Source organism: Schistocerca gregaria, chromosome 2 (genome assembly GCF_023897955.1).
Source record: "Schistocerca gregaria isolate iqSchGreg1 chromosome 2, iqSchGreg1.2, whole genome shotgun sequence".
Lineage (NCBI taxonomy): Eukaryota > Metazoa > Arthropoda > Insecta > Orthoptera > Acrididae > Schistocerca > Schistocerca gregaria.
The window spans coordinates 338,550,204-338,694,382 of NC_064921.1; the positions used below are offsets into that span (position 1 = coordinate 338,550,204).

Below are 144,179 nucleotides of genomic sequence, written 5' to 3' on the forward strand. Positions count from 1 at the left end.
ACTATTTTTAGTCCCTGCAGTAAATTTTTACCATATTCTCTAAGTTCTTGTGGATTTATTTTGAAGTACAAATAAGTGATTAGCCAGACTAGACTTCTCTGAAAAAAAGCTGCCTTTGCTCAATATGCTACATGTCAGTGCAAATTAGGAATGTAACACTGCATCAGTACTACAGAAATTTTTAAACATTTTAAGAACACAACAATAAAGACTTAATTTTTTATTTAACACTTGTGTACGCTTATCCCACCTTAAATGTTCTTCTAGCCTTACTCCTAAAAATTTAGCAATAGGAGTTTGCTCTGTCTTACAAGTTCCAAATTCTACTGTTAAACTGATTCCTAGTTTGTTTGTTGTATGGCTAAAATTTATCCAAACAGCTTTATGTCATTCACAACTAATCTGTTGCCTCTAAACCATGTGTTTGCTTTTTCTGTAGCTACTGTGTTTCTAATCTGTATGGCAGCCTTGTACATAGCTTTAATAAATAGACTAGTGTCACTGGCAAACAAAACTGTATCTGCTACTGATATGTACATATAAACATACATTAATTCTTGTTACATAGGTCATGAATACGACATTTCTTAATGATGTGGAACATGTCACTTTAATATAAGTTTCTTTACAGAAAATAATTTATTTTATTTTATTTTTGTGGCTTGGTATATCATTTACAAATATTAAGAGCAGTAATTGTTCTATTATTCAACCCTAGGACACTCTGTATGTGACTCTCTGGTGTGCTGATGAGTAAACTCCACCAATATTTTGTATCTCTATTCACTGAGCTCTGTTGGAAAGATATGAATGGAATGAATCATATGCCATTCCACAAATCCTGTAACAGTGTAGCGGTCTGGGCAATAAATCATATGTTGATTACATACAGTATCTTGGATAGATCCATAAACATGCCACAATTTAGTTCATTACTATCTATGGAATTTACGATCAATTTTAAAAAGGTATAGAGTGCTGCATCAGTTGACACATTTTTCCTAGAACCAATTTGTTTGCTAGCCAATATTTGATTTTTATTAAGAAAATGGGAGTGTCTTTCATACATTGTGCTCTGAATTATTTTTGAAAAACCAGGTAACAGTAATGTGAATTGATAATTAATAATATCACAGTGGTCACCCTTCTTGTACAATACCTTGATAGTCAAATTCTTTAGCTCCTCTGGAAAGACTCCTGTTTATACATTAATGATATCAGCAAGCTGGGAGTCTATATATCTTGCATTATGTTTTATTACTTTGTCTGGAATCCAGTCACTGCCACGTGAAATTTTCATCTTTTAGTTTATTTATACCATTTTACACCGCTGATGCAGTTACACGATATAGAAACACAGTCTTACCATTCAGAGGAAGTAGCACAATTAGGTTCTGCTCTGAATTGAGTATATTGCTGTATTTGTGTAATGTTTTTGTGTATGTATCTGCAGTGGCTCCTCAAAAGTTCTACCATCAATTTCAATCACAAAGTTATTATTTTTTTCTTTTCATCTACCTACATTCCTATTCATTACCTCTCACACTGATTTTATTTTGTTACTACTTGTCATACTTCTTGTCATACTACTTGTCGTACTTCTTAACTGCTTTATAATTTTATTACAGTTTTGTGTAAATTTTCTCTAGGGTGACATGCCAGTGTTACTTGAAGATTTGTTTAACTTTCTGAGGATATTTTTTGGCATTTTTTATTACTGGAATTACCACTGTCTTTAATTTAACGTTAAATTCCTCTTGATTTATTGGAAATGAAACATTAAAACAATGTCTATAACTTGTGAGAAATGACTCAAACTTTTTATCTAAATTGTAGATTGATTCTATTACTGAGTTATATGTTTCAACATGTGATTAAAAATCTGTATGCCATCTTTGTTAATAATTCTGCTCTCTCTGTATTTATCACTGACCACCGGATCCACATTAGAGAGAATATTAAGGGTAATATGACTGTGTTATTATCAGACAACCCAGAATTTGTTATTGAATGATATGTTCACATTGGTTCTTCTTGATAATTAATACTTGGTCAATCATTGTTTCATATTCTTCAAATATCATAGCGGTCACTTTATAAAATAAGAACAGATTAATCAGTTGTTGTCATTTATCGCCCTTATTTTTAAGATTATGATTAAAATCTGTGAGAACAATTACATTGTTTAGTTGATATTTGAATTCATTTACCATTGTTTCAAGCCTTTGAAAGAAAACAGTAATATTGCATTATGGTGATGTATATACACCCACAAAAATCATCTTGAGTTTGATGAATTCACTTACACAATATTCAAAATTTCTTTCATGCATAAATGTTATTAATTTAATTTCCTTTGAATCAAACCCTGTCCCAACATACATATATAAGCATGTACCCTCTCCTTTTTTTGTTAACTCTACAATACTTACCTATCACTTCAAACTTTTTAATAACAGTAGTGCATGCTTGCACACTTTTTAATCAATGCTCTTTTTTACATAAAATCTATTTTTAACCACTATTTCAGATTGAATTTTATTGGACCTAACTCCCCGTAACCCCTGAGCAATCCAATAGAAAACTATTAACAGATTTTCGGTTTCTGACTTTAATGCACTGTTTAAACTATTGTTTATACAATATTGCCTGCTGACAAAAAATCCTTGAGAGGCATCAATGGAGCTGTTTTCTTTCTGGATCGAAGTCTAACACTCACTTCTGAAGTTGCTTCTGCTGATGGTAATGGTACTGTTGCTACTTCATCTTCAGCAAATGATGAATCTTCCTGTAATGGTTGATTTCCAGTTCTAATAGAATCTGCTGCTATTGTGAGAGAAATAGCCCCTTCTGTGGAATTTTCTGGCATTAATGAAAGAGCTGGAACAACATCAACTAAATCTTCTTGCCTATTAATTGCGACCAGTATCCAACTAATTTTTCTGCACAAGAGATTCTTCCCGCTTTTGTTAAAATGAATTCCATGTCTTCTGTAGCACTCTCTTTGTGTGGGAGTCTACACTTACAAAACATGAATTTTGGTAGGCCTTGCATATCTTTGAGTATTCTTTGTTGGCTTTTCTGATATTTATTCACACATGATGAATACAGAAGATCATGTCTGTGTGGAATTCCAACACCAAAAACAGTTTTTTCTCAATAGCATTTATGATTGCTTTCATATTACATTTAGACAATGTACTTTAGTTATAGGAACATAACTGGCCATGACAATGATCAGAATACAACGATCTTATTAAGTTTTTATCTATTTTGTAAGATCATTCATAGGTGCTCCTTGTTTGAAAAAGCTAGTAGCTTGCAGACAGTAATCATAAAGTAATATATCCGCAATCCCCCGACTATTGTAGTCAGAATATATGCGGTACTAACAGTCATAAGGGCCTAACATACAGGCACGAAGTTTTGAGGAAAATAGATTTTTGTAAAATTCAGATTCGTAGATGAGCCATCAGTCTCATATGTTTGATTTGTTTTTTTCACCAATTCTCAGCATCCTAAGTTTCCTATGAAAAAAACGATGTACCCACTTTACGTTATGAAATCTTAATTAATATTCAAAATTATTATTCATGTTAATTTACAAAATTTTGATGTAGAGGCTGATGACAAGAGTGTCTTTTTTGACAGTTGTTACGTCTGTAATAAATGTTAAATTAGAATCAGAGCATAAAGAACAAGTAGTAAATGCACCACACGTTCAACTGTGGTATATTCAGACACTTCTGAGTCCTCGCTGACATCACTTTCATTAAACACATTCTGTGGCATGTGATTCAGATGAAACTGCCTGTCCACCTCAGACATGAACTCTATCCTTTAGAGTCTAGTAATTTTGGTAAGTCTTTGTTGATATTTGTCTTCTGCCTACGGATTTGGGCACTACATTTTGCAAGGCATCAACAAATTGCGTCGCAGTGACATATTGTGACCTCGCTCTATGTTATTTGAAGAAAATGGCGGTTTCCCAAGATTCCAGTGAAGAACATGTTACTTCAAACAACAGTTCCTGGCCACCTGCTGAAAACTCCATCATTGTAAGAATACTGAAATATTCATTCTTACAATGTACATCAACTTTTGGTTTAGAGAGGTTGGTAACACTCTTAGTGGTTCTGAAATCCTCAGCATTCGTATTACACACCATTCAAGATTTAGCTAGCCTTGCCTTCAATATTATGTGATACCAACGATAAGGTGAGAAAACAGGAATTTAATGTTTGTGACCTTAGATATCAACTGATCAGAGCACAGAAACAAAATTATGATTTGTGCATTGGGCTCACATGGAGGTGAATTTGGTAGCAGAAAAATAAATGAGAGAGTTTCTGTGAATGTTCATATGTACAATGTGGGCCGACTGCATTGATAAAACAGATTCACCATATGGCAAACAGATGCCACAAGCATTTGCACATACTCTCAACTCAAAATCGACGAAGGTGTGCTTTGCGCCCGGGCGCTGGTGACCTCGACATTGAGCGCCCATAAGCCTCAACACACACACACACACACACACACACGCTTTGTGCCCTCATGGTTCTCAGCACCTTTATAGATTTACTTTACACTTATTCTAATATCTCTCGATATTATTGGAGTGTCTACTAGTGTGCCTTTTGTAATTACCGTTAAGGCTCTTATTGTGAGTGTTTTTCATGGAGATCGCTCTTATGTCTGAATGTAACACTTGAAAATACTACCAAATAGTTCAGACAGTCACTGAATTTTAGCCTATTAAATGGTGTTGCTTGTGTCTAGTGAACTAACTGATTCATTATATTCTACTTCCTTCGGTAGTTTGGCGTCGAATCGAGTAAATTGTTCATTACTTTAAAATTATTTTCACGTACATTTCATGGTGTACCATTAAGCTTAACATAATAGTTTGGAACATTTCACTTCATATCATTACCCTTAACATGAGCTTTGGGATGAATCAAAACTTAGTTTGTTGGCAGTTCTTGTTTGTATAGTTCATTAATCAGTTCACATATTAATGATTTTGCATTTCCAAGTTCATTTTTGTCATTCTGAGTTTTTCAGTTACTTTTTTACACTTGCACTGGTTTGAAAGATCGCCCCTAAGTTCGTCTGGCTTGTGTAACACAAAGCAATCATTGCATTTCCAGATTTTCGTTCTGGCTGTTGTTTTAGCACATGGGTAACGAAATTTCAATTTGAGTTTTGCGCAACTTATTATTTTTACTGTCTTCTTTTTCCTGTAATTCTAATTCACAAAAAGGTGGCAATAATCTAGCTAGCAAGCATGGGCAAGCCTCTCTTGTATCAATTTTATCTCAGATTGTAGAAACACTAATGTGTATTCAAATAATTAGTTTCCTAGAATGTAATCAGTTGCTTTCAAATAGCCAGTTTGGGTATAGAAAAGAATTACTAACATGTGTTGCCGTCATGAGCTACATGAGCAACCGTCTTGAAACAAAGCAAGGAAAACCGCTTGTAAGTAAAAAGTGTGCCCCAAAACGCTACTGCTAAACTAAAAGTTGTAGGTTTTTTGTGCTAGTTGTAGAAATTAATTAATGATATAAAAGAAACTAGACTAACTATGCTTTCACATATGTGATAATAATACGACGAAATATTCACTTGATATAATCAAAGCTTGATTTCATCTATAAATGACAAAAATGGTAAACTTTGGCTCCACTTCACATAGTGCAAAATGACACAAATTCGCACCTATGCCTTCCGTCACACGACTTATGTCCAGGTTTCAAATCTTAAAATGTCAGAGATAGGGGTGAGTATGTTCTATATGTATCTATAGCCGATGGTCATGGAAATATCGCAGAAAGTGAAATAAAAGGTAGGAAGGCACAAAAGCACAAAATCCATAACATTAGTGAGCACTGAGAAAAAAGATTAATTCCATATACTTTTTGTTTTGTTGATTTCCTATCTGAATGCCATTATCTGAAAAGAACTGTGGGATATTTTGACCTGCCTTTCCCTCAAGTGTGAACTAACTTTAAGTAATACATATTCTCCTTAATTGTTTTATGCATGCTTCCACAGCCACTTCGAATTTCTTGCGGAAAGTCAATCTTTTACCTAGGCTGTTTTTATTTTTGAAATAATTACTTTATTTCGTGATTTATGTATTAGTCAATTTCGCCCCCTTGGGGATTTTCAGCCCACTTCTGTTAATTGCATCAATACTTAGCACAAAAAAACAAACAAATAACTGTTGCTGATGATTTTAATGTAGATTGTCATACAAACTATTCCATTGAGAGTTTATTACACTCAGGAACAGTATCATTCAACTTATGTCCTACCATAAACTTCCCAACTAGTACAGCCAATTGCTCACAAAGAGCCACTAGTAGTACCTTTATCTACAGGGCTAATTACATATGAGAAAGCACCAAAATATCAAAACCAGGAGAAGTTGTAGATTATGTAGCAGAATAGCTACCAAAATAAATGTTACATAGTATCATGTAAGTTAGAAAATAAAAAATTACTCACTGAAGATAGTATACAACGTGCTGAAACATGTGTGAGTGAAGCAAAACAGAAAAAAGGTGTCTTGCACTAGGCGGAATTCCTTTTCATAGTTTGTAGCAAGCACGGACATAACAAAAGAAGTGCAATACCACAACATGATTAAGAAGTTCGAAATGTTAACCAAAATGAAACTCGCAAAACTGTGAAAGAAAAACTGTTTGAAAGATGGTCTCTGACCATGATATTCCATTTCTTTTGATAAAAGGTAATACTGAACAGGATATAAAATCTACTACATCTCAATTCAAAAGGATAGTCAGTTGACGCTCCTAAATTCATGAACTGGAGTGAAGTATACAGTGCTAACAGTATGAATGAAAAGTACCACGCTTTTAGTAATAAAGCCCTTACCTTGTCTGAATTATATTTTAGTGTTTTCTCGCAAAAATAACCCAGATAGGCAAAAGTCTACAAAGAAGCCATAGATTTTGCATGGAATAAAGATATGTTATAAAACAAATAGGAAACTCCATCAGTCAGAAGTGGTTCTGATGCTGATGCTACAGCTCTTTACAAGATGTACTGCAAAATGTTAGAGGTAGAAATACAGACATCAAAGCGAAACTGTTACGAGAAAAATATGTGAGATATAGTGAAGGACAAGAGTGATAGAACCAGATGTAAAGATGGGCAGGTAGCATTAAGAGTAATTTGGTAACAGATATGTGCACTGTTGCAAAACTTTTTAACAAGCATTTCGTAACAGTTACTGAAAACATGGGGTTGTCAGGCTCAGTAGATGGTGCCTTGGAATATCGGAGACCAGTCATTAGAAATCACATCAGTAATATGATCCTCACTGCACCAACAGAAGTAATGGCCAACAAAAAATATTGAAAATCAATGTATTCTAGTGGTTATGATAAAATATCAACAACATTAATTAAAGGGTGTCCTCCTTATTCAGCAACATATTAAGTTACCTGTGTACCCAGTCCTTTATCAACACAACATTTCCTGAATTGTTGAAATATATTCAAGTTAAAGCCTTTTTTGAGAAAGAAGATAAAGTAATACCATCAAATTTCTACCTGGTTTCAATTATCCCAGCATTCTCGAAAATTTTAGTAAAGGTAATATAAAATCAGTTTCTTCACCATCTGACAGTAATTAATATCTCACCAAAGTCACAATTCAAATTTCTAAAGGGTCATTTTATAGAGAATGCTATCTAGATATATAATTAGAATGTATTTAATTTATTAAACAATAAACAACATACTACTGGTATATTCAGTAATCAGACAAAGGCATTTAACTGTGTAAATCACTACACCCTTTAAAGTATATTACAAATTTTGGTGAAACAGGAAATGCTGCTAAGTGGTTCAAATTGTATCTATAGTGACAGGAAACAAAAAAGTGCCAATATTAAAGGGCCTTGTTTTAATTTATGAGACATCATCCAACTAGGAACTAATTACATGTCGTGACCCACAACATTCCATCTCATTGTCCTTACTTTTTATTGTGTATATCAGTGAGTTTTCAATTGTAGCATAACCAGATACCTAGTTTGTTTTGTCTGCAGTTGATAACAAACATGGCAATAAATATCGAATAGTATGTAATTTTAAAAAGACTGGTTTATGAAACGTTCATGGGCATTGATAAATGGTTCCTAATAGCTTCCATGTTACTAAACTTAGAGAAAACGAACTATATACAGTACAGTCTTGTAAGACATCTCCAGCCCGTCCCATTATGTGCCTAAAATATGATGACAAACAGATAGAAGGGGAACACATCACCCAGGAACACAATGGCGATATAACCAATGTCAACAATTGGAAGAACTGAAGTACAAACCGATAGAAAGCAGACTGTCTCATAGTGTATGAGAGAGCAAGTCAGGAATCCCTGATTCAGCACTTTCAAGAGAATAGTTTAACCTGAGATGTTTAAACCTACAATGAACTTTTTATCGCAAGAAAAACACACTGAAAGAAACACATTGCCAAAATTTCAGCTTTGAAGATGCACTGCAAGTATTTTTTTAAAAATATATTGAAGTTACTTGCTTTTGCTGTACAAAGATCTGCTTATAACAACGGTTTGTACAGCCCTTCCTGAGCAATTGGCGAATCGGTGAATTAACAGACGGCCATGACAAGAGAACATAGCGGTGTGTAGCGCGAAGTCCACACTGCACATACACTAATATTAACCACTAAAACCATGACAAAAAATCTCAAATATTAAATTTTTAATAACTTGCGGTTCATATCGACAGCTAAGCTGTTGCAGATGTAATTGTCCCATTGGTGACTAACAGAAGAAAGAGAATCAAGGTAGCATATGGTGTTACATTAGAGTCGACTTTCCTCAATTGAGATTATAATTTGTTGACATGTTAACACAGATATTATGATAATTTTTGAATAATGTATATTTTAATAACAATAAAACAGTTCCTTGCTTGTTCCCTGCAGTCATCACAAAAACGCAAAGCGTCTACTGGATGATGAAAACAAATATTTTCCTAATAAAAGAAAAATTCAGTTGCAGTCGCTCTCTGCTATAGCGAAGTTGTAGTTTGTTGCTCGTACAGTTCAGTTCATAGCCATGTATTGTAATGTAAATTTTATAATTTTTATTGGCATGCCTGTGGTTAAGTCACTTGTATGAGATGTTAACATGAATTTGTTTCAATATTTTTGTTATTTGTCAGCACCAGTTGACCCAGATTTGTAATGTTCAATTTTTCATATAACGATCTTTATCAATAATATAAAAAAATTCAGAATATAATTTTTACCAGTTAACAAAAAAAGGAACGAATAATTTTGCCTAAGTCATTGCCAGTCCTAATCCAGTCATTTATTTAAATGTAAATATTTCAGAAATTTTCTCAGATCATAGTCATGAGTTCTTTAGTAATCAGACGACCAGCTGTGAAGCTATGTCAATAAGCAAAGTCAGTTTTTATAATTATTCAGATCTCAGAAAAATGTTTTCCAGTATTAATAGATACGCCAGCATTGCACTAAGCTGTGCCATTTACGAGCAGTTATATAGACAACGTTATCTGGCGACACCATCTTGAGGTAAGAACTTTTCAGTTTATTCAGATTGAGTTCATAGAGCCATGGCATAGCGCTGCTTACATAAAAATTTATCAGTTTTCATGGGTTAAGTTATTAACCAAAAAAAAATTATTTTTATATGGGAAGGTTACATGTAAACCAAGTATACATGATCAAATTCGTAAAATGTGGTGATCAAATAGACAATTCACAAATTACTGATGTTAAGAAATGCAACCACAAATTATTTTGTTGGACAATTTTCTAAAAAATTCGATGTCGAACCATTTCTTTATCAAAAAGCTGAATCACAATGTTAGTTCCGCGTGGAATCCAGTCTATTTTAACAGTCTTTTCGTTGTCTTCCGGAAGACAGAGGTGTCATTAGATCCAGGCCAAGAGTAGACAAAATGAATGAATTAATTTCTAGAACTGACAAGAAGACATTTCAGGTGCAATATTTAAATTATTCTCTCGCATTTCTCAAGATTTTGCTTTGTCTGTTACAATATTTTTGCAACTAAAGTTTTTTTAAAATTTTTGGTCCTAATTTGCCTTACAGTTCGTGAAGACTGATATAAAGCTGAGGCAACATTAATCCACTGATACTCATCACTGGCATTATTGTGTATGAATTTTTGATAGCATTCATTGATTCTATCTTTTTTCGCTCAAAATGATGAAGTACGGTTTGCACACAGGTCTTGCACGAAACCTGGCTGATTGGCTTAATACATAGCATTTTAAGGAGCAACAAGAAGCTTCATCTATATATCAGCTACGAATTTCTCTGTAGTGTTACCTATTAGTGACATCTCTACATGTTTACTTTAAATAAACATCCTAACTATGCAACGTCTTTTTCTGTATAATATCCTGAATATGTATAACCAGAGGACCCAGTCACATAGATCTTCCTTGGTAATGGTGCACTGCCTATCATTAGTGGCTATAAATCTTTCAACCAGTTTTTCTTCTACACTTTTGCGAGTTTCATTTTGGCTTATATTTTGGACTTCTTAATCATCTTGTGGTGTTGAAGCTCTTCTTATTATACCCATGCTTGCTACGAAATGGGAAGAGGAATTCCGATTTATGGAAGACACCTTTTCTCTATTTTGTTTCATCCAGACATGTTTCAGCACATTTGTACTTTTTTTAATTTTATAACTTACGTGGTACTATTGAACATTTATTTTGGTAACTATTCTGCTACACAATCTACAACTTCTCGTGGTTTTGACATTGTGGTGCTTTCTCATATGTTGCTGGCGAAGTGAATAGGCAGATTTTGTGACCTATGGTCGCTTGACACTGCACTTGCTCCGATTTTTCATAACTCTGTATATGTGCAGTGTCGAAGAAGATCTAAGATGAACCCAACATGCAAAATACGTTACAAATGAACTGAATACCATTTGTTATTCAATCAGAATTATTTCTGGCTGCACATAGAAAGAGGTACTAAAAATGTATACTTCACCCATACAGAATTGTTATTTCCATATGGCATACTCAACACTGAAACAGAATTGACCTCTGCAAACAGGAAAAAGACTATACAATAACCTGCATAATAACATTAAAACAATAAAATACAGTTCCAAATTTAAAACTGATGTCCACAAATATATTTTGAAAAAGTGTTGTTATAGAATATACGAATATCTTGAAATATAAAAATTTTTTCTGTCCATGTTCTGTACTTTGTATGTGAACCTGAACATCTTAATCTAGAAGTGTGTCACGTTTACTGTTTTACTTAAGTAACTGATTTTTCAATGGATATGGTACTTTTGAATTTCCATGTTATTTGTTTGTTTCTTTCCCTTAATAATGTGAACTTATTTAAAAATAGTGTGCAATTTTGAACCTTTTACAAAATATCCGCCCATACACTTTTCTGTGGCATAACACATGTATTACATGAGCAGTTGTATCGTTATAAGAAGACTGCCATATTCATTTTAACCATGTATCATCTCACCTATACAGTTAGTATGGAGATCACTGTCTCACCTCCATTTTTGACTTGTCCTATATCATCATGTGCTTCTCTGCACACAATGTATGATCTACAGGATTAACAAAATTACAGTTACAATATTTGAGGTGAAAGCAAGATCTGATAGTAGTTTTACTTGTAACGTAACACTAACGTATTTCAATGTGTAATATACTGGAACAGTGACAAAACCCGTATACGAATCTACATCTACATCCATACTCCGCAAGCCACCTGATGCTGTGTGTCGGAGGGTACCTTGAGTACCTCTATCGGTTCTCCCTTCTATTCCAGTCTCGTATTGTTCATGGAAAGAAGGATTGTAGGTATGCTTCTGTGTGGGCTCTAATCTCTCTCGTTTTATCCTCATGGTCTCTTCGCGAGATGTACATAGGAGGGAGCAATATACTGCTTGACTCTTTGGTGAAGGTATGTTCTCGAAACTTCAACAAAAGCCCGTACCGAGCTACTGAGCGTCTCTCTTGTAGAGTCTTCCACTGGAGTTTATCTCCGTAACGCTTTCGCGATTACTAAATGATCGTGTAACGAAGTGTGCTACTCTCTGTTGGATCTTCTTTATCAATTGTATCAAACCTATCTGGAACGGATCCCACACTGCTGAGCAGTATTCAAGCAGTGGGCGAACAAGTGCACTGTAACCTACTTCCTTTGTTTTCGGATTGCATTTCCTTAGGATTCTTCCAATGAATCTCAGTCTGGTATCTGCTTTACCAACGATCAACTTTAAATAATCATTCTATTTTAAACCACTCCTAATGCGTACTCCCAGATAATTTATGTAATTAACTGCTTCCAGTTGCTGACCTGCCATATTGTAGCTAAATGATCAGGGATCTATCTTTCTATATATTCGCAGCACATTACACTTGCCTACATTGAGATTGAATTGCCATTCCTTGCAACATGCGTCAATTCACTGCAGATCCTCCTGCATTTTAGTACAATTTTCCATCGTTACAACCTCTCAATATACCACAGCATCATCTGCAAAAAGTCTCAGTGAACTTCCGATGTCATTCACAAGGTCATTTATGTATATTGTGAATAGCAACGGTCCTATGACACTCCTCTGCGACACACCTGAAATCACTCTTACTTCGGAAGACTTCTTCTCTCCATTGCTGCGTTCTGTTATCTACGAACTCTTCAATCCAATCACACAGTTGGTCTGATAGTCCATATGCTCTTACTTTGTTCATTAAACTACTGTGGGGAACAGTATCGAACGCCTTGCGGAAGGCAAGAAACACAGCATCTACCTGGGAACCCGTGTCTAAGGCCCTCTGAGTCTCGTGGACGGATAGCGCGAGCTGGGTTTCACACTAACGTCTTCTTCGAAATCCATGCTGATTCCTACAGAGTAGATTTCTAGTCTCCAGAAAAGTCATTATACTCGAACATAATACGTGTTCCAAAATTCTACAACTGATCGACGTTAGAGATATAGGTCTATAGTTCTGCACATCTGTTCGACATCCCTGTTTGATAACAGGGATGACCTGTGCCCTTTTCCAATCCTTTGGAACGCTACGCTCTTCTAGAGACCTACGGTACACCGCTGCAAGAAGGGGGACAAGTTCCTTCGCGTACCCTGTGTAAAATCGAACTGGTATCCCATCAAGTCCAGCGGCCTTTCCTCTTTTCAGCGATTTTAATTGTTTCTCTACCCCTCTGTCGTCTATTTCGATATCTACCATTTTGTCATCTGTGCGCCAATCTAAAGAAGGAACTACAGTGCCATCTTCCTCTGTGAAACAGCTTTGGAAAAACACATTTAGCATTTCGGTCTTTAGTGTGTCATCCTCTGTTTCAGTACCATTTTGGTCACAGAGTGTCTGGACATTTAGTTTTGATCCACCTACCGCTTTGATATAAGACCAAAATTTCTTTGGATTTTCTGCGAAGTCAGTACATAGAACTTTACTTTCGAATCCATTGAACGCCTCTCGCATAGCCCTCCTCACCTCTATATTTTTGTTTGTCTGCAAGGCTTTGGCTCTTTTTATGTTTGCTACGAAGTTCCCTTTGCTTCCGCCTTTTTTCAGACGGAATTCACATCTGAGACAGTTGTGCCCTTAACAGTCACATTCAGAACAAACTTTCATTAGGGATGCCATTGGATGATGCTTCCTCCACAAAGCTGTGTAGACTATAAGACTGTATATGATGACAGTTTCTTTTTTTCTGTGATGTAAGTAACAGAGGTAGCTTGAAAATGCACAAGGGGGCGAAATTAGCCAATAGTTTAATCATGAAATAAAATGATTATCTTAAAAATAAAAACAACCTATGCATGAAAACGACTTTCCTCAAAAAGTTTCTTCTTAAATTGGTTTTTCTGACTTTTTCGTGTTCCTTTTATTTCTTGTGGTTCACGTATTTCTGTTTTCGATTTAGACTACTTTCTCACTTTTTATACATACCATTTTCATGATTTCGGCTGACTGCCAAATACAGAAGCCCGTAAAAATTTCGCCCAAGTTTTCTCAACATCACACGACGAAAAGCGTGGTGTCAATTTCCTACCCTCATTATTGTTTAAAAAAAAGGGTGCACAGAAATCAAGTTTTACTTCTATGGAACACATGAAGTTACTCTGTCCGTGGTAAAGTTATGTGAGCCATCAAGAATCGCTGGATTGTTTATATCTTTCGTACTTCCCTGGTTCGATGTCGTTTGGTAGGCGTCACCTATTTTGAGTGGTGATGCGCAGTGGGCGTTGTGTGTGCTGTCTTCGTGGGAGGGAAACAATCGATCTGCAGGCTGAAACCTTCCGTTACTAACAGGACTGTTCTCTGTGTTTATACGCTCTGTTCAAATAGTAAGTTATGCCGTAATTTACGTACACTTTAACACAGAGTGACCTAGATAATGTTTGCTGCACATAACTTTCAGACGCCCTAGTTTTATCCTCATCAACCATGTAGCTGTTGTTTAACTCCCCATACCATTGAATCTTTTGATAGATCGGGTTCAATATTGGTCAGTAAGTTAACTTAGATTACTTAATTGTACATTTTCTAGAAGCCTTTCTGTTAAGTAGGTGTATGCAGGCTTTGGACTTGAGTGTTAGATCTAGGTTAAATCTTTATTGTGGTGACAGACTGATCGTTACTGTAGCCCATGGTCTAGGTTAGGGCGAAAGATAACTTGGTTGTGAGTTGGCGAAGTAAAGTAAAGGTTATCGCAACAGGTTGACCAATAGCGTAGCCCTTTGCTTAAGATCATGGAATATTTAAACACACTTTGACATATTTATCACACTTTTCGCACAAACTAGAATTGCAAAATAAATTCAGAAAACTTATATTACGTCTGACGAGTATTTGGTGCGCGTTGTGTACATATACCGCACAAAAACTGCGAGAAAAGCACAGAGGTCCGATACGTAACATTTACCAGGTTTTGTACCCATATTAGTTCGATGCACGGTCCAGCCTGGGGTATATAACATGTTACTACCAAATTCTGAAATCCTGAATTAGCCTTTCGTGTGTTTGGTTATGATAGATTAATAGAAACGCTACCCTGTCCAAATGAAAGCATCATGGCACATAAGAAATTGGAGAAGTAACAAGTGAACAGCTTTTAAATCTCGATGAAGCCATTGAAATAGAACTAGCCATTACATAAGTCAGTCGTGAATTGCGTGAAAAGTTAACTATAACCCGAAACAGCAACACAGCATTACCATATGTAGTTGATTTAACGATGTCAGAAATTTGTACAGTGCTGTGTAAGAGAATAAATTCTGAACTGATGCTTATTGGCTTGTTGTATATTACTAGGTATTTCATCAATTTTATTTGGTTACCTTTTGGCAGGTTTGGTTTCATGTTTGATTCATGAGCAATATTTATGTACAGTGTTACAGTACCAAACTCTGCAAAACAATAGCTACCATCAACTCTTCACTTGTTTAGCTTTTAGACAGTGAAAGTAGACATATGCATAACTTCTTTCAATTTTTAACCTTAAGGCAGATTGTAAATGATTCAGTCTATCATGGCTGTGTTAGTTTATGCTCTTTCTCTTGGCTGAAAGATATTAATGACCAAATAGCAGATAACTGCATTTGCCAGTCAAAACTTTAATTAAATGAAGAATGTAGAATTACAGTATTACACCCATCTCCTGGTTGTATGTAAAGCTTGTAGCCCATTACATGTGTCCCGTGAAGTTGACTGGCAAGTTGTTCATTGCAGTAATGTACAGAGAAAATGGTATAACCAAGTTGCAGAAGGCAGTCAGTAGCTTGTGAGCTAAAGAGAGTGGGGGTTCCTAAAAGTAGGAAATTGAGCAGCCGAGTTCCTCAACTCACCAGTATTTGAGAGAGATGCTGACTATGTTGGAGTGTGAACGCCAGCAAACATGATACAGTGGAACAGTTTGCTGTCCAGATACTGCACAGTGAAGAATGCAGACTCCAGTTTGGCTGTTTGGTGTAAAGATCTTTTAAAAAATCATTAAATGACAGCAAATTGCAGAGTTTCCTAGTGTGTGTTGAAGTGGATTGTTGTTGAAGACTTGTCTCCTACTTCTAAGGAAAGTGTCTTAGTTCAAATATGATACACACACACTTCAGCCTTTACTAAAGGAATGTGAGGCAATGAAGGAGTAGCATTCTTGTGTGTGGACTCTCCAGGTAGGAATATCAAAAATGTAGGAAAATACAGATTTCTACTTACCATTAAGAAGACACGTCGCAGACACACAATTAACATGTTGAACACCTGTCTGTAGACAACATGGAACACAATTCCAGATGCTTATGTGATCGGTCTCTTTCCCTGATAGTAATAAAGTTCTTAAATAGTGTCTGCTGCTTGACAGGTCTTTTTTGTGGATAATATTAATCTTTTCCTACATGTTGGTATTCATGTGTATGGAATATTTGTGGCACTGGCTAGAGTAACTTCTTGATGAGGATAGATCTTTTGATGAATTTTAAATTCATCCTTATAGTGATCTATATATGAGTCTTCACTGGGTAGATAATGTGTGCTGCTGTTTGGCTACAGGTGCCTAAATATGTCTGGGAAATCATGGCATAGATTTCAGAGTACATCCCTGGCTTCAAATTTCCCAATATCTAAATTAATTGGATGTCGGACCTCTTCATTTGTAATGTTCACATCCAACAGCCTTGGATAAAGCTGTAGACAACAAGTAACATGATTTCAGGTACTTAAGGTGATCAGTCTCTCTCTCCCTGGTAGTAATAAAGTGTGCATGCTTATAAGGTATGGGAAAGAGGAGTGTGGTCACTTGTTAATAAGATATCTGAGTATTTCAAATACTATTGTTTTGATTGTTCTCATAAACAGGAAATGCCAAGATCAAATTTGTAAGCAATCATTTTACAGTTTTTCAGACAATGTGGCACATCATATCTTTCTTAGGTGCTGAATTCCACTTGTTACTGCTCTTTAGTACTCCCAAAGTTACACATGTGGTAGCTTGCTTGATATAGGGCTAATTTTGAATATCTTGAGGTGGTAAAATTGAAGTTTGCAATACCAGCTGTTGGTTGTGACCCATGTCAAGACAGTGGACACCTCTATTGCAAGCTTATACAGCTTGGCGACCACGACAACACTCATTACACAGACACCAATAATACAGGAAATAATGAATCACAGAAATAAGTTGAAACCCAGGATTTTGGGTGGGAACAAACTAAATATTTGACACTCCTAATAACGAAGACTTTCCAAAACATACTAATGTAAAAATGAAGCAAACAGAATCCTCGATAATCAAAAAACCACAATTAAAACAGAGTATCATGCATAATTAATACAAAGTCTACAGTATCACAAACCCAAAATGTGTCCATGTAGTTTTGTCAAGAATCTCACCTCATCAATGTGGGTAAGCCAAACTCAAAGATGCGTATCAGCCATAATCAAACATATATAAGCAACAACCACCCCAAGATATCATACATTGGATCTACACAAATTTTGATACACAAGAAATATGCAATTGTGCACATAAATACTTGTACCATACATACAAAGATTGAAATGAGTGTAAAAAGGTACTTATCAACCAAAGTCAGATGACAAATCTAGTGAGACCAAAATAATGTCAACAGAATATTTCAAATGCCCACTCTAGACTTTGCACACAAGGAACCCCTGTGGACAGAATTCCATATATTGGTCCACAGGCATTCCCACATGGTCTGGGATGCAGCTACTTTGGCCAGTCTCATACATTATCAAAAACACAATACTCCACACACTTGGCATTTAAACTGAATAACTATAAGAATTTAATCATGGCCATTGTGTTCTCTCTCATTGTAGCATTCAGGAACCTACTTGTGAACTTCATTGTCATATGCATAACTGACATACATACCAACCATTAATCTCCTAACATAAGCAGCCTACTGTACTGATGATTAAAAAAAAACTATTGCCCATAATTCCAAACATTAAAATAACTAACAAACTGGCACAAACTCTCCCATTATTATTCTCACAAACAGCACACAATAAGTCCAATGAATCACTCACAAACAATTTAGAAAACAAACATCTCGTGCTAAAGTGCCACCACATTGGTCTACTTCAACATGCCCTCTGCAAACACTATCCATTTCAAATACACTGTGCTACCGTGATGTTGTACACAACAGTTAAATTGCAGGTCAAAGTGTATGCTTTGTTACTGTGAACTTTAGTTCATTCCCTAGAGTCCATACAAGACTGAATGCAAATGTGATGTCATTTGGGAATGTTATGAATGAATGTACTCAGTTACTTTGTTGAGAGTGAGTGTGACATTGTCACAAACTGCTCAGTAAGCTTTGAAGGCAAGTGATTGGGGCTGTATGTTTCCTTTGAGGCACAAAAGCAATTACATGTTTTGATACATATGTACAATATGTGTGTTTAGTTACGTATACATGTGGGTGATTCATGTTGATGGTAAAGTAATATTTTTAACCTGATTGTCTCAGATTTCTTGTAAGTTTGTTGCATTTCATGATCCAGTTAAGAGATGAAAGGCTAAAAATTTGCAAAGCTGTATGCCAATTGTGAGGACAGTTACAGGCCACCGAAGTATGGAAAATCTGTTAAATTTACACACTTGCTTCTCACTGTAAAAGTTTATAATTCAAATGTATTGTATTGCTCCAGAATATTATCATGAATATGAAGACAACACTAATTTTTTTGAAAAATTGGAGTAGTATTTTTTGTGATGTGAAAGGTGAAGGTCAGTAATTTGCATTTAACAATTCTTAGAAACCAATTATGTTGCACATAAGTGTAAAGCTGTACTCGTTAGATTTTCAGTGATATAGGTTTCATTGCTGTATTGGAATGAGTATGTGAATTACTCATTTATGTTGAGGCAGGTACATGTAAATATTTCACTATTTCCAAACGTAGGTAACCTGTACCTTACCTCTCAACTGTTGTATACCTCTACAGATTGGCAGTTTTCCATCTCTTACCTGGGCCATTGAATGCACCAAATCTGAGTAGGGCTCATTGAGCAGTGCATTGAGTTGACATGGAATTACCCATTTGTTATTCCTGTAAACATGTGACATGTTCACATTGCCTTTATTTCTGAGTACTGTTTTTTGTTTATTGAATTTCTGTAAATATTCTTATTCTTTTTAATGTATGCTGTAAATAATTTTGGCACTTGGAAATATATTTTGTTGCAGTTGTGTATTTTGGAATTACTTCTGAAGAATTTTAAAAAAATATGGCTGATCCAGGATTTCCAAGTCAGCACGTGACAACAACAGGCACAACAACAGTTACAAATACAACTGTTTCACCAGTTATTCGTTTTGATAAAACTTATATCAAGACAACTCCGGGCATCTTGAAAGTGGCTCAGATAGTAAGTGCTTTCATAATTTAAAAGCTCTTACACAATTTATATTGTTCGTCAAACCCAATATTGTTAATTGTCATGTGTAGTCTTGTACTGGATTCAAACCGGATGCTTCCTTTAGTATTACAAAATTGCACTGCAGATAATTGTGGATAGTTCAGTGTTCCAAATTTGAACTCCCATCACATTAAGAAGAGATCTAAAATAAATGGTGAATTAAAAACATGTAGTTCCTGCATGTTTCATTATATTTTAGCCTTCTAGTGCTGATTCGACAAAGTAAGGTTAGTAAGTAATCCTAAAATGGTCGTTACTTTGCATTACTATAGTGCTATAGCAGCCGTATCGCTGTTGTGTGTCATGTTACATTTTAAGTGACTGTGCATTTCCTGATGCAATGGCTAAGAATCTTGCATTAATGTGTATTGAAGGCAGTTACTTCCCTTTTACATGGTCAGACTACACAATTATTAGGAAATTATTGCCGTTGCAAACAATAGTTTGTGTGAAGACAGTGTTGGCACATTTGCACGTTTAGTTCAGTTGCTGACACATCTACATCTGTACTCTGAAAACCACTGTGAGGTACATAGCAGACAGTATGTTCCATTGTACCAGTGGTTTCGGTTCCTTCTTGTTATATTCACACATGGCATGTGGGAAGAATGATTGTTTGAATGCCACCAAGTGTTCATTAACCATTTTAATCTTATCCTCACAATCAGTATATGAGCAATACATAGGGGTTTGTATTGGGTCCTGAGTGTAATAATTTAAAACGGGTTTTTGAAACTTTGTTAGTAGACTGTCAGGATAGTTTGTCTATCTACAAGAGTCTGTCTGTTCAGTTCCTACAGTCTCTCTCTGACACTCCCAGAGATTAAACAAACCTGTGACTGTTCGTGCTGTCCTTCTCCATGTACTTTCAATATTCCACATTTGTCCTATCTGGTACGGATCCCAACACTAAATCTACCACCTGCTTTACCCATGAGTGCACCTATGTGATCATTCCATTTCATATCCCTACAGTGTGTTACACTCAGGTGTTTGTATGAGTTGGCTGATTCCAGCAGTGACCCATTGACATTTTACTTTTAAGATACTGTTTTTTTTCTGCTGTTTTACATTTCTGAGCATTTAAACAAGTTTCTAATCTTTACACAACTTCGAAATCTTATCAAGATCTGACTGAATATTTATGTAGTTTTATGGATCACTTCTGCTACCTGTCATTTAGGTGGATGTGACATGTTCCTTTTTCCAAGAGCTGGGCACTCTTCTTGCTAGAGAGATATATGATGGATTACTGTTAGAAGAGAGGCAGATTAGGTATAGAATTGGACAGGGATTCCATAGGGCCCTATAGCTTTGTTCAATTTTAATGATTTCAGCTATTCCTTAACACCACTAATACTAATACATATTTCATGCATCTTTTCAGTGGTATGACGATTAAACTGGAGAAATTCTCCTGGGTTTTTCTTTAAAAGTAACATTTAAAAACATGGTTAAACATTTCAGCTTCTGTTTTTCTACCCCCAATTTCAGTTCCTATCTCTTGCGCTAGGAATGGGACACTATCTTTCGTGCCACTAACAGCCTTTACATGTGACCAGAATTACTTTGGGTTTGCATTGCCCCCTTGACAGCCAAACACGTTTCATTCAGCGTCTCTGTATTGATAATCCTATGCTTCGCTTTACACTTATTATGCATCCCCCTGTGGGTTCGGGGGTAAGAATAGGCCCACGGTATTCCTGCCTGTCGTAAGAGGCGACTAAAAGGAGTCTCAAACGTTTTGGCCTTGTGAGATGGTCCCCTAACGGGTTTGACCTCCATCCTTCTAAATTTTCCGAAGAGCGAGCTGATTGGGGAAGGGCGCCTTACAAGGAGCGATGTGTCCATCATGCATTACCATCTCTAGCCAGGTTTGTCGTCATCGCTTAGCAGTCCCGCTCACCTACCATCTCTTGGGCGTGGATTGTTCTTGGGTGCAGTTTATTGCAGTCTGCTATGCTGTGTCGCTTTATGCGCCAATGACGATATTGGACTACATCACCTGAAATCCAGCACGGTAGCCAGTCCGTTGTGGTGGGGCCGCCATGTACCCTGTTGGTTGTAGCCCCCTGACTACACAGGGATCGCTCTGCTGATGCCAGTGCCGTTAACTCCCCACGTATGCCAAGGAGTAGATGCCTATCTCCTTGGGGCATTGGGACTCCCGGCAATGGCCATCCTGCCAGGTGGTCGTTGCTGAGGCTGGGTGGCGCCCGTGGGGAGGGCCCTTGGTCGGAGTAGGTGGCATCAGGGCGGATGACCCGCAATGAAGCGTGGTACATCATCTCTTGCTGGCAGCCAGCAGTCTCTAAGCGTTCCAGGGCTCAATACAACACAACTACATATGACCCCAAATCGTTCCCCTCCCTGGCTACACCATGGGAGGAACGAAAGACTAAGGATGCCAGCGAAACATACTCGCCCCGCTACCTGGTGTGTACGAGAGCTGATGGTGAATCCTTTACATCCATGAAGCCTCAGTTCTTCGTCGAGCACTTAGAGGACAAGTTCGGGGAGGTGGAGGGCTTGTCCAAAATGCGCTCGGGCTCGGTTTTGATCAAATCGGCGTCCTCCGCCCAGTCCCGCCGGTTACTCGATTGTAACAAGCTGGGGGATGTTCCGATTACAATCACGCCCCATAAGAGTCTTAATATGGTCCAGGGCATAATATTCCATCGGGACCTTCTATTGCAGTCCTATGTCGAGCTTCGCGCCAATTTAGAGCGGCGAGGTGTTCACTTCGTCCGGCGCGTACATCGTGGTCCAAGGGATAAGCAGGTTGCCACCGGTGCCTTCATCTTGGCCTTCGAGGGTGATACTTTACCTGAGAAGGTCAAGGTGATGGTCTATCGTTGTGACGTCAAGCCATATATCCCTCCCCCGATGCGGTGCTTTAAGTGCTGGAAGTTCGGGCATATGTCTTCCCGCTGTACCTCCAGCCTCACATGTCGAGATTGTGGACGCCCATCACATCCCAATACTCCATGTGCTCCGTCTCCCATCTGTGTAAACTGCGGAGAGCACCACTCGCCTTGCTCGCCGGACTGCAGGATCTTCCAAAAAGAGCGCAAAATCATGGAGTATAAGACCCTGGACCGCCTGACATACACTGAGGCCAGGCAGAAGTTCGAACGCCTCCATCCTGTTCGAATGACTGCCTCTTACGCCGCGGCTACTACTGTTATGGCCCCATTAGCTCTCCCTCAGACTGCCACCTCTCAGAGCCGGAATGCTACACCTGCCCCCTTGATGGTGGGGGGCACTTCACTCCCTGCTGCTCCTGCACTACCTGCCTCAGGAGCAGCAAACCCCCAACCATCGGGGACATCAGTCCCCACTTCTAAGCTGGGGAAGCCTCAAACTTCCCCGGCTCGAATAGCATGGAAAGGGTCTCTTGGGTCCCTTCCTTCCCAGGTTTCCGCCTCTGGGAAGGGTGACGTCAGCCAATGGAAGAAAAGCAGACCAGCGGTTGGTCGCAGGGCTTCCCGCTCCTCCTCCGTCCCGGAGACTGACTCGCTGGAGCCCTCCCAGCCAATGAAACCCAAGGACCAGAGAGAAAAGACGAAGAAGAAGAAGACCTCTAAGGCCAAGGAACACCCGGTGGCATCCACCCCACTGCTCCCTACAGGCCCTGCATCCGAGGATAAGGTGGAGATGCGGGCGTCCGCTGAGGACCTGGATCTCGCCGGACCCTCAGACACCATGAAAGCAGATTGTACTGGTCCTCCATCGGTGGCAGCAGGTGACCCAGTGGCGTGATCTGCCTCCTCGGTCCCTTCACGCCTTTTTCGGACACGGACAAAGCGATACTCCAGTGGAACTGCAGCGCTTTTTCCCCCCGCCTTGCTGAGCTTCGCCAACTCATCAGCAGTTACCCTTTCCTCTGCATTGCCCTACAGGAAACTTGGTTTCCGGCAATGCGGACCCCTGCCCTATGTGGGTATCGGGGTTATTACAAGAACCGGGCAGCTTATGAGAGGGTATCTGGTGGAGTCTGCGTCTACATCCTTAACTCTGTCTACAGCGAATGAGTACCTCTTCACACACCTTTAGAGGCTGTCGCTGTAAGGATGTGGACGCCTCAGCCTATTACTGTCTGCAGTTTGTATCTTCCGCCAGATGATGTCTCGCGTCATGTGTTGGCTGCATTGATAGCACAACTGCCTCCTCCTTTGTGTTACTGGGTGACCTTAACGCCCATAACCCCCTGTGGGATAGTGCCGCGATTACTGACCGGGCTAGAGATGTCGAGACTCTTCTCTCGCAGCTTGACCTCTGCCTCTTAAACACGGGAGAGCCGACACATTTCAGCGTAGTCCATGGCACATTTTCGGCAATCGACCTTTCTATCTGCAGCCCCGGACTTTCACCATCCATCCACTGGAGTGTCCATGACGACTTATGTGGTAGTGACCATTTCCCCATCTTTCTGTCACTACCACAGCGTCACTCTTCTGAACGCCCCTCCAGATGGGCTCTGAATAAGGCTGATTGGGGCTTGTTCTTCTCTCTCACCACTATCGCACCTCCTTCCCATGACACCATTGATGCGGTGGTTCAGTCGGTCACCACCGGCATCGTTTCTGCGGCGGCATCTGCGATTCCCTGTTCATCCGGGTCCCCTCGGCGGAGGACTGTGCCTTGGTGGGCGCCCGAGATCGCAGAGGCGATTAGAGATCGCCGGCGGGCTCTTCAACGCCATAAGCGGCACCCGTCCTTGAAGAACCTCATCGTTTTTAAACAGCTCCGTGCCCATGCCCGACGCCTTCTTCGCCAACGGAAGCAGGAGTGCTGGGAACGGTATGTTTCCACCATTGGCGTCCGTACCTCTGCATCGCAGGTTTGGGCTAAGATTAGGCGACTCCATGGCTATCGGCTACCTGTCTCTGTCCCTGGGCTTTCGCTGAATGGAGTGGTGAGTCCTGACTCCGACACGATTGCGGACCGGTTAGCAGCGCATTTTGCTCAGTGTTCCGCATCTACGAATTACCCACTGGCCTTCCGCTCCCGGAAAGAGCGGTTGGAAAGTTGGAGGCTTTCCTTTCACACGCGCCACGCGGAGTCGTACAATGCTCCTTTCAGCGACTGGGAATTCCAGAGTGCCCTATCTGCTTGCCCTGATACGGCTCCTGGGCCAGACCGCATCCACAGCCAGATGCTGAAACACCTCTCTGTGAATTGCCAGCGACGCCTCCTAGATGTTTTCAACCGCATCTGGGTTGAGGGTGTGTTCCCGTCTCAATGGCGAGAAAGCATCGTCCTCCCCGTGTTGAAACCTGGCAAGAACCCGCTGGAGGTGGACAGCTACCGCCCCATAAGCCTCACCAACGTTCTTTGCAAGTTGCTAGAATGTATGGTGAGCCGGAGGTTGAGTTGGCTCCTCGAGTCTCGAGGCCTTCTGGCTCTGTCTCAGGGTGGGTTCCGTAAAGGCCGCTCTGCCGTCGATAATCTGGTCTCCCTAGAGTCTGCCGTCCGTACAGCCTTTGCACGCCGCCAACATCTGGTTGCCGTCTTCTTCGACATGCGGAAGGCGTACGATACGACTTGGCGATATCACATCCTGGCCACACTTCATGGGTGGGGTCTTAGGGGCCCACTCCCGATTTTTTATTCAGAATTTTCTGTCGTATCGTTCCTTCCGCGTGCAAGTTGCTGCGTCCCATAGTTCCTCCCGGGTCCAGGAGAACGGGGTCCCACAGGGGTCTGTCCTCAGTGTCTCCCTGTTTTTAATTGCGATCAATGGGCTCGCTGAGGCGGTGGGATCGTCCGTCGCAGCTTCGTTGTATGCAGACGACTTCTGCCTCTACTACAGCTCCGCTGGCATTGCAGTTGCTGAGCGCCAGCTGCAGGGCGCTATCCACAAGGCGCAGTCGTGGGCTGTAGCGCACGGCTTCCAGTTTTCGGCCGCTAAGACCTGCGTTATGCATTTCTGCCGGCGTCGCACGGTTCACCCTGAGCCACGCCTTTACCTTGACGGTGAACCTCTTGCTGTGGTAGAGACGCATCGGTTCTTGGGACTGGTATTTGATGCCCGGTTGACTTGGCTGCCTCATATTAGGCAGCTTAAACAAACATGCTGGCGGCATTTAAACGCTCTCCGTTGCCTTAGCCACACCGGATGGGGTGCCGATCTTTCCACCCTTCTCCGGCTGTATCAAGCGCTGATCCAGTCCCGCCTTGATTATGGGTGTGTGGCTTATGGTTCGGCATCGCCATCAGCGTTGCAATTGCTGGATCCCATCCATCACTGTGGGGTCCGACTCGCCACAGGAGCATTTCGGACAAGCCCTGTTGACAGCTTACATGTGGAGGCTGGTGTTCCTCCATTGCGGATCCGGCGCGACCGACTTCTGGCCGCTTATGCTGCCCACGTTTGTAGTTTGCCAGGGCATTCCAACTACCGTCTCCTGTTCCCGCACTCGATCGTCCATCTTCCAGACAGGCGGCCCCGGTCAGGGTGTACGATCGCGGTTCGCATCCGGGCTCTACTGTGTGGGATTGAGTTTTTTCCTCTCCCACATGTTTTCCGGGCCAATCTCCGTCTGCCCCCTTGGTGTGTGCGCCGACCATGCATTCGGCTGGATTTGGCACAGGGTCCGAAAGACTCGGTCCCTCCTCCGGCCCTCCGCCGCCGCTTTGTTTCTCTCCTTGCCGAGTTTCCCGGATCTGCCGTGGCCTATGCCGACGGTTCGATGGTCTGTGGTCGCACTGGTTACGCTCTTACTCTAGAGGATCATTGTGAGCAACGGTCGCTGGCACCCGGGAACAGTGTATACACTGCCGAGTTGGTTGCCATCTATCGCGCCCTAGAGTATATCCGCTCCCGCTCAGGTGAGTCCTTTGTCATCTGTGGTGACTCCCTGAGTGGTTTACGAGCTCTTGACCAGTGCTTTCCTCGTTCCCGTCTGGTGATGGCCATCCACGAGTCGCTCCATGCTCTTGCCCGTTGCGGCCGCTCCGTGGTCTTTGTTTGGACCCCAGGTCATGTCGGCATCCCGGGCAATGAGCGGGCTGACACGCTGGCTAAACAGCCAGTGAGTTCACCGGCCCTGGAACTCGGCCTTATGGAGTGTGATCTCCTGTCACTTTTGCGCCAGAAAGTGCTTGGTGCCTGGGGTGACGAGTGGCGCACCCTGCCCACGCCCAACAAACTTCGGGCGGTGAAGGAGACGACCAGTGTGTGGCGCTCCTCCATGCGGGCCTCTCGCAAGGACTCTGTCGTCCTCTGCCGGCTGCGCGTTGGCCACACGTGGCTGACGCACGGCCATTTGTTGCGCCGGGAGGACCCACCGCTATGTCGCTGCGGGGCAGCTCTGATGGTGGTCCACATTTTGGTGGACTGCCCGCTTTTAACAGGACTCAGGCAGACGTTTGTGCTGCCTGATACCCTCCCTGCCCTTTTATGTGATGACGTTGCTATGGTGGACCTCGTGTTGAGTTTTATTCGGGCAGGGGGTTTTTATCGTATGATTTGAGTGTTTGTCCTTTTATTTCCTGTATTGACTTGGGCCTTTGGCCTGTGGTTTTAAACTGTGGGTTTTAATGTCATTTGGTGGTTGGCTTTTCCTTATTTTCATGGTCGGCCAACCACCTTAACACTCGGTGTGATTTTAGTTCCGTTTGTCTGGTCTTTGTCTGTCTTTCTTGTATTGTGTCATCCCTTGTCCCAGTTCTCTGTTTTTAACGACTGACAGTTTTTTATTTCGTGTGATTTTATCGTGGAACAAGAGACCGATGACCTTAGCAGTCTGGTCCCTTCAATCCCACACCCAACCAACCAACACTTGTTATGCACTAATCTCTCTTTCTTTACGAGTTTCTTCACACTGACTGTTAACGTGGAGGTTCCCTCCCATTCCCCCCCTGCGGGTTCGGGGGTAAGAATAGGCCCGCGGTATTCCTGCCTGTCGTAAGAGGCGACTAAAAGGAGTCTCAAACGTTTCAGCCTTATGTGATGGTCCCCTCTTGGGTTTTATCTCCAATTTTCAAAATTTCCGTTGTTGGTGCTTGCCATTTGGGGAAGGACGCCTTACCTGGTGTTTTTCTATTGGTCCATCGTGCACCACCATCTTGCATGCTATCTATTGTCGTGTGGGCGGATTTACACCCCATGTCTTCTGGGTTGCCTCCTTCTCGTCTTGTGCGCAATCCCCTTCTTAGCGCCCACGACAACTGTGGACCCTTTCAACACCTAAAATCCAGCACGGTAGCCAGTCCGTTGTAGTGGGGTCGTCATGTGCCCTCTTGGTGGTAGCCCCCTGACCACGCAGGGATCGCACTACAGATGCCAGAGACTGATGGTGACTCCTTTCTTACGACAAAGCCTCTGTTTTTTGTGGAACACCTGGTGGATAAGTTTGGGGAAGTGGCGGGGTTGTCTAAAATGAGGAATGGGTCCATCCTCCTCAAGACGTCCTCCCCAGCCCAGTCACGGGCGTTGCTCTTGTGTGATAAGCTGGAAGACGTCCCTGTTACCGTCACTCCCCACAGTAGCTTAAATATGGTCCAGGGGATTATTTACCATCGCGACCTCTTGTTACAATCTGACGACGAGCTGAGAGGCGACTTGGAACGACGTGGTGTGCATTTTGTGCGTCGTGTACATAGAGGACCCAAGACTAACAGGGTGGCCACCAGTGCCTTTATCTTGGCCTTCGAGGGTGCTGTATTGCCTGAGAAGGTCAAGGTAATGGTTTACCGTTGTGATGTCAAGCCATACGTCCCTCCCCCAATGCGGTGCTTCCAGTGCTGGAAGTTTGGGCATATGTCCTCCCGTTGCCCATCCAGCGCCACATTTCGAGATTGTGGACGCCCCTCTCATCCCGATTCTTCATGTGCTCCTCCGCCTGTCTGTGTCAACTGTGGGGAGTGCCACTCTCCATGCTTGCTGGACTGCCCCGTTCTTCATAAGGAGCAGAAGATAATGGTATTTAAGACCCTGGACCAGCTTACTTATCGCGAGGCAAAACTGAAATTCAAAAGGTTGTATCATGTCCCACTTCGAATATCCTATGCTGCAGCCACGTTATCGTCGCCCTCGCAGGTGGCAGTTGTCGCCTCATCTGTGCCGCCTTCAGTGGGTCCTCGGGGCCGTACATCTGTCTGCCCCCCTCGTGTCCGGGGGCAAGCCTTCCTCTGTTGCACCCTTAGCAGTTGGGGGCAAACCCTCTTTTGTCACTCCCCCCACACATGCTTCGGGAGTGACATCTGCTCAAAAACCAGGGGGCTCGATCCCTCCCCCTCCTCCGCCGGCGTTGCCTCTGCCGGTTCCTCTCTCGCGGAGGGGGTCCCTTGGGGCCCTCCCTTCTTCCGTTTCTTCTCCTACCCAGCCGGATGTCAGCCAGTGGCTGTAGGTTCCGCCACCTGCTGGTTGTAGGGCTTCTGCGTCGTCGTCAGCCTCAGACGCTCCTTCAGAGAAACTCTCCCAGCCCTCTAACCCAAAGGACAGACGCGAGAAGAAGGAACGTGCCCAAGAAGGACATTCCGGTGGTTTCAGTACCGCCTGCTGTACATAGTTCTGGCTCTGGGGATGAGGTGGAGATCCTCGCCTCTGCTGCGGATCTCGCCCTCACGGAACCCTCGGGGGCCTCTCCTATGGACGCAGCTGACTCTCGCCCAGTGGCGGCCGTTGGCTCTGAGGCGCCGCCTGCCTCTTAGTCGCCTTCACACCCTCCCAGTCCTCTCCTGCTTCCATTCTCCAGTGGAATTGCGGCAGTTATTTCCACCACCTGCCTGAGCTCCAGATGTTTCTGAGTGTTTCCCCTGTTCTCTGCATTGCTCTTCAGGAAGATGGTTTCCAGCAATGGGGACCCCTGCCCTTCGCAGTTATCGGGGATACTATAAGAACCGCGCTGCCTGTCAACGAGCTTCAGGTGGAGTTTGCCCCTTTGTTCACCACTCTGTCTGTAGCTCGCCAGTACCCCTTCTGACGCCTTTAGAGGCAGTCGCTGTCAGGATTGAGCTCTCGCCGGCTATTACTGTTTGCTCTGTTTACGTTCCTCCGGATGGGGAGCTCCCCCGACATGTCTTGGCTGCGCTGCTAGCTCAACTCCCGCCACCATTGCTGCTTCTGGGCGATTTCAATGCCCACAACCCTCTATGGGGTGGGACTGTCTCTGATGACCGCAGTCATGCCATGGAGCATGTGTTGGCTCAGCTCGACCTTAGCTTCTTGAACATCGGTGCTCCCACGCATTTCAGTGTGGCCCCTGGCTCGTTCTCGGCCATCGATCTCTCTCTTTGCAGCCCAGGACTTGTCCCATCCCTCCACTGGAGAGTGCATCCTGACCTGTGTGGTAGTGACCATTTTCCCATCTATTTGTCACTGCCCCAGTGTCATTCTTCTGGGCGCCTGCCCCGCTGGGATCTCCACAGGGCTGACTGGCCGGATTTTACTTCCGCTGCCACCATTGCTTCTCCCCCACAGGGTGACATTGACGAGGTGGTCCGTGTCTTGACCACGTCAATTATTTCTGCGGCCGAGGCTGCCATCCCCCGCTCTTCTGGACTCCCTCGGAGGAAGGCTGTCCCCTGGTGGTTGCCGGAGATTGCTGAGGTTATTCGCGACCGTAGGCGGGGTCTCCAGCGTCATAGGCAGCACCCGTCTCTGGAGACCCTCATCACCTTTAAGAAGCTCCGTGCCTTGGCCCGTCGTCTTATTGCACGGCGTAAGCAGGAGTGCTGGGAGAGGTATGTTTCATCCTTGGCCTCCCGTGTCTCCCTGTCGCTCATGTGGTCCCGCATCCGGCGGATTTATGGATACCAGACTCCTATGGGTGTCCCTGGAATCCCCCTGGACGGCGCTGTCTGCAGTGACGCTGCCGCCATTGCTGACCACCTTGCCGCGCACTTTGCTACGAGCTCTGCGACTGTAACTTACCCTCGCGCCTTTTGCTCTCTAAAGGAGCGCACCGAGCGGTAGCTGTTATCATTCCACACACATCGTTCTGAAAAATACAATGCTCCTTTCAGCGAGAGGGAATTCCTCGCTGCCCTCGCCGATTGCCCTGATACAGCACCAGGACCGGACTGCATCCACGCGCAGATGCTGAAGCATCTCTCCAGGGACTGCCAGACACACATCCTCACCATCTTTAACCGCATTTGGAGCGAGGGCATGTTCCTGTCGCAATGGCGAGAGGGTGTTATTGTCTCCATCTTGAAGCCCGGTGTGGACCCTCTGGTGGTGGACAGCTATTGTCCCATTACCCTCACCAACGTTTTGTGCAAATTGCTCAAACATATGGTGGGGCTGCGTTTGTGTTGGGTCCTTGAGTCGCGCGGTCTCCTCGCTCCATCCCAGGGTGGCTTCCGTCAGAGCCAGTCTGCTGCGGACAATTTGGTGCGACTGGAATCTGCTATCCGTTTGGCATCACATCCTTGCTATGTTGCGTGAGTGGGGTCTTCGTGGTCAGCTCCCAGCTTTTCTTCAAAACTTTATTGTGCCGCTTTTTCCGGGTGCAAGTCGGTGCCGCCTCTAGTTCATCTTATATACAGGAAAATGGGGTCCCGCAGGGCTCGGTGTTGAGCGTTTCCTTATTTCTAGTGGCCATTAATGGTCTGGCTGCAGCCGTGGGGTCGTTGGTGTCTCCTTCTTTGTATGCCGACGACTTCTGCATCTCATTTAGCTCAACGACTATGGGAGTCGCCGAACACAGGCTGCAAGCAGCCGTTCGCAAGGCAGCATCATGGGCTCTGACTCATGGATTTCAGTTCTCTGCAGACAAGACTCGAGTTATGCACTTCTGCAGGCATCGGATAGTCCACCCCCATCCGGAACTTTACCTCGACGGCCACCTACTTGAAGTGGTGGACACTAGCCGCTTCTTAGGGCTCATCTTTGATGCCTGGCTCACATGGGTTCCTCATATTACTCAGCTGAAGCAAAAGTGCTGGCGGCACCTCAACGCCCTCCGCTGCCTGAGCCACACGTCTTGGGGTGCAGATCGCTGCACGCTGTTGCGATTTTACAGAGCCCTTGTGCAGTCCAGGCTTGATTATGGGAGCCTGGCCTATGGGTCTGCATCACCCTCAGTGTTGACGTTTTTGGACCCCATACACCACTGTGGGGTTCGGCTTGCAACTGGTGCTTTCCGTACGAGCCCCGTGGATAGTCTACTGGTGGAGGCCGGGGTTCCCCCGCTGCGGATTCGCCGCCACCGACTGCTCGTCGACTATGCTGTCCACGTGCATTGCTCACTGGGCCATCCCAATCATCGCCTGCTTTTCCCTGCCAGGGTCCTCCCTCTGCCCAACCGGCGACCTAGGTCTGGGCTTTCCATTGCTGTCTGCGTCCAGTCCCTGCTGTCGGAACTGGGGTCATCCCCTCTTCTGCCACCCTTCCGGGTCCGTGCACCCATGCCTCCCTGGTGTATGCCCCGGCCGTCCATCCGCCTGGACTTGGCACGGAAAGCCAAGGACTCGGTTCCGTCTGTGGCCCTCTGTCACCGTTTTCTTGCGCTCCTCGCCTCATTTTCAGGCTGTGAGCCTGTCTACACTGATGGTTCCCTGGTAGATGGTCGTACTGCCTACGCTTTTGCCCACGCTGCCCATGTTGAACAGCACTCCTTGCCGGCTGGCTGCAGTATTTTTACTGCAGAGCTGGTGGCCATATTGTGCGCTCTTAAGCATATGCATTCCTGCTCAGGTACGTCCATCGTCATCTGCAGTGACTCCCTGAGCATCCTCCAGGCTATCGACCACTGCTATACCTCTTTTCCTCTGGTATCCTTTATTCAGGAGTCTGTTTTTGCCATTATCCGCTCTGGTCGTTCGGTGGTCTTTGTTTGGACGCCAGGTCACGTTGGCATCCCGGGGAACGACAGGCTGGCCAAAGGGGCGATCGACGCCTCCACTTTGGAGATCGGCCTCCCGGCTCGTGATCTGCAGCTGGCGTTGCGCCGCAAGGTGCTTGGGATGTGGCATGACGAGTGGCGTAGCCTGACTTCGCTGAATAAACTGCGGGCTGTTAAGGAGACGACCGATGTGTGGCGGTCCTCCCTGCGGGCTTCTCGCAGGGACTCTGTCATCCTGTGTCGGCTCCGCATCGGCCATACCTACCTGATGCACGCACGGACATCTTTTGCGTCAGGAGGATCCCCCCTCCTGTATCAGTGTGGGTCCCGGTTGACGGTCGCCCACATTTTGTTGGAGTGTCCCCGACTGCACACCCTCCGGCAGTCTTTTAATCTCCCGGGCACGTTGCCTTTGGTTTTATGCGACAATGCCTCCATGGCTGATAACGTTTTAAATTTTATCCGTGGTAGTCCTTTTTATGGTTCCATTTAGGGGATCCTGCCCCTGCCCCTTTCCCTTTCTGTCTCTCTTGTCCTCGAGTCTCTCATTGGTTGCAGATTTTAGTGTGTATTCAGATGGTTGACTCTTTCCCTTTTTTGTTCTCGTGGTCAGTCAACCAGTCTCCGGCCGTCTTCTCTTCTTCCGTTTATTTCTGTCCGGTGTTCATCTGTATTATTCTTGTCTCTAGTGTTCGCTGCCACATTGGTGTTCTTTCAGTGACTGGGGGGAGGGGCGTCTCCTCCCCCCTTGGGGTTTTACCTGCTCCGTAAATTTTCGTCTCGCCTGTTTTTGGAATGGGGGACTGATGACCTTAGCTGTTTAGTCCCCCTTAAACATCCCAACAACCACCACCTTCCCTCCCATTATAAACTGCTCTACTGGGCACATACCTATCCAGTGTTAGGTCAACTATTCTTTTAAGCTTGAGCCAGAGTTCCTGTACATGCTCCTGCCCTGTGCTGAAAGTTTCTGTCCTTTGTACTTTTGTAATATTGTTGCCACATCTGCGTCATGGTCACTGATATCAGTTCAGAGGGGTCAGGTCTATTTGTTGCCATCAAATCCAATATATTTCGATCATGAGTGAGGTTCCTAACTATCTGTTGTAGGTAGTTTTCTGAGAAGGCATTTATTACTGTTTCATAGGGTGTCTTATCATGCCCACCACTAACAAAACTGTAATTTTCCCAATTAATTGTTGGTTGATTAAAGTATCCACCAGTGATTACAGTATGATTGGAGACCTTATGTGCAAGGGAACAGAGATTTTCTCTATAAAGTTTTCAGTTGCCAGTAGTAGTATCTGGTGGATGATACAAGGATCCAATAATCATTTTATGCTCATCCCTCATGCTGAGTCTTGCTCAGATGGTCTCACAGGCAGCTTTAATTTCTAGTTGAGTTTCTTCTCTACTGTGAAGCAATACGAGTAGGGCATGTAACCAAAATTGGCAGCAAGGCATTTTGTTATGCTACAATGCAAACTTTTACTTGTGTTTTATTGGCATTAACACTGTGTAGATATACCAATATTGTTTTGTTGGCTTATGATTGAGTTCCAGTTTGATACTCATTAGACACACTGATTAATGCTGATATGAATGACCGTTTAAAGTGAAAAGCACCACCAAGCCAAGGAATTCAGTGCAGTTATGATGCAAGCTTCACATGTAAGTGTGCATTATGCCCAGGGTTCTTGTAAGTTAACCTGATAAAAACGGGAAGAGCTTTTAATTTTTTAACCACCCACCATAAAACCCAACTATACTTAATTATGTAGATTTGTCATAAAAAATACCACTGAGCAAAGTGGCGCAGTGGCTAGCACACTGGACTCTCATTCGGGAGGACGAGGGTTCTATCCCGCGTCCAGCCGTCCTGATTTAGTTTTCCGTGATTTCCCTAAATTGCTTCAGGCAAATGCCGGGATGGTTCCTTTGAACAGTGCACGGCCTACTTCCTTCCCTGTCCTTCCCTAATCCGACGGGACCGATGACCTCGCTGTCTGGTCTCCTCCCCCAAACAACCCAACCCAAAATATCACATGGTTGGTCTTACACAAATTAAAGAGATCCTTCATTTATTGAAGGAAACTATTTACTATCCCAAGAATTTATTTCATTGTGTTTTAACATACTTTGCAATATAAGAAACATAGCTAAATAAAATTTACACTTCAAGAACAACACTTATTTACTGTAGAATCGCAATGACTGTAAAGTACAGTTTACTACTGTCTGGAAGCATGTAGGAATATATCTTCACTAATGTCTCAGGTCTTTTTCTTCTAAATTGTTTCTTGTTTTTGACCAAAAAAGCTGGAAGGTGGGAATGATTCTCTCCGTTTATGCAGTGCTGGCAGGGCAAAAAAAAGGCACTAATAAAGTAGCAGTAAAAATGAGTTAGTGTTTCAAATGTATTAATATTAGGAATTTAAATTGAGCTATTTAATCGTCAGTATGAAAAAGAATTAAAAAATCCAATTTTATCCATTTGGTTGGATTTTTAAAAACCACCATGTATTTCTCAACCCTGGTTACTCCACTCCACTCCTGAAGAAAGTATAGAAAGGTCGAATCTGATGTACAACAAGCGAAGGAAAAGCTTTCGTTTGTGCAAGATAAAAGATGATTGGCCTATCTCACAAGAAATAATCCAATTGAAGCCCTTTCGATACCATAAGGGTCTAAATATGCCACAAGGAGAATTCCATGTGAAAATTGGGTTCTGTCTGTCTGTGCAGTTAAGTATTATGCTACAGAGAATGCCAAAAGATTTAGACATGAAACTAGTTAGCTTCCAGTGGTACGTCATCTATTTGCAAAAGTAACTCGTTGTCTGTTCTTCATATTGGCGTCCTGATGAAATGCCAGTATTTTTTGGTGTGCCAAGCAATATGATAGTTACATGAAGGGGGCAAAAGGTATCCCATTAAGAGGAACCAGGTATGAAAAAATAGAATAAGTATGTTAGCTGTCACAGCCAATGTTACTGCTTTGTGTCATTCTGAAGAGAAAGACTATGCCACCAAGAAAATTAGTGATTCATTGCCAGGAAAAGGGCTGGATGAGGTGCGACTGGTTCTTGACTGTTCGTCTAGTGTTTGGAATCGCAGACCTCGGGCATTGCTTGCTAAGAGAGCTATACTAATTTTGGATGCTTTTAAGAGACGTCTAACTGATGAAGTAGAAGATAAACTTGCTGCATTAAAGGCAGACCTTCTGTGAGTGATATCCTTCTTTGTGGTCCTCCGTATTATAAGAATCTATTAAGAGGTTCAGTAAAAGCTGCATACCAAATACTCTGTATGGCAGTGAGGATGCTGTACGGTCGGATGAGAGTGAAGAAAATGGTGGGAGTGAGTGATGAGTTGAACACTGGTACCGATAGCGATGAGAGCAAATAAGACAAAATATGGTACCACCAAGTAAGGGGCCAGTATGCTGCATCATAAGTTTGTTGCATCATATGTTAGAGCAATGTGTACAGACATGCAAGTACAAGTAAATGTCATACTTTTTCTCCTCATAAATACATTCATGGCATTGGGCCAACATGGTAAAATTTTACGCATATAGGAAATGCTTATATAATGCTTGTAAGCTTCCCTTAATGTGTAGGTTAAACTAAAGGGAGGCCGGCCGGTGTGGCTGAACAGTTCTAGGTGCTTTAGTCTGGAACTACGTGACCGCTACGGTCGCAGGTTCGAATCCTGCCTCGGGCACAGATATGTGTGATGTCCTTAGGTTAGTTAGGTTTAAGTAGTTCGAAGTTCTAGGGGACTGATGACCTCAGATATTGAGTCCCATAGTGCTCAGAGCCATTTGAACTAAAGGGAATTTGTTGAGAAATAATTATTCTGCCAGCCGCCACAAGGAATCCAGTGTGTGTGACCTTGTTTGAATCAAGCTGGTTCATAGTGTGCATGAAGGGGCAGACAGTGCAAGCTTACACTAAGCCTTGGTGTTTTTGTTCAGTACCAGACAACTGCATGGAGACAGTTTGTGAAAATTAATAATTGCTTTTAATAAGTGAGGAGGATTCATTGACTGAAAAGTTCTTTGGATCTGAAAACTGTGCTGTTTATTCAGCAAGAAAAAGAAATTAAATTAAGTGTCCTTTACAAATTTGTAAGCATTTAATATAATAGTGTTAATAGTTCACAGAATTGAATTGGTGTGCAATAAAATTCAGCATTTCGGAACACATGCAAAATTTCTCTCCATAATTCACGTAACACAAAATACTGATCTGTCATAACAAAAATTAAAATAACGAAATACTGCTAAATAAGTGCTATAGCCATACAATGAACTGAAATATAAGTTGAAGTTCCAAAGTATCAAGACTAAAAAGTCCAGGCAACTGTAAAACTGGCTTATAGTGCTCCAAAGTGAGTCAGAAACTCGCACAGAGTTTTCTAAAACTGAAACCAGTAGTGAATTTGTGAAGTTCGGAACACAAAATATTTATATCATGTGAAACTGTGCAAACTCATGTTCTTCACAACGTAAGTTATTCAGACTGATTGACCAATTGGAACTGAGTGATCCAACATGTTCTTGGGAAAACAGTGTTTTGGGTGGTTCACAAAATTCAAAAGTGGTAATTTTGACGTGGATAAACGATGAGTGCAGAAAAAAAAAAAAAAAAAAAAAAGTTCGAACACAAAGAATTGCAGGTCTTACTGGATGAAGATAATACTCATTCAACAGGAACTCTCAGAACAATTGAATGTGACGCAGAAATCCATTTCTCTTCGGTTGAAAGGTTTAGAAAGTGGGAAAATGGATTCTGTATGAACTGATGAAAAATGGCTATATTTTAGAATCCTAAGTGTCATAAATTGTGGGTGAATCCAGGCAAACGATCGTCATCTACTGCAAGACCAAATTGCTGTGGAAAGAAAACAATGCTCTGTGTTTCATGGCATCTGAAAGATGTCATCCATTATGAGCTCCAAAAACCTGATCAAACCGTTAACACTGATTGCTGCCAACAGTAAATGATCGAGCATTAAGTGAAAAACAACTGGATTATGGAAAAAGGCAACAGTCATATTGCTCCATGATAAAGCCCTGTCACACACAGCAAAATGGGTCAGGGAAATGATAGAGGTGCTCAGTTGGGAAATACTAGGACATGCGGCTTATTCTCCAGGCTTGGTTCCATCTTATTATCACCTGTTTGCATCACTGGGACACTCTCTCGTTGAACAACACTTCAGATTGTATGGAAATGAACAAAAATGGCTTGCTGACTGGTTTGCTTCAAAGGAAGAACTGATTTTTTGGTGTGGCATTCATAGCCTGTTGGAGAGGTGGGAGAAATCGATAAGTAGTAATAGAGATTATTTTGAATAAAATATTGTTTATCTGTTTTAAGCAACAGACATGTAGTTATTACAACCAAATTCCAGTTTCATACTTCTACACCTGGTACATATCATAGCCAGCAGATTGTCTTAAGTGTTTCATAGACAAATAATTTTGGTGCACCATTTAAATTTCACACACAAAACACATCAGTAATGGACCTCCGTATGAGCCTTTTAATGTTGGTCACACTCAGACCTTTCAAATAAACATAAAATATAAGATATGTAAATAAGATAAAGTTCTCTGACAGGTATGGCCACCTCAACTTGTGCTTCTTTCAGCTGCAACCACTCTTCCAATCTAGGTGGCACAAAATTTAGATAACAGGCAAGTTTATTATTGGTCAGTTAGTTTTGTTAGTAATGACTTAGAGCTACTATTTGATTATGTGATGACGATGGTTAGGTATAGGTTGTTACAGATCTGCTTTCATAATGTCTTCTGCATTGATTAATATTCTGTGTCAATTAAAGTGGACTTTGGTCAATGGGTGAATTCGAAGGTGCAATGAATTCATCTCATTGATACAGAGCATTTATGGTTTGTAGTTTTAACATGGGTTGTCAGGAACATGTTGATTGGTTTTATAGCAAATATACAGCAGTTTGCGTATGGCAGTTAGAAGGGCTTGCACAGCTGCCAGACAGTATCTTCATCCATCTATCAACATATGAGAATTCATCTTCATTTACGTTCCACCTCTTGGAAGTTCCCACTACTGTTAGCATATACCTGTCCTTGTTTAAAACTTAATGGGTGCTTTTGTTTTAAAACACTTATCAACCAGTGACTGACAAGTGAAAAGTGCCCTGAATGTATAGCCAATGAAACACAGCTGTTACTCATTCATATTTTGATACAGTCTTTCACCTTGTCACTTAATTTTCTGTAAACTTAAAAGTGCGTATAGTCTTTGGGCAAGATACAACATAGTGAACTGATTCTTAGAATTACATGGACGTTCCATGGTTCCTACTGGACGAGTCAGATTGTGTAAAACTTTACACTCATTCCCTCTGTATTTTTTTCTGTTTTGCCAGATGCCTTGAATGAAGGGAAGCTTTCCGTGAGCTGAAGAAATTTTGAAAATACCCAATTACAAAATTTAAATATACTCGGTCTAGTCACACTAATGCAACCACTGTCGGGAGCCTGAATATAACCACCTTTCACAGCACAGACACGCAGGAAGATGGTTAATGTAGTTCTGGAAGGTACTGACAGGCATGTGGAGCCAGGCCAACTCGAGTGCTATGGCCAGCTGTGCTATTCTTGGTTGAGGATTCATGGCACAAACATCCCAATTGAGGTGATCCCACAGATTCTTGATTGGGTGTAAATCTGGAGTTTGGTGGCCTGGGAAGTGTGTTAAACTCATTCTGTTGCTCTTTGAACTACACTGCAACTTGTATGACACGATGCATTACCCTACTGGCAGATGCCATTGTCTAGGAAAAAAACAAACAGCATCTAGGGGTGGACATGGTCCCCAAGGATACCTGCATACTTGGGTTGATCCATTGTGCCTTCCAGAATGAAGAGATCACACAGGTAATGCCATAAAAACATTCCCCACATCTTAATGTTCCCTCTTCTAGTCTAGAACCCTCTGAAGATTGTCGCAATCATACACGCCGATGTCCATCTGTCCAGTAGTGCATAAACTGCGATTCATCTGAAAAGGCCACCTACCCCCACTCAGTGGATGTCTAGTGGCAGTATTAGCGTACAAATTGCAGATCACTGACGAACAGCAGTCAGCATGTGTGCACGATTCAGGTGCACACTGCAGAAGCTCATATGCAGCAATTTTCACTGAATAATCATTGAATAGAGACTGTTGGTAGCCCCTTTGTTCATCTGGGCAGTCAGTTGCTCAACAGTTGCACATGTTTGCCTGTACACACCTCCATAGCCGGTGTTCACATGTCATCTGTAGCCCATGGTGCACTATAGTTTTGGATAGCAACATTTTGCCACATCCGGTATACATTAAAAATGACAGCATGCAAACAGTTTACAAACTTCACTGTTTCAGAAAGGCTTCCACCCTTGACCTGAAAGCCAGTGATCATGCTGTTTTGGATGTCAGATAAATTCCTCCTTTTCTGCATTATGACAATGACAGTGTTTTCTGCATTCTTGACACACTTCATGTACCCTCCACTTAGTGCTGCCACCTGTTGTCGGAGAGCGGTTATTGCACATTGATGTTGGACATTAATGTAACCAGACCATGCACATGAACATCTTATGGTTAATCCAAAAGCCAATCGTGTAAGTGGTCACCATGTTACCCTGCTTACTGTGGACACTTCGATTCTGAACGGTTTCTTGCTGACATTTAGCTTCTTCTAGTTGTTAGACAAGAAAGTGTGCTTCTATAAGTACTATTCACTTCATATACTTAAGTAGTGTTAAGATCCTGTTACAGTTTTAAAATTTGCTCTAACAAGTTATCTTCTTTTGCAGATTTTCAATCTGATTGGTTTTATATGCATCTCGGTATCTTACCAGTGGTGGCAGTCACGTGGTGGCTGGTTCAATACAGTCTCAATGACAGGATTCTGGTTCACGGGGATTATGCTGCTGTTTTACTTGTTTCACGTCATTGAGAAGTTCTACAAGGTTCCATGGCTAAAAATTGTAAGAACATGTATTAATCTTTGTGGTTGTTCAGTGTGTATATTACTAAATTTGAAAAATGGTTTTAGCAAAATGTTCCAGATCACAAACTGCACTTCTCTTTACATTAATGTGTGAAGTTCTTATAATACAAGCGTTCATACCCACATTGTACCATGACAATTATTGTAACTAAAATAACTGATAGGTGTTAGTTTGAGGTCCTCTTAGATAATTGTGTAACATAGAATGCTCTGTAAGAAATTAAGTCTCCATTGCCAATCGATTATTTGTGATCAGGTGTTGAAATGTTTCCCAGGTTAGGACAGCCTTTTATCATACTGCAATTTGAATGATACTGATGAAATTTTTCAAGGAATCAATATTACGAAGCATTTTTTAACTGTAGATGGGGTTGTATAAGAACTGACCATGTAATCATCTGTTATGTCATTGACTACAAGTGAAAGTAGCTCCTTAAACCATTCATTAGAGGGCCTGGACAACAGTGTAAGTCTATAATTTCATTGTTAAGTGCTGTACATGACAAAGATTTCTCAACTACACGTTCATTTTTGCCACATTTTGCAACGCCTCTAGCATTCTAAAGTGATTCACTGCTCACGAGAAGCAGCTCAGTAACAGTTTCAACACAAGCTAGAGTTACAATCTCTAGATCTTTCGTTGTAGTAGAAAAGTCTTGGAGGGCCATTTACCTGAAGATCTGAGTGTGCTTTCATGTGATTGCTTGAAATGATTCTCACTTACTTATTTTTCTCTAAGACGCTTGTCCCAGATATTGTCCTCTGTCATACCTATTGCCCTTGAAAACAGACTAGAGTGTTCCAGAATGAGATTTTCACTCTGCAGCGGAGTGTGCGCTGATATGAAACTTCCTGGCAGATTAAAACTGTGTGCCCGACCGAGACTCGAACTCGGGACCTTTGCCTTTCGCGGGCAAGTGCTCTACCAACAGAGCTACCGAAGCACGACTCACGCCCGGTACTCACAGCTTTACTTCTGCCAGTATCCGTCTCCTACCTTCCAAACTTTACAGAAGCTCTTCTGCGAACCATGCAGAACTAGCACTCCTGAAAGAAAGGATACTGCGGAGACATGGCTTAGCCACAGCCTGGGGGATGTTTCCAGAATGAGATTTTCACTCTGCAGCGGAGTGTGCGCTGATATGAAACTTCCTGGCAGATTAAAACTGTGTGCCCGACCGAGACTCGAACTCGGGACCTTTGCCTTTCGCGGGCAAGTGCTCTACCAATCTCATTCTGGAAACATCCCCCAGGGTGTGGCTAAGCCATGTCTCCGCAGTATCCTTTCTTTCAGGAGTGCTAGTTCTGCATGGTTCGCAGAAGAGCTTCTGTAAAGTTTGGAAGGTAGGAGACGGATACTGGCAGAAGTAAAGCTCTGAGTACCGGGCGTGAGTCGTGCTCCGGTAGCTCTGTTGGTAGAGTACTTGCCTGCGAAAGGCAAAGGTCCCGAGTTCGAGTCTCGGTCTGGCACACAGTTTTAATCTGCCAGGAAGTTTCAGACTAGAGTGTTGTTTAATGCACTACATGCAATTTACCATAGCGTGTTGTTCCATAAAATTTTGGGGGAATTGATGGATGTCTGCATCTTCTTGGCATGATATTTCAGTGTAGTCTTTTCTGGCCACCTTGAGGTGAATACTGATGAAAATGCACTGATCTCGTGCATTTAAGAGTCTGCTCGTGCACATGTGGTGTATGCAGCTGCTGTTGTGCATGAGCGAATGCTTTTCTGCTGTAACTCTTTGTGCCCACCATGGTGAAAGCTCATCTCACCAGTATCAAATAGATTGTCTTCCCACAGTAAAACTTTGAACAATGCCAGCTATGCAGAGCATGAAGTTTAAGCAACTCTGACAATTGTCTATTTGAACTGATTCACTGATGATGAAGCTTGAAAAGTTTGTCTTATGGGTCAAAATTTTTGTTTTTGTGTTTCATCAGATGCCCAGTAGCTATAAAATGTTTGGCCATTGCAGACTTACTGACTTGGAGGAGGCGAATATGTCACTGATGTCCTACAGTGCACTTCTGCAATGTGTGTCATTTGCCCCAAAATAAGAATTGCCACTTTTGCATGGAATCCTGTGAGCACCTGCCGTGTGCAACTCTGTCATCTTTGACATATCTCAAAAGTGCTGATATTTTGGAAGGATGATGAAAGATTATTCTTCTTAATATTTTGCCTATTCTTGCTGAAGCATTTCCTACATATGGTAGATAAGCAGTTGCTTTGAAGAGCTCATCCTCATTCTTGCTCTGTTCTTTGTATGCCTGTAGTGCTCAGTACGTGTCGAGATGAATATCTATTCTTCAGAAATACACTTTGTGGATGTTAGAGATAGATTTGGAGATTATTAGTATCTGAGATAGTATGGGCTCAGTGAATTAAGGTTTTAAGAATGCCTTTCATTTGCCAGATGGTGGAGATTAGTAGCTTGTAAGTAAAGGTCTGTATGAATTGGTTTTCGAAATACCGAATGCCCAAAGTGTGCTTTTGCCATTGTCACAATTAAGATGCCTAAAAGCAGTAAGCAACCATCTTTCTCCATCTCCATAGTAAATATTACGTTTTCATGTATGGAGTTGAGATTTTGAAGGAACTCTAGGAGACTGTCCAAACCATGAGGACAAACTATAAAAGTGTCAGTATATTGCCAAAATACTGTTGGTTTTAAAAAACGTAGTTGAGGTAAGTGCTTGCTCCTCAAAATCTTCCATAAAAAGATTGGCCACAAGGGGAGTCAAAGGGCTCCCCATGCTGACACCATCAGATCGTTAAAAAAACTTGTTCATTAAATAAAGTGTCTTGAGGAGAGTGTGCTCGACCACTGCTGTAATGAGTTACAAACCTGTTAACAGCGAGATGTAGTGAGTCCACATTTTTAAAAAGAAGAGACATTGAAACTGATAAAGTTGTTGCTTTCCAGCTTAAGCAATTGAAATGTGCTGATAAAATGAATGTGGACACTTACCTACAATAGGTTTAAGTAAAGGTGCCAAATACTCGGCCAAATCATAGCTGGACGCTCCTGTGTCGTTCAGTGTGACACGTAAAGGCACATCTTTGTAGATCTTAGGCAGTCCATGCAGTCTAGGTGGAACTGAATTATTTGGTTTCAGGCTCTTACTGACCTCCTTTGGCAGGAAACTGTTAGATGAAAGTTCTGCTTTTCGCATCACACGGTAGGATCATTATCGATCTTGTGATAGGCTGATTCTCACAATAAAACATTGATCTTGATATGCCTCCTGTGACGTCAGCTCAATACAGTTACCTTGCTCCAGCTCGGCTACTGCCGTATCTACATCTGCTCTTGAGTTTTGGAGGGTTGTCTTTTCCATAGGTGAAATGTTGCTCTTCAGTGGTGTGGCTCTCGTCAAAATACAGCAAGACTCCCGACAAATTTCCTCTGTTGTGTCTGTTGCAAGATGGTGCACAATCTCTTCGATGGTACTGATAAATTTCTTTAGTGATGGTGACATAAGTTGAGGAGCAGTGTTAAAACTGCTTGCGAACATAGACATGGTAGCTTCATTTAAAGATTTCCCCATCAAGTTAATTGATTGTTGAATAGAAACATCTTTTTGCACTCATGTTGAAAATGTCAGTCTGTCTTTGTAGTCTGCCTCTTGGCCTTTGTGTGAATCCAGACCACTTTGGCCCATGACAAAAAAAATCTTTAGATGACTTTAATACTTAAAATTGTTCTAAATGACTAATGATTCTTTCATCAGAAAGCTGATGCTGCTATGTGGAGTGACAAATCACTACTGTACACAAATTAGCAAGTCATTCATATACTAATGTTACCATGTTTATATGTTTAAATTGAATTTTGGCTAATTAGACTACGTTTTTTAATGAAAACTAATATTAAGATACTAACTGTGGCTGATGCTCTTTCAGAACTATTGATTAATGACTTTACAAGAGAGTTGATGTGGTAAGATGCTGAAATTATCGAAGGTTTACGGTTTAATCCCAGACCAGCCTTCCTGATTAATATCCATCGTTTCCCTAATCACATCAGATGAAAGCTGGGAAGTGTTCATGGGCAAAGTAATGGGGATTCCTTCCTTGATCCTTATTGGCTCCAAGTAAGTACTCCATTTCTAATAACCTTGGTACTTTCAAAACTTGGTACTGATCCTCTCCTTTGTAGCCCATTCACCAGTTTAATAGATAATGTCTTCAGTAATAAATCATGTGTATGGGAAGGGAAGCAATTGACATGTGTGAGACCATTTGGTTATCAAATGCAGATAAGTGGAAGCTAAAACTAAAATAAGTAATTTTACTGTTGAAGAAATTGTGAAGTAATGGCTATCTTGTTGAAATAGTAAATAATTTAGTTTGTAGAAGATTACTTGCAAACAGTTTAGCTTTTTGTTATCATAAGCATTTAAATATGTAAATGAAAACTTCCATCTCTCATTTCACCTAGTGAAATTTTCCTGCAAACTGCATGCTTTTGCAGTGTGGTATTTGGGGCAGATATCATTTTTTTTTGTTTTTTTTTTTTTTTTTGGGGGGGGGGGGTGTTGAATCTCAGGCTAGCCTTGACTGAAAGGAAATACAAAAATGAATTTCTCAGCTTTATTGGTCATTTAAAAAAAAGATTCAAACTGATTTAATCTCACTTTATAACTGTGAGGTATATGTTCAAAACATTAGTCAGTAAAAGCTACATAATTCTTCTGGAACAACTGTATGAAGAAATACATGTACTTAAAAAAATGAGTACAGAATAGTTTTCAGTGCTGTATGGAGACCATTTTCAGAAACAGTGAACATGTTTTTGAAATGCTGCCAAAACTAGACCAGTACATCGCATAGTCAAATACATGAAACAGTTCTAATGTTTGGGTTGTACATTGAAATGTTTTCAAATGCCAAAGAAGAAACAGCTCTTTTTTCTTACCTATCTTAGATAACAAAATTAAAATTCTGGTTAGCCACTTTCTTCTGCCCTTTGCATGAGGACTAGACTAGACAAATGTGTTTCTTCTTTTATTAGTTAAATCAAAAAGTTCAAATTTTATAGATTGACTAACAAACGAGTTAACAGCACTCCTTGGGGCAGCCAGTGTTAATCCTATTGCTGTTTCCACAATGGTCAGGACATTAAGGAGCCTAACGTGTTTAAAATTGGGCTCGTCAGTTCCCCAGTGTGGTTAAGTCTGGAGACACCAACTGATCCTGATAATTTTTTTTTATGCCGTAGAATTATCATCATTATCATCATCATCTTTATCTTACAGTATAATTTCATTCTTTTGGTGCTTAGCACACATGTTTATAACCACCACAGCTATGGTCTTCAAAGTCCAAAAAACCTGAATGCACAATATGACAGTACAAGCAGAGAATGTGCTAATGAAGGAACATATGAAGCATTTTGGTGTGCGATGTAGACTAATAATAGTGCAGTTAGATGTTCATTCAGTGTCTGATATGTTATAGGGAAAACATAATGGAAATGTTGGTTCTTTTGGAACTTCAAGATAGTGGTAATGTATCACAATATTGTTAGATGAGATTTCGGGATTGCAGCCAGATCATGTTGACTTCTTGCCATGACGATATTTCGGCTGGCAATCGTCCAGCAATCTTCAGGTGAGTGTCCGCCACTGGAGACTGCAGGTTCCCGAAGTCAACTTACGGCAAAAAATTGGTGCGAAAATGCGTGCACATTGGCCTCCATCACAGGAATGTCCTCTGTGGAAATCCGCGCCCTCTGGAGCTACTGTTCTATCTGTGGCACACAGGCGCGTGTGCTTGGTGAAAACTACATGTCCGCCCTGTCGGAATGTGCGCACGCATCGCTAAAAACTGACATCAGATGTCACCAAACGTGTCATTATAAATAAATTGTCTTCTCTCAGAGGAAATGAGAGAGATCACCGGGTCTCAAGCCTTGTCCAGTTGAAAACCACCATCACGATTTATAAGCTTTTGCGTTATGTGTATCTCCACAAATTCAATTACTGAATTCCGGAAAGTTTTCACTGGGGCCAAGATTTTCGTGGCAGAAAAATGCATAGCGTGTCCTGTAGTAATACAGTGCTCAGCTACTGCCGACTTACTGGGCTGTGAAAGGCGAGTGTGGCATTCGTGTTAAACACACTTTTCATGTACTGTGCATGTTGTCTGACTGATGTAAGCTTTGCCACACTGGCAGGGAATTTATAGATCCCGGCGGCCTTCCGCAGACCCAGATCGTCCTTTACTGAACCGATAAGGGCACTAATCTTCGCTGGAAGATTATTTTAACTTTGTTTCCTTAGAATCCTGCCTATTTTAGGTGAAAGGTTGCCGACGTCTGGAAGGAACGCCCTGGACTTGAATAGTTCCTTATCTTCTTGATTTTGTAGGTAGTCACGTTTCTTCCTTCTTTACACTGTTCTAATCTGATGTGAAGAGTAACCCATTACCTCAACACCAGACTATAAAAATTCCAGCTCCTTTGTAAGGCTGTCTCCATCAGAAGCATGAGCCTGGTGCACCAAAGTTCTAAGGATGTCGGTAGTTTGTGCAGGATGATAACTCCACGCTAGCAAGTAAAGGTCCGTATGTGTTGGCTTACGGTAGACAGAATGCCCGAATGACCCATCCACTCTCTTAGTAACAAAGACGTCCAAAAATGGCAAGCAACCATCCTTCTCTATTTCCATCGTCAACTGGATGTTCTTGTGGATTGCATTCAGATGTTGCAAGAACCTTGACAGTTCTTCTCCACAATGGGGCCACACTACAAAAGTGTCATCTACATATCGCCAGAAAACTTTCGGTTTCAGTTCTGCCGAATCTAGTGCCCCTTCCTCAAAGTCTTCCATAAAAAAGTTTGCTACCAAAGGCGAGACAGGGCTGCCCATGGCAACACAGTCAGTCTGCTCAAAATATTCGTTGTTAAATAAAAAGTAGGTTGAGTCCTTTCCTCAACGTATTTTTTTATTTAACAACAAATATTTTGATCTCTCTAATTTCCTCTGAGAGAAGACAATTTATTCATAATGACATGTTTAGTGACGCGGGCGCGCATTCAGACATAGGGCAGCCATGTAGTTTTCACCAAGTACATGCACCTGTGTGCCAAAGATAGAACAGTAGCTCCAGAGGGCATGGATTTTGATAGAGGACGCTCCTGTGGCGGAGGCCGATGCGCAAGTGTTTTCGTGCCAATTTTTTGCTATAAGTTGACTCTGATAACTTGAAGTCTCCAGTGACGGACGCTCACCTCAAGATGGCTGGAAGAGTGCCAGCCGAAATATCATGGCAAGAAGTCAACACAATCCGGCTGCAATTCCGAAATCTCATCGAACATTCAATACGCCGGGAAAACTTAAAGAATCATATCACAATATTCTCAGCAAATAAGGAAATTGGCATTGATCCTACAATTTTATTCTGTTAAGACATATGGCTTATTATGAAAGTTTCTGAAATTCACCCAAGAACAGTTAACTGCAATTACTGAGGAGGTCCTTATGTGTAAGCTGTGCCCATCTTTTTACAGCAACTGAATTTGGGGAAGAAGCACATTACGTGAAACAAAAATCTGCATTCAAGCATCATAATGTTATCCCCAGATTAAATCATTTATGTAAATGTATATCTTCTGAGTACTCAGGCGAAGTTGCAAAACAAACAAACAGAGCTTTTTTCCCTAAAGGTCACTGAAAAAATTACAAGAACAGAATGTCAATGGAAACACTGCAAAAATGAGATGCCAGTGAATACATTGTAGAAATGAAATTCACTAAAACGTTGCACCATTTGTTTAGGAATTTATTATATAATAATCTAGTGAACCTTGCTAAAATCGCCTTAAAACAACAGTTTGTGAGCAACAAAAAGTTGTCATTAGACAAACGTGTTTTGGGTTGTCTTGCAGTTTTATCAGCATCAAAAAGTTTGTCTATATTTCAAGTAAGACTTTACTTGTTGTTGCCATTGTGCACAGAAATGACTGATGTTTACTGTTCCTTTTGAAACGCATAGAAAAATAATTATCAACAGTTTACCAATCATTATAATTATGCATTTAATGAGAATTAAACTGAAAAGAGAACTGTGATTTATATCTGTTGTAGAAACTCGTTTTTTTATAAAGAAACTAAATCAATGTGTTGTTTTCTTACGTTATGGCAGTGGATTATCCAGTAGAGGATTAAACTAAGATTGTGATAAGAATTAAGTTTTCCCATGTGAAAGCTTTTACATGTGGTGTTTTCTGCACAGGAATTTGTCTTCTGTGCTGTGTGGACCTTCTTTTACTTAATTGCTGCTTCTCTGGCTGCTGACTATGGGAGGCATGATGAAGCGTATGGTGCAGCAGCGGTAAGTATAATATTCAGTCTTGAATTATTTAGATGTAAATGAATATAGATAAATTTTTTCTCCAACTGTTTCACCAATTGTTTCCCAAAAAGTAACTTTCATGTGTTAAGACTGAGAGATTGGCATCATAACAGACTGCTAAGTTGCTTGTCAGGAATATACAAAACTCAAAATAAATAGAACTGTTGGCTGCAAACAGCTATGTCAAGTTTAGTCACAACCTTCAACCAGATTGACAGCCACATTAGCAAAAAGGTATGTTGTTTTTATCCAGCAACCCATTCCTCCTCCCTCCTTGGTGAATTACAGACTATATATTGAACTCTGGCAGTAGCCAATCCATTGTGCATTGCCATATTCCTCTTTGATGTGTTTGTTGAGAGCTCTATGTTTACGTCATAGAGTATGTATCTCTTTTTGGGGTGCTGGGACTCTCCATTCTACAAGGTGGCCCGTGTTGTGGCTGGGTGGTGTCCATGAAGAGCCTCTGGTAACAGTGCATGACATGTGGGTAGATAATATGCAAGGAAACTGGTTCAAGTGTTCCAAGCAGGTGGTTCTGAGATGTCAAGAGTCTCATCAGAGGCAGAGTAATCATGATGTTAACTTAAGTATCTCTGCCATTGGGCATTGCAACAGATGCAGGTGGGCTGGCGTGGTATTGCTTTTGAAGAGTACGTACAACTGCCATGGAGGGTGCATGCAGTGTGTGGTATGGGCAGACCCAGTGACAGAAATGTTTACCTACCCATGGCAGTGAGCCAGGTGGGCCAGTTCTAATGCTGAGTTCAACCACGGTGAACATCACCTCTTACAGTGTGCTGTTTTTGTGTGCTCAGTCGTCAGCTTACTGTGCCTGCTATGTGTTGTTGACTCCTGTGCACTTGCGTGCATTGTTTTGGAATTTCTGCTTCCCTGTAGATTTGACTCGAACAGCGAGTTTTCATTTCCTCTTGCAGGGTTCTGTTTCCCAGCTTGTTGTTGAGCCCCTGTTGACCTGTTCTGTACCTTGTGCTGACAGTGTTGTTTAGCAGTGTTATACCTGTGCAGGTACTAAATTCACTATTACAACTATTGGCTACACTACGGGTGGAGAGACAGTGGATCAGGAGTAGGTCAGTATTGCCCACAATATAAACTTCGTTGGCTCCGTGGTCTAGTGAAGCATCATAGACTATATTATGATAGGGAAAGTAGGGCAGAGAGTGGCTTATTGTGAACAATTACACTATAGGATCGCTCTCGTCAAAATCGTCTACAATGACAACAGTAAACATGTCACGACCACAAGATGAAGAGATTGTGAATGCGAGATTACTGAATGTGTAATTCAGTATTTAAAGGGAGCTAAAAATATAATAATCATGTCTAATTTGAGCATTATATTAGGTAAAGGAATAGATGACAGTAGTGGGAGATTATGGGCTCTATAGCAGGACTGAGTGAGAAGAAAGTATAATAGAATTTTGCAATAAATTTCAACTACCAATAGTGAATGCAGCATTCAAAAATTGCATGAGGAAGACATGTACCTGGAACGGGTTCAGAGACAAGGGAAGATTCAGCTGTATTAAACTGACGTCAGAAGATTTTAAAATCAGATATTGGATTGTGACGTGTGCCGAGTATCAGATACAGACACAGATGACAATTTAGAAATGATGAAGAGTAGACTAAAGTTAAATAGAATTGCCCAAAGAATCAGTGTGAAGAACTGGGATACTGAAGTACTGAGGAATAATAAGATGAGATTGAAGTTTTCTAAGGCTATTAATACTGTGATAACGAATACCATAGCAGGCAATTCAGTTTAAGGGAATGGACAGCTCAAGAAAAATGCCAAAACTGGAGTGGCAACCATTGGTACAAGGAGTATAACTGTGAAGAAATCTTGGGTAATAGGAGAAATATTCAGTTGATAGAGGAAAGAAGTACAAAACTGTAGAGGATCAGATAGGCATGATGCAGTTAGGAATGAAATGGAGTGGTAGTGCAGGGAAGCCAGAGTAAAGTGATAGCAGAGAAAATGTAAAGAAATATAAAGGAAATGGTTGTCGGAAGGACTTATTTGGCATACAGAAAACTCAAAACAATCTCTGGTGAAATTAAAAGCAAAAGAGAGTGTAAAGAAAACTCCACTTTCCAACACAGAGGATAGTCAGTAGGCAGAAAGAGTACCCTGAAGACCATTAGGAGGAGGAGGAGGAAGAATTGCTGAGGTATGCTGTCAGTTTTTTGGAAAAATATTGTCCACACAATCCCAAGGTAGCAAAGGCAGATAAGGGCAAACACTATCACATATCCAGTGTAACTGCTTACACGTTCAAGTTGCTGTTGAATATACAGACAAATTAAAAAGAAAACTGAGAATCTATTAGTTGTTGACCAGTTTGGCTTTGGGAAAAGTAATGTCACCAGAGAGGCAGTTCTGATGTTGCATTCCATAATGGAAACTAGACTTACAAAAAAGTCAAGGCACATTCATAGGATTTATCAACATAAAAAAGGATTCAACAATGTAAAGAACAAAAGTTTAGAAACTCTCAGAAAAGCAGGTGTAAGCTGTAGGGAAAGATGGGTGATATTGAAATGAGGGAACAGTAAGAATGGAAGACCAAGAATGAAGTGCTAGGATTAGAAAATGTGAGACACAGTAGTCTTTCGCTCCCTTCATTCACACTCTACATTGAAGTAGCAGTGGCAGAAATAAAAGAACTGTACAGGAGTGCATTTAAAATTCAGGGTGAAAGAATAGCAATGATAAGATTTGCTGATGCCATTGTTATCCTCAGTGAAAGTGAGGTAAAATTGCAGAACCTGTTGAAAGGAAACAACAGTCTAATGAGCATGCACTATTGATTGAGAAGAAGTCACAGAAAGAAAAGTAATGTGGAACAGCAGAAATGAGTTGTGGTTGCTGGGTATTCAGGCCGAAGACTGGTTTTGTGCCACTCTACATGTTACTCTATATTGGGAAGCCTACACACACACACACACACACACACACACACACACACACACACACACACACACACACACACACTCCAGTATTAAGATGATGATCCTTTGATACCTCAGAATTCATCCTGTCAACTACCTAAAACCTCTTTCCTCATTACCTTAGCCAGCTTTATCCTGACCCACAACTTCTTCACTTTTCAAGGCCATACATACCAACAATTAAAGGGAACAGCCATGGGTACCAGGATGGCCCCCTCGTATGCCAACCTATTCATGGGTTGCTTAGAGGAAGCCTTCTTGGTTACCCAGGCCTGCCAACCCAAAGTTTGGTACAGATTTATTGATGACATCTTCATGATCTGGACTCACTGTGAAGAACAACTCCAGAATTTCCTCTCCAACCTCAACTCCTTTGGTTCCATCAGATTCACCTGGTCCTACTCCAAATCCAATGCCACTTTCCTTGACGTTGACCTTCTGTCCAATGGCCAGCATCATACGCCCGTCCACATCAAACCCACCAACAAGCAACAGTACCTCCATTATGACAGCTGCCACCCATTCCATATCAAATGGTCCCTTCCCTACAGCCTAGGCCTTCGTGGCAAACGAATCTGCTCCAGTCCCGAATCCCTGACTCATTACACCAACAACCTGAAAACAGCTTTCACATCCCATAACTACCCTCCCAACCTGGTACAAAAGCAATAACCAGAGCCACTTCCTCATCCCCTCAAACCCAGAACCTCTCACAGAAAAATCCCAAAAGTGCCCCGCTTGTGACAGGATACTTCCCAGGACTGGATCAGACTCTGAATGTGGCTCTCCAGCAGGGATATGACTTCCTCAAATCCTGCCCTGAAATGAGAGCCATCCTTCATGAAATCCTACCCACTTCACCAAGAGTGTCTTTCCGCCGTCCATCTAACCTTCGTAACCTCTTGGTTCATCCCTAAGAAATCCTCAAACCACCTTCCCTACTCTCTGGCTCCTACCCTTGTAATCGCCCTGGTGTAAAACCTATCCCGTGCACCCTCCCACCACCACCACCACCACCACCACCACCACTTACTCCAGTCCTGTAACCCTGAAGGTGTACATGATCAAAGGCAGAGCTACGTGTGAAAGCACCCATGTGATTTACCAACTGACCTGCCTACACTGTGAAGCCTTTTATGTGGAAATGACCAGCAACAAACTGTCCATTCACATGAATGGACACAGACAGTGTTTGTTGGTAATGAGGATCACCCTGTGCAGTGTGTACCTGTCCTTTTTTCCCCCCTAAGGTAAGTCTTGCCGCTCCCGAGATTGGAATGACTCCTTACCCTCTCCCTTAAAACCCACATCCTTTCTTCTTTCCCTCTTTCCTGACGAAGCAACCATTGGTTGCGAAAGCTTGAATTTTGTGTGTATGTTTGTGTGTCTATCGACCTGCCAGCATTTTCATTTGGTAAGTCACATCGTCTTTGTTTTTAGATATATTTTTCCCATGTGGAATGTTTTCCCCTCTATATTGTTAGTCCACTTTTGACCTAATAAATGATAGGGCCAGCATTAGTGTTGTCAACACTTTTTTACCATAATTCCACTACATAGCTGTCTAGTTTCATCAAGAAATAAATGACAGTATTTTTCTGGCAACCTACAGATCATTCCATTGACATGGCATGTGCTAGAGATTTCTATTGCATGCTGAGCCCTTCAGTCAGCTTTAGGATGTATTCAGATCTTTTGTGTCAAACATGATACTCATTTTTTGCAATCTTTGAGATTAATTGTATTAAACTTAGTAATTGTGAACTATTTTGTGGTGTTTGTTAAAAAATTAACTCTAATGGCATCCCAGAATATTATTTAAGGTAGATATGCTAACAGCACATGAGGTTGTAGCAAAGGTTAACTGTAATTTTGCAGTCTTGAGTAGGCAGGAATGACCAGTTTTACTATACATTGCCTGTACCACTTTCTGCAGACTTCTGGCTAGACTAAGAAATGCTTATGGGGATTTAGTCCACGAGGGGATCTTGCAGCCTTGCTATCCCCATTTTGAGAAATAGGTGCAGAACCAGACAGGATAAACAATCTGGTGCTAAAACATACAAACAAAAAGAGGAAAACAGCCTTAAAATTTTCAGTTGTATATGGTAGAAAGAACATCTCCCAGATGTTGGGAAAATGTCATTGTTTGAACACTGGAATTGAGTGAAAGTGAAAAAGGCATCACTCTCTGAATAATTATGGATCAATCTGTCAGAGAAACTAAATTCCATTTCCTGGGAACAAAGCAGTAAAGGGAACTATTTGTCAGTGAAACTGCTCCTATGTTCATGATTTAACTCATTACAAGGTATATGTTAAAAAAAAGGAAGTAATCCAAACTTGGAAAAAAATATTATAAGGGAAAGAGACATATTTCAAGCAATAGAACAGACAATTGAAATATAGTGGAGGACGAACCATAGATTAGGAGCTGGTAACTGTAAGAGTAAATGATACATAGGTAACTGATGTGTGCAATATTGCAGAATTTAACTGGACTCTCATATCTTTATGGCCAGTACGTGCTGCAAAGGGTTACCCAAAAGCAGCCATTCCATTATTGTTCAGTAACATGCAAATGACCCTCGCTACACCATAAGTACTAATGTTCACTATATAATCTGTTTAGTGAAAAAGTGCCCTTCGCTGCAAAAAATGTCCAACAGGAGCCACCAGCACAGTGTTCCCACACATTAACCTCACCACTGAAAACTGATGTATCAACATTGTAATTAAAAGATAGATTGCTACTTAGTGTAACTTGATGTCATCTTTGTGGTAAGTAGCACTCTAGCTTTTCCTTAAATTGTTGGTATTCCAACTTGGATGTTCCATTGTTTGAAACCTAACATATCATTTTCACCAGAATAACACCTTAAATATTTGCATTCTGTGTCTACCAGCTATTTTATTGACCTATTGCATTAATTTATCTCTGTATAAAGATCTTAAGCTTAGTGGAAAATCATATCTTTCCTTTACTTCACCATTATTGCCAATAATGGACCCTGTGATCAGAGGGGCTGGTGATAGAGCTCTGTAGTTCCTCAAAGCTGTCAATATTTGTCATTACAGTTTGAGCTTGTAATTTGAAAAATAGAGATAAATAATATGGCTGTAAACATAAAATAAATACATTAATAAATATGTTTTGCACCAGCCTTTAAATTTGCAGCATATTTTAATTCTTAGAGGGTATTAAAATGTCTCAATATAATTTTCAGTAATATATCCTCTTGAAATTTACAGTTTTTTGGGTTTGCTGCGATGGTTGCATATGGAGTTGATGCATATCTGAAGTTTGTGGCAGTACGATCTGGTAGCATAGCTCAAGGTCAACGAACTGTTCAGAAGACCACAAGCACAGTAACGTCCCCTGCATATTAAAATTACTGAAAGTTTAAAAGACTTCACAACCTCTGAAGTGTACTGTTATATCAAATGCCTTATTTAACCAGTTTCTATTAATGTTTAACGCATTTCACTCATGTTTTGTACTGAATTATACATATAATTGTTGCAATGTATTTAGATACCAGATTTTTTGTGTACCTGGTGTCATAGCGATTGCTAAGATAGTACTGGTTACACTAGAATAATTGTATATTTTTGTATGCTAGTTCAGCTGTTGTATTTATGTTGGATATAATGTGACTAATTGTTGAACTTTGTAAACTGATATTTTATTGCTAGTTGTTTCTGGACCAATCAGCCCACCAAAAATGTTCATAAAGTTTTCTCTGGCAACTTTTTGAAGATTTTCCATGTTAGTAGACAAGCATTGGTAAAAACTGTAGCAGCAGGCTTGATACATTGTTTGCTGACTGCCCTTAACATCAAAAATGGTTTTAAACAACACGTCCACTAGTCAGTGTAAAGATAATATTCACAAGCCTTTTAGTTATCACAAGCGTTTTATACTTAACTGGAAAATACCATGTCTTATTAGAACTGAACTTCTTGAAAATATTTCCACTTAACTGTGAAATATTCAGTAATACTTTGGTAGTGTTCAGCATAAATTGAATGTTTATTAGCAGTAGTTGTTGTGGGAAACTGTTGTAGTGAATGCTGGACATTCCACACAGAAAGGAACAAATACTTTACATTAATGGTAAAACCTTGTTTAAATTAAATATTCATAAACTAATCAGGTTTTATAACCTATTTTAGAAATATTTGTGTACTATTCAGGAGTAGTTTTTGCTCCTTCATATATTTGTAACATGTAACATTTGTTGTTCTATTCTCCTAATGAGAACTTCTACCTTTTTTCTGTTAATAATTGCTCATGCAGAAGTTCATATATCATTTAATAACTGAATCTCAAATCACTTCTTTGGTCACTGTATTGTGTAAAAGTGTACAGTTATCAGAAATATATTTTCAGTTACCATTTTTGGCAGGCAGATCAATTTGATTATGCTGTCCTTGAATGGCACTTTTAGTTAATCATTGATTGTAAAAAATAATGGAAATTTCCTATAGTGTATTAATTCATGGAGCACAGTAACACACAATGGAAAATGTCATTTACACTAGCTTTCAAGTACTAGCTCTTTTTGCAGCAATACTGCACACATACACAACAAAATCCACACAAACCCAAATGCACACTTTCATGGCTGAGCCTTGCTGTGGCTACAAGAGTGCATTTTGGGTGCCTATGTTTTTGTGTTTGGGCATGTGTATACTACAGCTGGAAAAAGAGCTAGTGCCTGAAAGCTAGTGTGAATGTTGTTTTGTGTTGTGTGTTACTTCATGCATCGATCCACTATAGGTGAGTGGTTGCCCTACACTTATTTTATGTGTTCTTCCGTGTACAGTTAGATATCCAGTGTTCTGGTTTTTTTATGAAATTTTGCTGGTTTTAGATGAAAGTTGACTATGCAAGTAATATTAGTCAGAAGAGCAGGTATCAATATTTGGCAATTCATGTACTCCTTATTTTCTTGTGTATGTGTTCGTATTATACCTTAATATACCCTTTATCAGCTTTCTGCAGTATGTTCAGAACATGAAACTGTTCCCACTAAAGCAACGAGATTAAAGCACCAGAACATAGCTGTGTAGTAAAAATTAAAATCTACTTGTCTGAACATGATTTGACGTAATGAACAGAGCAGTTTCCTGTTCAAATAACTGTTCTTTGCCACTTGAGATGCAGAAGGAAGTTTGAGCTGTGGCCAAGAAAGATGAACTGATATTTTATGCTTGCTTCAGAGTAAAAAGCTACCACTTTTTGTTAAAATTTTAACACTTAATTCAAATATACAGCAACTGTTCCTTCTTTTGAGTTCTCTGAAGGATTAAAATGATAAAGAAGAGTTGTTAACCATGTGCTTCATTGCTCTGTTGTCTCGAAAGCAAAAGATTTTTCTTAAGATATGACATTTGCTTTACCATGTTTGTTCAAATCCATTAAAAGTGGACCCAAATTGAACAGTAATTCTGATCAATATGTATGGAAAATGTTTTCTAAACATTTACCAGTCATAATTTCAATATGTACCTTAGTAAACATAGTTGATGATAAATTGTTTTTCAGAACACAGATTATTATTATTATTATTATTATTACTACTACTACTACTACTACTACTACTACTACTACTACTACTACTTGGGAGGGGAGAGAGAGAGAGAGAGAGAGAGAGAGAGAGAGAGAGAGAGAGAGAGAGAGAGAGAGAGAGAGAGAGAGAGAGAGAGAGATTATCTGGGAGACATAAGAAAGAACTGGAAAAGGAAGGCTTGTTGAAAATATACATCTTCTCTCTCTCTCTCTCTCTCTCTCTCTCTCTCTCTCTCTCTCTCTCTCTCTCTCTCGTGTTGTGTCATTGATTCTGACAATTTCAAAGCTCTGAATTTTTCTCACTCAGCCACTGCTTGACACTTTTACATTAAATAATGCTCTCTCAGCAATTAGTGGTTAAATAGCTTTTATCCACAAGCATATAAGATTATTCGTGGTATATCATAACCCCCAGGTATAATATGTTTACAGTTTGTATTATTGTCTTTGTGGACTGGCTGTTTGTTAGATACTAAGTTTGAAAGAACATATCTGGACAACAGCATATCACATAATTAATCATAATAAGTGTTAACTACACGTGTAAAGAGTAGTTGGCACATTAGAAATGCCTTTAGTCTCCTTGAGGAGGACTGAGTCTGACACATTGTATTTCATGTAGTAGTTTATGTGTATGTATGTCTGTGTCAAAGTACAACTACAATAGATGTCTGTGTAAGTTAACTAATATGCTAGCTGTTGTAAAATGTGTTATATGTATGTCCGCATGAAGACAATACAGGCAGCTACATTTACATATTAGAAATTTGGGACCATTGTTGATCGGAGTTTATAAGGTTGTTCGTAGAGCAGTAAAAGTTGTATTCTCTTTACATAAAGACCATCTTCTGTTGTGTTAATAACTTATTGCTTGCCATTTTAAAGTTTATATAGAAGTTGTGATTTTTGAGGATTTGTTGTTGAACTTTATTAATAGTTTTGTGAATAGTAACATTGATAAATACAGTAAATTATAACAATGGGATATTTTCATTTTTACATTATGTATAATATTCTAGAATAGCAATCAGCTAGCAAACCTTCTTTGCCTAATGATATCCATTAGCACGAAGCATTACTACAGTGTATTGGTACCAGGTTGTGGGGAGGGGGTGGGGGCGAGAGCACAGTAGAACAAGTTGACTGCCATGAGGTTGTTGGTAGGGACAGCAGAGCCATTACACGAGATGCCATGGTGTTGCGGTGAAACATCTATAGATTTGGATTCAACATGTTAAAGGGTGTTACTTTTGACATAACACCTGAACTACTGCTTCGTTTGTTTGCCTGGCAAAAATTGATTACTGGTCAAAAGTCTGAACTTCTGCCTGTAAACTGAAGAAAGTGGAGTGTTTGAGTTAGTTACTTTAATAACTTTCTCTGTAAAAAAAAAAAAAAAAAAAAAAAAAAAAAAAAAAAAAAAAAAAAAAAACTACCAGGAATAGCAAATACTCCTAGAGTATGTGACATGTGGACATGACAGCACATTTGAACAACATGACATGAATCTGATTGTTTCTTTTAAACAGATGACTTTCAGTTGCCAGTTACCAAAATTGGGTAATTTTAACTTCTTATGAGCCTGCAATATAAGAGTCTAATGTGGAAATCGCTTCTCAGTATTTTATGGTTTACATGAAACATCCAGTCCATGGAGATATGTTTTTCTGTGATTAATTGTACTGAATGTGACCTTGCTGATGGACCATGAACAAAATTATGCTGTAGGAGAGAAATGCTGTTTCCAACATGAGCACAAGTGGTGTGGTGTAAAGGGCTTTAAATATTGCACATAAGTTTTGAAAAAGATATTGAATGCTGAAGTTAGAAGGCATGCTAGAGAAATTTCTATTGTATCAAAAGTACCTTTAGAATTTGTGCTCTGTTAAGTACTTTGTCTTGTTAATTTAGTTTGTTTGGATGAGGTAGTACTGCTATGAGTGCAGTACATGCAGAAATTAAGTTAATAGTAAAGACAAAATGTAAATGATACCACCTCATATGAGTATTGTGGAACTGAAATTAAAAGTGCTGATGAAAGAGAGAAGTGCTAAAGATATGAGCTCTTAGACCACTGGTCAGAATAGTTACTTGGAATTTCATTGTCATTTGGAGACCTGACAAACATTTTGACTACATTTGCAAAGATTGTGAAACTGGACAAAACATTTTCTATAAAATCAGAGGGCCTGCTGAAAATAGGCAGTCAAATATGTGAGAATATAGTTGGTTCCGGTGTCATTCGTGGATAAGTGTTGCCACATGTATGTCTGTTTACTCACACTTTTGGTAACTTCCTCAGGTGCCACAATCGTGAGTTAACTGTCTATTAATAGGCCAAGTTGTACTTTGATATGATGTTTACTGAATTATGCGGAGACGACATGGAGTTATGCTAACAGAGATTATGTTCCTGCGATGGAACGACGAGATTATTAGTGATATTGAGAAGCATCCTTGGTGTGTCCATTGGCCTGTGAACAAGCTATGGCCTATTTCAACCCATTAAGAAATCTCCAATTGCCTCATTAAGAAATTCATCTGGTGGCAGAAGCAAACAAATGTGATATTCAAGTGAATTTAATTCATGAGTGCTACCCATTCATGACATAAGTCATAAAACCTCAGCGACACTAAGCGGTTCTGCAACAACTTAATATTATGCAATATACATGCATCATCTGTAAGGAAGACAGCTACCATTCACATATTAATCACTAAGAGCTGCAGGTATGTTCAGAAATTGTGCAAATAATTCCAGATATTTCTGCAGCTGTTACATTCCGTACATTCAGTGTTCCACTGTACAGGCAGTCTTGGTGGTAATCGATGGCTGACCAAGAGCCTCCACAGTTTCTCTGTCTTCTCTTCAGAGATGGCACAGTTAACATTATTGAAAGCTCAAGCAGTAGATCTTTAGACATGGAGGAGTAAACAAGATGTGGCCAAAAGTGTTCCCAAAAATGAAGTGAACTAAGGGACAACACATCACTGTGACTTGAATGTCAGGTTACAAATTCAGCATTTTAATGGTTTACTACCTATTCTGGTTGTAGAGGCGCGTGTTGCAAATATGCATTGATTTAAGGAGGGTATGGAGTTGAAATGACCAGTGACTGGTATTACAAGCACTCTTCATGCATATCTTCAAATAGCTTTGAAATTCATTTTCATGTGGACAAATACTGAAATTCAGGGAAGGCTATAAGGTTATCAGGTTGGACATCAATTTTATTTTTTAAACTTTTAGTAACAGAAATATCATATCTTGGCAAATGTTCTTAAAATGCAAAATTTTTGAAATTCTTTCATGTATACCTTTATTAAGAGTGGTTCAGTGAAGGGCCAGCTGCCTCCTTTTTCTGTAATACTCTTCCTAAGGCATCTCTTTCTCTGTATTGAGTGTACAATAGACCCATAATGGGTGGTTTACTGTGTGATCAGTCTCCGCATGTATAAGAAGTGCTTGGGGCTACCCTGAACTGAAGGTAGTAAGACATTAATTTTCTGTGCCCAGTTAACAGTGTTGTGAGATTATATGACTGCTGCATTTTCTTCAGAATGAGGCAATATTGTCAACAAGAGGTAATGATTAATTGTACAGAGATATTGCAGGCAGGACACAATAACAATAATATACTAGTGTATTGCTAATAAATGTGAAAAACGGATATTTACAGATTTAAGAAGCATACAGGTGTTTTTTTTTTATTTGTTATGATTGCACTGAAAAAAGCTTACAAAAAATTTAATTAAAATATTCAAGAGCATTTTCACAATCATTAAGTTTTCCTCTATTGGCATATCAGTGTACTAATCTCATCATAAAAGAGAGTATTCAGGGATGTGGAATGAATCAAGTTACACATTTAGCAGGCACTGCAGCTTCTGCCCCCCACAGTATAGCACCACTACTATTTTCAGTGATAGTGAAACAACAGTGCTGCCACAGCTGTTGCAAGTAGGTTGTGCATGCGAGATGATGCAGAGCTGACCAAAACACATTTAAACATCGGATGCAGCTATACCACTAGCTTGTTTTCACATTGTGGGCCAGGGACCAGCGATTGTGAGACACACAGCAAAAAGGCTGGCTGACCACAGCGACGGGAGGCCAGTTGCCATGCCTTCTGGCTGCCACCTTGTTTTGGTGTGAGGGTGGAAGTAATTCCGTGGCACAAGTGGCTACCGAACTGTATAAATACCTAAGATTTTTAACCAAATGCAGATATCAACCACAAGGAGGGTCCACACAGTTACAAGGTGAAATGCTTTTGAGAGCTGCCACCACAAGACTTGGGCTCCACCACCAAGCAGCCAACTTCTGGCTGCAAGTACAGAAGAGTGGACTTTTTGACTGGGGCAGTGCAGCCGCCCATCCACCTATACTTGTGCAGCCAAATTGATGGTATACAGCTCCATTTGTAAGAGCAGACACCACTACTGGGGCAGTCTTCCTTTTCAAGAATCAGAAGTCAAGAAATACTGCATCTATCTGACTGCCTTGAGTCAAAGCCAGCAGTACTTCCTGTAAGAAAAGTGTAGTAGGCATGTATTGCCCTGAGCTGTGGAGTCGCAATACTGTGGTACACATACCGCTGCGGATGTCCTGTGTCCCCATTCCAGCTCAGTCAGCTGCTGGCTGCCTGTTGTCTCAGTACTATTGGCCTAAAATGCATGGCTCGGCTGTTAGTAATGATTTCTTGACCCACTAGTGGACAACATTCTGATGTCAACCGACCACCTCAACTGAAACCTAACACTTTGAGGCCACCTACCTTGTGCATCTACAGTAGAAAAGCAGTACGAGAGTACCCACTTTGCAGTGTTTACAATGCAATAGCTGATTCTGGCTACCTTACCCTACAGCTTTAGCACATTTCTCAGATACTTACCTGAAAATATTTTTCACTGTGTGTGTTTTGGTACTATGTGACATTAAGTTGATCTCATATAATCCAGTCCTCTTGAAAAGCGAACCTCTCTTCCTCCTCATCTTCCTCGTCCATAAGTTGTGTTATTGTTAGAAATTTTCGAGATGAATAACACTGTGGTAAGTTCTTTAGAAGAAGAAGAAGAAGAAAAACAAGCTGAATATACACCGTTAAGAAACAACAGAAAAATGTTTACTTTTGGGCTTTAGTATTCTGTCTTCAGTGGCAGCGCTCATATCCCTATATCTGGGGTTTCCGCATACAGTAAATTCTACAATATCTGCAAACAGATTATCTGCTTTGTGTATTATCTGCAGCCTATTTCCCTCACTTCTTTTTGCTGCTGAAGTAACTAAAAGCTTTAGAGAAAACCTTAGTTCACATGTATGTGAGTTCGTCAGTCATACTGCAGTTAGAGCCAAAACTGTAATGATCCAACAATCACGTGAGAAATCAGTTTTGTTAGTGATAGATATGACAAAATATCCTGTGAAAGATTACTAAATGTCTTTTGTGAAAACTACTTAAAACAGAAAATTCAGAACCACACTCATGATGTAGATATATTAGATCTAATGCCAACAGATAAACCTGACCTTTTTGAGGATGTCAGCACGAAACTGGTATCAATCATGAGGCAGTTGTGACAACAATGATTATCAAAGTACAGAGGGCAACTGCAATAAGTATAAAGATATATATGCTAAACAAATTAGATAAACAAAACCAGTAGTGTCATATCTCAATGAGGAACTTGAAACTTTAAGCACAGGACAGGACCATATAGAGGAACAATGGATCAAGTTTAAAAGAATAGTTGAGCAGCCCAGATACAAAAGCCGCTAAACGCATTTTTAGTCGATTGTGAGTTGCCTGTATAGTTTCTTCAGCGCCTACACGATGTAACGGGTTTCAGGGTGCACAACCCGCTATAAACCGTTGAGAACGGCTGTAGAGAACCATGTTCGGTTGCAAATGCCGCTAACTGCACGTTGTCTTTGGGTGCAAAGCATGCTGGATGTCTAACATTTGCAAAACCTGCAAAGTTCAACGGGTATAGCGGTCGCCATGCCATCTCCTGATGCAAAGCACGCCAACTGGACATTCACAGCTTCCTTTGTTTGTCACGATTAGAACGGAAATTTTTCTTATTCACAGTTAGGTTGGCTGCGCTGTAGCGAACGCGTACGCAAGAATGAAGCCCTCACTGCCGAATGCAGATGCATTGTAGAAATGTACGCCGGTATGCAGAATTCAGCTGATCGGCCTCTATTTGTTGGCGTATTTGCATGAATATTTTGAAGAAAATGGGTGATTTTGTAGATGGTTTAAATGCAGAAGATGGAACTAACGAAGCGGGAGTAATTGAGATACTAGGAACAGTGCGAGAAGTCAAATCTGTCGTAATACTTGCAACTGACCAGAATGAGACCTAGGACGACGGTCCCTCCCGGAGAAGGAAGAGATGTCCTGATCAATGGAAGAGAGATGTTTCCAAAACGGAAAGGTAGAACATGAAAAGCATTATTAAAGCAATGTTATGCAATGAAAACTGTTGACATAAATTACATAACACCAGTAATTTCGTGGTCAATCTGTGTTCTCCCCTACCAGTGGCCTAGTCCGGCCGATTCAAAAGACAATTCCTGCAAAACTGAAACTGGTAGACATCTGGCAACAAAGCAAGAGCGTAGTACGTAACGAAACTAAAGAAAATTTATGTTAAATGCAACAGATTTCGTAGGGAGCAGCGCGGAGTGCACTCAAACGCGCGTAATTCTGCCATGCAAAAAACTTTCAGAAAAGAAAACGGCCCAACATCAGTCACAGCGGGTGTAGAACTTTCAGAAGCCAAACTTGGCGATGTTAAAAAGCCTTTGGAGCTCCACTTCGGCTAAGACTGGACGAGCAACCAGAAACTGAAATTCTCTAATAGTTGCTCCTGCCGCTGGCAGTCCTTATAATGAGCAAGAAGCTGGAAGCGATTCTGAGTTTATGGACAGTGCTGAGGTCGATGTCACTTAAAAGCCACTTTCAGCCAGTTTCATTTTCTAGAATTTGTAATCACTGATTTAACTAAGATGCAACTTTCCGTTAGTTTTTTCATCTTCTGAAATTTTTTCGATACTTTACCAAGATTCAAAAGCTTATTTTGTTTTCTACAATATCTTGTAATGTCGAAAGTACGGTGCTGCTTTTTTTTTAAACTAATGCTCATCATTTTTATTTTCTTTTTGACGTGAAATAATTCAATTGTCCCCGGTAAAATGTCACTTTTGTATTTTTATATACCAATTTTGCAGAATTATCAGACTTCTCTTTGGAATAAAACGTAATTCTGTTTATATTTGCAATAATTAAATTCCGTCATTCCTAACATGTCACCGAATGGCAAGTTTTGTAACTGAATGTTTGCTTCATAATTGGATCGATACCTTTGAAAAACCAGCTAACTGAAGAAATCGGGTGCAAAAGCCGCTAAGGCAATATTTCCCTTAAGATTTCAATGTGTGAAACATAATCACAGATTTCAGCCATTAACACTGAGTAATTAATTACTTCTTTATTTTTAAAACAGAAATCAAGTCTCTACCTTTATAAGTTTGGGTGGGATGAGTTTTTCGCGATTATCTCGGTTTCGCTTATGTTGTCGTTAGCCGATTTTGCATCTGGGCTACTTAGCTGACCGACCATGTAGCAGAGTGGTGGAAGCAGAGCTATCGTTTTGCAGCCTCGTTCCCAGAAACAGTCGCGGTTCTCTGGTTTGCAGCAGAGTGGAAGGCCTGAACAAGAGACTCAGATGATTCTGCGTCGGTATCGGATGGAAATTTCCCGACCTCCGATATGAGGTGGCGGATTGTAGAGTTCTTAATAAGTCAGACATGCACTACACGCTGGAAGCAGCTATTACAGCAGCGGAGTACGTGTGGGTTTCTTAGGACGGAGAAAACCCCTCACAGGCCCGCTAAGATGCATTCAGAGTCCAGACAGAGTAGCATTTATCACGAAAGAGCGAAGAAATAAAATGTTAACGTAGTATTAGAGCGCACGCCACTTAAATTATCATGTGGCCGGAGACTTCCACAGCCAACAGTTAGAAGTGATGCAGGAGCCATCTGCTACAATGTTGCTAGCCTGTGCGTTAGCTGCGCTCCATCGGCAGTCAGCTACTGATTGCTGACTATTAACATTACGTAAGCATACAAAAAGGTGATAAGCACAATGATCTACGCCTTTCTGAGGAAGGGCACGTCAGCAAAATGTGTGCCTTTAAAATATGGGGCTGTATAAAATGTGTAGCATAGAAAAATAACAACGAATGGCATTAGGATGAACAGTGACAACAATGATAGACGGATTTGCATTGTCACCCGTTTCCGTCGATCAATGCAAGAAAATTCTGTGATGAGTAGTTGTGATAAAGAGCGGCACTTTTATTTATATTTCCCGTCCGAAATCGCAAAATTCGTTATCTTGTGATGTTTTGCACAGTAAAATTCACAAGAAAGAAATGTAGCGGAAAGCGTATATATATATTTAGTGACGCATCCTGGACCAGTGGTGGCTTTAGACCATCCTCAAACAATATTTATAATACTCAAAAATGTTTTGCAATACGCGTGATTAATGGGGAAAACTGCAGCTCCTTCACGAGCATTTATCTCATCCTTTCGAACCCGAAGGTTACGTTCACCTTGTGCTGGCTTGCAAACTGTAGTTACAATTATTTATTAGTGGTTGCAGAGTAAATATTTGCACATATGAAATTTATCCCTGTCATTCTTTTAAGTAACTTAAGCAAACGTCTGAGCAATGTACACGTTCAGTATCTTTTCGGCACCTATCTAAAACAATCTTATTTCAGAAAATATAAAAAAGGTCTTTCATACGTTCAAAAACATTATTAAAAAAATCTCGCTTATATCAAATAATTTATGATTGTCGTCGTTATTGTTTCTGTTTTATATACCTTAGTTATTACCATACATAATATGAAACGAGTTTACACTCGTTTGTTGAGGCTGATTGTGGGGAAAGTGAGGACATATTTTGATAATTTTCCCAAGATAAATTTTCGAAGAAGATATTACACTGGTATCCAGAATTAAAGCAACAAACAGAAATTGTGCAAAGCTGCGTTTATTTTGCCACAAAACAGTGTGAACAGGTGATAGTAAAGTAGAAACAATGTTAAAGATACAAAACGTAAACAACTGCAACATGCGTAATGGTCGACAAATATGTTCTTCGTTTTTTCCTACTTGACGGATTTAGACACACATTCTGGCAGCTGGTTAATGTTCTAGTATGGGATGTGACCACCTCTGGCACCAGTATAGGCCAACACTATGGGGTGTGACCACCTCTGGCATCAGTATAGGCCAAACAAAGATTGGGCATGCTGCAAATGCTGTCATCAATGTCATGTTGAGGCAGTAACGCCCATTCTTCCTGCAGAGCTGGAGAGTGGTTGGTGAATGCTAACGTGAAGCAACCTGAGTCCCTAGTGTATCTCAGACTTGCTCTACAGGATTCAAACCGGGGGAGTGAGCAGGCCATGCCATGCGTGTAAATTCTTCTGTTTCCAAGAAAATGTCAACCACCTGTGCTCTATGAGGTTGAACATTATCGACCATCAGTATGAAGTCTGGGCCCACAGCACCTCGCAACAACCCCACATGAAGTCCCAATTTGTCCACAGCTCGTGCTCTAGTGGCTAGCGTTGCTGCCTCTGGATCACGGGGTCCCGAGTTCGATTCCTGGATGAGTTGGGGATTTTCTCTGTCTGGGGAATGGGTGTTTGCGTTGTCCTCATCATATCATCATCATCATCATCATCATCATCATCATCATCATTCGTGACTGTGACTAGATTGGACTGTGAAAAAAACTGGACTGTGTAAAAAATTTGAACTTTTGTACGGGCACTGATGACCACGCAGTTGAGCACACCACAAATCAAACATCATCATGAGGTCCCAAGATCTCATTATGATACCTGATAGCAGTTAAACCTTGCTGATTCAACCATTAAGTACATGAAGAGGTGTTTGAGTGGTCAACATAATCGTTTGGGTCCTGAAATCGTGTTCCACATTCCCTCCAGATAAGTATCCGCCGAGAATCACTCTCTAGACCAAATTGGGACTCACCTGTGGAAAGAACATTGGCCCACTGTTTGACCATCCACATGACATATTGACGACTCCAATACAGATGTTCCTTTCTGTGAAGCCGCGTCAGAGGGACGCATACAACAGGTATCCGACAATAAAGCCACTCTACAGCAGCCTTCTGTACACTGTTTACCGAGACAACACGTCCAGTGGGTGCTGCGAGGTCATATGCCATCTGCCATGTAGAACTAAGGGGGTACTGTTGTTCCCTTACAGCCAAATAACAGTCCTCTCTATCTGATATCACACATGGTTGGCCGTGCTCTGGTCTTCCGGATACAGTTCCGGTCTCAGTGAAGTTTTGCCACATCTATAAAACAACAGAATGATTCACATTAAGCCACTGGGCCACATCAGTTTGCGACTGTCCTGCTTTTATTCTTCCAATGTCCCTCCTCTGCAGAGAATCTGGTAGGGTCTTCACTGTGCCATACGGCACCGTCTATGACTGTGTAGACAGCGATTGTGGATTTGGACCACCCGGCAAACACTACCCCGTTTGACAGGTGCCCTGACATCATCATTGGCGTTGTTGTTCGTTGACCAGTACGCTATATGCCGTGCAGGACACAATCGTACAGGCATCTGTTGACAGTTTGTATGATTATATCGTGAATTAGACACAGGATGTGGAAATAGTGGCTTGTTGCTTTAATTATGGACACCAGTGTAGAACATTGAATAATTGACATACCATGTGAAATGAATGAATAATTACTTTCTCAAAAGAGAAGACAGAAGTCCGGCCAGCATAAATACAAAATAAATTCGACGTATTTTTACGGCTAGTAGCCCAACCTTGAGTTCACAACAAAATCGGCGAATTATTGAAGAACGAAGAGAAGCCTTAAACAAAGTTCACACAAAAATTGCAGAAGGAATAAAAATCTTTGTCAGTCCCTTAACAGCCCAGCAAACCTAGTCTCATGTTGCATAATGTATGCTTAAGTTTTACAATATATTTTTATAAGCTCTGATAAACAGTACTAATACAGTTACCTTAGAACATCGTCTTTGTCGTCACTGTCTGCTTCAGACGAATGCTAACGCTACATCACTGAGTCCCTGACGATTTCCTTTCTAAAAATCTTCTTCTTGCAGTGTTTCTGAATGCCCTTCGCCCTTCGAAGAGAGTTATGTTGATCACAGCTTCATGTGTGAGTTTTTCGACATCAGCAGTCTGGCAATCTGGAAGGTGCTATTCCTTTCTGCGATATGGGCTTTAGCTTGCACCAATACCAGCTCAGTATGATTGTAATGGCAGTGATACGGTGGCAAACTGATGGTAGTAAGTGCAGTAGGCTTTTATGCATCTACGAGCAAGAGTCGCTCTGCCATGGTCTGTGGTGCAGTGTGAGGAATTCCTTTAGATGACAACCAGAAGTCATTAAATCCTTTCTGGTATTGAAGTAGGAGCGTTACTCACTTGCACAGAGTGCACACTTGCATTATCCCTGACAATAACAGAGTTCTTTGCCAGGCTTGGAAGTAGCTGTTGTACGAACGAGTGCTTGACGACAGCGTAAGTCATATCAGAGTGGTAGTCATTTGATTGCTTTGACTCTCATGCTTTAAAACTTGATTTACTCGATGTTATGTAGCTTGTCTCTGCAGAACAATCATGAAACAAAGTAAGGCGCCTCCCATTGCCCACAGGAACCTTCAGGCTTCCAACATCCTCACTTGTCTTCCGGCACACTGGTCATGAATAGTTCCCTTTGAGGTAATAAATACATGATTTTACGGTTTGTTTTATGTCGTGCATTGATCTCAAGAACACAGTTCTTACTACTACAACATCACTTCTCTCCAAGAGCAGTTTTCTTCCGTCACTGCACTTTCTGTAAATAAATAACATTTCTCTTAATATTGTGAGCATCATAGATTTACTGTCGTTGAAACTGCCGGCTTCTTTCATTTATGAACACAGTTTATTCACGCTAGGATATTCGCGTTTGCTCTATATGTCAAATATTTTGCGCTGTGATACTTTCTTGCTGATATCGTCGAGCTCACGTACGAACTTTTTTCTATTTCGGCGCTTATCAGGCGACTTAGGTGACCCATTCTCTTCAACAGATGCGTTGGCTTCACCCTTGATCCGTTGAACAGTTCTCAGCCCGTTACCGCACTCCTCAGTTATTCGTTATTGGCACTTGGTAACACCGTGAAATGCTTTGCAATCAGACTTTGATGCTGCTTCCTATCTCTTTCTAAAGAACAGATGCACGCAAAACACTATTTCTCTCGTCTGCTTGTTAACACTAATTGGGATTTACTTTTGACATTCATATTGGTAAGATTGCATCGGAACAACATTCGAAGGAACACCAAGCAGAATGCTAAAACCAGTCGTAAATTTGCTCCGTATAGTACGAAATGAACTTCTGCGCATCCAAACCTCACCTGGCAACTTACGTGGCGTGCACTCAACTTAACTGCAGGAGCGTCTATGTAAATGTCGCGTAGAAACTGTTAAAATTTCCATCAGTACTACGGACAGAAAGCTGGCTGAAATCAGGACTCAGTAGCAATGAAATTCTATATTCCGATGGGGATCTATACTGCAAAGATAGGTTGAACGCTGGTGGTGGAGGCGTGTTTATAACCATAAAAATACGATAATATCTAATGACAGAAGCACAAATACCGATTCGTAAATTATTTGAGTGAAGACAAGTGTTGAAAAGTGGATCAGACATGGTATCATATGCTTTTACAAACCCTCCACCCCCCCCCCCCCCCCCTTTCCCTCAGCAGCAGTATTGGCGGTTTAGTTTACGTGAAACCTGATGAATGTTTTCCTGTTCATGTTGTAGTTTTAGATCGAGATTTTAACCTACCAGCTATAGACCGGGAGACTCAACTTACTAGAAAGGGTGATAAGGACAGAGAATCATGTGACACAATACACAGCTATGATACAAGACAAAAATGGGATGTACATGTTCAAAGCGCCAACACAGTTATTTCAAAACAGCCTTATCCATCCTAGCATCAAACTATACAATGCCTTACCAAATACCATTAGACACATACAAAACATTCGTCACTTCAAATCTAATTTGAAGTCGTACTTGGTTGATCACTGCTTTTACACAGTAAATGAATACCTAAAAAACTAAATTTTTGTGTGTTAACCGTGTTCCTCACGTGTTCCAACATTTCTACGGAATCCAAACTGATCTTCCCCGAGGTCGGCTTCTACTAGTTTTTCCAATCATCTGTTAATAATTCGCGGTAGTATTTTGCACCTGTGGCTTATGAAACTGATAGTTCGGTAATTTTCACATCTGTCAACACCTGCTTTCTTTGGGATTGGAATTATTATATTCTTCTTGAAGTCTGAGGGTATTTCGCCTGTCTCATACATCTTGCTCACCAGATGGTAGAGTTTTGTCATGACTGGCTCTCCCAAGGCCGTCAGTGGTTCCAATGGAATGTTGTCTACTCCGGGGTCCTTGTTTCGACTCAGGTCTTTAAGTGCTCTGTCAAACTCTTCACGCAATATCGTATCTCCCATTTTATCTTCATTTACATCCTCTTCCATTTCCATAATATTGTCCTCAAGTATATCGACCTTGTATAGACCCTCCATATACTCCTTCCACGTTTCTGCTTTCCCTTCTTTGGTTAGAACTGGATTTCCATCTGAGCTCTTAATATTCATACAAGTGGTCCTCTTTTCTCCAAAGGTCTCTTTAATTTTCCTGTAGGCAGTATCTATCTTACCCCTAGTGAGATAAGCCTCTACATCCTTACATTTGTCCTCTAGCCATCCCTGCTTAGCCATTTTGCACTTCCTGTTGATCTCATTTTTGAGACGTTTGTATTCCTTTTTGCCCACTTCATTTACTGCATTTTTATATTTTCTCCTTTCATCAATTAAATTCAATATTTCTTCTGTTACCCAAGGATTTCTACTGGCCCTTGTCTTTTTACCTACATGATCCTCTGCTGCCTTCACTACTTCATGCCTCAAAGCTACCCATTCTTCTTCTATTGTATTTCTTTCTCCCGTTCCTGTCAATTGTTCCCTTATGCTCTCCTTGAAACTCTGTACAACCTCTGGTTCTTTTAGTTTATCCAGGTCCCATCTCTTTAAATTCCCACCTTTTTGCAGTTTCTTCAGTTTTAATCTACAGGTCATAACCAACAGATTGTGGTCAGAGTCCACATCTGCTCCTGGAAATGTCTTACAATTTAAAACCTGATTCCTAAATCTCTGTCGTACCATTACATAATCTATCTGAAACCTGTCAGTATCTCCAGGCTTCTTCCATGTATACAGCCTTCTTTTATGATTCTTGAACCAAGTGTTAGCTATGATTAAGTTGTGCTCTGTGCAAAATTCTACCGGGCAGCTTCCTCATTCATTTCTTTGCCCCATTCCATATTCACCTACTACGTTTCCTTCTCTCCGTTTTCCTACTACCGAATTCCAGTCACCCATGACTATTAAATTTTCGTCACCCTTCACTATCTGAATAATTTCTTTTATTTGATCATACATTTCTTCAATTTCTTCGTCATCTGCAGAGCTACTTGGCATATAAACTTGTACTACAGTAGTAGGTGTGGGCTTCGTATCTATCTTGGCCACAATAATGCGTTCACTATGTTGTTTGTAGTAGCGTACCCTCATTCCTATTTTCCTATTCATTATTAATCCTACTCCTGCATTACCCCTATTTGATTTTGTGTTTATAACCCCGTAGTCACCTGACCAGAAGTCTAGTTCCTCCTGCCACCGAACTTCACTAATTCCCACTATATCTAACTTTAGCCTATCCATTTCCCTTTTTAAATTTTCTAACCTACCTGCCCGATTAAGGGATCTGACATTCCACGTTCCGACCCGTAGAACACCAGTTTTCTTTCTCCTGATAACAACATCCTCTTGAGTAGTCCCCGCCCGTAGATCCGAATGGGGGACTATTTTACCTCCGGAATATTTTACCCAAGAGGATGCCATCATCATTTAATCATACAGTAAAGCTGCATGCCCTCGGGAAAAATTACGGCTGTAGTTTCCCCTTGCTTTCAGGCGTTCGCAGTACCAGCACAGCAAGGCTGTTTTGGTTATTGTTACAAGGCCAGATCAGTCAATCATCCAGACTGTTGCCCTTGCAACTACTGAAAAGGCTGCTGCCCCTCTTCAGGAACCACATGTTTGTCTTAAGGGGTACCAAACGAAATTTGTGAACGGATTGAGGATCTCAACAGGGAGGGCGGAGCAAGTTATCTTGGATAGAGAGTAGTTACATAGGAGTAACTTTGGGTGGCCCCAGGGAAATGCGTTGGGACCCTTGCTGTTAATGTGGTATATTAATGACCTTGTGGCTAACATTAATAGTAACCTCTGAGTCTTTGCAGATGACGAAATTGTCTGTAACGAAGCATTGTCTGAAGGAGTCTGTAAAAATATTCAATTAGAAATTAATAAGGTTTGAAAGTAGTGAAAAGACTAGTAGCTTGCTCTAAATGCTCAGAAATGTGAAGTTGTGCACTTCACAAAACTAAAAAGCTAATATAACGTCAAAGACTCAGATCTGCACTTGGTTAAGAAGTTGGCAGCCCTACAGCCAGGCGACTAGCGCGAGTTTTGGTGTTCTCGTGAAGAGAAGTTATTTTAGATAGTTTAGTACTGTTTACGTGGTACATAGGTGTATTAGTGTGGCTTTTAAGTGTACAATTAAAGAGTTCATCTTTCTTTACGTAAATAGCAGAAAACGCGAAAAGATTGTGCAGTCGTATTTTCTGTTTGCGTTTTGCCGCAGCAAATCTATAGAATTTCGTTTAGTTGTTCTTTACTCTCTCCAGCAATTTAACTGTAGCGTACTTCTTCATTATTTAACTCACATTTCCGGAAAGTTTGCACTGGTGTTTTTATTAACACACAGTTGCGTATAGGCCAAATTTGTGGAACCACATTTTCGTGTTTATCTGTGATTTAACTGACTTATTCTTAATAAACTGTTACGTTTATCATGAGTGAAAAGTGCTTGACTTGCCGTAGAACTGTTTGGTCGGGGCTTTGGTGTGATGAGTGCTCTAATTTTTTCCATGTGGGTAACTTTAGTGGCGTGAGAATAGGGGAAGGAAATGAGACTCATCAGTGGTTTTGTGGGATATGTAGTAGAGATAGGAAGATACTAGAACAGGAAGGGAAAATTGCCACTCTTCAGGCTGAGTTAGACATTGCCAGAGGAGATTTTGGCAGGTTAAGGAGGGAGAAGAGTAAAGAGAGGTGGGAAGTGGCAACAGGCAACAGGAGGAACAGGCCTAGAACTTTGTCTGACAGCTTCGTGGTGAATGTGGAAAATAGATTTGACTTGTTGCTTCAGTTAGAAGCTGGTGAGCCTCAAGCAGTTGCAGATGTAGACAGGGCGCAACAAAGTTTCAGCAGCAAATTGAAAAGTAAGAATGTAGGGAAATCAGTAAAGAGAAATAAAGAGTTGTTGTTAGGTAGTTCCCATTGAAGAGGTGTTGACCAACTTTTGCAGGATGAACTAGGATCAGAATACTAGGTCACCAGTTTTTTTTTTTTAAATCTAGTGATGGTCTCGAGCAGGTGACAATGGATTTATGATCACTTTGCAAAGGTTTCACTAAGGAAGACACCGTGGTTATAGTGGGTGGGGCAGGTAATAGTATTGACAGAGATCCTGGGTTCAGTATAGAGTGTGAGCTGACAAAGATTGCATCAGCATCGAAGCATACTAGTGTTGAGTTTGTATCTGTTCTTGGGCACCATGACCGACCTCATTTGAACTCTTCTGTCAAGAGAATTAATTTGGAGTTGGAACAGCTGCTTATGTCCGGTGCAGAGTCACATATTGGTGTGGTTTCTGTTGCTTCTCTCAATAGGTGGGATTATACTAGGCATGTCCTTCACCACAACAGGAAAGGGAAGAATAAACTGGCTGGGAAAATAGCAGGAAAGTTAAAGGGGGAAGGCACTGTCATGAGTGATAAAATACCAGTGGTTACAGGGTTCAGAAAAAAAATTTTAGGGTAGAGAGGACAGAAAGAAACCAAATTGTAACAGAGCTTAGGACTGAGACAAACCTTCAGTTTGAGAAAGAAACCATAAAACATAATTCTAGCGTATTACATCAGCATAAACAGCTCTTGGTTAAGAATTTTCAACAGTCAGCAGATATTTCAACTCTACCCAATTTTAACTCAGTCAATGTGAAATGTCAGCTATCTCTATTGCATCAAAATATTCGAGGGCTGAGAAATAAAATTAATGAATTAATTATGTGCATAGATGAACTTGAGTCTTCAAACCCAGCTGACATAATCTGCCTCTCTGAACATCATGTGGCCACTAGTATAGAACTTTTGAGTGTTACAGGGTTTAGGTCAGCATCTCACTTTTGTAGAGCAGAAATGGAGAAAGTAGGAGTTGGCACATTCATGAGGAACTATTATAAATGTAAGAACATATTTACTCATAAATTTTGCCTAGAACAACATACGGAAGCATGTGCAACAGAAGTAGAATTTGACCAAAAAAAAATCCTTCATAATATTAAGTCTATATCGAGCACCTGCACGTAACTTTAATCTGTTCATAAACCACCTTGAAACTGTACTGGCCCATTTAACAACGGAAAACAAAGAAATAGTGCTTGCTGGTGATTTGAATGTAGATTTCCTTAAAGACTCTCCCAATAAGAACTTATTTGAGTTAGTAACACTATCATTCAACTTAATTTCCACTGTAAAGTTCCCCACTAGGATAGCCAGTTGGTCACAAACAGCCATTGATAACATCTCTATAGAAAAGTCCAACAAACAAAATTATTTTACAAAACTAATAGTTAATGGCCTCTCAGACCATGACATGTAGTTCCTTCTGTTAAATGTTAATACTGAACAGAATATAAAATCTGGTAATCTGAGCTCAAGAGGTTAATCAATAAGCAAAAGACAGATTATTTTAGGACACTCCTCAGAGACATTCACTGGACTGATGTTTACAGTGCTCCTGGCATGAATTAAAAATATATCACTTTTGCTAATAAAGGGCTTACCTTACTTGAACACTGTTATCCCCACAGAACTAGCCAAGGTTAGAGCAAAGTCAACAAACAAGCCATGAATTACTTAAGGAATAGGGGTATCTTGTAAAACAAAAAGATAACTGTATCTCTCAAGCTGAAACAATTCTGATGTTGACGCTATGGCACATTACAAGAAAGACTGTAATATGGACATCAAAGCAAATATATATCAAGGGAAAGATAGTCATATCAGATAACAAAATAAAGACAATATGGGATATAATGAAGGAGGAGACCAGTAGAACCAGACATGAAGACAGACAAATAGCATTAAGAGTACATGATACATTGGTGTCAGATGTGTATAGTGTTGCAGAACTTTTTAACAAACATTTTATAGCTGTTACTGAAAAGATGGGGTTGTCAGGTTCTGTAGATGCTGCTATGGAATACTTCAGACCAGACATTTCAAGTAACTTCAATAATATGAATTTGACCCTGACTACCCCAGCAGAAATAGTGTCCATCATAAAATCTTTAAAATCAAAAACATCCTGTGGGTATGATGAAATGTCAACGAAGTCAATTAAAGAATGTGATTCTGAGTTAAGTAACATATTAAGCTACCTGTGTAACCAGATGTTTAGCAGTGGAATATTTCCTGAATGGTTGAAATATGCTTAATTTAAGCCACTGTTTAAGAAGGGAGATAAAGAAATAGCATCAAATTTCCATTCAATTTCACATTTGCCAGCATTCTCAAAAATTTTAGAAAAAGTACTGTACAATCGCCTTACATACTGTGAAAGTCACAGTTCGGATTTCTAAACGGTTCTGATATTGAGAAGGCTATCTACACTTACAGTGAAAATGTGTTAAATTCATTAGACAAAAAATTGCAGGCAACTGGTATATTTTGTGATCTGTCAAAGCCATTTGACTGTGTAAATCACAATATCCTTTTAAGTAAATTAGAATGTTATAGTGTAACAGCAAATGCTGCAAAATGGTTCAAACTTATATCTCTGGCAGGAAACAAAGGGTGTTATTAGGAAAGGGACATGTATTAAGCTATCAGGCATCGACCAACTGGGAACTAATTACATGTGGGGTCCCACAAGGTTCCATTTTAGGGCCCTTACTTTTTCTGGTGTATATCAATGACCTTTTATCAGTTACATTACCGGATGCCAATTTCGTTTTGTTTGCTGATGATACAAACATTGCAGTAAATAGCAAATCAAGTGTAGTCTTAGAAAGATCGGCTAATAAAATATTTGTGGACGTTGATCACTCTTTCTGAGCCAATTCTTTGTCACTAAACTTGAAAAACACACTATGTGCAGTTCAGAACTTGTAAGGGGTGTCCCACTAGTACATGGCTAAAATACGACGACAAGCAGATGAAAGAAGTGGACAGTGTTAAATTCTTGGGATTACAGCTTGATAATAAATCCAACTGAGAGGAGCATACCACAGAACTGCTGAAGCGTCTTAACAAACCTCTATTTGCAATGCAAATTGTGTCAGACATAGGGGATATAAAAATGAAAAAGCTGGCGTATTATGCTTACTTTCATTCCATAATGTCATATGGGATTATTTTTTGGAGTAATTCACTCAGCCAAGCTAAGGTTTTCCAGGCACAAAAACGTGAAGTAAGAGTTGTATGTGGTGTGAACTCAAGAACATCCTGCAGAATCCTGTTTAGTGAACTTGTGATACTGGCTACTGCTTGTCAATATATGTATTCCTTAATGAAATTGGTCATTAAAAATATATCACATTTTCAAACCAACAGCTCAATTTTTGGAATCAATACTAGACACAAGAATAATCTTTACAAGGATTTAAAGTCACTTTCTCTTGTAGAAAAAGGTGTGCATTATTCAGGAACACACATTTTCAATAACTTGCCAGCAGCCATATAAAGCTTAACAGCCAATGAAATTCAGATTAAGAGAAGCCTAAAGGATTTATTGGTGGCTAACTCCTTCTATTCCATTGATGAATTTCTCAGTAGAACTAACTGATTTGTGTGTGTACACACACACACACACACACACACACACACACACACACACACACACATACATACATATATATAACTTCTGCATAATTTCAGTGCAGTAATGTGGTCACTGTAAATAAGTTTGTGTGTGTGTGTGTGTGTGTGTGTGTGTGTGTGTGTGTGTGTGTGTGTGTGTGTGTATAAGTACAATCTAACTTCTGCACCATTTCAGTCCAGTGTTCATTTAATATTATAGTATTTCTATTACATGGTTATTACCTTATAAATAAAAAAGTGTTTGTAAAATGATGCTTTCATATAGTGTTAATTAAAAAATGACGATCATTCCACATGTTCCATGTGGAATGGTACATTAGATAAATTTGTTTGAGTTGTAAATATTTGTCATGTATTATTGTTTTTCTGACATGTTCTACATCCTGGAGGACCTCCTTACTACAGATCAATTGGAATGAAAGTAAATGTAATGTAATGTAATATAACCTTAAGTCATACAAATAGCTGGGTGTAACACTCTTCAGAGGTATGAAGTGGAATGAACACATAGGCTCTGTCGCAGGTAAGGCAGTTGGTAGATTTCTGTTTATTGGTAGAATACAAGGGAAATACAATGAGTCCACAAAGAAGATTTCTTACAAATCGCCCATGGAATCAATTTCAGAATATCACTCAGGTGCGTGAGACCTGTACTAAATAGGACTAACAGGAGATATAAAATGTCCACAGAGAATAGTAGGACAAATTGTCGCAGTTTTGTTTGATCCATTTAGAGTGCCACAGATATTCTGAAGAAACTGAACAGGCAGGCTCTTGAAGTTAGAAGTGAACTGTCATGGGAAAGCTTACTTACAAAGTTTCAAGACCCAACTTTAAATGATGAGTCTTGCAATATACACTGCCGCAAAAGAAAAATTAGTACATCTGGAATGACAGTGTCGATTTTGATCCGATGACCGGCATATGGCACATGTGGGGTAGTAGGTGTCAACTAAGTGAGTCTGAAGGAGGTCAACTTGTGGCCTTCCAAGTAGTGGAATGGTCATTTTGAAATACTACCACACAAGTTGGATGTGCTGTGTCACTTGCGCAAAGATGCTGGTATCAGTGTCAACCGAATGTCCTCACACCTGTAGGTGAGGTTCAGGACAGTCATATTATAAGAGCAGATAAGAGGGCTTGTGAACCCAAGCATGTCAACATGAATTGCTGGAAACCTGTTATTAGTAGCCAGACTATGGGCATACATACCTCTAGACCATCTTCCACTCATGCCACAGCATCGACTTGCCTGGCTCGACTAGTGCTGTCAGAGAATCACTGGAAGACGGAAGTAGTGGGCCAAAAGGGTTTTGAGCCATTTTGTGGGTTGCATACATTCAGTAGCAAACATAAATTCAGGGGCAAATTATCCCCTCCCCTTAACATACTGGTATGCTAATTGATTTATGACCTCCTGGGCATTAATTTATGATGACCTGGATATAATCTGTCCTTCTGAGAAATCCCTACTTATCCCCCTCCTCCTACCTCTAGGAAAATGGACTCTTTTTTTGTCCCCTCCCCCAGTTCAGTTCTGAGTCACTTTTCCCCATCCTGGAAATCCGCCAGCCCTTCAGTCTGTCTTCTCCCCCATTTCCCCCTTTCCCTCCCCCGTCTGAAAACTGGCGAGAAAAAGACTCAGCTATCCTAAGCTGTTGGTGTGGAGGGACATAAGGTAGTTTATTTTCTTTATTTTGGGTGTTATCCTTTTGGGAATTGTCGAAAAAAGCTCAGCCCCATGCTTCCCCTCCCCCACCTGGAAAAATGGCAGTAATTCTCAGTCTGTGCTGAGCTGTTGCACTGGAAGACTCTCAAGGTACAAAATTAAAATCAGTGTCAGTTGTATTGCAGAGGATACATTGTGTATAAAATTCAATTTTCAGGGGTTGGATCTCTTTATTTGGCGGGAAAATCCGACCACTCTATGCTGTTGGAAGGTGCAAGTGTTGTAAAACACTTCAACTATCCCCCTCTGAAAAGGTAATTAAATTCACAAATAAATAATGTTTTTCCAATCACGCATTCAATACCGCCACGAAATTGGCATCAACATCAACCTAAAACACTCTACAGATCGCGCTAAATATATCTGGGCAAAGCAGAGCTCTTTTCATGGTAAACCATACATACTACCAAAAAATGGTGGTTAAAAACACTGTCACATATATATAAAATACAGATTATAATCATGTCCTACTCTTAATTGCACTGCTACAGATTGGCAGGAATTACTTTGCGAGGTGTCGGGGCTAGCAGTGTATTTAACACTAAATTCTTCTAAAATCTTCATATGGAAATGATGGTCTAAGCCCCCCAACCCTTTCCTTTGCAGGGTCGATTACAGTCAGTTCGCGATTCTTCTTAATCCATGTGCAACAGCAAAAGCTGATCATTCTAGAGCCAACGCATGACCACGTATTATGTGGATCTCGCCTTTTATTACATAGCACCTGGGTTGTCTTGAGACGCTACTGTCAAGAATGTGCAGTGCAGCATCAAACTATTGACCTAGGTTCTTTCTTTGAGCGAGGGATCTGTGGGGGACTGTGTCAATGTGTCTATAGGCATGCAAACGCAAAGTTACCGATGTGTTGATAAGAGGTTCAACACATCCTATGATTTGAATGACATCAACTATTTGGATGTGAATAACTTATACAGACATACCATGCAAACAATCACTGCCGACTGGCGAGCTTCGATGGATGCCTGAGGAAGAATGCAAGGGATTAGTGGAAAAATCGAGGGTATGGCGGCTGGTTCTGATGTGGGGTATGTGGTGGGGGGCAGAACTCACATATCCTTTTAGTCTGCATGAAGCACACGCCAATTTGCCACTGTATCTAGAGCATCTAGTTTCGTGAGGAAGCTCCACCCCAAAACTGGTGACAACGTGGGGGAATAAGTGGAGATACACGGTGTACTATTATAATCTCCAACACTATCTCGGCGATGAGGCTGGTTAAAATTAATCATGCCATCTCCTTCAAGCCATCCCCCTGGTTGAAGGAGTATATTGATCTGAATACGACACTGAGGGCTTCCATGACGTGTGACTTTGAGACAATTTTTTAAAAATTAATGAATAATTCAATTTCCAGCAGGAGAACTTTGGGGGAACACAATGAAATTTTAATTAGGACCAAATCAGATTGGCATTAGGGCGTAATAAAATGTATCATCAGACCAAATTTAAACGGGCCACAATATTGACGAGAACTTTGTTGCTGTGGAGATGGGGAAGGTTGCAGCAGAGTTTACAAAATCTGTCTATGTGGATGTATGCATACTAGACCTATCCAAATTTCACATGTACTGATTTCATTGTAAGTTTGCAAAAACTCATTTCACTGATCCCAAATCACTTTATACAGATATAGATAACTTCATCTATTGGGTGAAGAACTGTGATCAATCTCATATAATGAGGTGCCCACTAACTAAACCAACTCTACTCCAACAGGCCATGAAGGCCCAAAGGGACTGACTGGCCGCCGTGTCACCCTCAGTTCATAGGCATCGGAGATGCTACTTCTCAATCAAGGGCTGAATGCACCCCACTTGCCAACAGCACTCCGCAGACTGGATGGTCACCCATCCAAGTGCTAGCCCAGCCCAACAGCACTTAACTTTGGTGATCTGATGGGAACTGGTGTCACCACTGCGGCAAGGCTGTTGACATATTGAAGGCCATGGTGAAGAATTCGACACGTCTTCATACATAGCCAATAACCCTTACAGTATTATTCCACAGAACAAGAAGTTTATTTGCATAATGAAAGATCTGGCGAATGGGTCACTGATTGTGGAGTTCGTTGGTCTGTGACCAAAAATGTAAACATATCATACACTGGAACGTGCCGCCTAGAGGCAGGCTAAAGGTAGGCATCATAGGGCATTGAGAGCCCTCAGTATCAAAGACTGTTTTGCAGTGCCTGTACGTCAGTGTTCACAGTGCTCCTTCGCAATCACAGAATATGGTGTAGTAAACTAGTATTTGATTGAGAGGGTATGAGGTGAACACTGTGCTTAAGTTGGCCTGTCATCTCATGACCATAAAAGGATCATCTGTGATGATGGGATTGAAACTCTTGCATACTCACACTACTCACTTGTTGAGAGGGAAGGGGTGGAGGAACTCTGAGTGAGAGGGAGAGAATGAGACTGGGTGAAATGTTGGAGGACAGTCGACCCTTTTATCATAGTGTAAATAATTTTGTGTGCACGTAAAAATTTATTTATTTATGCCTGCCATATGTGTGAGGAATGTTTCAGGATTCATACTCATAGCAGTGGAAGCTCTGTCTCTTCTAAAAAAAAATCTGTGGACCATACTTATCTACAATAATTGTACTTATAAAATATGTATGCACCATGTGCACTGACAAAAAAATTTTACATCAAGTTGTGCTTCTCCTGCTCCAAGTCGGCCCGTTTGACGTCCTACCCCCTTAACAGAGCCGGAACTGTAACATTTTTATGACTACTCACAAATCGTCATTCGTCTTCAAAATATTTAAAATGATCACTCTCCCCCTTACAAACTACTGTATGAGCGCTCTTGGACACAGGAGAATTCGCAAATGCAGTTTGACTGACAAGGAGACGACGCCTACTCGTTATCGTAGAATTCGTCGAAATTCATGGTAGGTGTAGGGTGTGGTGAGACATAAAAGTGCCCTAAGTGGGAACGTCAGATGGCCAAGCGTTTAGGAAATTAAAGGAATTTTGATACGGATCTATTACCATGTGTAGCTTATCAATTGTCACTGTGGCAACTTACTGAGGAAGTAGTGTTTGGCTCAGCGGTAAGCGAACGGATTTGCCTTGCTAGGTTTGCGGGTTCGACTCCGCCCAGCTACAAGTATTTTTGTGCTCCTTCTTCAAAATCCGGTAAACGGACAACATGTAACTGATGTGATTAAGCCCTACGTGAAGGAGAATAAATGTCTTCTATTGACTGACTCGTGGGGAAGACAAACAAATCCACAAATATACGACGAACTGTTCCAAGATGAAGACAGATTGCCAACGTGCGATATCAAAGAAATTCACCGCCCCCCAAATGTACGCCACTCGTGCAATACTGTGATTATATTTTTATCGTCAGATAAAAAATCTGATAAAAAACGTCAAAACTGCACTTGACTCATCGAGAAAGAAGAAGAAACGACTCCCCGAGAAGCTTGCATCAAACTACACTCCATTATACATCTCGAGCTATCCTCGCACGTATTCAGCGACATGCTGCGTTACGCGTGGTTCGCTGCTGGACTGTGCGATGAAAGAAGCTATTTTCGGAATGTCAATCATGTTTGTTTTTCTATGGAGACATTAAAAGAACCACGTCACTGCAAAAAGGCGGCGTTTATAGCGTTCGCAAGATGCGGTCAAAATTATTGCTTCCCTTCTTGATGCATATCACGCCGGTAAATGTAGTAGATCAGTTGCAAAAGAATGGAAGTATCGATTTAATACACGACGTTCCTGTTTACGTGTTAATTGCTCCCTTTTTTAATTTTTGCAGTCTCGCATTTCATCCTATGCCTATACTTTTTGTGCTTATATAAATAAAAAAAGTTAATGATGTTGCGGTTAATTGTGACATCAGGAGCACAAAAGTATTTACTAGCGGGCGGAGTCTAACCTGCGACACTTTCAATGTGAATCCGATCTCTTATCGCAGAGCCAAACACCGCTTGCTAAACAAATTGTCACAGGGACAATTGATAAGGTCCACATGGTAATACATCCTTTCCTTTTATTACTTAAACGCTTGGCGATCTGGAGTTTCCACTTGGGGCTCTTTCTTGTCTCGCCACGCCCTACATGTGCGATAAATTTGGACGAATTCGGCGATGACGAGTTAACCATGCATCTAAATACATAAAATGAATTCGCAATTGCGAATAAGGAGTACCAGCAACTGTAGAATGGAACATTTGTATCGGACCGGGACCAGAACCCGGATTTTTCGCTTATCGCGAGCGGTCGCCTTAACATTTTGGCTGTCCGTTCATGGCTCACGGCCAGACCCAAACCTCCATATGTCGTCAGCCATGCTTCTGCGACCTGTATTCGTACATCCATTATGTATATTCCAATACAGGTCAGACGTTGTGCCTGAAAGTCGCTTGCGCGGCAGATAAATACGATAGCGCAGTGCTTGTGTTATCCTGATTACGATACGGAATTCCTTTGGACATGTACACACGTTAATTTTGTTGCGTGAAGAGATCTTGAAATTAAAATAGTTGTGTCAGTGGCTTAGTTTATTGGTCCTTAACACATGGAATTACTCGCCTACCAAATTCTATTACACACACACTAATATTGCTGTTTAAATTTAGATTCCTATTTAGATAAGTCACTATTCATTTCTGTCATTAACTAGATCTATGTGCAGTTAAGCCGATATTTCTGTCATCTTTGAGAAGAAGTAGTATGTCTTTGTCATGCTCTTGCCTATCTAACTCGATATATTTTTGATATAATTTGATCAGAAAGTAAAATACTATAACGAACTTTTTTCTTGTTACTGCTAGAAGACGGTCCATTTATAGTTCTATAGCCGAAACTAGTAGCAACTTAACAATAGGTTTTGACAGCAGCTGATGGTGTTACTATCCCGGCACAAATATCCGCAATGTCTTTCATAAAATATACTCATATATATATTGTGTCACAAATGATCAGTTAACGACCATTTTTAGATGTGACAAATTACGAGTCCCGAAAAGTCAAATTTACACATAATTAATATGGTAATACATTGGATACCAGTGAATGCTGGTACCAAGTCTGGCTATAGAGCATTTTACGGCTTATGTCAGTGTAGGTATCTATAAGGTTTGACTGCTTAGACAAACGAGATGTATTAATTCATACAGGGGACAAGTGAATACGCCAAAGATATATTAATTCATACACTAAAGCGCCAAAGAAATCTGGTACAGACTTGCGTATTCAAATACAGAGATATGTAAACAGGTATAATAAGGCGCTGCGGTCGTCAGCGCCTATACAAGATAAGTGTCTGGTGCAGTTGTTAGATCGGTTACTGCTGCTAGAATGCTACATTGGCAGGTTATCGAGATTTAACCGAGTTTGAACGTGGTGTTATAGTCGGCGCACAAGGGATGGGACACAGCATCTCCGAGGTAGCCATGAAGTGGGGATTTTCCCTTACGACCATTTCATGAGAGTACCGTGAATATCAAGAATCCGGTAAAACATCAAATCTCCGTCATCGCTGCTGTCGGAAAAAGATCCTGCAAGAACGGGACCAATGACGACTGAAGAGAATCGTTCAACGTGACAGAAGTGCAACCCTTCTGCAAATTGCTGCAGATTTCAATGCTGGGCCATTAACAAGAGTCAGAATACGAATCTTTCAACGAAACATCATCGAGGTGGGCTTTAGGAGCGGAAGGCCTACTCGTGTACCCTTGATGACTGCACGACACAAAACTTTACGCCTCGTCTGGGCCCGTCAACACCGACATTGGACTGTTGATAACTGGAAACATGTTGCCTGGTCGGACAAGTCTCATTTCAAACTGTATCGAGCGGATGGGCGTTTACGGGTATGGAGACAACTTCATGAATCCATCCACCCTGCTCGTCAGCAAGGGACTGTTCAAGCTGTTGGAGGCTCTGTAACGGTGTGGGGCATGTGCAGCTGGAGTGATATGGAACCCGTCATACGTCTAGATACGACTCTGACAGGTGACACGTACTTAAGCATCCTGTCAGATCACCTGCGTCTATTCATGTCCATTATGCATTCCGACGGACTTGGGCAATTCCAGCAGGACAATGCGACACCCCACACGTCCAGAATTGCTACAGAGTGGCTCCAGGAACAATATTTTTAGTTTAAACACTTCCGCTGCCCACCAAACTCTCCAGTCATTAACATTATTGAGTATATCTGGGATGCCTTGCATCCCGCTGTTAAGAAGAGATCTCCACCCCTCGTACTCTTACCGATTTATGGGCTGACCTTCAGGATTCATGGTGTCAATTCCCTCCAGCACTACTTCAGACATTAGTCGAGTCCGTACGACGTCGTGCTGCGGTACTTCTGCGTGCTCGCGGGGGCCCTACATGATATTAGCCAGGTGTACCAGTTTCTTTGGCTCTTCAATGTATAAATGCCGCATTAATGCAATTCGAGAGGGTGGCAGAAAAATTAAAGACGACATACCTTGAGATTTATTAACAACACGTCTGTTGTTTTAAATCTTGCACCTTTGCTCTTCTGTTCTCGTCCGTCGTGGTGTACGAACGTATTTTGTTGTATATGTGTCTAACAAATAACAAGTGGATAGCTCGTGGAAGAGAAGTATTTTTTTTCTACGAGCTCCAAGTACACCTCCCCCCCCCCCCCCCCCCCCCTCCCGTACCCATCATGAACCATTGCAGCAAATCTTCGGATGCACGGGAGCAATTTTCAAGAAGGCGGTCGCCTCATCGTCATCGGTATTGTCGTGCAGCCAGAGAGAAGAGGTAGCTATCTTTAATAGGAAGACACTTTAAATACTGATATCTTAGTTCACGTTGCAAAGAACTGAGAGCAGTACCGATCGTCATGTCCTGCATTGTGTTTGTGTAAAAGGAAAGCTTCGCCAATAGACAGATGCTGCTGATTATGATACTATCGTCATATCTTTCTCTCTCGCCAAATTAAATGTATTTTTATACATACCAGAGTTCTCTGATAAAAATATGATTTTTTTTCACAGCTCGTGATTAACTATAGATATCTGAAAGTGATGATTAATTGATCGAAGCTAGTAATCACTTGTGATAGTTTGAAACTAAGACTGTTGTAATAAATATTTTTCGTAAATTATGGCATTGTTCATTACGAATAGAAGAATTCAGTGTGTTATCTAACAATAATCGGATCCCCACAATTTCTGTGTTAGCTCTGTGCATTCTGTACTTGACAAGGTAGCATAAAAGACACTAAATAAAGCGCAAACATCGGAAATTAACGTCAACTAGCCCCGCGTGTTAGAGACTTACCCCACACCAACTGTTAGCTAGTGCGTAACTCGACTGCTTAGCTGCAGCTGCCCAACGCCTTTCACGCATTGTCGACTATCTCGACAATTGCGTACATCGGAAAAACGTATTGCGCTACAGAAAATTCAGGAGCGAAGATTTACGATAGACGTCGCTCAGACTAAATAGTGCCGGTACACCTCTCGTCATTACTTTCGCTTTCGGTTTATTTATTTATCCTTTATTCACATTTTATGCTAGCTGTCCATTCTGTCCAAAAGTTCTTTAAAATTTTCAGTACTACACTACCGGCCATTAAAATTGCTACACCACGAAGATGACGTGCTACAGACGTGAAATTTAACCGACAGGAAGAAGATGCTGTGATATGCAAATGGTTAGCTTTCCAGAGCATTCACACAAGGTTGGCGCCGGTCGCGACACTTACAACGTGCTGACATGAGTAAAGTTTGCAACCGATTTCTCATACAAAAACCGCAGTTGACCGGAGTTGCCTGGTGAAACGTTGTTGTGATGCCTCGTGGAAGGAGGAGAAATGCGTAGCACCACGCTTCCGACTTTGATAAGGTCGGATTGTAGCCTATCACGATTGCGGCTCATCGTATCGCGACATTGCTGCTCGCGTTGGTCGAGATCCAATGACTGTTAGCAGAATATGGAATCGGAGGGTTCAGGAGGGTAATATTGAATTGCCGGACTGAATCCCAACGGCCTCGTATCACTAGCAGTCGAGATGAAATGCATCTTATCCACATGGCTGTAAGGGACCGTGCAGCCACGTCTCGATTCCTGAGTAAACAGATGGCAACGTTTGCAACACGACAACCATCTGCACGAACAGTTCGACGACGTTTGCAGCAGTGTGGACTATAAGCTAGGAGACCATGGCTGCGGTTACCCTTGACGCTGCATCACAGACAGGAGCGCCTGCGATGGGGTGCTCAACGACGAACCTGGGTGCACGAATGGCAAAACGTCATTTTTTTCGGACGAATCCAGGTTCTGTTTACAGTATCACGATGGTATAATCCGTGTCTGGCAACATCGCGGTGAATGCACATTGGAAGCGTGTATTCGTCATCGCCATACTGGCGTATCACCCGGCGTGATAGTATGGAGTTCCATTGGTTACACGTCTCGGAGACCTCTTGTTTTCATTGACGGCACTTTGAACAGTGGACGTAACATTTCAGCTGTACTACGACCCGTGGCTCTACCCTTCATTCGATCCCTGCGAAACCCTACATTTCAGCAGGATAATGCACGACCTCATGTTGCAGGTCCTGTACGGGCCTTTCTGGATACAGAAAATGTTCGACTGCTGTCCTGGTCAGCACATTCTCCAGATCTCTCACCAATTGAAAACATCTGGTCAACAGTGGCCGAGCAACTGGCTCGTCACAATACGCCAGTCACTACTCTTGATGAACTGTGGTAGCATGTTGAATCTGTATGGGCAGTTGTACCTGTACACGCCATCCAAGCTCTGTTTTACTCAATGTCTAGACGTATCAAGGCCGTTATTACGACCAGAGGTGATTGTTCTGGGTACTGAATTCTCAGGATCTAAGCACCCAAATTGCGTCAAAACGTAATCACCTGTCAATTCTGGTGTAATATATTTGCCCAATGAATACCCGTTTATCATCTGCATTTCTTCTTGGTGTAGCAATTTTATTGGCCAGTACTGTATGTTGTTGTTGATGTGGTCTTCAGTCCTGAGACTGGTTTCATGCAGCTCTCCATGCTACTCTATCCTGTGCAAGCTTCTTCATCTCCCAGTACCTACTGCAACCTACATCCTTCTGAATCTGCTTAGTGTATTCATCTGTTGGTCTCTCTCTACGATTTTTACCCTCCACGCTGTCCTCCAATAATAAATTGATGATCCGTTGATGCCTCAGAACATGTCCTACCAACCGATCCCTTCTTCTGGTCAAGTTGTGCCACAAACTTCTCTTCTTCACAATCCTATTCAATACTTCCTCTTTAGTTATGTGATCTACCTATCTAATCTTCAGCATTCTTCTGTAGCACCACATTTCGAAAGCTTCTATTCTCTTCTTGTCCAAACTATTTATTGTTCAAGTTTCACTTCCTTACATGGCTACACTCCATACAAATACTTTCAGAAACGACTTCTTGACACTTAAATCTATACTCGATGTTAACAAATTTCTCTTCTTCAGAAACGATTTACTTGCCATTGCCAGTGTACTTTTTACATCCTCTCTACTTCGACCATCATCAGTTATTTTGCTCCCCAAATAGCAAAACTCCTTTACTACTTTAAGTGTCTCATTTCCTAATCTAATTCCCTCATCATCATCCGACTGAATTTGACTACATTCCATTATCCCCGTTTTGCTTTTGTTGATGTTCATCTTATGTCCTTCTTTCAAGACACTGTCCATTCCGTTCAACTGCTCTTCCAACTCCTTTGCTGTCTCTGACAGAATTACAATGTCATCGGCGAACCTCAAAGTTTTTATTTCTTCTCCATGGATTTTAATACCTACTCCGAACTTTTCTTTTGTTTCCTTTACTGCTTGCTCAATATACAGACTGAATAACGTCGGGGAGAGACTACAACCCTGTCTCACTCCCTTCCCAACCACTGCTTCCCTTTCATGTCACTCGACTCTTATAACTGCCATCTGGTTTCTGTACAAATTTTAAATAGCCTTTCGCTCTCTGTATTTTACCCCTGCCACCTTCAGAATTTGAAAGAGCGTATTCCAGTCAACATTGTCAAAACTTTCTCTAAGGCTACAAATGATAGAAACGTAGGTTTGCCCTTCCTTAATCTAGCTTCTAAGATAACTCGTAGGGTCACGTGTTCCAACATTTCTAAGGAATCCAAACTGATCTTCCCCGAGGTCGGCTTCTATCAGTTTCTCCATTCGTCTGTAAAGAATTCGCGTTAGTATTTTGCAGCTGTGACTTATTAAACTGATAGTTCGGTAATTTTCACATCTGTCAACACCTGCTTGTTTTGGGATTGGAATTATTATATTCTTCTTGAAGTCTGAGGGTATGTCGCCTGTCTCGTACATCTTACTCACCAGATGGTAGAGTTTTGTCAGGACTGGCTCTCCCAAGGCCGTCAGAAGTTCCATTGGAATGTTGTCTACTCCGGGGGCCTTGTTCCGACTCAGGTCTTTCAGTGCTCTGTCAAATTCTTCACGCAGTATCGTAACTCCCACTTCATCTTCATCTACATCCTCTTCCATTTCCATAATATTGTCCTCAAGTACATCGCCCTAGTATAGACCCTCTATATACTCCTTCCACCTTCCTGCTTTCCCTTCTTTGCTTAGAACTGGGTTTCCATCTGAGCTCTTGATATTCATACAAGTGGCTCTCTTTTCTCCCAAGGTCTCTTTAATTATCCTGTAGGCAGTATCTATCTTACCCCAAGTGAGATAAGCCTCTACATCCGTACATTTGTCCTCCAGCTATGCTTGCTTAGCCATTTTGCACTTCCTGCCGATTTCATTTTTGAGAATTTGTATTCCTTTTTGCCTACTTCATTTACTGTGTTTTTATATTTTCTCCTTTCATCAATTAAATTCAATATTTCTTCTGTTACCCAAGGATTTCTATTAGCCCTCGTCTTTTTATCTACTTGATCCTCTACTGCCTTCACTACTTCCTCCCTCAGAGCTACCCATTCTTCTCCTACTGTATTTCTTTCCCCCATTCCTGTCAATTGTTCCCTTATGCTCTCCCTGAAACTCTGTACAACCTCTGGTTTAGTCAGTTTATCCAGGTCCCATCTCCTTAAATTCCCACCTTTTTGCAGTTTCTTCAGTTTTAATCTACAGGCCATAACCAATAGATTGTGGCCAGAGTCCACATCTGCCCCTGGAAATGTCTTACAATTTAAAACCTGGTTCCTAAATCTCTGTCTTACCATTATATAATCTATCTAAAACCTGTCAGTATCTCCAGGCTTCTTCCATGTATACAGCCTTCTTTTATGATTCTTGAACCAAGTGTTAGCTATGATTAAGTTGTGCTCTGTGCAAAATTCTACCAGGCAGCTTCCTCTTTCATTTCTTAGCCCCAATTCACCTACTACGTTTCCTTCTCTCCCTTTTCCTACTCCCGAATTCCAGTCACCCATGACTATTAAATTTTCGTCACCCTTCACTACCTGAATAATTTCTTTTATTTCATCATACATGTCTTCAATTTATTTGTCATCTGCTGAGCTAGTTGGCATATAAACTTGTATACTGTAGTAGCTGTGGGCTTCGTATCTATCTTGGCCACAATAATGCGTTCACTATGCTGTTTGTAGTAGCTTACCCGCATTCCTATTCTCCTATTCATTATTAAACCTACTCCTGCATTACCCCTATTTGATTTTGTGTTGATAACCCTGTAGTCACCTGACCAGAAGTCTTGTTCCTCCTGCCACTGAACGTCACTAATTCCCACTATATCTAACCTTAACCTATCCATTTCCCTTTTTAAATTTTCTAACCTACCTGCCCGATTAACGGATCTGACATTCGACGCTCCGATCCGTAGAACACCAGTTTTCATTCTCCTGATAACGACATCCTCTTGAGTATTCCCCACCCGGAGATCCGAATGGGGGACTATTTTACCTCCGGAATATTTTACCCAAGAGGACGCCATCATCATTTAATGATAGAGTAAAGCTGCATTCCCTCGGGAAAAATTACGGCCGTAGTTTCCCCTTGCTTTCAGCCGTTCGCAGTACCAGCACAGCGAGGCCGTTTTGGTTATTGTTACAAGGCCAGATCAGTCAATCATCCAGACTGTTGCCCTTGCAACTACTGAAAAGGCTGGTGCCCCTCTTCAGAAACCTCGCGTTTGTCTGGCCTCTCAACAGATACCCCTCCGTTGTGGTTGCACCTACGGACGGCTATCTGTATCGCTGAGGCACGCAAGCCTCCCCACCAACGGCAAGGTTCATGGTTCATGGGGTGGGGGGTGGGGGGTAGTGTATATCCGCCTCTATTAAAACCTTAAATCCTAATCCTGTTCACGGTTGTCGAGCCGGGTGCCCTCGTCTTCCTTCTTTCCTTATCTTACTTATGTTTGGAAAAGCTTTGAATTCTGAAAGCGGTGTCATCCCTCCTGCGCTCTAATTCTTGTTCGGAAATTAACTTTCTCTTCCCATATCACTTCTTCAAGGTAACAGTTAAACAACAGTAACGTTACATTGCGTATTGTATACATACACTATTGACCGTAATGCATGAGAACATACGATGGAGCGTAATATCTAGATATAGGACATTTTTCTGTAATTAAATCAGACCAGGTGGATTCAACTACGTTTTTCGTAACTAGTTTCACTTAACATCCGTACCGATAACAGTAACACAGCCAGCGGCAAATTTTTCCCCTGTTCTTGGCAAATGCAATTTTGTTCTGATATTGTTGTTGATTGTGCATCGATAAGCACAAGACAAAAGGAAAGATACGCACACTCATCCATATATGTTAAGCGGCGCTAGAGTCGTCAGTGAGACTGCCGAAATAAGGCCCATCCAAGGATAAATTAAATTACAGGAAGGATAATTATTTGAACTAGAACCAAGTGCGAGGCAGGGAAGGTCGGAGCAGAAACGTGTCAAGGATAAATTAACTCCACAGACATGAAAAGGACACACGTATTAGTGCGTTGCGTCAGTGAATGCGTGACTAGTAACTGAGGCTCGTTTAACATGACTCACGTAGGTGCATTCAGCTATACCACAGTTGATATCTATACGTTATGTGTAAACTGCCTGCCTCCCCATTTACGTACATGCAAGCCATCATACTGTGCATGGCGGGACTTATCTTGTACCGGCGCTACTCATTCCCCTTCTTTTACCACTCGGAAATGAGTGAGGAAAACACGAGATCTATTAAATTCCGAGCGAACCCTTATTTCTTTGATCTTGTCTTCGCAGTTCTTGTCCGAGATTTATGTTGGCGGCAGTATGATCATTGTACGCTCTCACAAATGTCAGTTCTTTAAACTTTCTCAAAAGTGTATTATGGAAAGAATGCCGTCTGCCCTACAGAGATTTTCATTTGAGTTCACAGGGCGCTTCCGTAATAATCAGGTGCTGTTCAAACCTACCGGTAGCAAATCTAGCAGCATGCCCCTTAATTGCTTCGATGTCTTTCCTTAATCCAATCTGACGGGAATCCCAAAGAATCGAGCAGTACTCAAGAAAGGGTCGCACAACGTGTTTCTTTTATAGACGAGCTACGCTTTCTTAGAATTCTTCCTATAAACTCAAGTCGACTATTCGCTTTTCCTATAAGTAACTATAAGTGCTCGTTCCATTTCATGTAGATCTGCAATTTTTCGCCTAGATTTTTAATCGACGAAACTGTGTCATGCAGCACACCAGTAATTCGAACATTCCTGAATTGTTTCTCCTAATCATCCGCAATAACTTAAATTTTTCCACATTTAAAGGAAGCTGCCATTCATTGCGCCAAACAAATTCTGTCTACGTCACCTTGTGCTGATTTTTGTGTTACCAATATGAATGTAGCTGCCACTTTTTTGTTTTAATCATCTTTAATTGTACCTTTATACATCTGTTTACATCTAGCATACACAACAAGTTTACCTCGAGAGGTGGTGCATTTTCATACATACTCCGCAAACTATGAAAAGCGCAATACCAAATGTTAGAGCTTCTTCTGTGACCATTCTTGTTGCCGTTTACTATATACGTTCAGTATTCCCTGTTTGTCCTATCTGGCATTGGTTCCATGCACTCGAGCAATTTTATAACAAGGAAATATCACCGTCTTGACGTATTTTAAAGAGAAAACAAAACACATTTGCAATAAAGCAGCACCAGAAATCGACCCAGAGAGAAAATTTTGGCCATGATTGATCGAAAATCTCGGCCATAATTCCGATAATTCGCAGTTGTGATTTTTAAACTCGTGCGCGCCAATTGCTTGTCACTCGCCCCACCCCAATGCCGTCGCCTAATGCCCGAGCGTGAAGTACTACATAATGGGGTGACAATCAAAGCCATGATATTTGCGGAATGTTGAAGGCAAGGCAACAGGAGGGGAAGGAGGATAGCTTCTGCCTAACGTGTTGGAAATCTTATTTGAGAACAAGGGTTATTTTACGCGATAAAGAGGGAAGTACACTACTGGCCATTAAAATTGCTACACCAAGAAGAAATGCACATGATAAACGGGTATTCATTGGACAAATATATTATACTAGAACTGACATGTGATTACATTTTCACCCAGTTTGGGTGCAGAGATCCTGAAAAATCAGTACACAGAACAACCACCTCTGGCCGTAATAACAGCTTTGATAGCCTGGGCATTGAGTCAAACAGAGCTTGAATGTCGTGTAAAGGTACAGCTGCCCATGCAGCTTCAACAAGAAACCGCAGTTTATCAAGAGTGACTGGCGTATTGTGACGAGTCAGTTGCTCGGCCATCATTGACCAGATGTTTTCAGTTGGTGAGAGATCTGGAGAATGTGCTGGCCAAGGCAGAAGTCGAACATTTTCTGTATCCAGAAAGGCCCATTCAGGACCTGCAACATGCGGTCGTGCATTATCCTGCTGAAATGTAGGGTTTCGCAAAGATCGAATGAAGGGTAGAGCCGCGGGTCGTAAAATATCTGAAATGTATAGTCCACTGTTCAAAGTGCCGTCAATGCGAACAAGAGGTGACCAAGACGTGTAACCAATGGTACCCCATACCATCACGCTGGGTGATACACCAGTATGGCGATGACGAATACACGCTTCCAATGTGCGTTCACCGCGATGTCGCCCAACACGGATGTGACCATCGTGATGCTGCAAACAGAACCTGGATTCACCCTAAAAGATGACGTTTTGCCATTCGTGCACGGTACCTAGTTGATTACACCATCGCAGGCTCTCCTGTCTGTGATGCAGCGTCAAGGGTAATCACAGCCATGGTCTCCGAGCTGATAGTCCATCCTGCTGCAAACGTCGTTGAACTGTTCGTGCAGACGGTTGTTGTCTTGCAAACGTCCTCATCTGTTGATTCAGGGATCGAGACGTGGCTGCACGATCCATTACAGCCATGCAGATAAGATGCCTGTCAGCACGTTGTAGGTGTCGCCACCGGCGCCAACGTTGTGTGTGAATGCTCTGAAAAGCTAATCATTTGTATATCATAGCATCTTCTTCCTGTCGGTTGAATTTCGCGTTTGTAGCACGTCATCTTCGGGGTGTAGCAATTTTAATGGCCAGTAGTGTAATACGAGCACACATTCTCTCAACTTCACGCAGATATACGTTCAGTATTAGTCTGCAACATTTTTATGATTTTTAGACATAGAGGCTGCGGTGCTGTACCCTTCCGGCTTTTTTTAAATATTAGATGTCTTAAAATGTTGTTTTGTCTTTTTTTGTAAAAGGTACCGGCACGGCGTACCGCCGCGTACGGTCACATTATATGAATAAACCTAAACAACAGGAATTATTATGAAATGAAATGAATGATTTTCGACTTAGAACTTAATCATGCCAATCACCGTGAAGAATAGCGCAACTCCTGCAAATGTACTTTTACTTCACTTAAGCAGTGTCAGCTTTACGATCCAAAGAACGAAACACAGCACAGTAAAATTAATAAGTAAATAGTGTTACGCTACTTCTTAAGCGACACACTCATTCATTTCACTCATTTACGCTGCATTTGTGAACTACCACATAAAAACACAACAAAGAGAACTCAGGCATCGGCTGCAGAATAGAAACCTTGCACTCGGACGCAATGAACAAAGGAAGTTACCAATGCCAAAACAGCATTTCAGTGGGTGTTCAGAGTAGCCTAGTCCGTCGCTGGTGTAGCCGCTTCGATATCAAGTATCCTGGACCACAGGCCTAAATACTGGTGCCCACACATCCTGTAAAGAAGAGGCTGCGATTGAAGGATGTTATGCTACCCAAAGTTCACTTCGACATTCAGGAGTTGTGCCGAGCTTTAAACCTGCGGACAAAACCCTTGTATACGCAGAAGACAAGTACATCCAGTGATTAACAGTATCTTTTTCCACCTGATGATGTTGGCAATACAGAAACTGCAGTATCTTCTTCTCGGTGTTTTAAAGTTCCACTTGAAGGTCCTGAAAGATCGATTTTGTTTCTTTCCACTTTTCCAAAGAGCGATTGTTCGTTTCATATACTCCTCTTTTATGGACAGGGCAACTGGTTTGTTGTTGTTGTGGTCTTCAGTCCGAAGACTGGTTTGATGCAGCTCTCTATGCAAGATCCTGTGCAAGCTACTTCATCTCCGAATAACTACTGCAACTTACATTCTTCTTAATCTGTTTACTACATTCATCTCTCGGTTACCCTCTACGATTTATACACCCAACATTTCGCTCCAGCACTAAATTGGTGTTTCCTGAATATCTCAGAATGCATCCTATCAAACGGTTCCTTCTTCTAGCCATGCTGTGCCAAAAATTTCTTTTCTTTCCAGTTCTATTGAGTACCTCCTCATTAGTTAGTGATATACATCTAATCTTCAGCATTCTTTTGCAGCACCACATTTCAAAAGCTTCTATTTTCTTCTTGATGAAACTGTTTATCGTCAATGTTTCACTTCCATGCATGGTTACACTCAATAAAAATACGTTCAGAAAAGACGTCCTAACACTTAAATCGACATTCGATATTAACAAATTTCTCTTCTTCAGGAAAGCTTCGTTTGGCACTGCCAACCTATATTTTTATCATCTCTACTTCGGCCATGATCAATTATTTTACTGCCCTAGTAGTACAACTCGTTCACTACTTTAAGTGTCTTGTTTCCTAATCGAATTCCCTCAGCATCGCCTGGTTTAATACAACTACAAAAATGGTTCAAATTGCTCTAAGCACTATGGGACTTAATATCTGATGAGGTCATCAGTCCCCTAGACTTAGAACTACTTAAACCTAATTAACTTAAGGACATCAAACACATCCATGCCCGAGGCAGGATTCGAACCTGCGACCGTAGCAGTCGCGCGGTTCCGGACTGAAGCGCCTAGAACCGCTCGGCCACCTTGGCCGGCAATACGACTACATTCCATTATCCTTGTTTTGCTTCTGTTGATGTTCGTCTTACATCCTCCTTTCAAGAACCTGTCCATTCCGTTCCACTGCTCTTGAAAGTCCTTTGCTGTCTCTGACAGAATTAGAATGTCACCGGCAAACCTCAAAGTTTTTATTTCTTCTCCCTGAACTTAACTTCCTACTCTAATTTTTTTATCCAACGATACTACACCTTCCCAACAGATTTCATCACAACCCATGTCCTCGTTTTTACACCAGTGAAGCTGTTCGAGGAATGTGAATGTGGTGAACGGGTAGTCTCGTATTCGTCATCAGAATCCTCAAGTAAAGAAACATCGAACGAAGTGCTCTATTTTCCTTAACATCTGGCACGTATTAATCCATGAAGTCGTCTATGATTGCTGCAACGAAACTGAAAGGTGTGAATAACAGCATAAATAAAGTCCCATACGCTTTTGTTTGTCTAGTACAAAAGTTAGTCTAATAGCTGTATACAGCATGTTAGCGAAGTCCCGTTACAAAGTTCTGGGACTTGTAGAGGAGAATGAACACAAAATATTTTGAATAGGAATCCATGCGCGGAAACGTCATCCAACGATGCTACATAGCGTTAAAGTTATTGACGCCGGCGCTTGTAAATCTGAACAGTTGACAGTGGAATACGTGTACTGATACTGTTGTTGCTAAGATTGTAGGATAGGGAACATTCAGAGATGCTAGTGTGGACCAAAACAAGAAAAAATCTCCAGTAAACGTGGACTCTAAAATGCATACCTTAATAGCTATGAGCACTTGTTCAATAGAACAGATGAGTTTCACTTTAGCGAAGGTGAACAAGAGCTCGTAGCTCCTCAGGTATGCATTTTAGATCCGAAGTTTAGTCGGCATTTTTTCTTGTTTTTGCCCATACTACCAACTCTGAAAGTTCCACACCCTACATTTCTAGCAAAAACAGTATGGTACATGTATTCCTTTGTCAGAGGTAACAGAAAGATTTCCGCTTGTAGCTTTCGACTCGTTCGTTTCCGGACAAGGAACCCTTACCTCAAATTGATACATTTATCCGTCTCCATCAACCACATCATCACGGAATCATATATATACGTTATGTATTTACGTTTACAGGCGCCGGCGCCAGTAACTTTGGAGCTGTGTAGCGTCGTTGGATGACGTTTCCGGGCACGGGTTTCTATTCAAAATATTATGGGCTCACTCCCCTCTATAAGTCCTAGAAGTTTGTAACGGGAATTTCCAAACTCCCTGTATAATGATGCTCACCAGTCACCACTTTCTGGAGCTCTCCTTTGATGTTGCAATCCGACGGTCACCCCGTACTTACTGCTCACTATCATTTATTGCTTCACCCACAAACCTCGTGCTTACTCCACTGTACAGTACTTCACTCCAGTGCTTCATTGAAATGTTAGGTGCCGTAATGCACCTACTCAACCATACGACACCCTACATAACCTCCTCCCTCTCTCCTCCTCCCCCTCCCCCCCCCCCCCCCCCCCCCATCGCCCAGCCTACCAACCACAAGAAGCTCCTAAGTATCGATTTTTGAAAACTTGTGATAAAACTTAGAATGACAAATCATTTTTTTTACAAAAATTCAGGTTTTTGAAACATAATTTCTTACAATCAAAACAACAAAACTACAATATTTAATATAAACAACAGGTGCTACCGTCCGCTCCCTAGCAGCGTCCCTTTGCTGCCTTCCTCTGTTCGATTCGCATCGGCACAAATCGGTATTTTTCGTGATTATGACGTCATGTTTTCAATTCCTACCAGCCGCAACAATCAAACAGCTGCACTCTAGCATCACGTTCGTCACCCACTGTCACTTTCACTGGTGCCGGGGCAGCGGCAAATACAGTTACGTTGCGGTTTAATACACATCTGTTATTTTACACCTGAGGCACCGACTTTTTCCAATGAGCTAAAAAAAATCCCAGAAAGTTGCCGGAACGCCGTTCAGGCTGAAATTAAGCCCCGCTTCGCATTCCTGCTATAAGCGGTTGCAGTGGGGCGGAGCGATTGACCAACAACCGGTGCGCGCGAAGTTGAAAAGCGATGCACTCAGAAGGTAATAACCGCTTACTTTCGGAAATATGGCCCAAATTTCTACGCGGGATCGATTGATGGGGCTGATATCTTGCAAGCGTGCTTTTTTTCCCCTTAAAATTTGAGCTAAAGTTGATATTTCCTTGTATGATGGGAAATATTCCACTTCTTATGCCTACAATTTCGGTGGTAAGACATTGATTGGAATGTGGTTCAAATCCCCTTTCGAACATCCACATTTAGAGTTTCAGTGATTTTCTTAAATCGATCAAGGCAGACTTCTACACATTCCCTTTGAAACGACCACCGATTTTCTTCTCCATACTTCTTCCGGTTCGAGCTTGTTCTCCATCTCTAATAATCTCGTCGTCGAGAGGGCTTTAAATCTTAATCTTATTTCCTTCCAGCGAGTTAGCAAATAAAGCTAGAAAATAGTTACAAATAATCTTTTTTCTTATACACCGATAATAGCTTGAATTTTTTTTTCGTAACTGGGTCCACAGCCATGAAATACTGGCTGAATAGAGACATATTTATGCTGAAGTTTCATGTAATACTTTTATTTGCTATTGGCGAATTTCAGCCCACCATTAACAAGTGTTTATGTGTAAGTGGTCGTATATCTACGGTCTGTATTATCTACAGACACATAAATTGGATAGAGAATAAAACAATTGTACATCGGATTCCAGAAGAGGAAAATGCCCCTCTTTTCTCTCCCCCTACCTCCTTCAGCCACCCTCCCATCCACAGAATGCAGATAAACCCCACTTCATATCGCGAAGCTCGAAATGACAAACTTCCACCACTTACTACTTCGTCACTTCCATTATGCCACTCAACAAACAAAACTTTGAAAAGTAATCATCAAACAAGATATTCCAGTGCCAAAGAGTGTTACAGACTTCGCACGTCGACAGAGAAAGACAGAAAAAGCAGAACTTTCAAGTATCAAACTTTTCGCAAGTAATTCACAAGATGGAAAACCACTTCAGAGTTTCAGAAATGTAACAAACTAGTCTCCAAGTCAGGGAATCATATGATGAAAGGAGGCCCTCATAAGAGGCTGCTGCCTGGGGAGACGACTCGGACAAGCTCTGTTCTGTGTTAGACACATCGGAATTAAAATACAACGAAGTCCAGTGTTTAGTATAACCCTCCCCATTTTACATCACGTTGACTATGCAAGACTGAGTCATTATAAGACGTCTTTCTCAATTCGGATGCCTCACATGACTAAGACTGCAAATATGTATACATATACATTAAAACTAAGGAAAGACAAACGATATTGCAGTGCTTGTGCTCTTCAGAATTACAATGCATATTTCTTCGGACATGCATGCATATGTGGTTTACTACATGTAGAAGTTTGGGTCTGCCCGTTAAGCGTGCTCGGTCAGCCTAATGGTGGGGCACCGCTTGCGATAAGCGAGAAATCCGGGTTCGATTCCCGGTCCGGCACAAATTTTCGTTGTCATTCCACTATGAAGCTGATAGTTGTTCGCAATCACAACTGCCAATACATTTCATGTAAGGTCAAAACAACTATCACAAGGGAGTTCGAGATGTCTTTGATATGTATATTACAACATTAAAATTAACTCTAAATGACCCTGAACTTGTTCACAACAACCGAACAGTTCACAACAAAAGGTTATGCTTCCACAGAAAAGTGTCTTTTATCGTCAGTTATGCCCCAGTGAGATTACGGTACGATCTAGAAGACACCAGAAGTTAGTGAAAGTTGGCATTTGCTTTTGTAAAGCTGTTGAAACTGCATGGTGGAGAGCACACAGTTCGCTCGATGAACTGTTAGTGTCTTTGAAAAGGTCTGTACAGCGACTGAGTAATAGGGAGCGACTGAGTGAGAAATGACTGACAACGAGAGTGATTTCTTGTTATGCTTTGAGAGTAATAGAGCTTCATTAGTTGGCCACGGCGGCAACGTTCAGATTTTGTAAAAACACGGAAACCTTATGTTTAGTAAACCTAGACGTCATAATCAGCTACCAACATCAGTCATTCTAATTTACAGGGGGACCTATTACGTTGAATGAATTTTACTAAAATCGTACTTTTTTTAGCTATTTGCGGCGTGAAAAATCAATGACACTGTCGCGGAGATTAGGCTCCACGCTGATTTAAGAGCTGTGTAACTTGACTTCAGCGCATGGATTTATGCTCGACAGTCGTTGAATACAACTACAGGACTTTCATTTACCAAATGGTATTCAAAATACTTGCAGAAAGGGGCAAGAATAGACCAGGCTAACAGAAATGAGTAAGGAAATCGTAATGCATTGTGAGAGTAAAATATGAGAACTAGAAGAATTTGTGGTGAAATTAGGAAGCGAACGGTCTCTCCCACCCTGCCCTTCAGCCCTAGAAAGAGCATTAACGGAAGTGGCAAAATGTCACGAGAACGGAGTTTGAAGGAAAGACAAATATTTCAGCTAATGCTGATACCGTGGTCCTCATACGCCAGAAAGAGGAATAGCACAGTAAGGTATTGCAAATATTAATGGCAAAGACTAAAGAAATTGATCTTCAGATGAACCAGACACATCATACTACGCAGAAGCAGACGGATAACGACAAAGCAGAAATCGATGGAGTGACGTTTGAAAAGAAGAAAGCATCAAATACCGCAGAGATCTCTTACACTATAGGAAAGTAATTGGTCATGAGGTGCTGGTCGTTGAAATAAGTAACAGGGCACGTTTTACCCTTGGTAAATTATTCCCCGGTAAGCTCAAATGGCTCTGAGCACTATGGGACTCAACTGCTGTGGTCATTAGTCCCCTAGAACTTAGAACTACTTAAACCTAACTAACCTAAGGACATCACACATATCCATGCCCGAGACAGGATTTGAACCTGCGACCGTAGCAGTCGCACGGTTCCGAACTGCGCGCCCAGAACCGCGAGACAACCACGGCCGGCTCCCCTGTAACCCATTTTGTAGGACAACGAAGACGAAAATGTATAAAATGATAACAAACAAAGTCAGTTATACTAGTTGACAGTAGATAGAAAGTGCTTATGTCACGCGTGACCTATCGAAGTAAATGTTTAGAGTATTGTGTGAGAATGCTTCCGCTAGTAGTTTGTAAAACTGTTTGCCTTTATCTCTCTGTACTGAACAGCTATTTCTCGCAGTCGACCTTCGGCAATCAGAATAGTGCTTACCAGGCAACGTCATTCTGGTGCAAAATTCTTAGTCATTAAGGAGCGCGCACGTAAGGAGCAAAGAGTGGATTACACTAGATCAACTTCTCGTTCGAATACATCAACAGTGAGGAGATCAACCAGGATGTAGAATATATAACAGAAAAACAAGAATACACAATAAAAATTCAGAAAGAAAAACAAATATGCTAATATACCTTCCACAGATCCTGAGTGAAATGATCCTCATGGATGTTCAATAAGTAAAAAAATCTTAAAGATATTTTCATTTAAAAGGTAATAAATAATTTGTCACAAAATATGTAAATACTCTGTACACTGAGGCGCAAATGTTAATTCTTGGGCTACTGTTGACATACATCATCAAATAGAAAAATCATTTTACAACTCTTATTTCGACTAATCTCTTTGCAGGACTGAATTTGTACGGAAGTAAGGTTGTAGTAATTGCATAATTTATATTATTAGTAACATATACACATCCGTTGTACGAAATTGTGTACGAAATTCATCAGTGGAGTAGGAGTTGGTCACCAATAAATCTTGTAGGCTCCTCTTAAATTGAACTTTATTAATAGATTAACTTACGGCTCCTGATAAGGTGCTGAAAATGTGTCTCCTTCAATAATTGATTCCTTTCTGGATCAAAGTAAGTGGCTTTAAACCTTTGTAAAGATTATTCTTATTTATAATTTTTAATTATACATTTCACTCTAAAATTAAAGATTTTGTTTCACTGTAGAACTTTAGGACAAGCGCACAAACAATATTCGATAGGCACTGTTACCAGACGCAGCAACGCTCACATTCTTCACTAAATAACTTCCATACGTCTGCATTCACGTTAGAAAAAATGGTTTAAGTGATGCTCCTTTATACCTCCTTTGCTTTTCGTTTTACTAGTCTCATTACTTTTAATACAGTATTCCTATGATTGCAGAAAAACGGATATCTGAGCGTTTCGTAGCCATCGTGAAAACTCGAGACAGAGGGACAATTCAGGAAGGCAATATTTGACAAAGAAATAGACTGCAACCTCTTGAAGGAACCAATCTAGCGTCGGGTGGAGTGATTTAGGGAAACTTCTGGGAACGAATCTACGGTGTCCAATGGCATTTCAAACGGCCACGATCCTCAGTAATGACTGCAGTTTCAAGTTCGAAGTTTTCATTTACACTTAAGCGTCATGATCTGCAGGACACGTGAAAGGAAACAAAGGGAAGATGTATGGAAGACCGCAGGAAAGAGGCTGACCGAAAATTTTGGGTGATGACATAGTTTATACATTTATGCATTAATATAAGCTGAAAAAGTTGATCATGAACAAGAAATATTTATACGTACACTGCCTGACAAAAAAGTGAAGCGTTCAGAAGGGGAAGAGTAAACGAAAAGAAACTTTGCAGGTTGAATGGATATGTGATGTTACTCCAATTCTTACAAAATCGACTCAGGTTTACAAAGAACGTGGTAGTATGAGCTCACTTATCATATGACGTTACGTCCCTCACTCTAGCCTGAATGCATGCACCGATTCGTTTGGGAAGAGTGTCACAAATCCATTGTATCCCCTCCTCAGGCAAGCTGGCCCACAAATGTTCTAACTCGTCCTCGATATCCTGGATACTTGTGCTGGGACAGAGTTGACATCAAAGCTGGTTCCGCGCATATTGTAGTAGGGACGGATCTGTGGAGCTTGCAGGCCACAGGATTGCCTCAATATCTCGCAGAAAGTTAACGGAGACAAGATCCATGTGTGGATGATCATTATCCCGTTGAAAACGGTACCCCGTTACTTTAATGTGAGAGGTAACACGCAGACGCAGGATGTCCGCCACGTACCATTGTGACATCAGAATTCCAGTTGTTACTTCCAGCCGTGACCTGAAGTCATACCAGATGGCTCTCTACACCACGACACCAGGTGTAATACGACTGTGCCTCTTCAAAACACTGCAAGAATGGGATCTCTTGTAGCTACCGCACCCAGTTCTTAAATAATGAGGGCGAGATGAAACTTTGTTGCTGTGACACATTACTGGGCCGGACATGATTCTCACACAAGTTGTTCTTCCGAAGAGTTGCATGTGGATGGCTACGTTGAACACTTCACAACTAAGTGCTCTAGCAACTTTCGCCTCTTTCTTTCCTAGTTCACCTGGCTGCAGAGCTATATGATATATGATAGAAGGTGTCCAACCTTGTTCTCTGATTGGTTGTTGCTATAGTAACTGTCCTATAAACAGGTCGCTATCAGTCGCTTTGTTATTCTGATTACTATTACTAATGTTGTAGGGCTAACTGTGACTGTATGGCCATATATTTGGGAGACAAGTGATAAAGTCCAGGAAGTCTAGGAATGTGCTGTCAGTCAGTGGAATGTAAACGTATTTCGAGCTATTTCCACCAGCAGATAAGATGAATACTTGACAGCCTTAGTTAATATTTCCAGGTCCTACAGATCTCCAAATTACCATGACAATTTTAAAGTACTCACGATAGGAAACTATAGCAGTAGTATCTATGACGTGGAGAATGAGTATGTGCGATTAATATTTTAGATTCCCTAAGACTGAACGAAGGTTAAACATACGGAACCAAAGAGTAAAAATGGAAAAACTGAGTCCCTAAAAATATTTCAAGCTGTGTTAATTTGCTAATTTTCTGCATGTGATGGTTCCAAATTCGACTTTCTTGAACACTTCTACTTTGCCTTACCGTGCTAGGAAGTCCCTTCGCTGTACTACTCCAGCGTAATTTTTTAAACCAGAGACTCGGCGCAATCGAACAAGCTCAGCAAAAAACCTTAAAAAAATGACTATATCAAAAAATTGTAATATCTGAAACGTAACACGTGTCGGAAACAAGTGAAACGCGCCTGTAGGGTTAAGCCTAGTTCATTGTGATGTCATCATCATTAGTGTTCTGCCAAAAGGCAGGATTTCACATGGTGTTTTCCAGGCTGTCCGGTCTTCTTCCATCCTCTTCAGGTCTGCATAATTTACTCTTCCCTTTATGTTGTCGATCATCTTGTATCTCCTTCTTCCTGTCAATCTTCTCCCCTGTAGACATCGAATGCAAGTTATTACGATGCTTATGAAATGCATGTACGAATGCATTGTATTTTTTAGAGAGGCTGTCTGCACTAGCGACATTGTGACACTGGAAATCAACAGAGCGCTTATTGTCAAACCTAATGCGATACTGAAGTTACATGACTATGTTGGCGACGAAATTGTTCTTCTATGTCTGACAGCCGACTCCGTAGATATACCTAGTCTATGGTTGTTTATTAAAATATCTTAGAAAAATAATTCCTCCTTTTTAATACGCTCAGTGAGACGTGATTTTACATTGATATATAAAAAGGGAACAGTAGGAAAAGGGAGAGAAGGAAACATAGTAGGTGCATATGGATCGGGGCTAAGAAATGAAAGAGGAAGCCGTCTGTTAGAATTTTGCACAATGCATAACTTAATCATACCTAACACCTGGTTCAAGAATCATAAAAAAAAGGTTGTATACATGGAAGAATGCTGGAGATACTAGAAGGTATCAGGTAGATTATATAATGGTAAGACAGAGATTTAGGAACCAGGTTTTAAATTGTAAGACATTTCCAGGGGCAGATGTGGACTCTGACCACAATCTATTGGTTATGAACTGTAGATTAAAACTGAAGAAATTGCAAAAAGGTGGGAATTTAAGGAGATGGGACCTGGGTAAACTGACTAAACCAGAGGTTGTACAGAGTTTCAGGGACAGAATAAAGGAACAATTGACAGGAATGGGGAAAAGAAATACAGTAGAAGACCAATGGCTAGCTCTGAGGGATGAAGTAGTGAAGGTAGCAGAGGATCAAGTAGGTAAAAAGACGAGGGCTAGTAGAAATCCTTGGGTAACAGAAGAAATATTGAATTTAATTGATGAAAGGAGGAAATATAAAAATGCAGTAAATGAAGCACACAAAAAGGAATACAAACGTCTCAAAAATGAAATCGACAGGAAGTGCAAAATGGCTAAGCAGGCATGGCTAGAGGACAAATGTAAGGATGTAGAGGCTTATCTCACTAGGTGTAAGATAGATACTGCCTACAGGATAATTAAAGAGACCTTTGGAGAAAAGAGAGCCACTTGTATGAATATCAAGAGCTCCGATGGAAACCCAGTTCTAAGCAAAGAAGGGAAAGCAGAAAGGTGGAAGGAGTATATAGAGGGTCTATACAAGAGCGATGTACTTGAGGACAATATTATGGAAATGGATGAGGATGTAGATGAAGATGAAATGGGAGATACGATACTGTGTGAAGAGTTTGACAGAGCACTGAACGATCTGAGTCGAAACAAGGCCCCGGGAGTAGACAACATTCCATTAGGACTACTGACGGCCTTGGGAGAGCCAGTCCTGACAAAACTCTACCATCTGGTGAGCAAGATGTACGAGACAGGCGACATACCCTCAGACTTCAAGAAGAATATAATAATTCCAATCCCATAGAAAGTAGGTATTGACAGATGTGAAAATTACCGAACTATCAGTTTAATAAGCCACAGGTGCAAAATACTACCGCGAATTATTTACACACGAATGGAAAAACTGGTAGAAGCTGACCTCGGGGAAGATCAGTTTGGATTCCGTAGAAATGTTGGAACACGTGAGGAAATACTGACCTTACGACTTATCTTAGAAGAAAGATTAAGCAAAGGCAAACCTACGTTTCTAGCATTTGTAGACTTATAGAAAGCTTTTGACAACGTTGACTGGAATACTCTCTTTCAAATTCTAAAGGTGGCACGGGTAAAATACAGGGAGCGAAAGGCTATTTACAATTTGTACAGAAACCAGATAGCAGTTATAAGAGTCAAGGGACCTTAAAGGAAAGCAGTGGTTGAGAAGGGAGTGAAACAGGGTTGTAGTCTCTCCTCGATGTTATTCAATCTGTATATTGAGCAAGCAGTAAAGGAAACAAAAGAAAAATTCGGAGTAGGTATTAAAATCCATGGAGAAGAAATAAAAACTTTGAGGTTCGCTGACTACATTGTATTACTGTCAGAGACAGCAAAGGACTTGGAAGAGCAGTTGAACGGAATGGACAGTGTCTTGAAAGGAGAATATAAGATGAACATCAACAAAAGCAAAACGAGGATAATGGAATGTAGTCAAATTCAGTCGGGTGATGCTGAGGGAATTAGATTAGGAAATGAGACACTTAAAGTAGTAAAGGAGTTTTGCTATTTGGGGAGCAAAATAACTGATGATGGTCGAACTAGATAGGATATAACATGTAGACTGGCAATGGCAAGTAAAGTGTTTCTGAGGAAGAGAAATTTGTTAACATCGAGTATAGATTTCAGAGTCAGGAAGTCGTTTCTGAAAGTATTTGTATGGTGTCTCTGGTACAATGTTCTCAATCAACATCTATATTCAGGAGTTCTGGGAACTGGGGTGATGCAAAACTTTTTCGATATTTGTATGTTTGCCCTAATTGTGTCATACCTTTATTATCAAGCAGTACTTTTAACGTTGTGAAGTCAGAATAATTGTTTTCACCTATTTTCACTGAAGTTTATGTTCAAAAATAAATGAATTTGCAACGCCTTCTAAATGTCTGTTTCCGTAATCGTGTAATTGAAATTTCAGCTTTTTTTAGTGCCTAGAAATAACCACAAGATAAGCCAAATGCATCTAAGATCTCGGATCAGAAAACTGCCGGAGCAAGTCTTCCATTTTTTCTCACCTAGAAACAACCCGACCTCTCCTTTGAGTTAGTACAGTCTTCCCAGCATGTTACCTTTCGACAGCCAACGAGGGTTGTAGTGCAGGAGATGGGTCTCGTAGTCCGAGCCATTTCGGGGCACAGTTTTCGAAAAGGCGAGTATTTAAGGCACTGATTTTGGTAACATTAATCTACCAAATTTAGGAACACTGCATTTTTTAACTTCTTTGACAGCTATGATCGAACAAGGTTTTACGGATGTTTCGCTTATTGTGTTCTCTTCGCTGTCAATTTAGATATCTGAAACGCTGCTACTAAAGTTATTTCTGATGATGCAAATCTTGAACCACCAGGCCCCTGATTCATTTTTTTCGCATTTTGAATTTACATTCAAAGCATTCTGGTGATCGTTCAGTGAAATTAGGATAGGCCGTTTCTGAGTGGTGTTTTAATTTCGCTGGCTTCAAAGTAATCGTTCGCGAGAACGGTTGCAGATGTAACGCACTGTGGTTCTATTTGTCCATTACTTTCTATCGAAGGTAACTCTAAATTTAACTTAGCCCTCCTGGTTAGCCGTGCGATCTAACGCAATGCGTTCCGGGCGGGAAGGTATGCCGGTCCCCGGCACGATTCCGGCCGGAGGATTGGGTTGGATTTGGTTTGTTTGGGGGAAGAGACCAAACAGCGAGGTCATCGGTCTGATCGGATTAGAGAAGGACGGGGAAGGAAGTTGGCCCTGCCCTTTCAAAGGAACCATCCCGGTATTTGCCTGGAGCGATTTAGGGAAATTACGGAAAACCTAAATCAGGATAGCCGGACGCGGGATTGAACCGTCGTCCTCCCGAATGCGAGCCCAGTGTGCTAACCACTGCACAACCTCGCTCGGTCTGGTGGATTAGTGTCGAGGTGTGGTGTGCCGGTCAGTCTGTGGATTGTTTTTAAAGTGGTTTTCCATCTGCTTCCGCGAATGCGTGCTGGTTCCCCTTATTCTGCCTACGTTAGCTATGCTGTGCAAACACTTTCTCCGCGTACGCGTGCACCATAATTACTCTATCTCGTAAACATTGGGCTTACAATCGTCTGGTGTGATACGTTTCCCGGGAGGGAGGCGGGAGTTCATTGGGGGCCGAACCGCACAATAACCCTGAGTTCGGTGTGGGGCGGCGGTGGGGTGAGTGGACTGCTGTAGCCTGTTGTAGGGTTGTGAACCAGTGGGGGCTATGGCGGGGACGAAGCCTTTCCGTCGTTTCAAGGTCCCCAGTTCAATACAATAGAATAGAACACAATACAATACAAATTAAATTAAATTAATTTATTGTAGTATTTTCTCTTCGGCGCCTTTTCTGAAAATGAAACAGAAATGCAATTGGATACAAGAAAACGCGCAAAAAAGTAATTTGTTAAGTAAATATAATTTTAATATCTATAATTTTAATTGAAAATCGCTGTGTAACGAGATATTGTAATTAGCTAGTCAACAAGATGAACCTAACTTGTGATTTTTTTATAATACACACATACAGGGTGACAATTGTTGAACTGTATGAAAAGTAAAGTAAATTAGTTACAAACTACAGGTGCAGACACATTATTCAAAATGTAAACGTCACTACAGATATTCGGATTTAGGGTGTGACGTGTTCACTGGCGATGATGTGGCGCAGACGAACAGCGAAATTCTGTACGACCCGCTGGAGTGTCGGAACAAGCTGTCGGTGACCTCCTGAATGGCTGTTTTCAGCTCAGCAATCATTTTGGGGTTATTTCTGTACAACATGTTTCTCGTATAGACCCATAAAAGAAGTAGCATATGTTCATATCTGGAGAATATGGCGGCAAATCGAGGCCCTTGCCAGTGGCCTCTGGGTACCCCATAGTGCTCCTCCAAGACATAAGACACACTCCTGCTTCCATGGGGTCGAACTCCGTCTTGCATGAACCACATCTTGTCGAAATCAGGGTCCTTTGGATAATGGGGATGGAATCATCTTCCAAAAACTTCACGTACCGTTCGGTGGTCACCATGCCATCAAGGAATGTCGCACCGATTATTCCGTGACTGGAAATTGCACACCACACAGTCACCTTTTGAGGGTGAAGAGACTTCTCGATCGCGAAATGCGGATTCTCAGTCCCCCAAATATGCCAATTTTGCTTATTGACGAACCCATACAAATGAAAGTGGGCTTCATCGCTAAACCAAATCATACTAATTCCCATCATGACCCGCGGCCAACCGTGCAGTTTGAACGTCCTAACGCAAACTGTTCAGAAGTTATGACAGTTTTATTTCATATTGTTCAATAACTGTCATCCTGTGAATATACTGACGCATATATTCCCTTTTATAGTACCTAGTATCGATACAGTTTAACACAGAAAAATGCGCAATTACCTCTTAGACGTAAGTCATAAATTGATAAAAACGATCAGGAATAACGATCAGTTAAGCTACTGATAGCGTCGAACCAATAAACAGCCAAGTAGAATCACTGACACCGCCGAACAAGACAAAAGAAAGCACGCACGACTGATTAACCTGCTCTTGCCATGCTGTGACATTGCTTACTGACATCTCATTCCCCCATGGACCCGCACTACTCACCAGGTGCGCGGCACAGCACCGCCAACGTAACAAGGGATTAATAATTTAAAACGACTAAAATTTGAAATCTTTCGCGGACCATATTGCACTCTTGCGGTCCACTGGTAGCCCGCGGACCACTGGTTAGGAACCAGTGGTCTAGAGAGACCAGAGATATCGCCGAGTGTAGACAGCTGCGACGGGATTGGCCTACTTAAGTCACCAATTGATTACGTTAGTGAAATACGAGACCGCTTTGTGCCTGGCGTAACGGTATTCAGTTGGAAAAACTCTATTTTGCTGAATTGTGCTCAGTGAGAATTTTTATCTGCCATTGGTTTAGGTTTTCACTGTTTTATTGTCCTTATATTCTGGGGACAACAGACTGTAATTGTGATCGGTGTTATGATGTTGGTTTTGCCTCTCTTGTATTAACTACCTAGTGTCAAGTAAGGTGACAGCTGCCCGCCCGGGTAGTGATACGGTCTAATGCACTGCATCCCGAGCGGGAAGGCGTGCTAGTCCCCGGCGGATTTGTGTCCAGGTCCAGTGTGCCGGCTAGCCTGTGGATGGCTTTTAAGGCGGTTTTGCATCTGCCTCGGCGAATGCGGGCTGATTCCCTTTATATCGCCTCAGTTACACTAAATCGGCGATTGCTGCGCAAACACTGTCTGCACGTACGCGTACACTGGACGCCGAATAGCACAATAACCCTGGGTTCAGTGTGGGGCGGCGGTGGGGTGAATGGACTGCTCTAGCCTGTTGTGGGGGTGTGTACCACGGAGGGCTACGGCGGGGACGAAGCCTCTCCGTCGTTTCTAGCATCCCAGTTCAATACAATAGAATACAAGATGACGGCTATCGTTGGGTGCATTTTAAGATTGGGTTCTAGGTTAAGATACTTCACTAGGTATTTTAATTTTCTCCTTTTAGTGTGTATAGCTATTTGTGGTATATTAATTCACACTCCTGTTTTCATAAGATTGGACAAATTCAGAGGGCCAGATTTCTTAATCCTTGTTCTGTTGTAGTAGGCGTTAAGGTGTTGTTGTTTTGGTATATTAATCTATGCCCTCTCACTGTTAAGTTAGCTGAATTCAGTGGGACATGTTATTTACACGTGTATTACTTTGTATTAGGTATTAAGTGCCATTTTGTTAAATTGAGCGCTAAATCTTTTGGTTGTGTATGCGCTCTGATTAGATTTTTTTTTAATTTTCTGAAAAACCCTCGTCCACTTCCCACGACCACTGTTTCCTGCGTCACAAGACAATTCCCCAAGTGTCCAAAATTGAACTGCCCCACCTCATGCATTATAGCCTGGTTGGCTCCTCCTCGGCCAGCTGTTCAACATATCGAGACGTTGCTGCTCAAGCCTGTCCTACATTTGGACAGTGACTCTCATAAGATCATCCAGTGGATGAGTACAACTCTGCCGACGACGCACTGCAGATTTCCACTGAACTCAAGAATGCTCAGTTGATCTCACATCAGCATACTGCAGATCATTCTGTTCGGTTTATTGCTGTCTCCAGGAAGTGGAGTAGGCGTATTCTTGCCTTATCGTTGTGAAAGACGATCTCATTGCGTAATGATAACTATAGGACTGCAGAATATGCAGGAGCATCCTGTCTCCTTCCTCCACGGACCTCAAATTACCGACTATAGCGATGAGAGGCATCCAACGCCGCTACACGAGACTGGCCCTACGTGTGACTTATCCATATCCTTGCTGAAACTCTGGGACTGAAGGCTTGAGAAGTACCTGGTTACTTTTGAAACGTCCCCTTAGAAAAATTATACACGACTGTCCTTAAAATTATACACGACTGTGCTTAAACTGACACACAATATTTTTAGCGCAACGCAATCTGACTTTCAATAATCCCTATAAAAGAATGGCCCTGACTAACATTAACCTATACCTTTCACAAATCACTTACCTCACAAAAAATCTTCGTTACTCGAACTACTGCAATACAGCGAGCACCACTACTGCCAGTTAAATAAAAGATTCAAACTACGGAAGGCACTAACTACTGATAGGTATAGTTAGCAAATGAAATATTTTAATAGAGAACAAACAATGTATTTACCTTAATAGTCAAAATATATATGATAGTTCATGACATCCAGTCTTACAAATTACAAAACTCCGCCATCTCTCTCCCCACGTCCACCACTGCTGGCGGCTCACCTCCAACTGCGCAACGCTACGCGCTGTTAGCATCCAGCTGCCGCTGCCCAACACTACAATGGCAGACAACAATGCAAACTAGCCACAGACTGCACACGGCACAGCCAGTGATTTTTATACAGAGCGCTACATGGCGGCGGCGTTACCAATAAAAAAACCTAAACAGCCTACTTACATAGCCCCCAAGCTCCCCACAAAAAAATTTACAAATTGTTTTGGGCAGTGGCCAATACAGATTTGAAAAATTTTTTCATAATTACAATGACAAAGAAATGAAATGCACACACTTATCGATACAATGTTGGTCAAAAGCTAAAATTTTCTCACAGTCCATAAAGACAGTCCTGATCATTCATCAAAGTAAAACTGCAGTGTTTTTCTCAAAGTATGAGTAGTAAAAGAAAATGCACATGGAAGTAGTGGATTTCCATGCAGTCTTGAAGAAGTAGTGTTGTCCTTTCAACGGAAAGACAGTGCTGACTCTTGACATGCAGACAGGTAATGGGCCACAACAGAGCAAACCCACAGCAGAGTCAATCGAAGTTGAAGAATACTGGTAGGTAGGTCATCACAGAGCAGACCCACTGTAGTCCTGGTAGAGATCATGGTATTGGTGAGCCACCAGAGGTGCAGACCCACTGCAGTCTTTGTAGATATAATGGTATTGGTGGGTCATCAAAGGTGTAGACCCACTGTAGTCCTTGTAGAGATGGCCAGCACCCATCTGTATGACTGTGCAGGCGCACAATCACCATTAAAGAGTCTTGCGGATAATATAACAAGTCCATAACCACTACTTGTGCACTCAGAAAAATTGTTTTTGAAATGTCCTTAGAACCAGCAATGCTGTTATCCAGTCCCTTACTGAGTTATTAACACACATGCAAACACTATCAGTCCCTACTTCTCACATATTGTCCATATACTATGACCAACAGAAACATGTACAGTGAAATGTAATTTACAATTTACTTAATTTGATGAACTGGTGTCAATTACAATTTTATAACATAAGAATACAATAACAAAGGTACAAAATACATCTTTAGAGAACATAACAATACAGACAACATTTGCAGTAGTACAGGCTTTACAAAAGAATTGAAATAGCAAGTACATCAGTGTTACAAAAATTACGACATAAGTACATACATAAAAGATCAGAATAACTTTTGAAACATCAACTTCACACATGAGCATTAGAACAAAACAGAATAAATAATGTGTAAACATCTTTACAAAGTAAATAACATGTTATTAATGCAAATTATATTTGAGGATAACAGTATTCCTCATCATAGTGAATGTAACTTAGTATTAGAAAATTCTACAACTTAAGTCTTATCAGATGAACATACAAAGACAGGCAGAACATAAATACACAAGGGTACACTAACACATAGTGGGATAACACAAGGAAAGGGCAGGGTTTGTTATACTGCAGTATTTTGCAAACAAAACTTCCTTTACTTCTCGGAGATCTCTGTACTTTTCTCATATAACCTCTCAGTGCATTTGCATTTCTTCAAATTCATCGCAACTCATTCTCTTATATAGGTTACCCCCTCTTAAGCTAACTTAAATCTACTGAGCTCAGATGCTAAACTAAGGGACGAGGTAATGCAGCAGCACAAAACAATTTACACAAACAGCAATGATAAAAAAATGGAAATTGGCAAAAAAAGGCAGCAATATTACAACTAATATAAGGCAATGCGCAGCAAACAAGAAAAATAAATCACTAATAAAATTGGCTTAACCTAGTAATAAAAAGTGATATTCAGTAGCACTATGAATGGCAAACAGCCGCAGCAAATGCTATAACTTATACCTAAACATGACAAAGCTCAAGCAGAAAAAATGTTACACTAAAGACAACAATGCAGATAAGGACAATGTCCAGTCACATCTTAAAGTCTATGTAATTAAAATGGTGCATCACAAAAACTTATTGTAAAAAAATATTACCATGTACTTGAAAAGAAAATTTTGTTTTCAGTTACTGTTATTAATCCCTTCTTATTGTTCTTTCTATTCAAAGTGCTCCTTTTTCGAAGAATATGGATCATAAAATTATTATTTAATAGATCTGTTGGCAGAAAGTGTTCACAGTAGCAAATGCATTTAATTTTATTTTATAAAATCAATGATGCAACACAGCTGGAAAACAGATATCAAATGAAATAAGCAACTATGGACAAAGCATAAAAATATCATTGAATAGTCATGTGACATTTCATAAGTTAGTAGAATTCTCTCAACTCTCGTAGAAAGACGTTTGTTATAATCAGGTGTCAGATGTAAGTATCTTTCTCAGTAATGAGCGTGTCGTATTTGCGGTGCTTTCTACAAAGGAATGTCAATAGCGAGGATAATGGCCTCCCCCCCTTTTTTTTTACCTGTGCCTCTGAAAGGCACACACTAATGGCTTTCTTTTGTCAGGTGGTTGTCGCGCAGCTGGGTGCCCACGACGCATTACGTGCAGGTGGTCACTTAACTGTCTTATCGAAATATTTACGACACCAGTTTCCGCTACAGTGGCAGTCTCATATAAAAATATTTCACAGGTCAAGAATTTGCGTTACACATCTGTAGAAACAAAATTCTATTAATATAACAGTGTCCAAAAAGTTTTCGTTGGCATTGTAATACATTCAAGCTTTTACATACATTTCATAACTCTTAAAGTACGATTCTTGGTTTTCAACAACCTTTTTCACAAACCAGAGTCCCTAACCACTACTCATTATTCCTTACCTTATTCGTCGACACTTATTCAATATTTCATCATAACAGATACGTAGCATAATCAAATAACTCATATAGCATCAGCTTATTGATCATAAACATACCGCAACAGCATAATACACATAGTCATCGTAATAACAACATCATAACACCTCAATCAAATTCTCAAAATCGTCGTAGCTTCCTCCACTAATTTCAAAACCTAAAAAAATTCTCTGCTCATGTCAAAAGTATCATCTACCTCAAACGTACTTTAAAAATCATGATCCCATACCAAATACATCATTCAAAGCTCTGATAATATCACAATGGTTCTGAAAAAATATGAACTGTTCACAAAGTACAGACAAAATACAATTTCATAAGTGTGAAGTTATCCAACGGTGCAATTACGTAAACATCTGTCACTGATGTAGTAAAATGAATGTTTGTCTCTCCCAGTTAAATAACCAGATAGCTGTGTAATTTATGTGTTAGAGAAATATGGTACCGATGTGTAAAGTTGTATAAGCAAATACCATATTAGCTAGGGCTCCTTGTGCTTTCCAAACACATGGTACACAAAGAAGGTGCGTACCCCCCTGAGGATTAATGTAATTGTATCCTCAGATGTTACAGGTTACAGCAATGGAATGAAATGTATCACGGAAAACCTTTGTATCACTGAACTTCAAATATCTTTAAAAATAAATGTTTTAAGTACAAAATTAATCACTCAAATACGTGTACTGTAGCGATAAACTGTGCGCCTTGATGTAAGATAATTATGTGGAAGTGTCGTAGTTATCGTCCTCTGTAAGCAAAGTTCTGCTGAAGTCAATGTACTTACCTCGTAATAAACGAAGTGAATTGCTTTGCGTATAAATATCTTAGTTATTACGCTTATTGCCGTGATGAAGAAAGTACTGTGCTGTAACGTATTGCTGTGCTATGGAAAAGGCTGTCTAATTGTAGCTATACCACAAAAGTTACGACTAAAACATGTTTTACTTTCCAGAATAATTCAGAAAAACTGTGCAGATATAAAACAGATACACCGCAAAAGCACAATGTAAATTGTGTCACACATTAGTAGCGTCGTGATATAATCGTGTAGCTATCAAAGAAACCAAACGCTAAGTCATCTTTAATCTCACAGAAAGTACTTCAAATAAAGAATGTCTTTTCAACTGAACCAAAATGTTGCATTAAAACCTCATTAACAGTATATGTTCTAAGTATGTAAGCCTTATAATTGTTACATAATCGCGCAACTAACAAGCAAGAATGTACAAATAATAACACTGTGTCGTCTGTTTACTATAACAATGCATTCGTAATTTCTGTTTAAACATGTTCCCTAGGTTCTAGACTGGATAGTTAACTTCAAATATTGTTGCATGTTAACAGTTTCTCAGTGTGACAAAGCATACTAGAAATGTGAAGTGAAATGTTTTATGGCAAAGAGAAAGTTAAAAAGCAGATTATCTTTCAATAAACGGTTTTACATGTGAAATGTGGTGTAAACCTTTTACCCTTTATAGTACTCAGAGTTTGAACTTGAATGCAATTATCATGCGGTATACGTCGGTAAAGAATACTGGAATTTTTCTCAAGATTAGCGTCTATGTTATTTTTCTCTGAGCCAGCCGGTGCACGCGGCTGCCTGCGCTGTGGGTCATTGTCTTTCTCTTTGTTGGCGCGCGCCGTTTTTGGGATTAGGAGACCTAACTTCTACAAAGTGACCTTGACGAGAAGGCCCTGACCTGTTTGAAGCTCGCCAGTTCTGATGGAATTCAGCTTTGTCGTTTTGTCGGTAGTTTACATAGTTTCCTGTTTGTCGGTCATGTGGTGGAGAATTTCTCCCGGAATCGTAACTGCGCGCTGAACTGTTGCGTCTGAAGTTATTCGGTCTCCCTTGATAATAATTATTTTGGTTCCCGTATTGTCTGTTTCTCTGAGTGTCTCTGTGATATTCATTACCGCAGAGAGGTGATCTTTCCTTGTAATTATTACTACTATGCCAACGGTTGCCATACGGGTGGTGTCTGTTTTGGTCACGATTTGTGTTGTGAGAATAGCCTTGTCGTGTCCAGTTATTATTTCTTTCATCGCGGAATTGCGACGGATGTGACCTGTAATTGTTGTGTTCCTGTTTTCGCGTTCCGCGATTGTCAGTGTCAATTTCTAATTCTTGTAAGAGTCCCTGAAAAGCTTCAATGTCGTGTTTGCAACGCCCTGCCAAAATAATATTCCTTAAATGTTCAGGCAATTTCATTACGCAAATGCGGATGAGGTCTGAAGGGCTATATGGGTTTGGAAGATATTGGTTCTTATGCAACATGTCTTCAAAATATTTGACAAGACTGGAAAATTCAGATTGTTCAAAGTGTTTCATCATCATTATGCTATGTTTTACTCGGTCTTGTGTAGCTTGAGACCAATATGCTGAGAGGAAAGCATGATAAAATTCTCCTTCACTGTGACAATCGTGAATGACAGATCGCATTCTTACAGCTGGTTCATTCTCCAAGTAGCCACACATATATTCTAATCTCTGTTCTAATGACCAGTTGGGAGGAAAACAATGAGAGAATTGATGAAGCCACGCTTCTGGATGATTTTCATTGCCAGAATTCTTAAATGTTTTGAATTTACGTGTAGTAATGAACAGCTTATAGTCAAAATCATCGTGTCGGCGGGTCGTATATCGGTCATCGTTACGTCGTTTCGGCGGTTCCATCTCAAAGTTCGGTGTACCTTGCCAATTTCTTTCACAATCTCCAAAGTGCCCTGTGTTGTTATTTTGTGGTAGTTCCGTATTTCTATGTCCCTCTTCCCATATTGGTGTGCGAGAGTCCTCTGAAATACGTAATTCTTGTATTACCTGTGTCAGCTGATCTTGTACTTCCCGGATTTCTCTTTGGTGTTGCGTATTAATTTGATTTTCATTTTGTTTGAATTTCCTAATTTGTTCCAACTCTTCTGTGTCATTAAAGACTACCAGTTTTGTGTCATTCAGATTATCATCTACCTTCGTAGATAAATTATTTAGCTGATCCGAAAGTTCAACTACCTTCTCTGATAATGAACTAATGTCCTCCATGTGTCTTTCTGAACCAATTTTCAGAGTATCTACTGTGTCCTTTAAGTTTTCTTGAGTTTTTGCAAGTTGCGTAACCGAATCGGTAGATGCAACTGAGTCAATTTTAGCTTGCAAGGTCTCATGATTTTCATGAACAATAGTTTGCAGTTCTTTTACGGCTGCTTCGTGATTCTGTAATGCATTTTCATGCCGCGAAAAAATAGGTTGGAAATGCTCACAAATTTGTGTTTTTACGTGATTACAGACTTTTTGACATTTCGATTCGATTTTATGTAATTCAGTAGTTAAATCTTCTTGTGTTTGTTCAAGCGTATGTTCCACTGAGTCTAACTTTTGAAGCTTTTGCTCCATTGCGTCTAAATTTTGCTGTGTTTGTCTCTGATTTTGTTCCATTGTGTCTAACTTTTGAAGATTTTGTTCCATTGTGTCTAACTTTTGAAGCTTTTGCTGTGTTTGTCTCTGATTTTGTTCCATTGTGTCTAACTTTTGAAGCTTTTGTCCCATTTGTTTCTGATTTTGTTCCATTTGTTGCATTAGTTGCAATAATAATGTATTAGTGTCTGGAATCTGTTTTTCTATGCTTTTTGGCAGTGCATTTTCACCGGCAACATTTACATTTTGACAGGCAGAAAATGTGTCTTGACTCAATTGAGAAAACGGTGAGGACCCATAACCCAAGTCTACAGTATTTGCAATATTGTGTTCTGTCATTTCGGATACCTGAGGCGAGCTTTTGCCGACTGATCGATCGATAATTGTTCCCTGTTCACTACTTGTTTCATTGTCTACACCATTGTTTGCCGCCCGATCCATTTCCCTATGCACAATTACCAAATTACTGCTTCGAATGTCTGTTAATTCACTACACAGTGGTGCTGATAAGCGACGGTCGTCGTCACTATTATTTCTCAGTTTACTTTGGAGCCTAGTGTTACGTTTTTCACACGCCATTATTGTCACAATATTTCACATGACAACACAGAAAAACACAATTTGAAGAGCAAAAATAAGGGAACACATTAACATAGCACTGAAAATAATATCTAGTTAATTGCAAGCGAAGCTGCGAAATACTTGGTGCAAATTTACATGCATGCCACAACTGTTTTACTGTACAACAATGAAAAACTACAACTACAAAGGAGATTCTCTCTATGATTACGCGCTAGCAATAAACAAAGGCTACACTAACTACACAAACTACAAGAAAAAATCAGAAGATTCCAGTGAGGTATCCTTGGCTAAGGGTCGACATATGAAACGTCCCCTGTGAAAAATTTATACAAGACTGTGCTTAAACTGACACACAATATTTGTAGCGCAACGCAATCTGACTTTCAATAATCCCTACAAAAGAATGGCCCTGACTAACGTTAACCTATACCTTTCACAAATCACTTACCTCTCAAAAAATCTTCGTTACTCGAACTACTGCAATACAGCGAGCACCACTACTGCCAGCTAAATAAAAGATTCAAACTACGGAAGGCACTAACTACTGATAGGTATAGTTAGCAAATGAAAGATTTTAGTAGAGAACAAACAGTGTATTTACCATAATAGTCAAAATATATATGATAGTTCATGACATCCAGTCTTACAAATTACAAAACTCCGCCATCTCTCTCCCCACGTCCACCACTGCTGGCGGCTCACCTCCAACTGCGCAACGCTACGCGCTGTTAGCATCCAGCTGCCGCTGCCCAACACTACAATGGCAGACAACAATGCAAACTAGCCACAGACTGCACACGGCACAGCCAGTGATTTTTATACAGAGCGCTACGTGGCGGCGGCGTTACCAATAAAAAAACCTAAACAGCCTACTTACACCTTCACACAGACATCGCGCACCAGCCCAAACACGTACTCGTTGGTGAGAAGAACCTGACGTCATTGAAAAATTTTCCGTTCCAGGTGGTCCCTTTCTGACTTTCCACACGTACCACGGTGCTGGTGGTTTTTCGTAGCACACGTCTAGCATATCACACTTTGGATTCCAGAAGAGTTGCTCGCCAGAAGCCTTAAATAATAAAATATCGCTAGGTGGTATTTTTTATTATATTTCCAAGTGGTTTGTCTGAATAGATTATGATACTCTTTTAGAAAAACTCAAGTTCTATGGGATTAATAACTTTATGCACAACTGGTTAACAGAGTGCAAAAGTATATGGTGAATAATTCAAATAATGCCAGAAGGGTAGAGAATTTTAGTGACTGGGGAGAAATCACAAAGAGAGTCTCACAGGATACAATTTTAGGTCCACTCTTATGCCTTATAAATGTGAGTGGCCTTCCATTTAGCGTTCAACAAGCATAGTTGGTACTTTTTGCAGACGGTGCTACTGTTATAACAAATCCCATTAGAGAGGAAGCAACAGATGAGATAGTAAATGATATTTTTCAAAGAATTATAAAGTAGTCCTCAGAAAATGGACTCAATTTTTGAAAAAGTACACTATATTCAATTCTGTGCAACAAATAAGAGTCATGTAAGTCTACAGGCTTTCGTGGCCGTTGTCACTGAAGCTAAAATCTTCTGGGTTATTAAGCCGCGCCATGTTTCTTCTAAAACGATCGACGTTTCGACCGCTATGCTGCGATATTCCTCAGGATCTTCCGGTGTCCACTACTGCTAGAACACTGTCAGAGACGAGCGTCGCATCCTCTTATAAAGGAGGGGTTTTCACGTATTCGTGTTGGAGAAGTGATAGTATTGGTTAAAATTCATATGGCTACCATTGGTGGGCCATAGTCACTGGCTTATATTCCCGTTCTGATGCAGAAGAAGGGGCGTTGGTAGCTCGTCTCCTGTGGATACCATTGGCGGCCCATCGTCTTTGGCTAGAAAGGCACTAATGCACACTTATGCTCTAGAAGGGTTATTGGTTGAAATGCCTGCTACCGCTATTGGTTGGTCGTCATCAGTGGCTAGATTCGAAATGGACAGAGCTAGAGAGTGGGAATGTTTACCCAAAATATTATTGTCCGCCGAGGTGACTTGCAGCGCGTTGTTTATGCCGCTCTCACACCGAGGCCGCGTACTTACAGGGTGGCGCACGAAATATGTTACCATTTTGTTTTTGAATATAAACTTTATTGTCAATACAATCTGAAAGGAACATATACTGCAATGAAAAGCCGTCCATGGAGATTTGTTCTAACTCAGCACTTGCTCAATATGTCCACCATTTCGTTCCCTAAATTCCTTCGAACGAACACTGAAGTTAGTGATTACCCTACGGCACATGTCTTCCGTAAATTCACTGCAAGCTTAAAGAAGACATCTTCTGAGCTCCTTGAAATCAAGTAGACGTTTCGGGAAAAATTTTTCCTTTAGGTACCCCCAAAGAAAAAAGTCACATGGATTGAGGTCTGGACTATTGGGGGGCCAATTTTGTCCGTCACTGAAGCGACCTGGAAAACTGAGTGAAATGATCCGCATGTCGAAATGCTCGTGTAAAAACTCCAACACAGTGTTTGCAGTATCTGGCCTTGCTCCATCTAGGCATGAACCACTGCGTGTTGAAGGGCAAGGCAGAACCAAGAAGCTGTGGAATGAAGCTATTGCGAAGCCTGCTCAAATAACACTCGCTGTTCACAGTTTCTTCAAAGAAAAAGGGTTCAATAAGTCCGTGACTGGAAATCGCTGCCCACGCTCTAATCCTCGGAGCATAATGTTGTCTTTCATGGTGCACTTGTGGGTTTTCAGTGGCCCAAAAGCGTACATTTTGTTTGTTAACCACATCGTCTAAATGAAAATGCGCCTCGTCTGAAAACCATACGCTGTTGAGTTTCTTCCCCGTCCTCCGCTCACTGAGCAAACAGTAGTCTACATCTACATCTACATTTATACTCCACAAGCCACCCAACGGTGTTTGGCAGAGGGCACTTTACGTGCCACTGTCATTACCTCCCTTTCCTGTTCCAGTCGCGATGGTTCGCGGGAAGAACGACTGTCTGAAAGCCTCCGTGCGCGCTCGAATCTCTCTAATTTTGCATTTGTGATCTCCTCAGGAGGTATAAGTAGGGAGAAGCAATATATTCGATACCTCATCCAGAAACGCACCCTCTCGAAACCTGGCGAGCAAGCTACACCGCGATGCAGAGCGCCTCTCTTGTAGAGTCTGCCACTTGAGTTTACTAAACATCTCCGTAACGCTATCACGGTTACCAAATAACCCTGTAACGAAACGCGCCGCTCTTCTTTGGATGTTCTCTATCTCCTCCGTCAACCCGATATGGTACGGATCCCACACTGATGAGAAATACTCAAGTATAGGTCGAACGACTGTTTTGTAAACCACCTCCTTTGTTGATGGACTACATTTTCTAAGGACTCTCCCAATGAATCTCAACCTGGTACGCACCTTACCAACAATTAATTTTATGTGATCATTCCACTTCAAATCGTTCCGCACGCATACTCCCAGATATTTTACAGAAGTAACGGCTACCAGTGTTTTTTCCGCTATCGTATAATCATACGATAAAGGTAATCAAAATATCCACGGGTGTACTGCCGGTCTATAGTGTCCAACGGGCACAATATTTCGGCGATCAAACATGTCGCCATCATCAGGTGAACTGACGGACTGAGCTCCTGTGAACGTGCCGGCACGGAGATCCGTACGCTATGGCTGCTCAGGGGGAACTGGGTTCGGTCGCGGCGGCGGCCGATTTAAATACCGCGACCGAACCCAGTTCCCCCTGAGCAGCCATAGCGTACGGATCTCCGTGCCGGCACGTTCACAGGAGCTCAGTCCGTCAGTTCACCTGATGATGGCGACATGTTTGATCGCTGAAATATTGTGTCCGTTGGACACTATAGACCGGCAGTACACCCGTGGATATTTTGATTATCAAATACGCCGGGAGAAACTCAAGAATCACATACGATAAAGGATCCTTCTTTCTATGTATTCGCAATACATTACATTTGTCTATGTTAAGGGTCAGTTGCCGCTCCCTGCACCAAGTGCTCTCTGCTGCTTATGTTCTTCAGTGAGCTTCTGTGCACAGGTCATCTAGTATGGGTACATATGGGATCACTTTTGAGAATGCGTTGAACGGAGCGTCTGGATATTCCCAGTTGCACTGCTGCCTTTCTACACTATTTACCGGGACTTCTCTGTACACCAACTCGTACCGCTTCAATATTCTCAGACGAACAAGCAGACTTAGGCCGAGGTCGCTTCGCTTCTAATACTGTTCCTTGCTGTACAAATTTATGGTACAACCTGTGGATGGTCTTCTTTGCAAGGAACCCATCGTGTGTTAAACTCTTGCCGAAAACGCCTCTGAGTCACAACAAGGCTTTTCGTTTCATGAAAAAGTAACACAATTGACGATCGTTGCTGAGTCGTCAGTCTTCCATTGTCAGCCATTGTTGCTTACTAGTCTCATGATGTTCCGCTACTGCCGATTTTGCCGCATGTGCTGTTCGTGTTCCTTAACGCGTTCTTTAACAGTTCTTCAGGTTTCGCCTATAAACACTTTGCCGCAGCCTGCCGTAGTGGCCGAGCGCTTCTAGGGGCTTCAGTCTGGAACCGCGCGACCGCTACGGTCGCAGTTTCGAATCCTGCCTCGGGCATGGATGTGTGTGATGTCCTTAGGTTAGTTAGGTTTAAGTAGTTCTAAGTTGTGGGGGACTGATGACCTCCTCTGTTAAGTCTCATAGTGCTCAGAGCCATTTGAACCAACTTTGCCGCAGCCACATGTCACTTGATAGACGCCTGCATTGTGAAGGCAATCAGGTGCATCCGTTTTTCGTCGGAAAAAGTCATTTATTTCGTTTTTACTAAAGAAAGATGTCTGAATACCATTTTTCTTTAAAATTCTGCTTATGTGGTCAGTGACCCCAGAAACGATCGGTAACCTGACAGTGAGAAAGCGGCTCCTCGTCATTCTTATTAACGGTATAAATATTCCGCCAAAAGCCCTGACGACTATAGGCTTCCGGCATCGTGGTTCCCCGCCATCAAGGAAGTAAATACGCGGCCTCAGTGTGTTTGGCGAAAACTGGAAGAATTGTGTTTTTGATGTTGCTGAGAAAAAATCATACAATAATTTGTAAATGAACACACCTCCATTTGACTGTATTGCTGTTTATTTAATTGCGATCCAGGTTTTGACCTTTTATACCATTTTCACGTGTTTGCGCTTATGTCATTAAAATTTAATAACAACAGGTTTACCTTGGTATATAAAAGATGAACACGTGTCCTTGAGTGGTAATGATAATGACAATCATTACATCTCAAGGACACGTGTTCATCTTTTATATACCAAGGTAAACCTGTTTTTATTAAATATGAGGTGCTCCCACTACTATTTACTGATCTTTTTACAGGATGATCATTTTACATCTGGCACTTCATGGGGAGCGAATACTTTTCCTAATTTATGGGAAATTTTAGTTTCATGTCCTGCAATATGTGTTAATGACATAAACTCAATCACTTGAAAGTGGCATAAAAGGACGAAATCTGGGCCATAATTAAATACACAACTATACAATCAAATGGCGGTGTGTTCATTTAAAAAAATATATTACTGAGATTCTCAAACAATCAAGTACAGCTCCTTTTTATCTTCAATAACTGCTGGAATTGGAACCAAACGAACTAACAACCTGACATATTTTGCATATTTATCCTTAGTAATGCCTTATGGAAAATATTTTCTGGGGTAATTCGTTACTTAGGAAAAGTAAGTATTGGCTGCACAAAAGCGAGCATTTGGGATAATAAGTGGTGCTCACCCACGGACGTCATGTAGGTTTCTCTTCTAGGTGCAAGGCATTTTAACTGCGTCTTCACTGAACATATATTCGCTAATGAAATTCGTCATAAATAATCCACCAAAATTTGAGAAGTACATTTTGATGTCCGCACCTGCAGCAGTAGTAGGAAAATGACCTGTATTACCCATTATTAAAGCTGTCAGAAGCTCAGAAAGGAGTCCAATATACAGCTACAAACATCCTTCAACTTTTGTCCAAATAATATAAAATGTGCGACAGGTCACAATGCAAATTTTAAATCTATCTTAAAATCATTGCTCTTGGACAACACATTCCAACTCATTGATGAATTTCTATTTGAAGCCTGCCAATGTGGCCGAGAGGTTCTAGACGCTTTAGTCCGGAACCGCACTTCTGCTACGGTCGCAGTTTCGAATCCTGCCTCGGGCATGGATGTGTGTAATGTCCTTAGGTTAGTTAGTCTAGTAAGTCTAGGGGACTGATGACCTCAGATGTTAAGTCCCATAGTGCTTACAGCCATCTGAACCATTTTTTTCTATTTGAAACTGTTAGCCAATAAAAAAAGAAGTGTTCATTAATGCTGACAACTAATCATGTATATATGTATCCTCTAAACTGACTCATTCCACATCATTTCGATAAATGGATCGTTCAAAGGACCTATGGACATCTAATTAATTAACTCTCGGTCGGCACTGCCCTACCAGTTGCCTCCAAAAAGGCGGCATACACTCCAAACACTCCAAATGGTTTCTCCCCTGAGTACCTACAAGCCAAAAATGTTAGGCACCGGTCATCAGCGGGTGCTGTTAAGCGCTGACACGTACTACCAGCCAGATTTTTGATGTTTTATGTCTCACACTGGTCATTTGACTTTTAGAATGGCGCCGCTGTGATGTCTGCTAATTAGGGCGGCAACTTCCTGTGCTGGTAACGCACCAGTGTGAGCGCTCGCACGGTCTAATTTTCAAATAACTGCTCTAAGCATGTTGACTGAACAGTTTGCAGAAACCGCATTGTCCTGTTCACTGTGTGATCTACTAAAATGCGACGAGAATGTAGGTTTACTTTTATTTCTATCACAAAGTAACTGTACGTAGCGATTTCTTGACGCCGTAAGCTGATTACAAAATTTAATTCTAGAGGTCTATGCTAGACATAGCTATGCAGTTTATTGCGAATTGTGTAAGGGGCGATCTAAAAGTTTCTGTTCGAAGGCCGTACAGTCCAGAATCGGAATGCCAATCCGCAAAAATCGTCGTGAGCATTGAGGCAATCATCCGACCAACGCTCCAGACTGGACATACCTGGTTGGTAAAACAGAGTGTCGTTCTACAGGGTGTTACAAAAAGGTACTGCCAAACTTTCAGGAAACATTCCTCACACACAAAGAAAGAAAAAATGTTATGTGGACATGTGTCAGGAAACGCTTACTTTCCATGTTGGAGCTCATTTTATTACTTCTCTTCAAATCACATTAATCAAGGAATGGAAACACACAGCAACAGAACGTACCAGCGTGACTTCAAACACTTTGTTACACGAAATGTTCAAAATGTCCTCTGTTAGCGAGGATACATGCATCCACCCTCCGTCGCATGGAATCCCCAATGCGCTGATGCAGCCCTGGAGAATGGCGTATTGTATCACAGCCGTCCACAATACGAGCACGAAGAGTCTCTAAATTTGGTACCGGGGTTGCGTAGACAAGAGCTTTCAAATGCCCCCATAAATGAAAGTCAAGAGGGTTGAGGTCAGGAGAGCGTGGAGGCCATGGAATTGGTCCGCCTCTACCAATCCATCGGTCACTGAATCTGTTGTTGAGAAGCTTACGAACACTTCGACTGAAATGTGCAGGAGCTCCATCGTGCATGAACCACATGTTGTGTCGTACTTGTAAAGGCACATGTTCTGGCAGCGCAGGCAGAGTATCCCGTATGAAATCATGATAACGTGCTCCATTGAGCGTAGGTGGAAGAACATGGGGCCCAATCAAGACATCACCAACAATGCCTGCCCAAACGTTCACAGAAAATCTGTGTTGATGACGTGATTGCAGAATTGCGTGCGGATTTTTGTCAGCCCACACATGTTGATCGTGAAAATTTACAATTTGATCACGTTGGAATGAAGCCTCATCCGTGAAGAGAACATTTGCACTGAAATGAGGATTGATACATTGTTGGATGAACCATTCGCAGAAGTGTACCCGTGAAGGCCAATCAGCTGCTGATAGTGCCTGCACATGCTGTACATGGTAAGGAAACAACTGGTTCTCCCGTAGCACTCTCCATACAGTGACGTGGTCAACCTTACCTTGTACAGCAGCAACTTCTCTGACGCTGATATTAGGGTTATCGTCAACTGCACGAAGAATTGCCTCCTCCATTGCAGGTGTCCTCGTCATTTTAGGTCTTCCCCAGTCGCGAGTCATAGGTTGGAATGTTCCGTGCTCCCTAAGACGCCGATCAATTGCTTCGAACGTCTTCGTGTCGGGACACCTTCCTTCTGGAAATCTGTCTCGATACAAACGTACCGCGCCACGGCTATTGCCCCGTGCTAATCCATACATCAAATGGGCATCTGCCAACTCCGCATTTATAAATATTACACTGACTACAAAACCACGTTCGTGATGAACACTAGCCTGTTGATCCTACGTACTGATGCTCTTGATGCTAATACTGTAGAGCAATGAGTCGCATGTCAACACAAGCACCGAAGTCAACATTACATTCCTTCAATTGGGCCAACTGGCGGTGAATCGAGGAAGTACAGTACATACTGACGAAACTAAAATGAGCTCTAACATGGAAATTAAGCGTTTCCGGACACATGTCCACATAACATATTTTCTTTATTTGTGTGTGAGGAATGTTTCCTGAAAGTTTGGCCGTACCTTTGTGTAACACCCTGTACGTGAAGTATTCTGTACCTCCCTGCTGCTCATCCTCCTCCGACGGAATGGTCGACCATTCAAGGCCATTTTGAAACGACCGAGGGCGAGATAAACGCATGGGGAGAGATCAGGATTATGGGCGGGCATCCGAGTGTCTGGCACGTGAGTTTGCGTAACTTCTGCGTTACATTTGCTATTTGGGGACACTGCGTTATCATGAAGCAACACCACTTCGCCCAGCTGGTTTTTGACAGGCATGTTCATCATACACATTCTTCATTCTACAATGGATGTCTATCGGCGTTTGTCCTTTGGCAGCAAAGAAAAGGACAACAGCACGTTGGTCTTGTTTGGAAGCATTTCGTAATAACGTCGCCATAGTTCACGTTTCCGCATTTATCGCACGAACGTCCGAAAGACACGAATGCCACAATAATCCCTTCCCTACACGTCGGTGCTTATATACCTTCATCAGAGTCATCCTGACGTTGCATGTACGCTGTAGTAACGCTCGCAAACGGAAACTTTTTGATCGCCCCTTGTAGCTTAACTTAAAAGTTTCTTATGGATACATTTCTACATTACTATGCAGCTTTTTTATAGATACACTTATACGTGTGCACTGACAACTCAGTTACAGGAATTTCAACCATGTATAGTCTTTCAACCAGATGGTACACCACCAAACTGGTGTTACTTGTTCCTAGTTCTTCGGTGGAACCTTTCCAGACAGACATATCAGTAGAGACGTTCCAGCTCAATGGCTACCACATTCATCGGTACATAGGCGTCCCCTCCCGCCCATGGTTTCTTTCGCGGAGTTACGTTAAGGATAAAGTATTCAGCTCACCAGTTTTTGATGTGAATTGTTTTTGCAAATTTTACTCTGTTTATGCAAAGTTAGCAAATTTTGTCTTTGTTTAGCAAAGCCTAAGACTTGGCCGTGTTTTCCCTTCGTCGGGTTGTCGGCGTGCTGTGCTAGTTTTCTGCAAGAAAGCTATCGCCAACAGAGCACCAGAGAGTGCGTCTGGGTTTCACCAGCGGCATCCCAGTAGATCTCGTGTACTCTCGTGGCACTGAACCATCGTCAGTCGACACTACCCATTTTAAACATGGTTCAGATCACTAATAAAACTAACCCTGAAACTACAAGTTTTCCCTTGGAAAGATAACTTCTCCTTGAAATATTTTTTAACGCGTCCTGAACTATGGAATTCCTCGTTACAAGGGAAACTCCCCCCCCCCCCCCCCCCCCCCGACAGATTTAGTGGTAAGAGGGCCCTTGGACAGCCCGTCAAAAACCGAATACAGATCGAGCATGAGAACAGGAAGGAGGTATACTGATAATTGCAAAAAAGTAAAACAGAATAGTGAATGGTCCAAGTACAAGAAGGGCAACCTATCACGGCGGGCGTCGCGCTTAAGTGGTCATGGTGTTGGAAATTTGTGGTAAGATCTTATCGTACCAAACTGCTGAGGTCATCGGTGCCTAAGCTTACACACAACTTAATCTAACTTAAGCTAAGAACAACACACACACCCATGCCCAAGGGAGGACTCTAACCTCCGACGGGGGGGGGGGGGGGGGCGTACAAGGCGCCCTGGATGGACAGCGCGTCTACCTCTCGCGGCATTGTGCTTTGGACAACAACAACAACGCGCGCTAGCTGCGTTTTTTGTTGTTTTTTTTCTCGCTGTTCGCTGTATTCAAATTTGTGTCTGTGCCATTGGGAACGTCCGTTTGCAAAAGCGCGGTGTGAGAAAGGGGCATATAATTAAAGTTGATTTTGCACAGCTACTCTATAAGCACCCGAAAGGAAGTCGCTTTCGAACAGGAACCGCAAACTTTTAATGACATGCGACAGTACGTGTGTCATATGATAGTAATCTCTTGTTGACGCACTTAATTTGTGCGTCTCGTGAATGAGTGAGATATGCCTCCTCGCCCGATTTAAGTTCTCGTATGAATATGAATGTAATCACTCCGAAGGAAATGACGAAAACATGATAGTTTGTCACATAAGCTGCAACAAGTGAACGCGACAGTTTCACAATCACGCAGTTTCTCTGTGCTCTATTAAAACATATTTTCTTAAGGTTTTGAAGCGGCGTTCCGTTTTGGAAATTTTGACTGTTGAATTCCTTTGTTGTAACACAGTTCATGCCCGTTTATTTATTGTTTTTAATTTTGTGAGAAGTCTATGTGGTGTCTCGCCTATTCTCACTATTCATCACATTTACTTGCAACTGTAATGGATTCTTACCACATGACTCATATTCTTTAACCACTGTATAGTATGACAACTGTCAAGACTACAGAAAGGGAACAAACTTTTCAATGACAAGACGGACAGTTCATAATGTTGTGAAAAAAAATAAAAAATAAAAATAATTGCTCTAAATGAGTTTTAAACACACGTTGTCCGCTTCACCGTCCTGCACCAGACCACTCAACTACAACGTGTTGAATGGTTTACATCCCTCGATGTTGCACATGCTGAGCTTGAACCTTGCACTATTTCTATTTTGCTTTTCTTTACAGTCCTATTTTCATGCTTTATCTGTGTTCAGTTTTTGACGGGCTATCCAGTGGGTCATCTTACGAATAAATCTGAGGAAGATGTGATAGGGAGTTTCCCTTGTAAGTATACGGCTACACGATTTGCTTATAATACTATACACTGACGTGCAGAACTTGAGGACGAAAGTAGCTGTCGCATGATGTGTCTCTCCCAAGTAACATAGCTCCATGAAGCTTGGAGTGTGCATGGAAAGAACTGCTACAGTATAGTACAGGAGTAACTGAAAGTAATACGCGATGACACGAACAGAAATGAAACGTTTATTCGAAGACAATACTTACACTGAAGTCACCGCTATTTTTGATGGTCCCCTGCACATTACAAAATCAGGACATGGTTCTTAATAGCCTGTGCGATCCCCTCAGACAGTGCTGCGTGATCTCCAACGTTCCTTATCAGCGAGGTTGACAAACGGTGGATAATCGTTGGTACATGTGGACGTGCTGTAATGTATCTTTCCAACACATCCCGCAAGTGCTCGATGGGATTTCAGTCTAGGGAACGAGCAGGCAGTCCATTCGCCAAATATCCTCTCGTCCCAACTGCTCCTCCACCTGTGCCGTTCGATGCGGTCGACTACTATCACAATAACAATGAGCGATGTATGTATCGTGTTGTAAGACTTGGAAGTCACTAAGCAAGATTATGTCTCCCAATACCATAACACATGGACCACCATTACGTGTTCACATCTCTCGCCATACGAGGATACATCCAGAATCATTACTCAGAATGACTCTGCTCTCATCCGAGAAGAGCACCCAATCCGACTCTTCGTTGGTCCGGTCTCTATGCTCTTGGCACCATCACGAACGATGCCGCCTATCTGTAAATGTCAACGGGGCACGATGTACTGGTCGTGGGGCAAAGAGACCACCACCAGACGCTGGCTGTGACACTGTGGAGCGTGAAGCTACCGTGCCCTGCAGTCCTATTAAATGTGCTTGGAATCGCACCTGCTTTTTCTCGGTAGGTTCCTTCATACCTGTTGCGCAATGTAGCGGTCATCTGCTTCTGCATCTGATCGTTGTCAACCACCTCCTGTCTTATAGGCAGTAGTGCCTGTGATTCGGAACCTTTACCACGCACCTGAAACAAAGGTATGAGCAATACTAACTTCTGGGGCCGGCCGGAGTGGCCGAGCGGTTCTAGGCGCTGGAAACCGCGACCGCTACTGTCGCAGGTTCGAATCCTGCCTCGGGCATGGATGTGTGTGATGTCCTTACGTTAGTTAGGTTTAAGTAGCCCTAAGTTCCAGGGGACTGATGACTTGAGAAGTTAAGTCCCATAGTGCTCAGAGCCGTTTGAACCAGTTTTTGAACTTCTGGGCTACACTCGTAACACTTTGTCGTTCTTCCAGTTTCCTGGTGATTCATTCCTGTATGAAGCCATTCAGCTGGTGCCTCCTGGCCATGTTGTAATGAAGAACACCACCACAATGCAGCGTAACTGCTCGCTCATCGACACACACTGATTATTCCCATTACTTGAACTGCCTAGTCTTGCGGGACCATCCCCATTTCATACTATAGTCACTCTAACCTAACGCCCCGTGACGTCCAGCTTTCTGTGCACGATTAGGAGACTTCTGGCAAGATGCTCCCGCACCTTCATTTATTTTCCCCAAGCAATCAATACGTTACGGTACTTTATCTATCTCGTCGTTAAGTTTTGCAGATAACTGGACATATACGCAAATCCTGCTTTCGAGTCAATCTATCTATTAGTGAAAGCGGTATCAAAATCCTTACTCTAGTTACTGAGCTTGTTTTTCACATACAGACGTTAATTTGTAACATGTTTAGACTCTGGTCAACTTCGCTCCTCTCTGGAGCTGCGGCAGATGTTTACTGCTTTTCCTGCCAGACACTGCTTCATCCCTAGCTGACCAGTTTGTAGCCCCCATCATTGTCATGAGATGTCACTCCAAACGCCAATTAAATATGGAACAGGTAATGACACATATAATGGGTGGTTATTAGTAAAGTGCAGCTACTCAGGGAGTATCTGTAATTATCGTCAGGCAGTGAAACTTGGTAGATATGCTGCTGCATTAATGGAACGAGTTAGCACTGAAAAAAATTAATTCCAATTTTGGCCACTAGATGCAAATCTGGCACTGTACAGCATCTCCTCGATATCTCCAGTGCTTATACTGAACAAATTGTGTAGGATGCGGTTCGTAATAAAATCAACATTATGTCTTTCTCACTTGTTTGACCTTTTCTTTCCACATCCATTACATATGGAAACACATCTATATGTCTTTATTGCATCCACAGCGCCAGATCTGCACCTGGTGGCCAGAATTGAAACTAATTTTTCTAGTTTAAATCGGTTTTGCATTAGCACATTAGAATATCTACCAAGTTTCGCTGCCATACGAAAATTACAGCCCACACCGGACCTCTGTGAGTAGCTGCACTTTAATTACAACAACCCAGAATCAAATGCCCACCGTTGTTATAAGCATTAATTAGATACACAACCCTTCCTTATCAATCAGTCTGTCTGTTATCGAAAGCCGTAACAGAAACATTCCGGGAGTCCCTGATATTAGCTGTAGCATACAGAGAGAAAACCGTGAAGGTGGACTTTAATTTATAATAAAAGAGATGCAAAGTGAAAAGGGACCTTCTGTCGAAAATATTTGATTTTGAGCGATTATAGTTTATACGTTCCGCACTTAATTATGAACAATTTGTAGAATTGTTAATTTCTACTTCTAAACTTTGAGCGAGTTATGACAAGTTAAACACTTGTAAGGGAAGAAAGGTGTTTTTAGGTAACGTTTTTTACAGTGTTACATTATTACCATTGTTAATTTAATATATTTTCTGCATACATATTACTCTTAAAATGTCCTTTGTCAAACAGTGCAGACCTTTTTGCGTTAACATTATACATTAAGTGGTTAACCGCATCAGAGCTACAGTACATAACAGTGTACATAAATTTAAAACTAAATAAACTGACTCCAAATTGTGAACAATTAGCGAATCCTACGCTGCTTTTTCTGGCAAAATATTGGTATTTTTATTCTATGTATTCCTTACAGACGAATGGAAAAACTAGTAGAAGCCGACCTCGGGAAAGATCAGTTTGGATTCCGTTGAAATATTAGCACACGTGAGGCAATACTGACCTTACGACTTATCTTAGAAGAAAGATTAAGGAAAGGCAAACCTACGTTTCTAGCATTTGTAGACTTAGATAAAGCTTTTGACAGTGTTGACTGGAATACTCTCTTTCAAATTCTGAAGGTGGCAGGGGTAAAATACAGGGAGCGAAAGGCTATTTACAATTTGTACAGAAACCAGATGACAGTTATACGAGTCGAGGGACATGAAAGGGAAGCAGTGGTTGGGAAGGGAGTAAGACAGGGTTGCAGCTTCTCCCAAACGTTATTCAATCTGTATATTGAGCATGCAGTAAAGGAAACAAAAGAAAAATTCGGAGTAGGTATTAAAATACAGGGAGAAGAAATAAAACCTTTGAGGTTCGCCAATGACATTGTAATTCTGTCAGAGACATCAAAGGACTTGGAAGAGCAGTTGAACGGAATGGACAGTGGCATGAAAGGAGGATATAAGATGAACATTAACAAAAGCAAAACGAGAATAATGGAATGTAGTCAAATTAAGTCGGGTGTTACTGAGGGAATTAGATTAGGAAATGAGACACTTAAAGTAGTAAAGGAGTTTTGCTATTTGGGGAGCAAAATAACTGATGATGGTCGAAGTAGAGAGGATATAAAATAAAGACTGGCAATGGCAAGGAAAGCGTTTCTGAAGAAGAGAAATTTGTTAACTTCTAGTATAGATTTAAGTGTCAGGAAGTCATTTCTGAAAGTATTTGTATGGAGTGTAGCCATGTATGGAAGTGAAACATGGACGATAAGTAGTTTGGACAAGAAGAAAATAGAAGCTTTCGAAATGTGGTGCTACAGAAGAATGCTGAAGATTAGATGGGTAACTAATGAGGAAGTATTGAATAGAATTGGGGAGAAGAGAAGTTTTTGGCACAACTTGACCAGAAGAAGGGACCGGTTGGTAGGACATGTTCTGAGGCATCAAGGGATCACCAATTTAGTATTGGAGGGCAGCGTGGAGTGTAAAAATCGTAGAGGGAGACCAAGAGATGAATACACTAAGCAGATTCAGAAGGACGTAGGTTGCAGTAGCTACTGGGAGATGAAGCAGCTTGCACAGGATAGAGTAGCATGGAGAGCTGCATCAAACCAGTCTTAGGACTGAAGACAACAACAACAACAATGGCATCTTTTGATTCAAACTTTGATTTTGGAGACATTATGGGCTGACTCTCCTAAAATACTGAATTAACAAAAGACCCCAAAAATAGATTTTAAAAAAAACATGTCTGAAAGAGTTCGAGTTCGCTTACAAACAGCGTTTTGACCTCTTGTTCTTTGGTTCTGGAATTTCTGGTTGATTAAATTCTTCCTCAGTATTCTCTTTGTCACTGACTTAAGGTTCTGGTTCAGCTTCTGTTTCTACTTCGCGACACTGAACATCTTTGTATTACTCTTTGCAATGGGTCCCGATGTTTTCAAAAAGAAAATCTTTTGGTTGTCATCCATGAAGGAATTATTGCACCAGGAAACGTAACGAATCCATTGTCTTCGGCGAAGACGCGGTGTACAAACTCATTTCCATCGATGTCCATTTTGCAATATATATTGCCGTTGTAGCTAACGTTGAATGCAGAGTGGTTATATTTAGTTAAGTGACGTATTTTATTAGCATTACCATTCTTCACGTAATTTAGCCAGTCATACGCTTTCATAGCAACTTCATCTTTTTCATTTTCAATAGAAACAACAGAGTTAAAAGATGTTGTAGCTGTAGTTTTCGTAATTCAGCCAGCGAATTCTTGTATGAAAGAGACATACGTGCTAAATCTTGACTGTAGTTTTCCAAATAATTGTGGAAAAGAATAACAACACTGGCTCGCTCTGCAATTCCTATACTTGCTGAGAGTAAATTGTTTTCTTGTTTGTTCACAGCCCCAAATGTTTCAGTTCTGAATGATACGCAGAAATAAATCTGTCCAGCCTTAACGGTTTACTCGTTATGTGAACCTGCTGGCCCGGGTCTAAACAGTAGAGTACACAAGTTTCACCACCACCTACAATATTTTACTTAGTCTTCTTGACAATTCCGTTATAAACCTCCCTTTCTTTTGCTGTAATTTGTAAAAGGGATCTCTTTTTTTCAATAGTTTCCATCTTAGTTTCTCCAGACACTAAAGTCATTGAAGGTCGAGATGTCAAATGCCTCTGGCGAAATGCACAAAGATCTGATTTGGGCGTCGAGATCACACTTTCTGACAGATTCACTTCCACCTTATTTGATACGTATTTTAGAAGCATATCATTTGTAAAACAAGCTATAAACGTGTGAACAAAAATTTTGACTTTATTGTCACTGCATGGTAGAAGTTTTAAATTTGCTTTATACCCAGTGCTACTTCTGACTGACAAGAGTATGGCATGTTGTTCGGCGTTATTGTAAAAAAAATTACAACAAACTCTGAAACAGAAAGGGAAGTCATATTCTTGGGAAATTTTCTTGCGTTACTATGCGCTTTGACAATCAATCCTGCATCAGTACACATTTTTATTAGGCATTTTAATCTTTTAATTTTAATACCCTGGGCAATCATGTCACTGTTTTTACAAATTTCCCGACCACTTAATGTTTACGAGCTGTTAAAGAAGGATTTAGTCATGGTCGTGCTAAACTTTGAAAAGCGATTGTAAACAGTCTCTTCTGAATGCGACTAATTACGGAAGTCAAATGATACGATCCGAGATATTGTTCTTCAGGTAGGCCGTTACGAAAGTCGTCCAGTGGCAATCTTCATGTGAAATTTCCATGTTCTCACAATACTTTCTTTAAATTGCTAGCGAAGTACTGAGCCAATTTCTGAGGTGGAATTCTTTTAATAATAAAAAATGATAAATTTTAAGACCATTGTAACGTCATGTCTCAACTGCTGCACCTATTAGTCGCTTTTAAAAGCTTATTCATGGATAAGAAGCATAGCGATATAAAATCTCTAAGTGGTTTTCCCATCTTTCACCTGAAGCATAATTTTCACGAAAGCGTCAGGTCAAGAAGGATCACGGCACAAATAGCCGGATACGGACATTTACATTTTCCTCTCTCCCTGCACGGAGGGGGACAGTAACTAATAAAACGTGATCTCCTCAATGAACTCTTTGATGTCAAAACGCAGTTGAAGGTGCTTGCAGACAGCTTAAGAAAGTAGTAGGTGTAGTTTCTGTATTGCTTGTCTGGAGCAGGTGAACACTCTAAACTCTTGACCTCTAATGTGGATGACTATGCGTGAACTTTTAACATATAAAAGTTTGTGACAAACCTGTTGTTAGACTGAAGCTTTTAAAGCAAATACTGAGCATTTAAAGGGAACGTAGTGCTTGCAAAATACTGTTTCATCTTTTCTTTTTACGCTGCGTCTCGTTGTTTTGCTTATCCCCTGACGACAAGAAAAGTCGCGAAATTGATCCGCAGTCCAGAAAACGGCAAAAGAAAACCGGAAACGATATTTCCTATATGAACAACAATTGTACGTGAAGTCAGATAGGCAATAAGGTAGAATACGTCGCCATGACAAGGCCAAGTCTAAGCGGAAAACCTGCAACAAAGCTAGCGAGGCCACACTGGTTGTATTTGTGTGAAGTAGTGACGTGAAGTTTGTTACCATCTTAGCAGACGAATGAAGTCGTAAAGACACTGACCGAGGACAGAGTTCTTACTTTAACGCGATGTTGGGTGGCGCGGTGTAAAAACGAAAGCCGGCGAAACATAAAGGCTACCGGAAGCAACCCAGCTGTGTGCGGCCGCTGCGCGAGCCTTGAGCAGGAGACCTTGCAGAGCCCGTGCCGTGGCCAGCTGGGCACCCGCCAACGGACTTGCTGCAGGGTTTCGACAGAAAAAACCTGTTCTAGCGAGAGGACACACTTCCCTCGACTTTACTGCTCCAATTTTTTTGGATGCGACGATGGAGGGAATACGACTAACAATTCTAGCCCACGATAATGTGTGTAGCGTTACCTCTAAGGTCTAATTTTAGTTTAATTCGTGAGAGAAACGATTATCAGCAAAGGCAGATTTTAATGTGCAGTCCTTGTTCGTGCAACATTGGTTAAAATTAACAAGCATTCTACAAGCAACTCCATTCACTTTTTTAACAATCGTTTGCACGTGTGTTCTATCCTTTATTCTGTTTCCATGTTCACAAATGATTTTCACTCTGCAGCGGAGTGTGCGCTATTACGAAACTTTCTGGCAGATTAAAACTGTGTGCCGGACCGAAACTCGAACTCGGGACCTTTGCCTATCGCGGGCAAGTGCTCTACCATCTGAGGCAAAGGTCCCGAGTTCGAGTCTCGGTCCGGCACACAGTTTTAATCTGCTAGAAAGTTTGATTTCTGTCTTGCCGAAATTTGTCTGTTCCTAAGGTCTAGCAGTGCACCGTCTTCTGAAGGACGATACACAAGACATTACAAAATATTTATGTACACTGCTGTTAATTAAAACTGTAATGCCATGAAGACGCCATGTAGCATGAACTGTGCTACATGATTGGATGCATAAATCATTAGCACTGTGGGCGCACAGAAGAAGTCTCCTGAAGATTGTATAAATTAAGTCATGAAAAATCAGTATAAATGTATGCACCCCAGACAACGTTGCTTATTATCAGCGGCTACTTTTTACACCATCGGTCAGTACAGAAGTGTGGTCTATCTGAAGGGACCTCCTCAAGGCTATTGGTTATGTTCTCGAGAAACACCAATTTTCTCGCGCCAAGGAGACGTTAATGGCTAATTTGTGTAAAGAATGTAATTGTGACTCCTTCTAATCCAAGAGACTCACTGGGGCTACAACAAACATCGGCCCAAAACCAACGGCATGGAGCTTCTCCCAGGGAGGACCCACACTAAATATGGCAGTACCATCTTCACCATACCAAGCCTGGTTATGATGTGATCACGACGATGGTGTGGTACGTCTGAGTGCGCGACAGCACGATCTTTAGTGCATGTACTAAACTCACTGACTGATATGGTTATCAAGATTCTCTCAGGGTGTAGGTCTTTTTTTAACATTACACACAAGCCTCCCAGCGTCGGCCGCACGTATGAAGAACGCACCAACTTCAACTACCAGGACGTAAGCTCCATCCTTGGTGACTACAACTGACGTAGTACACCTCAGAGACACCCAGATTTAAATATCAGTGATCAAAACTGGAAACGTGGGCAGAGACTCATGATCTGCAGCTAATTCAAGATCTAAAGGTACCACCATCCTTTAGCAGCGGTTAGTGGAAAAGAGATTACAACCCAGACAATATTTTCGTGTTATCCAAAGCTGATGGGGGTTGTGTGAGAATAATGAGTAGGCCCATGGCATCTACCCAACATGGGCCTGTGATCTACACAGAGAGTGCCATGGTACAGCCACAGAAGGTGCCTTTCATGAGGAAGTTTAGTTTTAAGAAGATCGAAAGGGAAAGGTTCACTATCGAGCTCTGTGCAAAAGTTGGCACGATTGCATCGCAACCTGAGATGTTCGCTACTTCCATCAAATGCGTCCAGAGTGTTTCAAGAAAGACCATCTCACCAGGTAGCAGAACAAACTATATACCTAGACCGACTAAACAGCTGGTGGACCACTGCAAGGATCTTCTTGAGACTGACCCATTTGCTGATGACACTATCGCGGCTGATGAGGAATTGTTACAAACCTTCTCAGCAAGTCGTGAAGCTAACTGAACCTCGTTCGTAGTGACTCTTGACTTGAAAGTAAACAGCGGGAACTTGAATCTAATGAAAAACCTTAGCAATGGCACAATGACGCAGCGATGCCTACAGACTTCACCACAATAACAGCAGACCAGATTGCAACTCAGTTACTCATGAACGGCAAGCCTAAAGGTCTGAGTACACAGGAATAACTGGATCGAATCAGAGGATGTGAGAACCATCTACTCTGAGAGACTTTTACCTTGAATGAACTGAAATCCTTCATCTCCACTCTGAAAGTGAATAAAGCTCCTGGCACTGATGACCTGAGTGTAGAACTGATCAAGAAGTTCGGCTGGACTGGCCTGCAGTGGCTGCTAAACTGGTGAACGAGTGCCTAGCTATGCTTTATATTTCTAGACTCTGGTGAAAAGCTCAAATGGTTGAACTATTTAAGCCTTGTAGGGACACATAAGACCCTAAAAGCTATCGTCCAATATCGTTGTTGTGCTACTGTATCAAGATCTTTGAACTTCTTATTCATAACCGAACTAATAGCTTGCCGGCCGCGGTGGTCTCGCGGTTCTAGGCGCGCAGTCCGGAACCGTGCGACTGCTACTGTCGCAGGTTCGAATCCTGCCTCGGGCATGGATGTGTGTGATGTCCTTAGGTTGGTTAGGTTTAAGTAGTTCTAAGTTCTAGGGGACTGATGACCACAACAGTTGAGTCCCATAGTTCTCAGAGTCGTTTTTTGAACTAATAGCTTAATTAATCGAAGGAAGGTTCATTTCTCAACAAGATGGGTTTCAATCTGGGAAATTGTGCTGCAGCCAGATATTGAACCTCACTCACCACTTTGAGCATGTTTTCAAACAGGGTAAGATAGCTAGAGTTGCCTTTGTCGATTTAACCCGTGCCTACAACACTGTCAATCACAGAAAATTGCAAAACCAAGTTTACCAGCCCAGCAGTGATTGCCAATTAACTTCCCTCATAGACAACCTGTAGGAGAATAGAAGATTCCAGGTCTTTTTCGAGGGTAAGAAGAGCAGATGGCACATACATAAGAACCGCCTGCACAGTGCAGTGCGCTCGCTCCTGTCCTTTCTAAGATTTACACTAGTGATCAGCCGATTACAGAATACTCCAGAAATTTCATGGATGCCAATGATGCAGCAGTTGCTGCCCAAGAGGAGACGTTTCAAGATGTGGAAGAAAAGTTTACTTCATCATTGAAGACGGCTGACCTTTACTAAGAGGTCATCTATCTAAGCCCAAATCCGAACAAGATTCAAGTGCGCGCATTTCGCTTACGGGACAGGTAAGTTCTGCGGGAACTGGACGTCACATACTAAGGCAAACGACTTAGGTGTTACTCTGACCTATTTTATCCTCCAAGATATACTGCCATAACAATAGTTTGAAGGGCAGTGCAAAGAACGATATCTTGAGAATACATGAAATGTATTGCAGTTGTAGACACATAGTTGACGACCTATGGAAACTTGGGTAGCCAAGTGGTAAGGCGACCGCCCGCGACAAGCGGGAAATCCGGGTTTGAATCCCGGTTCAGAACAAATTTTCCTTGTCGTCATTCCTCATACAGCTGATGGTTGTCCATATTCGCAACTGCGAATACATTTCATGTATTTCATAACAGCTGCAGCCGCCGCAGTGCCTGTGGATCGTAATTCGGAATAACACAGACGCTGCACTGTCATATACATCTCGAGAATGCTCACAGCCACCGCCTGGAGAGCTGGTCGCCACGCCCTGAGAGGTTCTGGTCTTGATTTGTGTGTGTCAGCTGCAGAAGTACACTTCACCTGTGTAAAGTGTATCTGTTCATGCCAGTCAAGTTGACACTGCAGTGAATGAAACTGTCCGAATCTTGGCTGGATGTCTGAAGTCAACTCCAGTCGCCAAACGCTACCCAGTTGTTGGAAGAGCTCTCCTCCATCCTACTCCTCCCCTCCCCCCCCCCCCCCCCCGCCCTGCATTGTCAAATTGGACGTCGCTGCCGATTCAGAAAGGGTGAAGCAAATCAGTGATCCTTGTACCCACTGCGTTATCATCAAGCTGTAGTATGTCGAATGGATTCTAGAAAGAACTTCATCGTTGGGAGTGAGCCACTGCAGGAAACACTCGAGACTATCCAGATCACCAGACCGACATGTAAGCTACCGGTAGATATCTCTGCAAAGGAACAATGAGTCCTAGGGAACGATCTGTCATACTCTGTTTGGAGATCACTGAGTCGTCTTATGGTGGGCATTCCCCGTCAGCAGACCAACATTTGATGAAGACTAATCCTACGATTGCGGAATAATACAAGATCAGGGACACTTGCTCATGTACCATCTCCTGGGACAACCTCGCACAATCCAGGACTTAATGGAAACAAGTAACAAGCACACCAGAGTTGCTGCATTCAAGAAATGTTGACCGGATACGGCAATGAATAAATGAGCATTTGAAACACTTTATGTACAGTGCTGGTCATTAAGCTGTAGCGCGATGAAGACAGTTTGGAACAGAAATCAAATTTGCATGAAATGTATTACATTTTTGGATATGCAAGCGATAATCATTTCAGTGGAACTGCACAAAGTAGGCAGGAGTAACGGCATATACACTGATCAGCCAGAACATTATGACCACCTACTCGTACATAATAGCCAGTATGACTACCTTTGGCACTTGGCACAGGAAGCAATGAGGCCTTGGTAGGGCGCTGGAGGGAGTAGGCACCACATTTGCATACCCAAGTCACCTAATTCCCGTAAATTTCGAGGAGGGGGGCGGGGGGAATGAGCTCTGACGCAATTTTCAATCACACCCTTGTTGTACTCGATAGAGTTCAGATCTGGTGAGTTGGGGGGCCAGCACATCAACTGGAATTCGCCATTGTGTACCTCGAACCACTCCAACACAATCTTGGCCTTGTGACATGGCGTAATATGTTGTTGAGAAATGCCACTGCCATCGGGAAACATGATTGCATGAAGGAGTGTACGTGGTCTCCAACCAGTTTACGATAATCTTTGGCCGTCACGGTGCCTTGCGCGAACTCCACTGAACCCATTTATGCCCACGTGAATGTTCCCCAGAGTATAATGGGTGTTACCATTGGCACGTGTAAGGGTCGTTGGCTGTGGAGGTCCATTGTTAGGAGTGTTTGCTGCACTGTGTGTTCAGACACACTTGTACTCTCCCGTCATTAAAGTCTGATGTTAGTTCTCCTACTGTTCGCCGTCTGTTCTGTTTTACCAGTCTGCCCAGCCTACGAGGTCCGACATCTGTAATGAGAGGTGACAGCCCAACCCCAAGACGTCTGGACATGGTTTCACTTTGATTTCGCCACATGTTGAAGACACCACAGCACTCCTCGAAGACCTGACAAGTCACGCGGTTTCCGTAATGCTTGTGCCGAGCCATCACAATCTGCTCTCGGTCAAACTCAGACAACTGGCGTGTCTTCCCCATGGAGAGCAAGCTCCATGATGCTACTTGCACCGTACGTGTGTCTGAATAGCAGTATTCCTCGCCAGGTGACGCTTCTATCGTGTGGACGGGCTTATAGCGATAGTAGGTCAGTAGTTATATGTTCTGGCTCATCAGAGTAAATTTTGTATGTCAGGAATAATTACGTAGTGATTTCAGAAATCTCACTCTTATTCATTCTGGATGTTGTTTATTTTTCAGAAGATCGTGTTATTCCCCGTATGAGAAAAATAAACGTCTAGCAGCACGTGTCGGAATTCAATAGTGGCAGGATCGCTGCCTACTGAGAGTGCAGTGTATCGTTTGGCGATATAGCTCCTCGATCCCGCGATTGTCATCTGAATATGGAATCGATGGCTTCAGATACGCTGTACTCAGCGCCGTGTACGATCTCGGTGGCCCTGCACAGCTAGATCCGAAAGGACAGTCACCGCTCGGCCTTGCTGGTTCGTACAAACACGACACGCATCTTGAGTGAAGAAATGAGCTCTCTTATAGCAAGGCAAGTATCCACACAGACCAGGCGCGGCTCATAATGAAGGTATCTAAGACACAGCTGCGCCAAAAGGTATATTAAAGTAAATTTCTCAATAAGTTATTACATAATTTAAATTAACAGAGCGCGTTTCACTTATTTCCCCACATATTTTTTAAAAAATGCCGGTCAACGTTTTTGGAACTGTCGATACGTGGTATCACGAGATGTTTTTGGAACAGGTAGTAGCTTGACTAAAGGCTGCGCCTAGAAATGCTGCTTAGCTCTACGCAGCAGATTTTTGGTGGCGTGGCTCTCTCGTAGTACATCTCTTATGGGCGCAGTGAAGGCTCTCGTGTTTCAGCCTTAGGGTGTCCTACCAATGTGCATATAATTTTCACGTTCCACTGCTTGCATCAAAAGGGAATGAATAGGGTTGCTGAAACTTTGCTGTCGAATCCTTGCTTTGACGCGTCATTAATGGACGTTTACCATTATTGTTTTGATAGTGTTTTAGACAGTTTTTTCTGTCATTGGGTAGCCTGTCCATCGATGGAAAGAGTTTTAAAATATCTCGCCAGAGTACACTTAAGTACGTTACATATCAGCACCTAGCTAGAGTTTCACGAATGATAGAGGAGAAAGAGAGTGAATTATACTCCTTCCACGAAGTATGCCCCGTTTCTTTAGTTCCTTTCCTTGCTGACTGCTGGTAACGTGCGTTATTGGCAAGTTCCTTTTTGTTAGTGTATTTTGTAAAGGGCTTATTTCAATCGTGGTACAAGTCTATTACCTCCACTTTTCTGTCTATAATGCTTCTGAAATTAATGAGCCAAACAAACAGAAAGAAAGGTTCATCTCTAGCAAGAAGCCATATGCTTGAAAACTTCTAGTATCTCAACTGCAGATTTTTCAGCGGTCATTTAACTTCAGGACTCTGTATCTCAATATGAACAAAAATGGACTTGTATCACTATT

General features: G+C 41.3%; 1 protein-coding gene across 1 annotated transcript; it reads left to right on the forward strand.

Moving 5' to 3' along the window:
* Positions 1-14,212: 14,212 nt before the first annotated feature.
* On the forward strand, positions 14,213-58,274 carry LOC126336999 (CKLF-like MARVEL transmembrane domain-containing protein 8). Its single transcript, XM_050001240.1, has 5 exons — positions 14,213-14,428; positions 19,301-19,482; positions 40,182-40,355; positions 48,621-48,719; positions 54,972-58,274. Exons 2-5 carry the CDS (start codon positions 19,342-19,344, stop codon positions 55,107-55,109), a joined length of 552 nt encoding a protein of 183 aa, XP_049857197.1. The 5' UTR covers positions 14,213-14,428; positions 19,301-19,341; the 3' UTR covers positions 55,110-58,274.
* The last annotated feature ends 85,905 nt before the right edge of the window (positions 58,275-144,179 follow it).

Bases quoted from the DNA above. Each gene is read 5' to 3' on its own strand.
- LOC126336999 (XM_050001240.1), top strand. From the start codon at position 19,342: ATGGCTGATCCAGGATTTCCAAGTCAGCACGTGACAACAACAGGCACA. The intron at 40,356-48,620 runs GTAAGAACATGT...TTTTCTGCACAG, and splicing joins AGGTTCCATGGCTAAAAATT to GAATTTGTCTTCTGTGCTGT. The intron at 48,720-54,971 runs GTAAGTATAATA...TGAAATTTACAG, and splicing joins AAGCGTATGGTGCAGCAGCG to TTTTTTGGGTTTGCTGCGAT.